At 53.2% G+C, this 136,985-nt stretch overlaps 8 protein-coding genes across 18 annotated transcripts in view; 2 read left to right on the top strand and 6 right to left on the bottom strand.

The window, feature by feature from the left end:
* Positions 1-17,485: 17,485 nt before the first annotated feature.
* On the bottom strand, positions 17,486-36,266 carry CUNH19orf47 (chromosome unknown C19orf47 homolog). Of its 5 annotated transcripts, none has more exons than XM_037047463.1 (11): positions 36,180-36,266; positions 34,627-34,728; positions 32,325-32,376; positions 27,771-27,858; positions 27,534-27,648; positions 25,825-25,906; positions 22,463-22,600; positions 21,629-21,781; positions 20,306-20,376; positions 18,436-18,784; positions 17,486-17,771 (listed from the first exon to the last, which is right to left on the bottom strand). In XM_037047463.1, exons 3-11 carry the CDS (start codon positions 32,341-32,343, stop codon positions 17,674-17,676), a joined length of 1,113 nt encoding a protein of 370 aa, XP_036903358.1. In that variant the 5' UTR covers positions 32,344-32,376; positions 34,627-34,728; positions 36,180-36,266; the 3' UTR covers positions 17,486-17,673. The 5 variants fall into 5 exon arrangements, with proteins under 5 accessions (XP_036903358.1, XP_036903357.1, XP_036903359.1 ...); XM_037047462.1 differs by adding an exon at positions 32,724-32,788 and having other exon boundaries at positions 17,678-18,784; XM_037047464.1 differs by lacking the exon at positions 36,180-36,266 and adding exons at positions 32,724-32,788; positions 35,179-35,197 and having other exon boundaries at positions 17,678-18,784.
* Positions 36,267-36,474: 208 nt separating this feature from the next.
* PLD3 (phospholipase D family member 3) lies at positions 36,475-54,005 on the top strand. Of its 2 annotated transcripts, none has more exons than XM_037047457.1 (12): positions 36,475-36,582; positions 47,174-47,265; positions 47,360-47,434; positions 47,523-47,665; positions 48,100-48,283; positions 49,542-49,662; positions 49,747-49,874; positions 50,698-50,898; positions 52,066-52,205; positions 52,753-52,918; positions 53,353-53,452; positions 53,534-54,005. In XM_037047457.1, the coding sequence occupies exons 2-12, from the start codon at positions 47,239-47,241 to the stop codon at positions 53,719-53,721; spliced, it is 1,473 nt and encodes a 490-aa protein (XP_036903352.1). In that variant the 5' UTR covers positions 36,475-36,582; positions 47,174-47,238; the 3' UTR covers positions 53,722-54,005. The 2 variants fall into 2 exon arrangements, with proteins under 2 accessions (XP_036903352.1, XP_036903353.1); XM_037047458.1 differs by lacking the exon at positions 36,475-36,582 and adding an exon at positions 46,542-46,638.
* Positions 54,006-55,153: 1,148 nt separating this feature from the next.
* On the bottom strand, positions 55,154-60,954 carry HIPK4 (homeodomain interacting protein kinase 4). The gene is made up of 4 exons (XM_037047526.1): positions 60,490-60,954; positions 57,869-58,225; positions 55,841-56,683; positions 55,154-55,333 (listed from the first exon to the last, which is right to left on the bottom strand). The coding sequence occupies exons 1-4, from the start codon at positions 60,952-60,954 to the stop codon at positions 55,154-55,156; spliced, it is 1,845 nt and encodes a 614-aa protein (XP_036903421.1).
* Positions 60,955-63,935: 2,981 nt separating this feature from the next.
* Positions 63,936-79,824, bottom strand: PRX (periaxin). 5 transcript variants are annotated; one of them, XM_037047453.1, is made up of 8 exons: positions 79,716-79,823; positions 74,881-74,924; positions 74,649-74,747; positions 74,401-74,526; positions 72,209-72,365; positions 68,559-68,755; positions 66,237-67,940; positions 63,936-66,188 (listed from the first exon to the last, which is right to left on the bottom strand). In XM_037047453.1, exons 1-8 carry the CDS (start codon positions 79,756-79,758, stop codon positions 64,128-64,130), a joined length of 4,431 nt encoding a protein of 1,476 aa, XP_036903348.1. In that variant the 5' UTR covers positions 79,759-79,823; the 3' UTR covers positions 63,936-64,127. The 5 variants fall into 5 exon arrangements, with proteins under 5 accessions (XP_036903348.1, XP_036903349.1, XP_036903347.1 ...); XM_037047454.1 differs by having other exon boundaries at positions 63,936-66,491; positions 66,711-67,940; XM_037047452.1 differs by having other exon boundaries at positions 63,936-67,940.
* Positions 79,825-85,000: 5,176 nt separating this feature from the next.
* On the bottom strand, positions 85,001-87,970 carry SERTAD1 (SERTA domain containing 1). Its single transcript, XM_037047451.1, has 2 exons — positions 87,806-87,970; positions 85,001-86,071 (listed from the first exon to the last, which is right to left on the bottom strand). Exon 2 carries the CDS (start codon positions 86,069-86,071, stop codon positions 85,343-85,345), a length of 729 nt encoding a protein of 242 aa, XP_036903346.1. The 5' UTR covers positions 87,806-87,970; the 3' UTR covers positions 85,001-85,342.
* An 8,051-nt stretch (positions 87,971-96,021) lies between these two features.
* On the bottom strand, positions 96,022-99,407 carry SERTAD3 (SERTA domain containing 3). Its single transcript, XM_037047449.1, has 2 exons — positions 99,219-99,407; positions 96,022-97,320 (listed from the first exon to the last, which is right to left on the bottom strand). The coding sequence occupies exon 2, from the start codon at positions 97,312-97,314 to the stop codon at positions 96,715-96,717; it is 600 nt and encodes a 199-aa protein (XP_036903344.1). The 5' UTR covers positions 97,315-97,320; positions 99,219-99,407; the 3' UTR covers positions 96,022-96,714.
* A 2,419-nt stretch (positions 99,408-101,826) lies between these two features.
* BLVRB (biliverdin reductase B) lies at positions 101,827-114,757 on the bottom strand. The gene is made up of 5 exons (XM_037047448.1): positions 114,543-114,757; positions 107,523-107,687; positions 107,297-107,386; positions 105,764-105,892; positions 101,827-102,088 (listed from the first exon to the last, which is right to left on the bottom strand). The coding sequence occupies exons 1-5, from the start codon at positions 114,619-114,621 to the stop codon at positions 101,931-101,933; spliced, it is 621 nt and encodes a 206-aa protein (XP_036903343.1). The 5' UTR covers positions 114,622-114,757; the 3' UTR covers positions 101,827-101,930.
* A 3,527-nt stretch (positions 114,758-118,284) lies between these two features.
* Positions 118,285-136,985, top strand: part of SPTBN4 (spectrin beta, non-erythrocytic 4) — a 70,893-nt gene continuing 52,192 nt past the window's right edge. For both annotated transcript variants that reach the window (XM_037047447.1, XM_037047445.1), the window contains exons 1-4: positions 118,285-118,460; positions 131,144-131,295; positions 132,623-132,796; positions 136,097-136,188. In XM_037047447.1, the coding sequence (XP_036903342.1) occupies positions 118,289-118,460; positions 131,144-131,295; positions 132,623-132,796; positions 136,097-136,188 (590 nt within the window). In that variant the 5' untranslated portion in view covers positions 118,285-118,288. The remainder of the gene's footprint in view (positions 118,461-131,143; positions 131,296-132,622; positions 132,797-136,096; positions 136,189-136,985) is intronic.

Here is a 136,985-nt window from a genome sequence, read left to right as displayed (position 1 = left end):
TTCTTTCTTTATCCTACACAGAGCTGTTTCGGGGAGAAAGTCCATCGCAGCTATCAGATTCTCAAAGAAGTCTGGCATCGTTAAGAAGGAGTTTTTGTTTAAAAGCATTTCCCACGTTATACAGAAGTGTTGAAATATCTTTGACTCCCCAGCCAGAAGTTGACAAAGCCCCACCCTAGAGGCTACTGTGTTAGGAATATCCTTTCAGAGTCATTTTAAGTGTTTGGCAGAAGTACAGATGAGCCTCAGGGATTCTGTAAATGTTGGTTCCAATTTTCCTTTTATGAACTGTGTTTCTCTTTCAAAAATTGTAGTAGAAGACACCACGCACATTCAATTTTTTAACACATGGGAGATTTCGAAAACATGTTGTGCTGAGCTAATGCACTTTGGGGCAGACTTTAGAATGAGACTTTTTCTATGGTCCTTAAGATGGAACACCTGACGGCTGCCAGATGGGAGGGGTGTGGGGGAAGAAGAGGTGAAGAGTGGAGGGGATTAAGAAGTACAAATAGGAAGTTACAGAGTAGCCATGGCGATGTAAAGTACAGTGTGGGAAATGGAGTAGCCAAAGAACCTATGCATGACCCCTGGACATGAACAGTGGTGGGGGGATTGTCTGAGGGAGTGGGGAGGGCTGGGTGGAGGGGGGCAAAGGGGGAAAATTGGGACAACTGTAATAGTATAATCACTAACATATAATGTGTAAAGAAACCATTGAACACTATACTGATCTGCTCAAACACATAGAGGGCTTCCCATCCCATGTGGAATAAGAGCTACAGGCTTCACCATGGCCTTCAGGGCCCTGCACGAGCTGCCCCGTGTGCCACTGTGTCACTGTGTTCTAGCATACCAGCCTCTCCTCTACCCCCACCCCCCACCAAAAGACAAGCTTATTCTTACCTTAGGGCTTTTGCCAGGACTGTTCACCCCTGATTCTGATTTTTTGCACGACTGGCTCCTTCTTGTCTTTCAGAACTCACTGCAAATCTCAACTCTTTGGAGGGATTTTGCGTGGCCACCCTAAATCCAAAACAGACAGGCTGTCACTATCTCTTTAGACTTTTTGAATTCCCTACCTAGCACTTAACACTAGAGAATTTTTAAATTTATTTTGTAATTGTCTTCCCCCAAACCAGAATATAAATTTGCCCAGGAGGGCAAAAACCTTGTCTTGGACACCACTGTCTTCCTAGCTCCCAGAACAATGCCCAGTGCATAGTTGGTACTTGGGGTCAAGAAATATTTGTTGAACCCTGGGTGGTGTGGCTCAGTGGATTGAGCGCGGGCCTGTGAACCAAAGGGTCGCTGGTTTGATTCCCAGTCAGGGCACACGCCTGGGTTGCAGGCCAGGTCCCTAGTAGGAGGCATGTAGGAGGTGACCACACATTGATGTTTCTCTCCCTCTCTTTCTCCTTCCCTTCCACTCTCTCTAAAAATAAATAAATAAATAAATATCTTTTTTTTGTTTTTTTTTAAGAAATATTTGTTGACTGACTGTGGTTCTGGTTTGGAAGGTTAAAGTCCGGTACTGGGGTGATTTTTACTTCAGGTCTGAACTTGCCTATTTACCAAAAGTTGGACAAACAGTGCTAATCTCTTAACCTTTGTTGAAGAACTCCCACGCACCAGGCCCAGTGCTAGGAACTGTGCATGACCCCGTTAAACGTTCCTGCAGGTAGAAGTCTCTGTGAAGCCTATTGTGCGGAAATAAACACAGGCCTGGAGAGGGCAAATGTCACACAGCCAGAACATTTTGCCACCTGGATCCATTCCCAAAGGTGTCTCAGTCCAGTCCACACTGACCCACAACACTGGACTTAACCAGTGTAGATCCAGATTCGAGATACAGCGAAGTCTCATTTTATACTAAGTTAAAGTATGTGGATTTGAAACAGCAAAATACTTGAAACAGAGTTTCTCACATTACTAAGAAAAATGGAAATTATATGAATATCATCTCTTTTTTAGATCATCCAGGAGGACTTCAGGCCTGGCTAGTGAGGCCCAGTGGATTGAGCATGGGCCTGCGAACCAAAGGGTTACCAGTTCAATTCCCAGTCAGGGCACTTGCCTGGGTTGCAGGACAGGTCCTCAGTTTGGGGGGCATGAGAGGCAACCCCACATGGATGTTGGTCTCCCTTTCTTTCTCCTTCCTTCCCCTCTGTCTAAAAGTAAATAAATAAAATCTTTTTTAAAAATTAAAACAGAAGGACCTCATTCCTTTGGCCTGGTACGCCAAAGTTGCCAGTTTGATCCCGTCAGGGCACGTATAAGAATCAACCAATGAATGCATAAATATGTGGAACAAAAATTGGTGTCTCTCTCTCTCCCTTCTCCCTCCCTTCCTTCCTCTCTCCCTCTCTAAAATCAAGAAACAAATGCTTTTAAAATATAAGGGCATCATTTCCTTAACTGCCTAAGGAGGTGATTTATAAACTCTATTCAAGCTGTTACCACAAGATGGCGCTACATGCATTAGCCATCCCGGCTGGAACCCTGCTGAGCCGTGGGCACCTGGATTCCGGGCTGCGAGCTGGCTGGGGCCTTTGTGCTGTTACTTAAACATTCACTCTTTAAAAGCAAACTGATGCCGCTCTTAAAAGAAACGCGTTTTACTAGCGGTTCCTTTTGCCATGCAGAAGCTTGTTAATTTGATACAGTCCCATTCATTTATTTTTGCCTTTACTTCCCTTGTCTTTGGGATCAAATTCATAAAATCTCTAAGACCAAGGTCCACAAGGTTAGTACTTAAGGCTTTGTTCTATGTAATTTATTGTTTCAGATCTTATATTTACGTCTTTAATCCGTTTTGAATTAATTTTTGCACATGGGGACAAACTGTGGTCTACTTTCATTCTTTTGCATGTGGCCTTCCAGTTTTCCCAGCACCATTTATTGAAGAGGCTTTCTTTTCTCCATTGTGTTTTTGGCTCCCTTGTCAAAAATTATTGGCTTATATACATGCAGTTTTACCTCTGACTCTCAATTCTGTTCCGTTGGTCTGTGTGTCTATTTTCTGCCAATACCACGTTTGTTTTTTTATTACTGTTGCTCTGTAGTATAATTTAAAGTTGGGTAGTGTGATGTCTTCAGCTTCATTCTTAAAATTCTCAGGATTGCTTTGGCTTGGCTATTCAGAGTCATTTGTGGTCCCATACAAATCTGATGATTTTTTTGTTCTATTTCCTTTAAAAATTTCACTGGGGCCCTGGCTAGTGTAGCTCAGTGGATTGAGCACAGGCCTGCGAACCAGAGGATCACAGTTCGATTCCCAGTCAGGGCACATGACTGGGTTGCAGGCCAGTTCCCTGCAGGCCAACTCCCAGCAGGGGACGCACGAAAGGCAACCATACATTGATGTTTCTCTCCCTCTCTCCCTCCCCTCTAAAGATAAATAAATAAATGAAAAATTTATTTAAAAAAATAAAAATGTCATTGGGGCCCAGTGGGTGTGGCTCAGCTGGTTGGGCATCATCCTGCAAACGTAAAGGTCACCAGTTCAATCCCCAGTCAGGGTACATGCCGGGTTTCAGGTTAAGCCCAGAGATGTTTCTCACATTAATGTTTCTCTCTCTCTCTCTCTCTTCTTCCCTCCCTTCCCCTCTCTCTAAAATCAAAAATACAATAAAATAATTTAAAAAAATAAAAACGTCATTGGGATTTGATGGGATTGAATTTATATTGCCTTGGGTGCTATATGGACGTTTTAACCATGTTGCTTCTGCCAGTGTCTGAACACGGAAACAAAGAGGCAACCAACCAAATGGGAGAAGGTATTTGGAAACAACAGCTCCAATGAGGGGTTAATGTCCAAAATATATAAAGAACTCATGCAACTCAACACCAAAACAGCAAACAATCTAATTAAAAATGGCCAGAGGACCTGAACTTCTCCCAAGAAGTCATACGTAGGGCCAACAGGTATATGAAATGATGCTCAGCTTCACTAACTATTAAGGAAATGCAAAGCAAAATCACAATGAGCCCCGGCAGCTCAGTTTGTTAGAATGCCAACCCAGTGAGTCAAGCTTGCAGGTCCAATCCCGGGTCAGGGCACATACAAGAATCAACCAATGAAACCATAAAGAAGTAGAACAACAAGTCGTTGTGTGTGTGTGTGCATTTCTCAAATAAATAAATAACCCACAGTGAGATACCACCTCACGTCTGTTAGATGGCCATTATTAACAAGATTAGTAATAACAAGTGTTGGAGAGCTTGTGGAGAAAAAGGAACCCTCGTTCAAGGCTGGTGGGCATGTAAAGCCATACAGCCACTATGGAAAATAGTATGGAGGTGCCCTGGCTGGTGTAGCTCAATGGATTGAGCGCGGGCCTGTGAACCACACGATCGCGGTTCGATTCCCAGTCAGGGCACATGCCTGGGTTTCAGGCCAGTCCCAACAGGGGACTCATGAGAGGCAATCCTACATTGATATTTCTCTCCTTCTCTCCTTTCCTTCCCCTTTAAAGATAAATAAATAAAATCTTTAAAAAAATAGTATGGAGGTTTCTCCAAATTACGAATAGTTACTGTATAATCTAGCAATCCCTCTTCTGGGTACCTACCCAAACATTTTGACAATATCTATTTGCAAAGATATGTGCACTCCTAGGTTTGTTGAAGCGTTATTACAGGGCCAAGACAGGGAAACAACCCAAGTGTTCTTCGATACAATGGAACACTACTCAGCCATGAGAGAAGACGAAATACTGTTGTTTGGAACAAGACGAGTTGACCTTGAAAATACTGTGCTAAGCCTAAGAACTGCAGTCACTTTATTTTTTTTCAGATTTTATTTATTTATTTTTAGACAGAGGGCAAGGGAAGGAGAAAGAGAGGAACAGAAACATCAGTGTGTGGTTGCCCCACCACGTGCCCCACACTGGGAACCTGGCCCACAACCCAGGCGTGTGCCCTCACCAAGAACCAAACCGGTGGTGACCCCTTGATTTGCAGACACGTGCTAAATCCACTGAGCCACATGAGCCAGGGCTATTTTTTTTGAATTCTTTTTTTTTAAAGATTTAAATATTTACTTTTAGAAATAGGGGAAGGGAGGGAGAAAGAGAAGGACAGAAACAGCAGTGTGCAAGAGATACACTGATCATTTGCCCCTTGCACCCCACGGGGACCTGGCCAGCAACCCAGGCATGTGCCCTGACTGGGAATCAAATCCGCAACACTTTGGTTCCCAGGCCGGTGCTCAATCCACTGAGCCTCACCAGACTTCCTGCAAGGAAGCTTTTTCCAACAAGCACATTCAAAAATGTTTAACATCATTAACCATCAGGGAAATGCAAATCAAAACCATAATGACAAGATATTTCATACGTATAAGGGTGGCAATAATCCGAAAGACAGGTGAAAGAACTCATGGACATGGACGGCCGTGTGGTGACTGTGGGGAGGGGGCTGGGAGTGGGCGGAGATGGAAGAGGGCATAAGGGAGATAAATGGTAATGGAAAAGTACAATTTAAAAAGCTGGGCAGAAAAACTATGCAACTTCCAGCCAAGACTGAGGTGTAGGTAGACACACTTCGCTTCCTCACACAACCAAAAGAAGGACAACAAATTTAAAAACCAAAACCAACCGGAACTGACAGAAAATCAAGTACAACAATGAAAGGTGGCAAACAAGAAACATCCAGACTGGTACCAGGGGTGGAGACGGGCAGCCAGGCAGAGAGGGTGTGCAGCAAGGCAACGGATGGGGCTGGGCAGGATGGCAGCTGGCGGAGCAGGCAGTCCCCCATTCGTGTGTGGAGAAGCCTGGAAGAACAACTGGGGAGCAAGACAGAAAACACAACCCAGGGTTCCAGCACAGGAAACTAAAGCCTCAAAACCTCTGGCTGTAAAAAACTGTGGGGGTTTCGGCAGCAGGTGTTGGGAGCTGCCTTGCCTGGTTTCAGGAGCTATAACCCAGCCATGGCTAAGGCTGAGTGAGTGACCGTGGGACCATAAGCCACTAAGGAGACAAAGCTTATCTCCCTGGCAGGGGCGGTCTCTGCTCCTTTTACTTCACCCTGCCTGGCCCCCAGTGCTTGATCCATAGCCAATGACGGGTAAGATTACTCAGGGGAGGGACGACCTAAGGCAGGGATGATTATGGGGACTATAGAAAAAGGGGGTGATGGACCCTTGCCTCTCAGCTTTGACATAGCCTGAGTCCTCATTCTGTCTTCAAGAAGTCTCCTAATCTCTTGGGTGCTTTACTTCCCCTGCCTGATTTAAGCCTGAAACAATGCCTTAAGCCTTAAACAATGTTGGAGGTGGGTGCAGCCCTGTGCTGGAAAGGGCAGGTTCCCTAAAGCAATCAGCCCTGAGGAAGAATGCATAAAATCCTATGAAACCTGCTCTACTAATACCCTCCATTGAAACCGTAAGGGTCCACTGAAGTGAGTTTGTTCCTCAAAGTTTTATCGCCCTTTAACTATCTGACCCTGACTTGGAATCCCTCAGAGTTCTTTGAATGTTGTCTATTGTTTAATCATTCCTGCTTGACAATGACTGAAGAGCTTTCCGTATATGCCCTGTATTCCTGTGCAAATTGAACCCAGTAGCCCTGGCTGGTGTAGCTCAGTGGATTGAGCACCAACCTGTGAACCACATGATCGCGGTTCGATTCCCAGTCAGGGCACATGCCTGGGTTGCAGGCCAGTTCCCGGCAGAGGACTCATGAGAGGCAACCATACATTGATATTTCTCTCCTTCTCTCCTTCCCCTCCCCTCTAAAGATAAATAAATAAAATCATTAAAAAAATTGAACCCAAAACAAGGCAAGGCTCGAGGAGCTCCAAGGTGCTCTCCCGTTGAGAGAAAAGCCTCGCCATCCCTCTCCTCCATAGGACTTAAATGTACACAAGCCCAGCCACCTGAGAACCAGCAACAGAGGGGCCCGCTTTGCTTGTGGGTAGCAGGGGAAGTGACTGAAAGCCAGCTGAGAGCTGAGCAAGTGGCATTGTTCCCTTTCTGACCCTTCCTCCACGGACAGCACCACCACAAAACAATGTGGGTTGTCCCACCCTGGCAAATACCTAAGACTCTGCCCCTTACAGCATAACAGGAGGGCCAGGACAAAGAACTATGGCCCAAATGAAAGAACAGATCAAAACTCCAGAGAGAGAACTAAGTGATGAGCAGATAGCCAACTTATCAGACACAGAGTGCAAAACACTGGTAATCAGGATGACCACAGAAATGGTTGAGTATGGTCATAAAATAGAGGAAAAAGTGAAGGCTAGGCAAAGTGAAATAAAGAAAAATGTACAGGGAACCAACAGTGAAGGGAAGGAAACTGGGACTCAGATCAACAATATGGAATGGAAGGAAGAAATAAACATTCAACCAGAACAGAATGAAGAAACAAGAATTTTAAAAAAAAATGAGGAGAGGCTTAAAAACCTCTAGACAACTTTTAGTGTTCCAACATCTGAATCACAGGGGTACCAGAAGAAGAAGAGGAAGAGCAACAAAGTGAAAACTTATTTGAATGAACAATAAAGGAGAACTTCCCCCATCTGGCACAGGAAATAGACTTTCAGGAAGTGCAGGAAGCTCTGAGAGTCCCAAAGAAGTTGGACCCAAGGAGGAGCACAGCAAGACATAGTGTAATTAAATTACCCAAGATGAAAGATAAGGAGAGAACCTTAAAAGCAGCAAGAGAAAAGGAGGCAGTTACCTACAAAGGAGTTCCCAAAAGACTATCAGCTGATTTCTCAAACAAAAACTTGCAGGCAAGAAGGGTCTGCACACAAATATTTAAAGTCATGAAAGGCAAGGACCTACATCCAAGGTTACTCTATCCAGCAAAGTTATCATTTAGGATCGAAAGGCAGATAAAATGCTTCCCAGATAAGATCAAGTTCAAGGAGTTCATCATCACCAAGCCCTTGTTATATGAAATGTTAAAGGGACTCATCTAAGAAAGAGATAAAAACTATGAACAGTAAAATGACTGTTGGAACAAACTCACAAACATCAACAACTGAAGCTAAAAGACAAAAACAAAAACAAACTAAGCAGACCACTAGAACAGGAACAGAAGCAAAGAAATGAAGATCACATGGAGGGTTATCGGTGGAGAGGGGAAAGGGGGAGAATGGGGGGAAAGATACAGAGACTAGGAAGCATAAATGGTAGGTACAAAACAGACAGGGGGAGGTAAAGAATAGTGTAGGAAGTGGAGAAGACAAAGGACTTATATGCATGACCCATGGACATGAACTAGGGGGAAAATGAGGATGGGAAGGCAGGGTGCAGGGTGGAGGGGGAGAAAGGGGAGAAAGAAATGGCACAAATATAATAGCATAAACAATAAAATATACTTAAAATAACAACGAAAACCAGGTAATATTGGGGCAAAGAGGTGGGGTAATTGAAACACTTATGCACTGCTGGTGGGAACGGAAAATGATACAGCCACTTTGCAAAACAGCCCAGCAGTTATTTAAATGGTTAAAAGTAGAATTAACATACAACCCAACTATTGGGCTTCCAGGAATATTCCCAAGAGAATTGAAAACATATATCCACACAAAAACTTGTACATGAGGCCTAGCTGGTGTGGCTCAGTGGATTGAGTGCCAGCCTGCAAACCTAAGGGTCACCGGTTCGATTCCCAGTCAGGGCACATGCCTGGGTTGCAGGCCAGTTGCCCAGGAGGGGGTGCACGAGAAGCAACCACACATTGACATTTCTTTCCCTGTCTTGCTCCCTCCCCCCTCTCTAAACATAGTTAAATTAAATTATTATTCATAATGGCATAAAAGTGGAACCAACCCAAATGCCCGTCAATAAAGTGGAACCAACCCAAATGCCCGTCAATAAACAAAGCGCTAGCTACCCACACAATGCAGAATTATTCATCAATAAAAGTAAATGAACTGCTGACACGTGCTACGAAGCGAACCTTGAAAACATGGTAAATAAGAGAAGCTAGACACAAAAGGCCACATATTGTATAACTTCATTCATATGAAAGGTCCAGAACAGGCAAATCTGTACAGAAAAAAGATTCGTTGTTGCCAGGAGCTTGATGTGGGAGGCAGAGTATGGGAAGACTTCGGGGAATGATGGTTAAGGGGTGAAGGATTAATTTTTCAGGGTAATGAAAATGTTCTAAAACGTAGTGATGGATGCACAGCTCTGTGAATTGTGTCGTGGAAGTGAGAAGCGAGTGGATTGTCTGGTATGTGAATCCTATCGCCATAAAGTGTGTGTTTGAAAAAGCCCTTTATGTGGTGGGTACCAGCTGACGTTCCTATAACAGCAGTGCGCATGCTCCCGTGAGTCCAGATTTTCCCCAGCGTGGAGACTTGAAATTTCTTGCCCGTCTTCCAGGCACAAAACAGTCTTATTGTATATATCCTTTTGTTCCTTTGAGTTTTGGACTGTTTGCATGAATTAATAAAAACAAACATTTAAGTGCAGGCTAGCAAATTATTGCTTTTCTGTTTTAAACATGCTTTCTACAATATTTGGGGGTTTCTATTAAGATTGCATTTTTAATTATATGTTATTGATGATGCTATTACAGTGGTCCTGATTTTTCCCCCTTTGCCCCCCTCCACCCAGCACCCCCCACTCTCTCAGGCAATCCCTCCACCATTGTTCATGTCCCTGGGTCATGGATATAAGTTCTTGGGCTCCTCCACCTCCTATGCTGTACTTTACATCCCCACGGCTATTCTGTAACTTCCTGTTTGTACTTTTTAATCTTCTCGCCTCTTCGCCCATGCCCCCCACACCCTCCCTTCTGGCCACCATCAAAACGCTCTCTGCAGCCACGATTCTGTCTTTGTTCTTCTTGTTTGCTTAGTTTGTTTTCCAGATTGAACTGTTGATAGATATGTATTTTTGCCATTTTATTGTTCATAGTTTTGATCTTCTTTTTCTTAAATACGTTTCTTTAACATTTCATAGAATAATGAACTCCTTTAGTTTTTCTGTCTGGGAAATTCTCTATCTGCCCTTTGAGTCTAAACGATAGCTTTGCTGGGTAGAGCAATCTTGGCTGTAGGTTCCTGCTTTTCATGACTTTGAATATTTCTTGCCAGTCTTCCCGCAAAGATTCTTTTGAGAAATCAGCTGACAGTTTTATGGGAACTCCCCTGTAGGTAACTAACTTCTTTTTTCTTGCCGCTTTTAAGATTCTCTCTTTATCTTTAAACATTGGCATTTTAATTATGATGTGTCTTAGTGTGGGCTTTTTTGCATCCATCTTCTTTAGGACTCTCTGTGCTTCCGTGTCTATTTCCTTCACCAAATTTGGGAAGTTTCCCTTCATTGTTTTTTCAAATAGATTTCTACTTTCTTGCTCTTTCTCTTCTTCTGACACCACTAGGATGTGAATGTTGGATTTCTTTTTTTAAAAGAACTTATTTATTTATTTTTAGAGAGAGGGGAAAGGAAGCAGAAGAGAGAGAAACAGCAATGTGTGGTTGTCTCTCATGCGCCCCCTCCTAGGGACCTGGCCTGCAACCCAGGCATGTGTCCTGATTGAGAATCGAACTGGCGACACTTTCGTTTGCAGGCTGGCACTCAACCCACTGAGCCACACCAGCCAGAGGTCTTTGTTTTTTTTCATTGCTGTTCAAGTACAGTTGTCTCCTTTTTCCCCACCCTCCACCTCCCACCCTCAATCCTATCCCCCTTTGGCTTGGTCCATGGATCCTTTATACATTCCCTGAAGACCCTTTCCCCTTCTTTTCTTCATTCCCTGAAGACCCCCCCTTCCTCCCTCTGGAAGTTCATTATTTCAATGTCTGGTTATATATATATTTTTAAAATATTTTATTTATTTATCTTTAGAGGGGAAGGGAAGGAGAGGGGGAGAGAAATATCAATGTATGGTTGCCTCTCGTGTGTCCCCTGCTGGGAACTGGCCTGCAACCCAAGCATGTGCCCTGACTGGGAATCGAACGGCTGTTCTTTGGTTCGCAGGCCTGTGCCCAGTCCGCTGAGCTATAGCGGCCAGGGCCAAATCAGTGATTTGATTCTCAGCTTCATCCACTCTACTGTTGTTTCCTTGTAAATTGTTCTTTATTTCACTTAGGGTATCCCTCATTTCTGACTGTATCTTTTTTATGCTGCTGAGGTCCTCACTAAGTTCCTTGAGCATCCTTATAACCAGTTGTTTGAACTCTGCACCTGATAGACTGCTTATCTCCATTTCATTTAGCTCTCTCTCTGGAGTTTTGATCTGTTCTTGCACTTGGGCCACGTTCCTTGGTCTGTTCACCTGGCAGCCTCCCTCTGTGTGTGTCTATGTTTTAGGTAGACTCTGTGTCTTGGTAGTGTCTTGGCCAATGCGGTAGGTGCCCAGCAGGGCTCCGTGCCACAGCCTCTCCTGTCATCCAAGCTGGGTACTGGATGTGCACCCTTTGTGTGGGCTGAGTACATCCTCCTCTTGTAGTTGAGCCTTGGTTGCTGTTGGCAGGTCAATGGGAGGGATTTACCCAGGCCAGTCAGCTGCAAGGATTGGCTGTGACCACTGACCTCCAACCTCCACCCTCTGTGGAGGATCAGCTAAGTGGGGGCAGGGTTGAGGTTCTCTGAAGTGGTCTGTAGCTGTCCACTGGGTGCATTGGCCCTGGGGTTTTCCAGGTAGTGCAAGCCAAGGTCAGCCCCTACTCGTACTTTGCCTGGGGCCACCCTGAGTTATAAAGCAATCTGAGATGACCAATACTTGTGCTGAACTTGGAGATTCCCAGGTGAAGCCAAGCTGTGAATGTAGGCTGGCTGCTGTTAGTGCCGGGCCTGGGGTTCACTGAGGCCAACTGTAGCTCATCTGAGAGGATTTCGGAAGTTGTGAAGCATGAACCTAGACCAGACATTCATATGCAAAGGCAGCTTGGGTGGGGCAGAATCTCTGGGGATCTCCAGGACAGGTAGGTCAGTGTCAGCCAGGTTGATGGAGTCTCAGATATGGGACCAGTTTGCCAGTTCTGCGGCTCTGTGGGGGGAGGGTTTAGAAAAGGGACAGTGGCCTCTGCTGTCCTTGATGTCAGGCACTTCAGTTCCTCCCCATATGCCACTGGTGCCTTTCAAGCTGCTACCCAAGTGCTGGAGTTTAGGAGTGAGTGTGAGTAGATGAGTCTGTGTGTGGGTCCTTTTTTTTTTCAAACATTTTAATTACTTATTTTTAGAGAGATGGGAAGGGAGAGGAAAGGAGAGAGGGAGAGAAGCATCAATGTGTAGTTGTCTCTCATGCACCCCCTACTGGGGACCTGGACCACAACCCAGGCATGTGCCCTGACTGGGAATAGAACCAGTGACCCTTAGGTTTGCGGGCTAGCACTCAATCCACTGAGCTATACCAGCCAGGGTTGTGTGTGAATTCTTTAAGAGGAACTGTTTGGGGCTCCAGAAATTTCTTCCACTGATTCAATCCCTGCTGGTTTTTGCAGCCAGAAGTTGTGGGGACTTACTTTCCTGGCACCAGAACCCTGGGCTGGGAGCTCTGGTATGGGACTGGGACTCCTCCCTCCTAAAATATCCCTCCTAAATTTTTATCCAGCACATGTGGATATGGGACCCGCCCGTTCCACATCTGAGCCCCTCCTACCACTCTGGGTACATACGGTTTCTTTAATTCTGCAGTTGTCAGATTTCCATTCAACTTGGTTTCTGATGGTTCTGAGTGATGTCATTCTGTATCTTAGTTGTAATTTTGATTGGTTGTTCAAAGAGGCTAATCATGTCTGACTACGCCACCATCTTGACCAGAAGTCTGCATTTTCTTTTAAAGGAGATGTTGCCCCAGGAGCCATGAACACATCTCATGCCTAGATCTTGGTTTCTAACACCATTCTCCAATATAAGGCACTAAGGGCTCCTTGGAGAAAGGGCTGACTCTAGGACCAGGCCAGGCGGCAGTATACAAGTTGGGCCTGGAGTATCTGTAGTACCAGAAAGTAAGGAGGTGACAACAAGCAAACAAAGCCCTCCCACCCCAAAACCCCCTGCACAATGCTGGAAGTGTGTCAAAGGGACACAGCAGGCAACTGAGAGCGCCCTCGATGGCCAACACTGGAATTACCTAAACAATAAAATGAGTAACATAGCACTGTATTATAACCCAAAGTCTAAAATAAATATCCACAAGTCCGTACTGATTTTAAAAATGACTAAGTTAATAAATGGGAAGAAGGAAAAGTCTTCCTTGTGTAAGAATTTCAAATCACTCGCGTCGGTACTCTTCCCTCAAGAAGGGGGGGGCGTGAGCTCCCCAACTCCTTACCTGTGGGCTGTGTGGCGCGACTTCCTCCCAAAGAGCCAATAAGGAGAGCGAGGAAGTACAGCTTTACGTGGAGAAACTTGACAAATCACAGGTCATCGTGCCAGGTGGTCACGGTTGACGTGAGCAGTGATAAAGCAGGTGACAGTGTGCACCCCAGATATGGCGTGACAAGAGGCACTGTGCCTCCGAGCTGCCCCCCAAAACAGCACAGAACCACAGTCCAATCACGGGAAAAACATCGACAAAGGCAGACACGGGGACATCCTAGAGTATTATTCCCGACCAGCATTCTTGAAAGTGCCAAGGTCATCAGAACCAAGTGTGAGAAACTGGCAGGACCAGGAGGAGTCTAAGGAGACCCGGCAACACCTTATCCCTCAACATGAATGTCTGACCACATGTGATATGGTACACCCAAACAGAAAAAGCGTTTAAAACTAAGGATGCCTAAATACCTAGCTATAGACTTCAGTTAATATTAATGTGTCCACATCGGCTCATGAATCATCACAAATACATCATACTAGTGTAAGATGTTACTAATAAGGGAAACTGGATATGGGGTAGATGGGAACTTTGTACCAAGTATACTTCCCCATTTTTCTGCAAGTCGACTAAAACTGTTCTTAAAAACAAAGCCTGTTCCTGTTTGATGAAGTTTGCGAAGGCCTGGTTTGGAGTTCACAAACTAGGTCACGTTTGGTACAGGTAAACGTCAGACCTTCAAAGGCAGGTCTAGAGGAGCAGCGCTCAGCAAACTAGGTCCGCCCAGATCCCAAAGGAGGGAAAGAAGGGGTCAAGGTCGCTGTGAGCCATCTCCAGGCGCAGGCACTGGAGGAGGGCTGGTGGGGCTGGCCAGCATCTTGGCAGCTGCTGCAGGCTCTGCAGTCCCCCACCTTGCTTTGCATCGACGGGTGGCAGCTATTGGAAGAGGTGGCGTCCCGAGGGGACCTCATCCGAACACCACATTCAAGCAGAACCACCACCGTCTTGGCTGCCTCAGATCTGGCTTTGTGACAGCAGGACCACGGGCTCACTGCCCTCCGTGTCCATGTCTGTTCACAGGATGAGAATTCAAAGTCACTGACTTGCATGGGGGTGCCCGGTCCTGAGGATTCAGCAAGTCCCTCGCCTTAGCAAAGCATTTTAGCGCCTCCTGGCAGCACTGTGTCGGCTCTTAGCATCCCCGCCCCCTTCCTCCAGCACTCTCCAACTAGAGGGGTTCGCCTGCTCTAAATTCCTTTTGAGAAACGGGGTGATGAGCCTATGAATCACCTGAAGGATGTCAGTAGTCTTAGAGGAGAGCCTAGTTCGGATTTGCTACTGACCCAGTATCAGTATCTGCACTGAAGCGTTGCCATTAGAACTTGTCCAATTCACCCCCGAAGGCACCCCATGTGAGAACACGCTCATTCACCACACACAGCACAGCTTGTAGGAGCAAGAGACCAGGGGCAACTTGAGTTCCCTTCCAGAGAGGACTGGTTAAGTCAACTAGACTGTTAAGACGTGTGTGCTTGTCCACATGTACACGCTCCTCTGCTTGTGTGAGCGTGTGTGTGCGCGTACGCACACCGGCACACACACACACACACACACACACACACACACACACACACACGGCCGGGAGGATTAGTCAGACGTTGATGATGCTGGTGGACTCTGAGGAGGGGCCTTGGGGGCCAGGAGACTCAGGAAGGAAGTTTCCACTGTAGAGCCTCTCGTATCTTTTGCGTTTTGAGCTGTGCCTAGATTACATACGCTCGAAGACTTGAGGACCAGAGAAAAGCGGACGCACCCCGTGGAGCACAGCTGTCGGGTTGGTTGGGGGCAGCCACCAAATGGACCGGGTGGGACTCTGAGCTCCAGAGCAGCTGGGGGCAGAGGAGGCACCCAGCTCCAAGTCCTTCTGGCAGAGCCTGGCGGGATGGGGTGCGCCTCTGGGGGCCCCTCAGCCCCCCAGAGCTGCCAACGCTGCTGCCAGAGAGCTGACCGGGTGGGGGACAGAGAGAAGTCCCGACAGTGCAAAACTAAAACCACTCTCCTCGGACATAAGGACCACTCCCCTCTCCATAAGGACCCTGTTGCAAATCCACACGGGGTAGGGGACGAGGGGCCAGGATCCTGGTCAGCTCCCTGATGTCCAGCTCGGTCCTGTCACTGTCACTGGCCAGCCGGGCTAGGCCTTGGGCGGTCTGCTTCCCCCGGAGTCTCTGTGCGCAGCAACAGTGACTGACTGACACCACGCAGGCCAGCCTTTCCTGGTAAATGAGCTATACATGTGCTTATGTCACGGTAGTTTCTATCACACGTCAAGAAATTACCCTGTGCTCTTAAATTCAGTCACTGAAGCACTTCCAATGAACCCTGGCAGCTGCTAAAATTATCCGTGAAGCGGAGCCAGAAGAAATCACTAGCAGGAGGGAGGGGAGTTGAGGGGCAGCAAGGCGAGTGCACGCGCGTGCACGGGCTCCTCCTGGTGGCTCAGACTTGGGAGGGAAGGCGCTGCCCTTCCGAGGCCCCCCCCCCCCCCCCCCCCCCCCCCCCCCCCCCCNCCCCCGCCCCCCCCCCCCCCCCCCCCCCCGCCGAGGCCCACGGGAGTTTGGCCTGGGCCCTCACGGGGACAGAGGTCTGTGGCTGTTCTCTCTACCACTGCAGAGAGAACATCCCAGGCCTACTGCTTGGGACACTGCTTGACATACAGTAGCCTCCCAGTATGACATAACAAAACCTAAAAATAAATGATGAGTTTGGGGAGACGAAAACAGGTCCGGAGATGGATGGTGGTGGTTATACACTGTGAATGAAATTAATGCCACTGAACAGTGCGCTTGAAAGTGGTTAAAATGGTAAATTTTGTTATGTGCATTTTACAATTAAAAAAAAAAAACGGATGAGATCTAATCACATCTTCACCTGCTCTAGGTTCTCTTCCAAACGCCCCAGAGCCCCCCATCAGATCTGCTCTCTGAATGGGAAAAGGGCCTCCAAGGTCCCTTCTGGGTCCTCTCCTCTACGCTCCTTTCCAGCTGGTACTGCCGGGCAGGCCCTTGGTTCCGAACACAGCAGGGCCCAAAGCAGCTGGCCTCCAGCCCAGGGGGCCAGCCCGCAGCATCCTGCTCACCTTTCGGTCAGCGGTCAGCGCGATGAAAGCAGAGTGGCCGGCCCTCCCTCCCTCCCGAGCAGCACCGTCCCTCAGATGCTCGGGTCTCCCATCCAGCCGTGATCCGTGCTTTCCGCCCACCCTCACCCCAAACAAGTCTCTCAGAGCACCCTGCTGTGCCCCGACTCCCAACCTGCCTTTCTCAGTGGGCTGCTGCCTCCCTGCTCCACCCCACCCTTCCAGTGATGTGTCCTCCTCACACGCCATCCATCACCATTGTCATGAAAGGCAGCTCAGATCATTGCCGCCTGCCTCAAACTCCTCAGTGCTCTGAGGATGCCAAATTCCTTACCTGGGTCACAGAGCCCCAGGTCATCTGCTCCCGGCCCGCCTACCTGTGCTGCAGGGCAGGTCCCTTGCTCCCTGCCGGCCACACTGCCCTGCTCCTCACTCCCAGTCCCACATCAGTCCTTTGTGCAGCTGTTTCTTCTGCCCGAGCACCCTCGCCTGAACTTCACATGGCTGTCTTCTCTCATCTGCAGCTCAAGCCTACCTGTCACCTCCTCCAAAAGGCCTTCTTACTACCAACACCTAAAGCGACCCTGGCTGCTTTCACACCCCTCAGTCTTCTGGAGAGCATGGTCACTGCCTCCCTGGATGGAGTGGTCAGCCACGTGGGCAGGGGCTTGTCCACCCTGCTCTCAGAGGGGTCCGGGCCCCCAGAACAGGGGACCCCCGGACCCCCAGGACCCTGGGGTCCTGGCCCAGGGTCGGGGCTGTGCAGCAATGAGCAGGTGGAAATCAAATCTGCGAGAACCCTTCGCCTTCTAACGGAGCCTGCAGCTTGGAGAGCAGCCAGCAGACAGAGAGAAAGAAACAGGTGAAATTGAGGGAGGGGGAGGGCAGAATGACAGAACCAAGGCACTTTAAGGGAAGGAGGAGGCCCAGCGGAAGGGGGACCGAGTCCAGCCTGCCTGTGGACTTGGGGCCCGCAGCAGAGACTGGGCCCACGGAGGTGCAGGCAGCCTGACCTTCAGAGGCAAAGCCCAGCCCTTCGCACCCCACCCCCAACATTGTGCTTTGTGTAAAAACCAACCTTGTGACTCACCTTCAAGGAGGGGAAGGAAACATATGAAAGTCACAAAAATATATTAAAACAGCTGTTTTCTTCTCTCTCGGCACTGGCCTTCCTTCCCAGTGCCCCTTGCCCACCACCCTCCACGGCCTTTCAGAGAAAAAGATGCCCAGGGCAGGAAGACGGAGGTGCCCCAGCTGCAGCCCAGGGCCCGGGCAGTCCCTCCAGCCTGGGAGTGAGGCCTGCTAACAGTCTCTACGGGCTCCACGCCACTGTCGACGAGGGGGCCGCTGGGAGGCCGGAGGTGCAGGAGGGCCAGGCAGGACGCAGCGGACAGTCGGGCCTTGCCACAGGGACAGAAAACAGAAGAGAAATGAACAGAGTGCAGGAGGGAGACAGGGAAGTTACAGCTGGGGGACAGAGGAGTGGGGGAAGTCAGGAAGCAGCAGAGTAGGGGGGTACCCAACAGGTGACGCCCACTCTGGGGGACCAAAAGGCCAAGGAGCTGGGGTTTGAGGCAGCGGATGCTGCTGAGAGGGAGGGAAGGGGACATAGGACAGCAAAGGGGCCCTCGGCACTTGGGAAAAATGGTGGAAAAGTGGTAGAAAACTGGGCCCCGCCAAGGCCACAGTCAGAGAGGACAGAACAGAGGAAGTGAGAGAAGGGACGGTCCCAGAGTGGCAAGGCCAGGCCACGACGACGACCACCTCAGACTCAGGAAAATGAGGTGTGTCCCCACAAAACTGGGACCCAGCCTGAATGCCTGAGGGAGACCAGCAGTGCCATCCAGAAGCGGGGGCTGGTGCCCTCGCTGAGACTGACGGAACCAGGAGCCTGGAAAGGGGCCTGCGCCCCACCTGCGGGCTAGAAGGTCCTGCGGCCCAGTCTTTTGAACACGCTCACAGAGCCTGCGTGGTCCATCTGGGCACCAAGGCCCTCACTGGAGCTGTTCCCCCTGGGCCCTAGAGTCCTCTTAATGGTGACCTTGACCTTGGCTGAGGACTTACTCTTGGTGCTCGTGACCTGGCTGTCCTGGGCCTCGGGCACGAGGGCAGTCTTCCCCAGTCTCTGGATAATGCTGACTTTGGACAGAGACTCTGGCTTCCTCTCGAGCCCTGAGCGGGAGGAAAGGGCCAGGCGCCGCAGGGTCGGGGTGTTGGCCGTGGTCGCTGAGCTTGTGGCCTTGGCTTTGACGGTCAGTGCTGGCTGGGGGCTGGTCCTGGCTGGGCCCTGGCCGAGCTTCTTCAGGACCCCGGCGTACTGTAGTACAGAGCTACCGCTCTCGTTGTCGCTGTCCCAAGCTAGGTCTTCTTCCATCTCTGGGGTAGCCCCCAGGCGGCTGAAGACTCCCGTGGGCTGTGGAGGTCAGAGATGAGGCGAGTGAGTCACTGAGTCACCTACCCCGTACTCACGGAGAGCTGCCTCCTGAGCCTGGCCCCATGGGGGTCACCGCTGGGAGACACCATTAGTGACGCCCTGGATAGTGGCCAGAGCCATGACAGGGGGTACCCAGGGAGCTGAGAGTGGCCCAGAGGAGGCTCCTGATCTTGCATGGAATTCAGGAAAGGCTCCCTGCTGAAGGGACATCTGAGGTAAAATCTAAGAATTGACAGGAAGTGGGTCTAGTAAGGAGGGGAGGAGAAAGCATGTGTCACGAAGAGGTAAGACCATCAGCTCAGGTTTGCGGGTGAACAGGAAAGAAAAGACGAATTTGGTCATCACTCAACAGATACTTTCTGAGTTCCTTCTCTGTACCTGGCCCTGGGCTGGGCGGGGCTGGGCACACAGCTGGGACCAAGGTAGACCTGGCGCTGCCCTCAGGGGGCCCTCAGGGGGCCCACAGTCCAGAGGGGAAGACGGACCTGGCTTTGGAAATGACACAGTGATTCTCTAACGACAACAGTTCTGGGAAGCTTCAGGAAGCACCAACATTAGGCCGGGCCCTCAGAGCTGAGGCTGCAGTGGAGGGCGTGTGGGCTAAGTCCCCGAGTCAGGAAGGAGAATGACTAGAGGTCTTGCTCCGTGCCAAGCTCCTGACGGGGCTGGGTCTTCAGCCGCGTGCCCCCGAGTGCTAGCGTCATGCTCGCTCCTGCTATGATGACTCCAGGAAGTGAGAAGAGGCCAGAGTGGGGGAGGCAGGAAATGCAGTGGGGGAGCTACACCACAGCTGATACAAGGCAGCGTTTAACGTGTGCTTACCACACCCCAGGCACCCCCGGCACCATGCAAATGCGTAGCCCTTAATCCTCACGACCGCGCTATGAGATGGGCACTGTACAGATACGGAAACTGAGGTAGGAAGGGCATGAGTGTGTCACCAGGCAGTGGCAGAGCCTGATCCCCTCTAGGCAGCGGGCCCAGGCTGGGCTCCTGACCAAGCACCGTGCCTGGAGCCCAGGAGACTGCCGGCCGAGGAAAGTGGGGGCAGCGCACACTGGGCTGAGGGCTGAGGGGTTCGTCTGTGTGGAGACCAGAGGCCACCGCCCTGTCTGGACAGGGATGAGAGGCAGGGCAGGCAAGACCGGTGGCACCTTCAGCCTCATGACTGCCTAGAATGAGGGCGGTGGGGCGCCCCCAAGCCAGCGCCCGAGAGGAGTTGCTCTGGGGAACGACGCTAAGGCTGATGTGGGACATGGTGGTGGCAGGGGTCCAAGAGCAGCATCCAAGAGCTGGCCAAGCCCCGGGGCTGGACATGGGCAGAGGTCAGGGCAGGAGACAGACAGGGAAGCCACCAGAGCAAAGAAGGGGACTGAGGCTGGACAGGTGGGTGAGATGGCCCGAGGGTGTGCCAGGGGTGCGGTGTGGGGAGGGTCAGGAACAACACCCAGGGAAGACGAGAATTCCAGAGCCCCGATCAGCTCCCTGTCTCCAACTCACTTTATTTCCCGTCGTCGTGTCTGCCTTGGTCTCGGCGCCGAGGCGGTCAAACACGGACGTCCTGTGGACACCTGGAGGGAAGCGAGGCCTTCATGCAGCACCTGCTGAGTGGCCCCTGCGGGCCCACACCAGGCTGAGCACCGTGCAGACAAGGGAGGCACGGCCCGGGCAGCACGGGTACCAGCAGGCACGGACGGGGCCCCGTGGGGTTTCAGGTCTGCACCGGCGGGACAACACTGACTTGGAGCCACACGCGTCGGGCCCGTGTGAAATGTGGGAAGTGTCCCCTACAGCTGACACACATTTTTGGTACCTGGTACGAGTTCATAAGGTGCGTGTGCAGGAGGAGTTCTTAATCCCTGCTGGTGCCTCCCACCCTTTTTGGGGTCATAGGCCTCTGAGAGGATCCGGTGCACGGTAACAAGTCCTTTCCCTAAATGGCTGCCCACGGGATGCTCAATGTTGCGATACACAAACGCTGTGGGAACGTTCAACGACCACTGACCAGGACAGGTTCGGGTATGCCTGGGGTCTGCGGGGACTGGTTTCAGGACCCCCACGGACACCAAAGTCCTTGAAGCTCAAGTCCCTCACATACAATCACATACAATCATACAAATTTCCACAGAGGTCACCCACTCATCACTGCATTCACATGGATTCAGTGTAGCACGCAGCACGCGGCAAATTCAAGTTCTGAGGTTTGGAAATTTCTGGGATTTCATTCCTGCGTGTTTTCGATCTGCAGCTAGTCCAGCCCACGGACGCGGAGCCTGGGGGTACGGAGGGCTGGCTGCAGATGCATGTGTGCCCACGCGCAGAGATCTCCACAGAGGGGCCCTTGGACCCTACAGGATGACGCTGCGCATTCAGAAAGAAGCGCCCGGGTGTGCGTTGACATGCGTACAGATGCAGACGGGTTCAGGGATCCCAGTCAGGGATGCAGTCTGGAGAGTAAACAGCAGGCAGGGGATGTGCAGGGGACGGAAAGAGTCTGTTTTTACTGTATACGCTTCCGCATCATCTGAGTGACAACGACCGTTCCCACTTTTCTGGGCACCCGTCCTCGGCCAGGCCATCAGCAAACCCACACCCCTGCCCCCTGGGGAAGAGCACCAGCCGAGGGACCAAGCAGGCCCGCCATGCTAACCTCAGGACAAGAGGGCACAGGGGGCGACCTACTCCTGCCCCTATGGCCACCGTTGCTGTCCCCTTGGTGCAAGGCCCCTGGGTCCAGTTAGAGCCTGCTCCACTGCCCATGCCCAGTGGGATGCGACCGAAGGGAAACCATCTCTGCAAAGCATGCCCCCGCTGGGCCGGTACCTTTCGCCGCCTGTTGCTGCTCGAGGATCTTGCGGGTCCGGGGGGTGGTACCTTTGGGCATGTTGATGATGTACTTCCCCTCCATCTCAGCAGTCACCCTGCGTCTCTTGGCGGGAACAGTCAGGCTCTCCTCCTCCCGGTGGGCCAGGGCAGCTGGGGAAAAGGTGGGGCGAGCACCTTCTAGATGGAACATTCTCCCGGCGGCCGGGGGGGGGGCGCGGGGGGCACTAGATACTTTGCAAAGGGCACCCATATGCCCTTTCTCTCTGTGCGTCCACTGGACTGGAATCCCCTACTTTTCAACCACTCCCATCACCACGGACTCTGAACCACCAAGAAACTCAGAGGCCTGGGCAAGATGGGGCACAGCAGGCACCCCCAGGCTGCAGTGGCTCTGTCTGTGCCCCAAGCAGACTCATCTCCCAGCCCAGCCAGACTCCCCTCAGACTTCGGGTGGGTGGGAAGGTTCTAGAGCTCCCACCAGGTAGGGGTTTCACAGGTGTGCTCGTCTTCAAAAGTTAATCAAGCTGTATACTTACAATCTGTGTGTAAGTTACACCTCCATTTTTTAGAAAAGAATCCCCTCAAATGTGTCAAGGGGTGAGAATGCCAGGCCCTCCCAGGCTATCTTTTCAATGCTTCAGGAATTAATTTGAACTTTCTTGCTTGTGGGACACAAATCAAAGGGCCAGAGGCGGGTGGAGGCACCTCCCGACACCCACAGCAGGAAGGGAGCCGGAAGCACTTGCAGTGTTGGGGACACAGCCCCCAAACACCATCTGCAAACCCACACTCGCCTGCTGCCCCTCCTGCCACCTGCCTGAGTCCCCTCACCAGCAGCCTTGGCGCTCTTCGCTGCCATCTTGTTGGACACAGTGACGGAGATCTTGGAGGTGCTGGTGTCTGGCCGCCTGGGGGGAGTTCCAGGTGGGGAGTCGCGGTTCAGGCTGTTGGCGATCATGCGGGAGGCAGCTGTGGGGCGGAAAGGGGAGAGTCCAGTCCAGTGGACCCTGGAAAGGGGTCCTGGCTGGAGAAGGCCAGCCCCGGGACCGAATGGGGAGGCAGCAGCCAGAGGCACTCTGTGGCTGCATTGTCCCCAGCTGGGGATGCTTGGGGGCTGGGTGGGCCAGTATTCCCAGGAACTAGCCTACCCCTCCCCGCTCCGAGGCCCTTCCACGGGGCCCAGAGCCAGACGGCTCCCACCGCACTTCACCCACCAGTTGCCCAGCTCTGTGCTGACCCTGTCCCTCTCCTCCCCGATCTGCTACAGCCACACTGGTCCCTGAGTCTCGGCCTGGCATTCGGTTCCCTGAGTACCAACAGGCTGGCTCCGCCTCTTCACACACGTCTCCTCTCCTCTCGCGGGCACCTCCTCAGAGAAAGCTTCCTGACCCCCATCAGCCTCTCCCCCTCGTTCCCTGCACTGCACTCTCTTTTCTGAGGACCACTACAAGGCCCTCATCACTGCTCGGCATGAAGTTACACTTATCTGCTTACTGGAGGGCTCTCCCACAAGCACCCAAGCTCCATGAGGAGGCACTGCCTGTTTACTGCTGAAGCCCCAGTGCCTGTAACATTCCTGGCACTTCGCAAGTCCTCAATAAACATCTCCAGAAAAGACGAACACTATTACCAAACTTCCTGACATCCCCACCAGACAGACTCTACTGCCAACCCACTTTACAGACCCGGGAACTGGGGCTCAGCCAGGCCCCTGGACCGTGTGGGTCTGGCTCCAGCTGGCGACCCCCCTCGGGAGTGGAGGGCAGTCTCTGGGGCCCTGATGTTCTGTAGAGCAAGAGGAGGGGTGTCCCAGACGTAAGGTGAGAACCACAGCCCACATCTGGAGGGCCAGACCCGGCATGGGAGGCAGGCGGTCAGGGACACAGTGTTTCACCGAGACAGCCAAGCACCACTCGGGCAGAGAGAAAACAAGTGTCCCTGCTCAGCTGCATGTGAATGGCAGTCGGGATGTTGGAGTCTAAAGAGCTCTCTCTGCCGCCAAAGCCGACACACACGTTCAGCGGCACAGAGGGCACGCCTGGGGCCGTGTGAGGAATGCCATTTTGGGGTGCTCTTCCCACCTTCCCTTCTTCGCAGGTTTCCCCTGTTTCACTGCCTATTTTCGCCACTAGTGATTTTGTTGGTTTTAATTTTTTTTAATTTATGTTAAACTGCCTTGGCCAGTGTGGCTTTGTTGGAGCACCATTCTGTAAACCAAAAGGTCACAGGTTCGATTCCCAGTCAGGGAACAAACCTGGCTTGCAGGTTCAGCCCCCGGCTGGGGCACATGCAACACGCAATCGATCAATGTTTCTCTTATATTGATCTCTCTCTCTTCCCCTCCCTTCCCCTCTCTCTAAAATCAATAAGCACATCCTTGGATGAGGATAAAAATTTTTTTAAAGTATTTAATAAAAACAGTCGGAATGGTACAAAGAGTACACATCACCTAATTTCATTCACGTAGACTTGAAAGACAAAACTAATCCACGCTGTTAGAAATCAAGGGGGTGAGTACCCTTGAGATGGGGAGGCAATGCCGGGCACATTCCTGGATGTGGTGCCGCTGCCTGCATGGTTGCCCATGTGCGAAAAGTCACGCAGCTACACGCATTACGTCATGGTCTGAACCCTTTTCTGTATGTAAGGCGTGAGATGTGTCTGTAGAAAGAAACTCAATTTGTTCAGCCTTCCTCCTTCTTGCCTTTGGGTAGGCCCTGCCCACAGTGACTCTGGGCTGAGCCATGTGACTGTCTCTGGCCAATGGAACAAGAGCAAATGTTATATAAGGAGAAGCTTATCAGGTGATTTGAGAAATGGGGCCTGCCCGCCTTTGCTGCTTTCGGGAGCTCTGCAACTACTACTGTGTGGACGAGCCTGGGCTGGCCTGCCACAAAATGAGAGACGTGGCCAAGTTGCCCCTGTTGGCGCATATGACATCATACCAATCACCAGATGTGTGCGTGAGGCCTCCCAGCTCACCCAGCCTCACCCAAGTTGCCAGGCAACCATTGAGACCAGCTGAACTGGTCCAGTTCAGAAATGACCGACCAGTCATAAAACCACGGGAAATAAAAGTCTGTGTTTTAAACCAGTTTTGGGGTGGCTTGTTAAGCAGCAAAGGCTAACTAATATGCATGTTAAATTTGGGGGGTTTATTTTTTTAAATATATCCTACTGCTAAAAAGTGTAAGTAGAGCCAGTTCTCACCCTTTACAGGTCCCTTATTTTCAAATTCACCTCTTCACTAAGACGTGTGTGTGGCCCTGGCTGGTGTAGCTCAGTGGATTGAGCGCGGGCCTGCGGACCACACGATCGCGGTTTGATTCCCAGTCAGGGCACATGCCTGGGTTGCAGGCCAGTTGCCAGTTGCCAGTTGCCAGTTCCCAGTTCCTGGTTCCCGGCGGGGGATGCATGAGGGGCAACCATACATTGATATTTCTCTGTCTCTCCTTCCCTTCCCCTCCAAGATAAATAAATAAAATCTTCAAAAAAAAAAAGATGTGTGTGTAACTGCACCAACACTACGCTTTTGCGGTCACTCAGAGGCACGTGCGGACCGCCGAAACCCGAGTCGCGCGGCACCCCCGCTCCCAATCGAAACGGAACGGGGCCCACGCTGCGTTCCGGTTCCAGCCCTCACACAGTCAGTAGGCGTTCTTCTCGTGGTCTACTTGGGATCACGTTTTCATACTTCTGTGCCTTTTGTTACTGACTTTGCTGCTGAGGACGTCCCCTGAGCAGAGTGCCGGGGTGCCACTTGGCGTTCCTACGTGCGAGAAGGCCGCGATGCGGATGCCGCACAGGAAACGTGCGCGCGTTCGATTAGCTCCACCCAGAGAGTGGTGGTGCTGTTGGCCGTGAGTCCGACGGTAATGAAATAAGGTGTCTTTAAGTGGGAACACACGTAAAAGAAGGTTCATCAGATGCCCTGATGAACAATGTTCTGATCACAGCCCTGCAGGAACCTACCCCTGCATCTCCCGGAGGAGCGGTGGTCTCGTGATCGCTAATTCCGTGTTCGCGGTGACTCTGCAGAGCAGAGCTACCGCCAGCCCCTCCTTACCCAGTGCGTTCTCCCTAAGAGAAGAGGCCTCAGGCCTTTGCGGCCACCCCTGCGGCCTCCAGATGTGCTCCCCGCCCCGCGGGAGTGTGACAGTGAAGGGCGGAGGGCCCGGGCAGAGGGGACTCACCGCTGGCGGCGCCTCGGCGAATCTCGCCTGGGAGGGGGCTTGGGCTGCAGGGCACCGACTCAGTGGCAGCTTTGCACATGTCCTACGAAAAAACAAAAAGAGGTGCCTCGGTTACCATGGGGACAGGGGCAGGAGGTGGGGGCCAGGAGACCCAGAGATCTAAGCGAAACTAGGGGCACCAGAGCTGCTGGAGGAAGGACTTCAAGACCTCCAGCTGCGAACCATGGGAACGCGTCAGACAAGCCCCGACTGAGGGCCACTCTACAAAACACCTGACCCTGCTCTTCAGAACTGTCAAGGTCATGTGAAGTCACTGGGCCCTACCCCTGACACTAATATAATATTGCATGTCCACTGTAATCAAAAAATTACACTCAGCAAATATATCCCTAGAGTGAATCTACTTAATTATTTAATCTACTTTATTAGTAAATTAATAAATCTACTTAATCAGCTTAATAAAGCTGATTAGCTGTAACTGGAAGGGAAACACTGTCAAGGTCACCAAAAACCTTGGACAACAAAAGCTGTCACAGATCAAGAGACAAAGAACTGCCTTCTGTGTTGACCTGCCGTCAACACCGCGAGGCATCCTGGGATGGAACCAGGACACTGATGGGAAATGGGTTAGAACCACGTGGCCCACAGTTTAGTTAGTGACAGCTCACTGCAGTCCCCTTCTCGGTCCTGACAAAGGCACCATCGCTGTGTGAGAGGTTGACATTAGCAGAAGCTGAGTGAAGGACACACAGAAATTTTCCTGCTGTTGTTAGAACTTTCCTAGAAATTGAAAATTATTCCCAAATTTAAAAGTTTCAATAAAAAAAAGGTTTTCTCCATGACCATCTCCATGATAACTCGGATAATGCCCCTGGCTCGGCGAGCCCTCACTCTGGGGGCCTGTCCTACCCAATGGGAACACGCAGGCCGTCTCCAGGCTGGAGGGGCCCCTGGAACTGGGGCGCATAACTCAGCAGCCACCGGCTGGTACAGCGGAGGGCTTGAGAGTGCCGCTCTCGGGCCGGTTTCCTCTCCGTCAGAGGCAGGCAGGAGCAAACGAGTCACTATGTCTAAAGGGTGGAGACAGCCCAGCAGGCGGCCCGGCAGGCCATGGTGGTGCTTGGTAAGTGTTAGCAACCCTAACTTCGCCAACACTTCATTCCAGGCCTGGCGATCCTTGCCACATACACGGTTTGGTAGGTGGCCTCGGCCACCCTATGCCGCAGGACCGTGCGAAAAGCCTGTTTCAGAGACGCCCAGGGAGGTGAAATCACTAATCTAAGGACTCTGCAATAGGAGAGGCCAATAATGGAACAACCACACTGTTGGCCACCAGCTGAGTCCCACAGGAAGTTCCCGTTCTGGGGACAGAGAAGAATCCTGGTGATGGTGTTCATCATTACAAAGATGGAACTAGTCACAATAATCATAGTTGTACGCAGTCTTTACTGAAGCCCTACTTTTCACAGTGCACTAGGGGTTTATACAATGTACTACGGGCACCCGCCCCACAAAACGCACCTGCCTACGTGCACACTACAGATGAGCAGAGTAAGGCTCAAAGAGTTTAGGCGACGTGCCCAGTGTCTCTCCGCTAACACGGAACCAGCCTCGGAACCCAGGCCTGCCCGCCTTTGCTCCCGAGCCTCCCGTTGGCTCTGCCACTGCCCCCTCCCCCTCAAAACCCAGGGACAAAGCAGAGCACCCACCTGACGGTGCACCACCTTGGCGTGCTTGAGGATGGCGATGATGTCGCCCACCACAGTCACACCCAGCTCATTCATGATTTCCTTGTTCAGATCCAGAAGCATGCTCTTCTGGATCCTGCAGGAGATGGGCAGTGGTGAGGCCGCAGGTGAGCCAGGGTGGCTGGGCCAGCTGGCTCCCGGTCCCCTCCCATCTCTTCCCTCCTCTCCCCAAGTCCAGCCTGTCCCTTGAGCCCTCACCTATTATCCACAAACATCACAGCGTAGTTGACAGCAGGTCCCGGAGGAATGCCGGCTTCCTTAAAGAACTGGATCCACTCGGAAGTGGCTGGCAGGGGCAGACAGGGCTCATTATTCACGTTATTCTCTTCGGAGAGCAACCACAGCAAAACCACAACAGCAACACTTCCCACAAATTAAATGCTCATCGGATGCCGGGCCCTGTGCTGAGTGCTTTGCACGTGTGATGGAATCACGCCGCCTGACAAGCCTGTGAGTCGAGCGGCACTGACTCCTCCACTTTGCCAGTGAGGAAACCGAGGCCCCGAGAGGCTGGGCAGCCTGCCCGCAGCCACACGGACAAGCGGCAGAGTCCCTCAGCCCACGGGCTCCCTTCCCCTGTGGCTCTGCCCTGCCCTGACCTGAGGTGATCATCGCCCGCACAGCCCCCACCCCCCTGCCTGACTGTTTTGGGGCAGCTGAGACTCTGGGTTCTCTGCCCCAAACCCCACAGCAGGCCCAGCCCTTGAGCGTGACAGGATCTGCAGGTGAATGCAAAGAAAAGCCTCAGAGCCCTGGCCAGGTAGCCCAGTTGGTTAGAGCATTGTCCTGATACACCAAGATTGTGGGTTCGACCCCCAGTCAAGACACATATAAGAATCACCCAAAAGCCCTGGCTAGCGTGGCTCAGAGGGTTAGCACCGGCCTGGGGAAGTCGCAGGTTCCATTCTCTGCCAAGGCACGTGCCTGGGTTGAGGGCCAGGTCCCCAGGTGGGGCGAGAGAGAGGCAACCAATCAATGTTTATCTCACACATCGATGTTTCTCTCTCTCTTCCTCCCTCCGTTCTCCTGTCTCTGAAAATAAATAAAATCTTTAAAAAAAAACAAAAAGAATCAATCAACGAATGCATAAATAAGTGGAATAACAAAACTCTCTCTTCTCTCTCTCTCTTAAATCAATAAAAAGATTTCAACAACAACAACAAAGAAAAGGCCCCAGCGCTGTTCCATGGGCAGTAAGCAAGCCCCCCCCCCCAGCACAGGAGGAGCCCAGCCCCACAGTGAGGCATGGGGGTTATAAGCATCAACCTTGGAGCTTGGGTTCAAATCCTGGCTCTTCCTTGTCCCAGCTGGGGGACTTCGGGCAAGTTAGCACCTGGGGCTTCAGTTTCCCTGGCTGTAAATTTGGGAAAATCTTCGACAAGCAGGTACAGAGCACTTGGCACAGGCCCCGCCCCAAGGTCCGTGGGATGCTCCAGGCAGCAAGACCAAGCCCCTTCCTTCCTTCCTGGAGCTGACACTCTAGAGGTAACAGCGTCCCCTTGGGGATGACCTTCAAATCGACCCGACCTGTCAGGCCAGGTGTCAGCTAAGATCATTGATGTCAAGGAGAACTTTTCTTCACATTTTACTATCTCTGAAGCCAGAATCTACCTCACCTTCGACGGTGTGCCACAGTTCAATAGGCAACACTCTTTTTCTTCCCCATGGTATATCACATCGCATCCAACATTCCATGCTAGTTTATTTATTTATCTTTAGAGGGGAAGGGAAGGAGAGAGGGAGAGAAATACCAATGTATGGTTGCCTCTCATGAGTCCCCTGTTGGGAACTGGCCTGCAACCCAGGCATGTGCCCTGACTGGGAATCGAACTGCGATCGTGTGGTTCACAGGCCCACGCTCAATCCACTGAGCTACACCAGCCAGGGCTCCAGGCTAGTTTATATTAGAGAAAAACTGGTACTGCACTGCCCGTTTTGCTTGGGACAACCGAGGCTCCAAGCAGGGTCCAATGTTCCGCAGGTGACAGTGCGGGGCTCCAGCCCCTGCCCAGGGGCCACGCCTCTCCCTTGGAGGCCCTGCCCCCAGGCCAAGGCCCATGTTTCTAGGTGAGAAAGGTGGGCTCATGCCCACGGGAAAGGTGCTGCCACCTTCTACTCTGCACGGGCACTAGGTACCCACTAAGCCAGGGTGCCCTGGCTTCTTCCATCAGCCAAAAGCAGGCACCTTTGTCTAAGTATCAAAGTGATTGATACTTAGTGCCACACAGTGATTGACAAGGAGCAACATAAGTCAAAAGGTTTTCACACACCAACACACCCATGCAACCAGCACCCGGATTAAGAAATAAAACCTTTCCAACATCCCCAACCCCTCATCTTCCCTCTGTAGTTACTTCCTCTGCCTCATTCGGGAACAGTCTAAGTATCAAAGTGATTGATAATCAGTGCCACGTAGTGATTCCATTTATAAATGTCCGGAACAGTAACTCAATAGAAATCCACAGAGACAGAAAGTAGATGAGTGTTTGCCAGGGGCTGAGGTGGGGGCAGTGACTGCTAATGGGTATTGGGGCTTTTGGGCGGAGATGAAAATGCTGAGGCCCTGGCCAGGTAGCTCAGTTGGTTAGAACAGTGGTCTCCAAACTTTTTGGTGGGGCGGGGCGAGGGCAGACAGGAGGCGGAGCTCAGGCGAGGTTCAACAGGCTGTGGATGGGCAGCTGGGGGGTTGGGGCATCATCCAAATACACAAAGGTTGCAGGTTCAACTGCTGGTCAGGGCACTTACAAAACTCAACCAATGAACACAAAAATAAGTGGAAAAACAAATTGATGGCTGTCTCTCTCCCCCTCTCTTTCTACAATCAATTTTTTTAAAAAAAGAAAATCCTTTAAAACTGACTGTGGCAAAAGTTGAACAACTCTGTGAATAGAAAATATAGAACATAAAAACCGCTCAACCGTACCCTTCGAACAGGTGATTGTATAAAATGTAAACTGTGTGTCAATCACGCTCTTAAGGGGGACAGAAGTGCCACGTAGGCTGGGGGTGGCTGGCTGCCTGAAGTCAAGTCAAGGAACCGCAAAGCCCCCACCCAGGCCGCACCATCTCGCCACGCCCAGCAGGTCCTCGAGTAACACTGTTTCATTCCGCGCCATTCATTCTGTTATACCACTGATGAGATACTATGTAACTTAGCTCTTGTTTATATCAATTTGCCTGCGATGAAACTGGTTTCATTGTATGCCGTTTTGCTTAAAGTCACATAACCTACTGACACTGTTTAGTGAGGACTCACAGCATGACTAAGGAGACTAAGAAGGAGACTAAGAAGGAAAATGTGCTCATAAGCCACCAGCTCTAAGACCTGCTCCCATTTCAGAAACAAGAGGAGCAACGATGTGTGTCTTGGCATCAGGGAGGCGTGGCTCCCTGTGCACAGGACTGGAATACTCACAGCAGCTTGTATGGAGTAGCCCCAGCCCAGCAACGCTGCAATATCTACACCAATAAGCAAACGCAAACGGCGGTTACGTCTGTGGGGAAACCCTACACAGCAGCGAAAAAAACTCCAACACCCACGGCAACATCCATGACCTCGGACATTGTGTTCAGCAAAAGCAGCCAGGCAGAAAAGAACTCGAGGCATGTGTTGTTCACGTAAATTCAAAACCAAAGTCCATGGACTACCAAGAAAGGTAAGGAGAGATTATCATAAAGATAGTGGTTTATTCCATCTGGAGGAGAAAAGAGGTTGTGATTGGGGCGGGATCCACAGAGGGGCTGGCCACATTCTATTTCCTGACCTAGAAGGTTGGTGGTAATTCGTTTTGTTTTTGTTTTTGTTTTTTAATCCCTCTTGTATGTGCCCCAACCAGGGATTGAACCTGCAACTGGGTATATGCCCTAACTGGGGATCGAACCTGCAACCTTTTGCTGCACAGGACAATGTCCAACCAACTGAACCACCGGGCTGGGGAAAGGTGGTCTGTTTTTGAAACCTTTTTCTTGAACTATAACGCACACACAACACAGGGCCACATAAGTCAACAGGCTTTCACACACCAACACACCCATGCAACCAGCACCCAGATTAAGAAATAAAATCTTTCCAACACCCCCAACCCCTCATCTTCCCTCTGTAGTTACTTCCCCTGCCTCATGCGGGGAACGGCCAGCTTCCAACAGCCCGAAATGTTTGCCTGTGTCTGTGCTTTACAGAAATGGAATCATCCTGGATACACTCAGCTGTTTGCTTTTTAATTGCTCCTAGGGCCAAATGTTTGATGAACTTTTCTATACACACAATACATCTCAAAAATGTTTAAAGCTACCAGCTAATATCTGCGCTTTGACAATTCCCAAATGGAGAATTTAAAGAAAATAGGGTGATGGGGCTCATGAGAATAATAATAATAGCTAACATTCCTTGGGAACCCTGCCCAGGATTTTACACTCAATAACCTCCTTAGTCCTTATAACATCCCGGGATGTGGGGAACATTAGTGTTTCCATTTTACAGGTGAGGAAACGGAGGCTCTGAGAGGTCGTGTAGGAGATTTGCTGGACTTCAATACCCCCCCTCTTTACAGCTACACTAGGCTGTCAGGAGGCCAGACACAGAGAGCAGGCGAGCAGGCCTCGAGCAGGCCCAGCCCCACCCCCACGTTCCTCAGGGCACAGCTGTCCCTGCCTGTGACGGCCCCCCTCCCCCACCTCGTCTACCCCCAGCAAGGTCACACCTCAAAGAGGGCAGAGGGGAGAGGGGACCCCGGAGAGAAGGCGAAGACTCACCCATAGTCACTGAGACCATTGTCGCCCTGGCCCTGATGCTGCTCCCTGGAGCCTGGAAGGAAGAACGAGGGGAGAGGGCCCGTGAGTGGCCATACGCTGTGGGTGCATGTCGCTCTCTCACTGCCTATCCGCCTGCCGGAGGGAGTTCCTGGACTGGGGGATCAGAGCCCAGGAATAGCCTGGAGCAGCTGGCTGGAGGTCAGCCTGGGCCAGAGCCGCCACCACAACTGTCACTTCTGCCTGGGAAGGGCCCAAGGACGGCGAATGTCCACGGCGCCACTCCCACACACCTCAAAAGTTTCCAGCTGGAATAAGAGAAGAACAGACAAAAGACACCCCCTGCCCAAGACTTTAACCATAAATACGCATTCATTCAAAAACTGATTACTGAGCACCTACTAAGTGTGAAGCACTCTTCCAGGAGCCAGGTATACTGAGGTGAACACACACACGGAGCTTGGCATCTGGGTGAGGATGGGGGCGGGGGTGCAGAAAGCCAGCAAGCAGAACTGTTGGCAGTGCAGGGTGTCAGAAGGCCTTCAGTGTCCTGGAGGGAACACGGAGGGCCGGGAAGGAGAGGCCTGCAGTCCTAACAGGTGACCAGGGAACACCCCTCTAAAGTGACGTTCCGAGACCCAACAGAGGTGGAGGGGTGAGCCCTGTGGTTTACAGAAGAAGAGTGTTCCAGAGAAGGCACAGCAAGTCCAGGGCCCGGGGCCAGGGGCCCAGCTGGCACGCCTGAGGGACAGCAGGAGCTGGCATGACTGCAGCAGAGTGAGCGAGGAGGACAGTGAGAGGTGACAAGAGCAGAGAGGTGGGGCAGCAGGTCCTGAGGGGCTTCAGAGAAGAAACGAAGAGCCAGTTTTCACTTACAGGATTAGCGGGTGCTGGAAAGGCATTAAAGACACATTAGCACCAGTGAAGTCTTCCTCCGGGACATTAACAGCAGCACTGGAAGGAAACTAAGTAACTTTCTCTCTGGATGATTCAATGCCATCGACTCCAGGACCGCCTCTCCCACAGGGCCTGGGCCCAAACTTCCCGCTCAGCTCTCATCCTTCACTCTGCTCCCTGCCACTCGCCCCAGCCCCTCATTCTGGTCCTTCGTCCTCACCCCTCCTCCACCTCCCTGTGGGGTGCAGAGGCCCTCTGCCCAGCACACACGATCTGCCCCCTCCACTGCCCCCGCATTTTGGTGGTATAACAGAAGCAGTGTAAGAGTAAGGACTCTGGACCCAGACTTCAGGGTTCAGATCTGGTTCTACCACTTACTAGCTGTGCGGCCTTGGCAAATTACTTCACCAGTCATGCTTGTATCCCCATCTGTAAACAGGGATGGTATGAACATCACTTACCGTAGACATATGCCGTGAGGGCACATGAGTTTCCATGTACAAGGCACCTGAGCCACTGTCTGGTGCATACTAAGTACTCTCCAAGAGTGGGCTATTCCTCCCCGCAGGCCTCCCACCCCAGCCTTCCCTCTAGTACACAGGGGCTTTGCCTGCCTCCCAGTTTTCACACAGTGTCACCTGTCCCTGGAATGCTCATCTCCTCCTGTCCTCCTGGCAAGCCCTGCTTAGCTGCCGCCTGCTTTGTAAGCTTTCCCTAAGTCCGCACATGTGAGATTCTCTCCTCTGCCCTGGCCAGGATTCATCCTGCCTCTCTCACCAGCTTCTGCTGCATCCCTTACTGATGAACGTGACCACAAGACATCACTCTGCCCACTTGCTTCATTCTCTAAGACCCACTTTCCCTCCTGGATTTTCCTGCTGGACAAAGACAATACAACCGCATCTCTTAAAGGGCAGGGCACAGAGAGGCTTCGACATGTCAGACAGAACAACATGCTACATACCAAGCACTAACTACGCACTGGACCAGAGCCAGGCATCATGCTGATGCCTCACAACCTCCTCATGAGCAAGGACTATTATTAGCCCCATTATAATCAATGAAAAAACCAACTCATCGAGGTGCAGTCGCCACAGCTAGCCAGAAGCTTCACCAGGATTCAGAAATAAGTTCTCACTGATTCCAGTGCCCCTGCAGCAGCTCCTACTGAATGTTTCCGTGTCAGACACTGAGTACATACACACCCCAGTGACTCTTCACGACCACAGGACAAGAAAGTAAAAATGGTCCCCGTGTTATGGATGAGAGTGACAGGTCTCAGGGCACACAGTAACTGCAAGCTGGGACTTGAACCCAAGTCAGTCCAATGCTATGACCAATGCTGGTGGAGGGGGGACTAAGAGCCAGGCACTGCGATCTGTTTTGCAAGGTGTCAGCCAATGCTTACCAGAAGCCTTTATGTACTGGTATCCTCCTACAGCTGCAGAATTCCCTGCTGGACTCAGTATCCTCTCTCCGCCATCAAAAGCCCATCTCCAGCGCTGACTCTCTGAACAGTTAAAATTATAACATTAACAACAGTGGAAAAATGACCACTCCCAAAACTCAAGTAATTACCACGTACCAGATGCCCTGTGCTAAGCCCAATTCACCCTTCCTAACTCTGACTCTGGGGTAAGTTTCTGGGTTTCACTTCCCCCAGCTATAAAATGGTAAGAGCATCTTAAGAGGTTAGAGGGAGTAAGTTCATAAATGTAAACCCTTAGAAAAATGCTCAGCAGGTGACATGTGTGCATTAGACAACATAAATAAATCTTCAGTGAGCTAGGAAAAAGGTAGGACAGTCACTGGCTATGTCAGTCGTGTGCAAAGCGTGAGCTGGAGCAGAGTACAAAGTAACTTGATGGGGTCCCTGGGGCCTGATGACACAGAACCAAATAGTACCAGTTATTCCCTTTCAGTTTCTACCAAGTTTTTATTTTTATTTTTTAATCCTCACCTGAAAACACCCAACCAGGGATGGAAACTGCAACCCAGGCATGAGCCCTGACCAGGGATCGAACTTGCAACCTTTGGGTGTACTGGACAACACTCCAGCAAACAGAGCCACCTAGTCAAGGCTCTGTCTACAGTTTAACAGGTTGTTCTGCTTCCACTGTATTCCAGCTTGTGTTCCTTCTCATGGCCAGCCAGGCCAGTCTTTGTTAAGATAGTAGATTATTTCTCCTTCTCAAGTTAACTGACTGTAGGAAAATGCATCAGTAGTTTTAAAGAAAAGAAAAAAATCATGGGATTTGGAAAAAGTGGCCAAATAGTAAGTGGCAGGATGTTGCTTTCCCTGAGTCCAGATTCCAAGTTTTTCCTATTGCTGTCTTTGAGCTTCCTCCTTCCCTCTGCTTCTTTGGAAATTCCAGCTACACCAACGACTCTTGGAATCATCATTATGATAGTCCCAGTCTAGTAAGCTCCTACCCATTACTGCGCCAGGCCCTGTGCTAAGGACTTGATATGTACATTTCATCAGCATCCTCATAGGGACCCTGTGACACTGGGACCATTGGCCCACATTGTATAAATAAATGAAATGAGGTCCGGAGAGGTGAAGGCACAGGCCCATTGCCACGAAGTGGAGCTGAGATTTGAACCGAAATCTGTTGGATTCCAAGTCCAACAATCTTTCACGCTCCCACACCCAGATATTCCAGGCCAAGCACAAACATCACCATCAATACTAACACTAGTTCAATAACGAGTGAGCACCGTGCCAGGCTCTGAGCGAGGGGCTCCGACAAGCACGAGCTGAATTCTCACTCCAACCCATGAGGAGGAAGCTGTAGTCGGATTATGACCCCCACTCTACAGAGGAAGAAACTGAGGTTCAGAGAAAGAAGTCGCTCGTCCGGGGCTGCACAGCAGCGTCGGGACTGATTCCGGAGCCCCGAACGCCATCCGACCCCACCGTTTCCGGCCCAGTCCCACCTCCCCCGGCCCGCGCCTCACCTGGCCCTCGGGGCCCGCGCCCACTCGCGCAGCCCGCCCGCCCGCCCTCCCGGCGGAACCAACTGTCAGACCGCCCCCTCCCTCGGCCTGGAGGCCCGTCCCGGAAGCACCGCCCCTGCTTCCGGAAGCCGGACTGGCCCTCCAGCGGCCTCTCTAGCCGTTCGGGCTGCCATCACCGAGAGCGAGGCAACAGCCGTCACTGGATCGCTCTCGCAGCCACCCAGGCGCTTCCCTCCGCCCCGCACTAGCGAGGAGCGCGGCCAATCAGAAAGGCCGTGCCCGGCCCCCCCTGCCCGCAGTCTAGGCCAAGTGCGCCTGCGCGCGGCGGGGGCGGTCCTGCCCCGCTCCAGCAGAGGAGGTGCGCGCGGGGCTGGGTCCGGGAGTGGGAGACCTGGAGCCGCAGGTACTGTTCGATCTGGGGGCGCGGCGCCTCGGCTGCCCTCCTCGTATTGTCACCTCCGGTCTATAATGCGTGTCTACCCTTACGTCGCTCTCAGGCCCTTTATGTCTCCATTCCTCCCTTCACATTGCATTCCGCTTAAATCGTCAACATTCCCCTGTGGTCGCTGTCACCCTTCTTCTGTCGCCATCAACTCCCTTAACTCACTTTGTCCCCTTTAAGCCCCCCATTGCACCCGCAGGTCGCAGTTGCCCCTTTTAAGTCGCCATCACCTTCTTATGTTACCTGCACCCATCTTTTGTTGCTATTTCTCTATTATGATCTCTCATAACCATCACCATACACCATGTCACCTTTGCATGCCTCCTGTCACCCTTTCCTTAAATCGATTTCATGTTCCCCTTATGTTACCCTCACAGCCATGTCACCATCCCTCCCATGTCACTTTTGCTCCTCCGGCTGTCACTGTCCGTGTCTCATGCTTCTAGTTTTCCCTATAAGGGAAAGGCCACCCTGCCTTACGGGTTTTTTCCCCCTCCACGTCTCCGTCATTTGCCCATGTCACCCATCACATACTCGCCACTGCTCGGGGTAGAGCCCATCACCTGGTGTGTGCCAGAATCCCAGTGCACCACTAAACCTCTGGGTAACCTTGACTACCTAATCACACCTTTGCAATGTAAGCTTCCTCATCTATGAAGTGTGCACGGCGCAGGGGAGATTGTGAGGATTCTGCCAGTTTATTTCTGTGTTATATCCAGTTTGACATGGTGATTTGGGCTAATATTGTTATTAACCACGTCACTCCCACCCTCATCCAATCACCTTCCTCACCTCTTCCTTGTCCCTCTTCCCCTCCTCCCACCTTCTTTATCATTGCTGTGGCCTCAGTCACTCCGTGTTATCATGGCACTCTGCCATGGCAGCCAACCCACGTCACGATCTCCATATTGTCCTCGTTTCTGCCACATCACAACACCGGAGGGGGTGGCTCACCAGCTGTCACAAACCTTGCTCATGTACATAGTTAAAATATATCTCTTTAACCTCGCTGCGCTGAGTGATCTCCACCCCAAAATGAGAGCATTTGGATGGTGCTGTGGTGGGAGTTGAGAAGGGTTTGCTGGCGGGGAGACCATGGGTAGCTTAGACCCAGACCTCCCTTGACTTCTGGAATGGAGGATATGGAGAGGTGAGGCAGGTCCCACCACAACTCACTTAAACCTCAGCAACCCTGAATCCCCAGGCGGAATGGTGAGTGTCTTCTGTATTGAGCTTGCCTTCACGAGGCAGTGTGGGACAGTGGTTAGCAGTGTGTACCTGGGGGCTGGAACACCCTGGTTCCCATCTTGGTTGTAGCATTTAGTGCTTAAACAGTTGCATAACCTTGGGCAGGTGGTTTAATGTGCCTGTGCCTCAGTTGCTGCACCTGCAATGTGGGAATGAAAACCCAAGTTATTCACTCAATAGCTATTTCGAAAGGACGTTTTACATCCCCAGCCCTGTCCTGGGCACTGGGGACACTTCAGTGAACAAACCCAGAGATCCCTGGCCTCATGGAGTTTACATTGTAGCAGGGAAAAGAGACAATTAGCAAATAGGTAAGTGGAGTATAGGATATGCTAGGAGGGGGTGGGGACTGCATGAAAAGGTTGTAGTTTTAAATAAGGTGGTCAGAAAAGATTTTCCGAAATGATGATGCTTGAACAACGACCCTAATTCGGGGAGAAAGTGATGTGGCAGTCTGGGGGAAGAGTATTCTAAGCAGAGAGAACAGCAAATACAGAAGCCCTGAGGGAGGAGCGTGGAATATTTAGAAATATTTAGGGGATAGAAAGGAAGCCATTGAGGGAGGAGAAGACTGGGGCATGTGGTCAGAGGAGTGATGGGGCCAGATCTCCTGGGCCACGGAGGAAACTTTAGCTCCACTCTGAGCGAGACGAACGGGAGCCACTGGAGGATTTGGAGGTGAAGAGGGACACCATCTGATGTGACATGATGTGAGCCGAAGCAGCAGCAGCAGCAGCTCCAGAACTACCAGAGATGGATTGGCAAAATCAGCCTGGTTGGAAGGAGAGCCAGAGTCCTCTTCTTAAAGCTGTACTCCGTATCCTTTCTCTCTGGAGAAAGCTTCAAATGTCCCTCTCAAAGACCGGGAGGGGGAGGGAGTGTTGGTCGTTTTTGAGAGGCCCCAGCTGCCTTTGGGTTCATCTGCTGCTGGGGAGGGAGGAAGGGAGAGCAACTGCAGACGTACAAATAATGACAGGAGAGGCAGCTGTCCGCCCCTGGGACCCTGAGGCAGCTTGGGTTCAAATCCTGGCTCCATTGTTTCCTAGCTGTGTCCCTTTGGGCCAGTGACTTAATCTCTCCGGGTCTTTATTTCCCTTATTTGTTAAGTGGGGCTAAAAAAAAAAAAGAAGGACTCTTCTGATAATTAAATATTATTAATCTTAATAATTAATCAGTGCCTGGTTCAGTAAAAATAAAGAACCTGCCGCCCTCGCCCCACAGCCCGTGTTTTCATGGGCTCAGGCCTCCCTCAGGGAGGCGAGGAAAAGGCGTGCCTCCTTATTCTGTGCTCATGGGTTGGTTCCTCAGTGCCGTGTCCTGGGACAGAACTGAGAGCTCTGCGTCCACATTCCCTGCCAACATACCCGTGCTATTCGACCTGGGCCGTGATTGCCCTGGGCCCTGCCCTGCATCTCAAAAACGGAGATGATAATGCTTTTTTTGCCCCCCCCAATGTGTCATTTTTGAATTCAGCTGTCCACCATTTTCCATTGTGGTGCCGCTACCCTCTCCCTGCTGTCTTTTTTCTCCAGGGCACAGTCTCCATGTCACCCATTTCTCTGTTGTCTCATTCTCCCCAAAGAATGCCATCTTTACCAGGATTTCCCCCCTCCCCCCCGTTCTGTGCTGTATCTCCAGAGTCTAGACAGGACTTGTCAGCAAGTAGTCACTGAATAAATACAAGTGGAATAACTGGATGGGTGAACTGGCCACTGAGCACCTGCCGTGTACCATCCCTGTGCTGGGTGGTGATGGGGACAGAAGTGACAGAGACAGCCCCGCCCTGCCCTCCTCACAGTCAAATGGGAGAAACAGATCCAACTTCAGACAGTGACAGACCAGAGTGGTCAGGACTGGGATGCAAAAGCTCAGGGGACTGTCAGAGCCCAAAAAGGGATACCTGAACCAACCAGGGGGTGAGAGGGGGCTTCCTGGAGTAGGAGGCAGTGCATGAGCTGATAAGAATGAGCAAGATGAAGAGAGAAAGGTGTGTCATGCAGGAGCAGAAGCTGTGGGAGGGTTGGTGGTGAAAGTGTGGTTTTAGTTCAAGGAACTGAAAGATAATAAAAAACGGCCGGGACATAAAGGTGAGGAGAGTTGAGTTATTAGGGGAAGGTCATTCAGGGCTCTGGGGTTCACAGTAAGGAGTTGAGACTTTGTCCTGAGGACACTGGGGCGGGGGGCACAGATGGAGGACAAGTCAAACTCAGATGGAGGGGGGACTGGAAGGGTTGAGTGAAGGCTGGGAGCCAAAGGAGGTGGCTGGTACAAGCTGAGATCATGGGAGAGAAAAGGGTGGGACAGACCCTCAGGAGGCCAAGTGGACAATGGGGGGCCCAGCGTGAGGCCCAGGTAGGTCTCCTGGGAGGTCGGGTTGGGCTCTCTGAAGGAGCTGGCGCACAAGCTGAGACCTGAGGGATAGGTAGGACAACTGTCTTTGAAATGGGGACTGGAGGGAGGAGTACCTTTTGGAGAGATGCTGAGGGGACATAGTGGGTATAAGGGGATTGGGGACACCTTGGGAGAGGTGTCTAGGAGGCCAGGGGACTTCCAGACCTGGAGTTCAGGGACGAGATGGGAGTTGGAGACGGCTTTGAGGTCCGGAAGGGGAGCTGGACCTGCCGTGGTGGGGAAGGTCCCCGGGCCTGTCCATGCAGGCCCTGGAGAACACAGTGAGAAGTTTGTGCTCCGTCCCAAAGGTGACAGGGACCTGCAGAGGGGTTTTGAGACAGGAAGGGACAGCTTCGATTTTTGCATTCCGAATCAGAAGCATTCACCATTTATAATGGTTTTTCTTTTTAACGATTTCATTGTTTTTCAAACCAAGCACCTTCTCCCCCTAGAAGGAGCATCTTCTAGGGAGGGGCCCTTTGAAATAAAGATTCTGCTGCTAGAAACAGAAACAGAAAGGTTCTGCAGGCTGAAACACGGACAATGGGTTGTTCAGTCCAAGGGGTCTGCACAGTCCAGGGAGAATCGGCTCCTTTGAACATGAGAGCACTTCGGGTTTGAACCACAGGGAAGGTGCGTGGGTTGGTGATTGGTCCCTGTGGGGTGGCCTGTCTGGTGCTTCGAATGCGCTTCAGCAGCTGATGGGCCCCACACCCTCCTTTGCACTCAGATGGCTTGAATCAGCTTTGAATCGACGTTGCCGTTTACTCTCAGGCTGAGATGCCATTCATTATCTGCTCCTACCCCATCCACTCTGTGCTTAGAACGCAAGCCGGTTACCATCGGGTGTAAAATAAGTGTCATTAGGTCTAGGGAGACAGCCAAGAAAGTCTTTTCTTAAAGGTGGCCATTCTACTCCATTTATTCTGTTTTTCACAGACACCTCTTGAGTGTACTATGTACTGGGCACTGGGCACTGGGTAGAGGAACAAACCAGGTGCAGACTTAGCTTTTCAAGGGACACAAATGGCCTGTGGCAAACGAGGGGACATACAAATGTCACCAGCCAGCTCGTATCAGAAGTTTAGCATGCCACCTGCCAGCCGTGGAGGGTTTCATGGACTTCCCAGCAAACGTGAGCTCGGTACATGTCTCCCATTGTTCTGAGGATGAAAGTGAGGCCCACAGGAGGGCGCCTCTTTTTCTACTGACACAATGCAGGGCTGTGGGACTTGGAGACCCACCCCATACACCATTCGGAGATCCCAGCCATTGTCCCCCAGACGGTGTATAAAACTGTAAGGTGATTCCCGTTTTGTAGATGAAGCCAACGAGGCTCAGAGATGTAAAGCCCCGTGCCTGCAGCGACTCACTAAGAAAGTGACGGCGCGGGATTTGAACCCTGGACTCTCTGAAGCACTGCTGTGGAGGAGGGACCAAAACTCCGCCCCCGGCCCCTTCCACCCCCACCCCCACCCCCACCCAGGAGCAGGGTGTTCAGGGAGCTCTCCCAATTTGTGTCTCAAAAGCCCAGCGGGTTTTGCTTCCTCCTTTTCTGCGGTCTGTGGTGTCACACAAGCAAGGAGAACATAGGTCAAGGGGGCAGGGAGACTCTGTGGGCTGGTGGGGAGCACTTGCCGGCAGAGCGCAAGGGCCAGACAGGACGCTGCACAGGAGCCCCCGGGGCGGGGGCGGGGGGGCGTGGCTCGGAGCCTGGGAACCCAGGGGATGCGCCCAGGGCAATGCCAGCCCCACTGTGGCAGCCTTGCTGCTCCACCCCACCGACCCTGCTCCGCCCAGGGACCCGGGGGTGGGGAGCGCTGGATGCTTCTCCAGCTGACTTCACAGTCCTTTTCTGGAGGGATGTGGGCTAAGGGCGCCCCAGCTAGGCGCCTGAGCCTCATAATTTAATTTCCACTAAAGCCCTATGTGCAATTTAAAAACTAAATAGTGACTGGAAAGCAACCCCCTTAGCTGGGTGGGATGGGAATGATGCCTTTTATTCCTTCTTTTTTTTCCTTTCTTCTTTTTGGCCGTTAGTGTTGACACAATCATATTTATCAAGAACCTCTTGCATGCCCATTCTGTTCACTTGACAATGTGTTAATCCTTTAGTTCCGAGGATCCACCTGGGTAGATTTCAGACACCTCAAAGTTTATATGTTCAAAACACTACATTTATTTATACTTGTAAATTTTTATTTATTGATTTTAGAGAGTGGGAGGGAGAAACACCAGTTGTCTGTTCCACCCATGTATGTGCATTCATTGGTTGGCTCATGTATGGGCCCTGACTGGGGGTCAAACCTGCAACCTCTGTGTATCCAGACGATGCTCCGACAAACTGAGCTACCCAGCCAGAGCTGTTTATTTTATTTATTTTATTTATGGTTTTATTTATTTTAAAGCGAGACAGACAGACAGACAGACAGACATCGATTTGTTGTTCTACTTACCCATTTATTGGTCGCTTCTTGTATGTGCCCTGACAGGGGACTGAACCCACCACCTTGGCCCTAGGGGAAGTTGCTGTAACCAACTGAACTACCCGGCCAGGGCCACTTATGAATTACCTAATGTATTAATTCATTCTTTCTTTGTTTCTGCTCTTTTCCCCAAACTTGCTGCGCCTGAGTCTTCCCCAGCTCAGCTATTGGCACCTCCATCTGTAAGTGGCTCAGGCCCGAACCCGCAGAGTTGAGGCCCAAAGCCTCAACCACTTCCTTTACCTGGATTCCACATCCAGTTTGATTAGAAATCCCATGGGCTCCACCTTCAAAATGTAGCCAGACTCCATTCAGTCTTCCCCGCTTGGCTGCCACGACCCTCTCGTTTGTCCACCCTCTCTGCACCCTGCTTTCCCTGGTCCAGCCCCTGTACCTCCCCTCCCCTGAGTCTGTACCCCACATAGCCAGGGGGAGCCCACAAACACCCGAATTAGTTTCCCATGGCTGCTGTGACAATTACCACAACCTGGGTGGTTGAAAACAACAGAACTTCACGCTCTCACATTTTGGGGGCTGGAAGTCCAAACCAAAGGTGTTGGCCCGACCGGGCTCCCTCCAGAAGCTCTAGGGGTAGAAGCTGGTCCCTGCTGCTCCCAGAACGTGGTGACTCCAGGCTTAGGGAGGTTATGTCACTCTAACCTCTGCCTCCCTGGCCACGTGGTTTTCTGTCACTTAGACACTTGTTCTTGGATTTAGGGCCCACCCAGATAATTCCGGATGATTTTATCACAAGCTCCTTTATTTAATTACATCTGCATTTTTCAGTTACAGTTTACACTCTGCCGTGGCTGGTGTGGCCCAGCGGATTGAGTGCCAGCCTGCGAGCCAAAGGGTCACCGGTTCGATTCCTGGTCAGGGCACACTCCCGGGTTGTGGGCCAGGTCCCCGCAGTTGAGGGCATGCCAGAGGCAACCATCAAGGTGTCTCTTGCACTTTGCTGTTTCTCTCTCTCCCTCTCTTCCCCTCTCTCTAAAAGTAAATAAATGAAAAATCTGCAATTACAGTTTACACTCCATGTTACTTTCCATTAGTTTCAGGTGTACAACATAGTGGTTAGACAATCCTGTGCTTCACAGTGTGGTCCCCCTTATAGTTCCAGTATCCAGTGGGTGCCACACATAGTTATCGCAATATTATTGACAATATCCCCTTCTCTGTACTTTACATGCCCGTGACTATTCTGTAATCACCAATTTGTCACCCAGCCCCCCGCCCCTCTGGCAACCATTGGTCTGTTCTCTGCAAGGACCTTTCTTCTAAATGTCACATTCACAAGTCCCAGGAGTAGTGCCCATACTAGACATATCTTTTTTGAGGCTACCATTCAACCTACGACAACCCAGGCCGCATCCTTCCTACGCCCAAAACCCACTGAGGTCCTGTCCTCACCACAGTCCATGATCGGCTCCTGTCACCTCGCAGACTCACCTCTCCCTCCCCTGCGTGTCCAGTCTGCTAGAGACACTGGCCTTCTTGCTCTCCCATTTCCACATCAGGTACACTTCTGTCTCAGGGCCTTTGCACTGGCCTTCCCTCTGCTTGGAACACGCTTCTGCAAGGAAGCCCATTAGCTCCCTCCTTCCCCACAGAGTTTTTTTTAATCAGGTATCTCTTCTCAGTGAGGCCTTCCCTGACTTTGGTTAAAATTACAAACAACCCCAACCCCACCCTCACCTTGTCCCTCTTCCCTGAGTTTCTACAGTGCTTCTGCCTTCTAACATATAATTGACTTATTTTGGTTTTTTTGTCTGTCTTCATGTCTGTTTTGTTCACAGCGGTATCCCCAGTGCCTCAAAAAATGTGTAAAATTCATAAGCAGCCTGTGAGAAGCAAGCGCTGCTGTTACCATGCCCATTTTGCAGGTGGAAAAACCAAGGCGCAAGTGCAGTATCATTTTTCAAGGTTAACTGGTCACCTAAGTGGGCAGGCTCATATCCAATTTGGACATCTAGCTCTGGAACCCCCCTCTCCAGAACTAGTGTTCCTTGTAGACGCCTTAGACATATTGCTTTGATAAAAATACAGCAGACGTTAAAGCTGTATTTTTACAGCTTTAACCCTTGTTACAGACCTTGTAATCACTACACAGTTTGAAAGCCACAAGGTTTTTTAAACAACTGTATTTATTTATTTCTTAGAGAGAAGGGAAGAAAGGGAGAAAGAGGGAGAGAAACACCTGATGTGGGAAACATCAGTCAGCTGCCTCTCACACATGCCCCCACCAGAGATTCCGCCACAACCCAGGCATGGGCCCTGCCTGACTGGGAACCAAACGGGCAACCCTTTGGTTTGCAGGCCGGCACTCAGGCCACGGAGCCACACCAGCCAGGGCCTGCTTCTGGTTTACCAGCGGTCATCTTCTGTTCCCCAGCCTCAGGGTGCTCAGCTGCGTCCCTCACCTCTCCAAGTCTCACTGCCCTCTCACTTTCGCTCTTGTTCATCTCAGCTTCCCCAATTTCACATGTGCTGTTCCAACACGTTAATCTTTTTTAGATTATTTATTTATTTATTTATTTATTTCTAGGAAGAGGGGAAGGGAGGGAGAAAGAGAGGGAGAGAAACATCAATGTGTGGTTGCCTTTCACATGCCCCCAGCTGGGGACCTGGCCCGCAGCCCAGGCATGTGCCCTGACTGGGACTCGAACCGGCGACCCTTTCTTTGGTTTGCAGGCAGGCACCCACTCCACTGAACCACACCAGCCAGGTTTAACCCCTTATTCTTAATACATTTCTCACCGAGGCCTTCACAAATGAATGAAAGGCAAAAGTGGTGTCCTGCCCACCTCCCCCTCCCCCACCCTGAAACCCTGCTGCCAACCACCTCGAAGACTGTTATCTTCTTGTTATCTTCTGCATCTGGTGACCTAGGGTGTGCAAATAACCTTGGGCAGTTGCCATTTCTTGCTGGAGGTATTTGCCCTATCTGTCCAGCAATGCCCAGGGGAATAGCTGAGCTCTGCCCTCCTCAGTCTGGGACCCCGAAAATAGGCCTGACCCACCCCCAAGTCCCACTGTCAAGGCAACCACTTATGACACTGTTGCCTCTCTCAATAGTAATGCGTTTCTGCGCTTCTCTGTGAACATTCTGCCTGGCTCAGGGGAAGAGGTTCCTGCCCCCTCTTTCGTTGAGAGACGCGGGCAGGGAAGGGTTCTCTAATTTATATTTGCAGTTGTAGCCTTAAAGCTCGCTTGAGAGACTCGAGACGGAACGTGGGGAACTCAGCCCAACCCTCCAGCCAGAGCCCGGATTTCGGAAACAAATTTTTAAAAATCCCTATCAGTGGCCTAAAAATCAATCAATCAATCAAATACGGACTCCAGCAGAAAACCCACCTTCTGCTTCCCCCACCCAGCTCTTCCCCTCCCAGAGCGTGGGCTGTGTCCTCTGCTGATTTTATCGCTGCATCATGAAATCAGTTTACCCAACCTTGATGTCTCCATTTTATTGTATGTTTTTAAATCATTCATTTAATGTATTTATTTTTGACTAGGCAATGCATGCCCGGGGTACAAAAATTCGCAAAGTTTGAAGATGAGAAAAGATGTGGGGTTCCATTTTTTTCTTTACCTGAGCCTTCCCCACTCGGCACGGTGGCTCTGGGGTGGGGTGTGGCAAAGCCCATCCCCCAAGCGTGAACTATACTCATCCGGCCAGGTTGTCCGGACCGCACCTGCGAGGCCAGACCTTAGTCCCCGCGGAGGGTCGGGGCGGAGCAAAGGCCGCGCAGACTCCCTGCTGCAGTAGCAATAGGTGGAGCCTCCTCGGGGTCCCCGCCCCCTTCCACTCGCCCTGGCTCAGTCTGTTGAGGCAGAAGCTGGGGCCCCGCGGAGGTAGCAGCTGCCGCATGCCGACTAGGGCCGAGTCTCCGCGGTAGGGTCGGGAGGTTGGCTGATGGGAGGGACGGGGGCGGGGGGGCGGATGGGCTAGATAGCTGGTGGGGAGGTCTGGAGGGTCCTGGGCTCCCCGCCTGATCTGTCTGGTGGTGTCTGAGGCAGGAGAGCCACCTGAAAAATCCCAGGGCTGGGAAAAGCCAGGCACAAAGCTTTGGGACTCCGCTGATCCCATCTGGAGCTGTCCCTTTGGGAATGTCTCGGTTAGAACACAGGGAAGGGAAGGTGCTAATGGGGAGCAGAGTGGGCGCTAAGGGGAGCCCTGAAAGGGCGGCAGGGTGGCTACCACAGATGTTGGGAAGAAAGCAAAGGCATTAGAGCCCAAGGGATTTCGAAATCCCTGCTGACCAGCTGTCTGCTTCCTCCTTTTGGGGTGGCGGGCGCCGCGCCAGTGGCCCCATGATCATGGATAAGTGATCCAGTGGACCTCGTGAGCCCTGAGACTGATGTGCCTTCTATGATGTCCCCAAAAAACCCGGAGCACCCACACACAGTGCCAGCTTTTGTTCCCACAGTTTGGAGACCCTGACACACCCACTGAGCCACCTGTGCCCTGCGTGCCTCCTGGCTGCCTGGCAAGATGAAGCCTAAGCTGATGTATCAGGAGGTAGGTGGATGGGGGGGCCCCAGTGGGGAGGGACCAGGTACCGTGGGGAGTCAGGGCTCCCCTGGCAGCCTCAACCATCCCCGTTTTTCCCCAGTTGAAGGTGCCTACTGAGGAGCCCACCAGCGAGCTGCCCATAAATGAAATCGAGGCATGGAAGGCTGCTGAGAAGGTAGGAGCCCACCGTCCCCTTAGTGTGTCTGGGGCTAGGGCATGGGGCATGCCCAGCGGGGCTGGCTGACCTCCCCTTCTCCCTACAGAAAGCCCGCTGGGTCCTGCTGGTCCTCATCCTGGCCGTTGTGGGTTTCGGTGCCCTGATGACTCAGCTGTTCCTGTGGGAGTACAGCGACTTGCATCTCTTCGGGCCCAGCCAGCGCCCAGCCCCCTGCTATGACCCGTGCGAGTAAGTGAGGAGCCTCAGATTGGCCAGGGAGAGGCCCTGACAAGCCAGGGACACTTGGACACAAAAGGCAGGGTCTGCACTCAGTATCACCCAGAGCTCATGACAGGTTCTTCCCTCTGTGTCCCCGCCCCCAACACCGTTCCCATGGCAGCCACAGCATCATCTTCTATCCAGGTCTGTGAAGAAACAGGCACACACAGACACACGTGGCATCTTCCATCCACATCTGTGGACAAGTGCCCACACAGACATCCACACCTTTCGTTCAAACCTCTAGACAGACAAGTGCATGAACTCAGAAAACATGAATACAGGCACACACAGCACACAGTCTTTCTTTCATCCTCCACGGTCAGACAGGTGAGTGCCACATGCCAGGTGGTGGTCTCCAGGCCCCAATGGCTGATATCATCCTCCCCCTCCCTGTGCTGCAGAGCAGTGTTGGTGGAGAGCATCCCCGAGGGCCTGGACTTCCCCAATGCCTCCACTGGCAACCCCTCCACTAGCCAGGCTTGGCTGGGCCTGCTCGCTGGGGCCCACAGCAGCCTGGACATCGCCTCCTTCTACTGGACCCTCACCAACAATGACACCCACACTCAGGAGTCCTCTGCCCAGCAGGTACCTGGCAACCTGGACGCCGGCAGGCAGGGGGTTGTGGGAGGCCTGGGGGTGGGGGAAACAGGGTTCTCTGTAGTCCGGGAGACTGGTGGGCATGTGCTACACAGCAGGTTGGACACAGGGGGTTGGAAGCAGCTGTTCACACAGCCCTCTGGAACGGGGGCGTTTGTCACGGTCATCTGCAGGCCTCTAAATGTCGAGTGTGGGTTCAGTTATGAGGGATCAGGCTGGCAGATGTCGCTCACCCACCAGCTGCTCCAGCCCGGTCACACCAAGAGATGGAAGAGCGCGGTGAGGAACAGCCCAGCTTCTAGCCAGGCTGTCGCTTCCCAGCTGTGTGACCTTGGGCAGGTCACTTCCCCTCTCTGGCTTCAGTTTTCTCATCTGTGGAATGGGGCCAGTGTGTAACGCTGACCCCTGGGAGAATGAAATGGGCTAATCCAGGCAAGTTATAGCATGGCACCCACCACAGCAAGCCCTTTGTGAGCGTGCGTTGTTGTGCTCTTGGTATGGCCTGCAGACAAACTTGCAAACCGTAGAGCTTCAGAGTTTGGAAGGAAGCAGTCCGGGTGGATCACCCCTTCCCTGAGAGACACAGGAGTTTTCCCTCCTTTTTTCCTCTCGCTGCTGCCTCTTTCTGTGAGAAGCGGGCTTAAAATTTGCTAACACTGTGGGGCTTCTTCAGCACTGCCTGAACAAAATGATGCAATGTAGAATGAGAGGCGCTTGCACTCCCTGGCCCCTCACACTGGAGTGGTTCAGAGCACAGGCGAGGGTGCGGATAGGGAAACAGCACTCCGTTTCCCTATCTGCAGCTCTGGGGTTTTACTCTGACCTGTCTCATCCAGGAGAGTGGTGAGGATGCAGTGAGTTCAGATGTGAAGGGCTTAGACCAGGCCCCCCTCACAGTAGGAGCCAGGGAATCGTGGCTGTTACTGTGACTGGCCTCACCCGTACCTTCCTGGACCCCAAGCCCAAGCCAGCTGCACCCCCAACATCCTGTAAGGTGCCCAGAGGTCCCTTGGAAGGGCGGGACTGGCAGGGAGGCCCTGGCGACGCTCAGAGTGACCACACATTAAAACAGATCAAGGTTTTAATACCAACCTGTAAAACCACCCCTGGCATGTGGGCTAAGGTAAAGCTTGCTCACTCGTCATCTCTTCTGGAAGCTAAATCTCCAAACAGCCCCATGGGGGTGCTGCAAGGTGTTGGCGAGATGGTTGGCCCAGCCCCTCAGAGGCTCTCCTCTCCCCCCCAGGGTGAGGAGGTCTTTCGGCAGCTCCAGACCCTGGCGCCTCGAGGTGTGAAGGTCCGCATCGCTGTGAGCAAGCCCAGCGGGTCCCAGTCCCAGGCGGACCTGCAGTCCCTGCTGCAGAGCGGTGAGCCGGGGGCAGCGGGGGGCAGGCTGGGCCTGGGGCTGCCTGAGCCAACCCCTGACCACCCACCTGACCTGTTGGTTGCAGGCGCCCAGGTCCGCACGGTGGACATGCAGAAGCTGACCCACGGCGTCCTGCACACCAAATTCTGGGTGGTGGACCAGACCCACTTCTACATTGGCAGTGCCAACATGGACTGGCGCTCCCTGACCCAGGTCTGCCTGCACCCTGCCCACCCACCTTTCCAGACCACTCCCTGCTCCACAGGTGCCCAGCCTCCAACTGCACCCCCTTCAGTCTCAGAGTTCTCTCTTTCCAGTTCCCAATGGCTTCCTTCCCACTTCCTGCCAGGAACATCCCCAAATCCAGCCCTCTACTGCCCTCCGCCTGCTCATGGAAGCCTGGGGCTCCCTCTTGTCCCCAGTGACAGATGCCAGCTCCTCTACAGGGTATTCAAGACCCTGTCTATCCTTGGCCCTCACTGTTCATTCTCTGAATGCCTCCTCTAAGCCTGGCCCTGTTCTGGGGGATGCTGGGGACACGGTGGTAACAGAGAGAACTCTCAGAACTCCCGGTCCGGTGCAGAGACAGCCCAGTCACCAGGCAGGGTCAGCCCAGATGAGTCCAGGCCGGGGTGGGGGACACACGAGCAGAGGGGTCTAGGCAGGATGGGGGCCCCAACAGGGGTCTCAGGAAAGGGCTCCCAAAGGAGGCAGTAACTGATCTGATAACTGAAGGGCCTGCGGGAATTAGCAGAAGTCAGGAAAGAGGGTACAGCTCAGGCAGTGATCATTTGCTCAGCCAGCTCATAATCCCACCAGCTCTTCGGGGAGATGCTGAACGTACAGCTGTGACCGGAGCTTTGAAATGACCCTGATGTTCACAAAAACTTGGGGGTTTGGGAGGCTGGAGCTGAGGGACAAAAAGAAGGGGGGGAGGCAGGGACAGAGTGGGGGGGCAGGGAGAGAGGGCTGCAGGTGTCCACGTCACCCGTGGGCACCAGGCCACCGCCCCAGACTCAGCACTGCCCTCCCACAGGTCAAGGAGCTGGGCGTGGTCATGTACAACTGCAGCTGTCTGGCTCGGGACCTGACCAAGGTCTTTGAGGCCTACTGGTACCTGGGCCAGGCGGGCAGCTCCATCCCATCAACCTGGCCCCGGTCCTATGACACCCGCTACAATCAAGAGACGCCCATGGAGATCTGCCTCAATGGGACCCCTGCTCTGGCCTACCTGGCGGTGAGTCTAGGAAGCAGGGCCTGTCACGCCCTGGCCACACGCTCCCTCACGGCCTCCATCCAGCCCTGCCCAGGGGAGGGGCTCCTGCCCACCAGCCCTCACTAGTGCTCTCTCTGCTAAGTCAGGGGCCTGGGCTGTGTCCCACCCTCCACAGGCCTGGGTTTCATCCCGAAAATGGTTATCATAATGTCTACAACCTCTTAGGCTTTGCGTGGCCCCAGCCATACCTCCCCATCAGCCCTAAATCTGGTTGAAAATTCAGTTTCTCAGTCGTACCAGCTCCATTTCGAGTGCTCGGCGGTCACAAGGAGCACACTGCTGCCGTATCGGACAGTGCACATGTGGAGGGCTCCCCTTATCTGAGAACGTTCCGCTGGGCAGTCGACCGTGGTAGATACTGAGCATTGTAGACAAGGCACTGCTGTCCTTAGCTTTTGATACCTTGACTAGTTGGGGTCGCCCACCTCACCCCTTTCAGTCCCCCTAAGCGAGTCACCTGGGCAAGCCCGGGACTTGTGGAGGGACACGCGAATGTGCAGGGATGCAGGGGCCTCCCACAGGGCACTGGGGCTCCCCTGTTGCCACTGCCCCTCTCAGAGCTTGAGTTCGCTCACCCATTGGGATGGTGGAGAAAGCTGGGTAAAGGGCCCGTGTGCATGGGCACACGTGGGGCGCCCACAGGGCGGCCTGTGGGTTGGGAATGAGAGCGATGAGAGCAGAGGCCCTCAGGCCCAAGTGCATCAGAACCACTGGGAGGGCTGTGAAACCCAGGTTCCTGGGCCCCCACTCAGCACCCTCAGCACACGCTGTGTGTCACGTGTAGCAAGCGAGACCTGAGGGTTTGCAATCCTAACAAATGCCCAGGTGATGCTGTCAGTGCTGGTTTGGGGACCTTGTCAGGAACCACTGGGTCAGAGCATGAATTCTGGAACCAGGCAACCTAGATTCAGAACCCGGCTCCATTTATCAGCTGTGTGACTCGGGGAAGTCACTTCCCTCTCTGAGCCTCAGTTTCCTCACCTGTGAAATGGACATGGTGATCATCCCTCTCCTTCGTGGATTCAGTGAGACCAGCAGGACCTGGCTAGTGGCAAGCTGTCTGTTTCTGGGGTCCATGGTGACAGCACCCCTGGCAGGCACACATCTTAACTGTCCCCTTGTCCCCAGAGTGCGCCCCCACCACTGTGTCCAAGTGGCCGCACCCCAGACTTGAAGGCTCTGCTCAACGTAGTGGACACGGCCCGGAGTTTCATCTACATCGCGGTCATGAACTACCTGCCCACGATGGAGTTCTCCCACCCGCGCAGGTACTGCTGGGTGTGTGGATGGGGCTCTGGGCAGGGGGCCCCCAAGAGTGGAAGAGGAGCAGGAGAGGGAGCGAGGGAGCCCAGAAAGCAGACAGTGGAGTCAATGGGAGGGGACAGATGGAGGGGAAGCGTTGGGGAGAGGCAGAGAAGACAGAGGTAACAGGGAGATGGGGTCTGGGTTCTGTAGCCAGGAGCAAAGGGAACCGAGAAAAGGAAGAAAATATTGGGGTTAGGGGCTGAGATGGGGACTGGAGGAATAGGAGGTGGTGTGGGATTTCTGGAGGCAGGAAGAGGGAGCATGGGCTGGAGATGCGGTGAAGGCTTGGGGGCTCAGAGAATGTAGTCCAGGGGCCGAGATGACGGACAGCCTGGGCTTGGTGGTCAGGAGTGGGAGCCAGAATAGGGGATGTGGGATTTAGGGAGGCAGGAACAGGACTGGGAGCCAGAGACGGGTGGTCTTAGGGTTTGGGGGCTCTCAGGAGCTGGCACGAGCTGAGGGTGAGGCTTGCGGATGAGCCGCCCTCCGTACCCTGCACCCCCTCCCAAGGTTCTGGCCTGCCATTGACGACGGGCTGCGGCGGGCCGCCTACGAGCGGGGCGTCAAGGTGCGCCTGCTGGTCAGCTGCTGGGGACACTCGGAGCCGTCCATGCGGGCCTTCCTGCTCTCTCTGGCCGCCCTGCGTGACAACCACTCCCACTCCGACATCCAGGTGGTGAGCACCTGTCGCAGGCGCCCTCCTCAGCCCCTGCCCACGCGGGTGGTCCTAGCAGCACAGTGCTGATGGAGCTCCTCTGTCATCTGACAGGGACAACCCAGAATGAGTTGTGCAGTGATGGGGAAACCCTGGGTCGGGGCCCAGATTGGGAGGGCGGGGGCACCCAGAGGAAGCACCTGTCCTAGCCTGGGGCGTCATGGAAGGCTGTCTGGCGAAGGGGGCAGCTCAGGCGAATGGGTAGCAAATGAAGTGACTAGGCCCTCCCAGCCAGCACTGACTCATACCCACCCCCCTCTGGCCCTGTTCTGGCCCCGAGGTTTCCGCGGATCCCCTGACCCCACAGACCTGGCACCACTCCCCACCCCAGACCCTGGGGCTTCTCTAATCCCTGCGTCATCTTCTGCCCCTTCCCATTCTCCCCTCCTCCCCAGAAACTCTTTGTGGTCCCAGCGGACGAGGCCCAGGCCCGGATCCCATATGCCCGAGTCAACCACAACAAGTACATGGTGACTGAACGTGCCACCTACATCGGTGAGTATCCAAGCGCTGCCGGGGGCTGGGAGGGACATTCAGGCGCTGCCACGGGCCCTGACTCTGCCCTCTGCCCTGCAGGAACCTCCAACTGGTCCGGCAGCTACTTCACGGAGACCACAGGCACCTCGCTGCTGGTGACACAAAATGGGCGGGGTGGCCTGCGGAGCCAGCTGGAGGCCGTTTTCCTGAGAGACTGGGACTCCCCTTACAGCCATGACCTGGACACCTCAGCTGACAGTGTGGGCAATGCCTGTCGCCTGCTCTGAAGCCCTAAGGCCCCCCCAGACCCAGAAATCCTGGGTCATGGTTCCTGTCCCCATGCCCCTGCTTCTCTCTGTCCCATTGTGGCTCCACGGGCCCCCTCGCTGTCCCGCCTCTACCTCCGCCCCTGCCAGCCTGATGCTGTGGCCCCCAGGTCCCAGCCAAGCTCAGGAGGAACCAGCCCCAGAAGAAGTGGGGGTGCATGCTGGGCCTGGCCCCCTGGCCCACCCCTTTCCCAGGGCAAAGAGGGCCCAAGGTTATAATAAGAAGTAAATGACTTGTCCATACAGCCTCTGCCTGACTGAGTGGTGTGAGGTGGGGTGTTGGGGTGGGGGACAGCCAGCATGGGGCTCTGGTGAAGACATAAGCATGTACACTGATCTCTTAGTATGGGTTTGGCATGTGCCAAGCATATAACATGGGACTGGCATGTGCTGAACCCTCAGCAGGTGAGCTGTGGCTGATGAGCACGCAGCATGTGGCCCACTGATTTAGCATGAGCTGAGCCCTTAGCATGTAACTGCACCACCTGGCATGTGTGGCTGTCATGGGATGGTGTGTGCTGAGCCCTCAGAATGCAATGTACATGAGCTGTCATATGCTGAGCAGGCAGTGTGTGGCCACGTGGCTGGGGTGTGCTGCACCTCTGGTAGCCAGCGTGGGGTTGCGTGTGTAGCGCACTCAGCACGCTCCCACGGATGAGCACGCACTCAGCCATTCCCGTATCCCCAGGGTGGATTCATGTCTGAACACGAGCGTGCACCAAGCAGGAATTTGCTCCTGCCAAGTGAATTTACAGTTAGCATGTCCCGGGTATGGAGGAGCGCAAGGCAGGTCTGCCAAGGGCAATCGGGCCAGGTAAACAGTGAGACCTTGACATCTGGCAAGCTTAGATGGGCGCCTCCTGGACACAGAACGTTCCGAGGGTGGGCTGTCATGCACCAAGCACTTAGCATATTTAGGGGGTGGTCAGTGTGCCAAACGAAGCCTGTCCCTCCCCCAGAGTACAATGGCAGCCCAGCCTCCAGCCTGAGCCAGCAGCCACCTGGGCCACAGCATCAGAGAGCAGGGCCTGGGCCCTGGCCTGAGCCCCACCCAGCCCAGCCCAGGCCTCCCCTCAGGTAGGGAGGACAGGCGCGAGGCAGGGCTGTAAACAGTTCTTTATTGAAATAGGCAGAGGCAACAGGGCCAAAAATGTGCTCAGGGCCAACGGAGTGCAGCCACCTCTCTGTCCCTCTGACCGAGGTGGCCGTTGACCAGAAGCCAAGGCCCTCCTGTGGCCGGGGTGCATGTGCAGGCATGCACTGTGGGCGGGGGTGGGGGTTGCTGGATAACTATCTTTCTGTAAGAAATCTGTGGGTTCAGGGTGTGGCTCTGAGGAGGGAATGCCAGCCCAGCTAGCTCGGCCACCAGCCATGGGTAGAGGTGGGGTCACCATCAGTGCTGCCCGCCCACGTGCTGCAGAAAGCTGGCGGCCCGCAGCGGGCCGTGTGGGTGGGCGTGGCGGGAGCGGAGCCCCGGAGCCCGTGGGCCCCTGACGCCCTCCAGGGCCCAGTCTGGCTCGCTCAGCCATTCCCCGGAACAGCTGCTGGGTTCGAAGAGCTCGGGGCCAGGCTTCTGTGGGGAAGAAGAGGGCATCAGCCAGGAGGCCACCAGCCTGCCCCTCGTGAACTCCCGCCTGTCCCACTTGAACCCTCGCTTCTCCCTGAGGGCGACTCTGTGCCTTTGCAGCTCTCTTGGACATCCTGGGGGCTTCCGAGTGTGTTGTGAGACGGCAGTGTGTCCTGAGGCTGTCACGTCTTCCTGAGGAGCATGTGCTGAGACCCTGTTCTTTGTGCTGGGCCTTTATCACTTCCTACAGGTGGGGTACTGTGCTCTGAGTGTCCAGACAGCCTGATGGCAGATGGGTGTGTGCGGAGCCTCGTCACACCCTACTGAATATCCTGAGTATGAGTGAGTGTGTGTGGAGCCTTGTAACATCTTAGTGCGTGTTGGACCTTCAGCCAGCCGAGGCAACCCAGGTGTGTGCGGAGTCAAGGCCAGGGTCACTCTGCCCTCTACCTTGGAGCTCTGGGGGACCCCGACCCCAGAACCACCTGCACCCTTACTGTCCAAGTGACTTACCTCAGCATCCATGGTCATGTCCTTGACGTCTGGCCCATCCCCATCCCGCTGTGGGATGGAGGGAGGCTTGGCCGAGGCGCCGCGGTGCTCTCCTTCCGCCCAGCCGCAGCCGCTGCCCCGGCAGGGCCCATCGTCCTCAGGTGAGGCCTGGCTCAGCCTGATGAGGTTGCTGAAGTGGGAGTCAGGCTTGGATCCTGTGGTTGGCTTTCGGGCCTTGTGTCGGCCGGCCAGGCGGCTGCCGTAGAAGGCCAGGATGGGCTCGGGGCCTGAGTCGGGCACCCGGAGGCCAGCAACGGCTGCCTTGAGCGGGGCCAGCATGTCGGGGGTCTCATCCCACAGCCCACAGCCCGCCTCCTGCAGACTCAGGTCATCCAGCTGGTCAATGGCCTTTTGCATGCCTGGTGCCTTCTCCTCACGGCAGAAAGGCCCACTGCCCGCCACACTGCCCAGACCCATGGCCTCCTCTTCCTCAACCAGACGGTAGTAGGGGGGCCCGTCTTCTGGAGTGGCCCCCACGGGCGTCGGGGGGGGCTTGCCCTCCACCTGCAGGGAGAGGCGGCAGCTGCGCAGCGACAGCTGGTAGTAGCGGGTGGTCTCGTGGGCGCTGCGCAGCTGCTGCATGGACACGAAGGGGTGGCGCAGGGCGGCGCTGGGGCTGATGCGCTCGTGCGACTCCCAGGTCAGCATGCGCTTGATCAGCTCCACCATGCTCTTGAGGTCAGCGTGCTCGGCCAGTGCCTCCCGGTCCGGGAAGCTCAGCCGACCAGCTGCCCCGCCGCCATTCACCGTCTCAATCTGGTCCAGTGACTTGAGCATGTACTTGCGGCGCTCCAGTGGGTGCACCTGGTGGGGCACGGTGGGCAGGGGTCAACACCGAGCCCGGGCCTGGGGCCCCGGGGCTCACCTGCTGGGGGGCCCACAGATGACCCCCCAGCATCCAGCTGGCCCTTCGGCCTGGCCCAGAGCTCTCTTGTTGCTGTGAAGTCCACCCACCTCAATCCTGACTTCCAGTTCCACTTGTGATCTGACTTAGAGCCCCCTTGCTGCTGGGAGGGCCACACCTGCTCCCTGTGGCCAAATCCAGAGCCCCCCCTCAGCTGGAAGTGCACCCGACTATGTTCTTTGGTCCTCCTGTCATCTGACTGGTTTCACACCTCACCCCAGACCTCCAGTCCTGCCCAGAGCCGTGGGCCCAACCCCTATCCGCACCAGCAGAGGGACAGCCCTAAGCTTCTAGTCTTCCTTGGAGTCAAACTCATGTGCGTTTTGCTGCCGTAGGCCTCACACCCAATCCCAGAGCTCCAGGCCTCCCAGGAGCCCCACCTCCTTGCCATACTAGTTCGACGGCGCCCAGGGCCAGGGGCTGTCAGAGGAGCTGCTGCCTTTTCAGTCCCACCTTTGGTCTCATCCAAATCTGTCTTGTTGTGACAAAACCCCGCAGCTGACCNCTGTGAAGTCCACCCACCTCAATCCTGACTTCCAGTTCCACTTGTGATCTGACTTAGAGCCCCCTTGCTGCTGGGAGGGCCACACCTGCTCCCTGTGGCCAAATCCAGAGCCCCCCCTCAGCTGGAAGTGCACCCGACTATGTTCTTTGGTCCTCCTGTCATCTGACTGGTTTCACACCTCACCCCAGACCTCCAGTCCTGCCCAGAGCCGTGGGCCCAACCCCTATCAGCACCAGCAGAGGGACAGCCCTAAACCTCTAGTCTTCCTTGGAGTCAAACTCATGTGCATTTTGCTGCCGTAGACCCCACACCCAATCCCAGAGCTCCGGGCCTCCCAGGAGCCCCACCTCCTTGCCATACTAGTTCAACAGAGCCCAGGGCCAGGGGCTGTCAGAGGAGCTGCTGCCTTCTCTCAGTCCCACCTTTGGTCTCATCCAGATCTGTCCTGTTGTGACAAAACCCCGCAGCTGACCCCCGAGCTTCCAGACCTCCCTGAGGTCTAACCTAGTTGGGTTTTTTTTTTTCTTTTTCTGATATGGCAGCCCCACACTGGCTGACCTTGCTCTACGTGCCCCCTTACCTTGGTCTCAGCCAGGTAGTCAGCCGAGGACTTGAGCTGCCAGGGGTTGGTGGCATCAGGGTGGGGGTTGCGCTTGAAGAAGTGGTGGGCCTTGCGGGCGGCATGCAGCAGGTGGGGCTTGGGCAGGCCCTGGGTCTCACAGATGTAGCGCACCTGGTCGTACTCGCTGTTGCCTGGATAGAGCGGCCAGCCCAGGTGCAGCTCGGCCATGACACAGCCCAGCGACCACACGTCCACCTTCTCGCAGAAGGGTAGCCCCAGCAGGATCTCGGGAGCCCTGTAGAAGCGCGACTGGATGTATGGCTCCTTCACATAGCGCACCTCGCTGAAAATGCTAGCCGAGCCGAAGTCAATAACCTGTGTGGGGGAAGGGAGGCCGGCGGGGCAAGGGAAGGGGTGAGGGCAGCAGATCTGGGCTTCGCCCAGCACCGCTCCCCACTGTGTGTCTGCCCCCGCCATCTGACTGCCACTGTGTCTGTGAGGACCACCTCTCGTCGATGTTCCCGTCTGTCTCCTCCAGCCTTTGTCTCTGCTTCATGTGCCTGTATCTCTGATTTCCTCCATAAGGATGTATGTCTGTGGGCATTAGAACCCCTCACCTTGTCCGTCAGCAAATCTTACTGGTTCCACATAACAGATCAAGACTGTTCACTGGACATCCCAGCCACAGTCCCCACCCTGGTCCTGTCCTCCATCATTTCCTGCTGAGACTGCCACCCCGTCTGTTCCTTACATGTCCCCTAGAGATCCTGTGGACACCTGAGCCTTGGGCACGTCCTTCTCCTACCCAGCATCCTCTCGTGCTTTACCACATACGGTGATACAAGTCCTCATCACAGGCCCAAGGCTCCTACAGTCTGCCCGCTCCTGTCTCTGCCCTCGGCTCCTCCCCTTTCCCCCTCACTAACCCGCTCCAGGGCCCCTCACTAATTCCCTGAACAAGCCAGGCCCATTGCCAGCTCAGGGGCTTTGCATGGGCTATTCCCTGTGCCTGGAATCTCTTCCCCCGGATGTCCACTCCACTCCCCGCCTCACCTCCTCAGGTCTTTACTCCTCACACCTTCTCAGGCCTCCCCTGACCATCCTACCCAAAAAGGGGACCCCTACTTTTCCTAGTCCCCTTCCTGGTCCTCTGCTCTTCTCCATAGCTCTCAACACCACTTCACAAACTCTATATTTTACATGTTTAATGAGTTCTGGTTCTCTAACCAGCTAGGATGGGAGCCCACAAGGGCAGGATTTTGTCTGTTCACTGCTGAGTGCCCGGATGCCGTAACAACGCCCGGCACAAAGCCGGCACGCAGAATGAACGAATAAATGAATGAACAGATGGATGAATGGGCTTTTTATCCATCGTTGGCCTTTCTGTCTCTTGTTTGTTTCCCGCGTGCATGTTCTTTGCCTCTTCGTCGCTTGTCCGGGTCTCTCATCTCTCAGCATCTCTCTCCACCTGTCTGTGAGTCACTCACTAGAAAAACATCTCCCCGAGGCCCTGGTCCTTCTTATCACCAAGCACTCTTAACCCCCACACGGGACCCGGGGACGTGACAGGCGCGTGACCAACACCTGCTGAACTAACACCGAGTGACTGAAAGCCCTGTTCCCTCCTCGTGCCTCTGGGAGGAGCTATCTGCCATTTTTATTTCGAATCTCCAAGACTGTTTTGGTCCCTACCTCAGTTTTCCCCTCTGTTTTTCTGCTTCTCAGTCACCTACCCCTCACCTTCTATATGCAGGAGGTGGTAGGACAAAACGGTCATGAACCTGAATGCAGACCGCCGAGGCCTGAATCTCGGAGAGCCTGAGTGACCCCGGGCACTCGGTCACTGTCCGTGGGATTCATCCGTCCACCCACCCACCCATTCATTCCACAAACACGGACGGCAGGGGCACCAACACTGTCAGGTGATGTGGGTCTGCCCTGCCCGTCTGCTGCCGAGTTTCCGCAAGTCTCTCCTCCCTGGGGTCTCTGTCGTTTTCCCTCTCAGAGCAGAGTGCACCGCTCTGTGTCTGTCAGCCCCCGAGCCCTGACCACACAGCGGCGCTGTGCTGGGAGATGCCAAGGACACAGTGGGCCCCCGAACGCCCTGACCCTGCCCTGACCCTGCCCTGACCCTGCCCTCACGGTGCTCCTAGGTCCTCTCATCACCAGACAGTAACAGACCCCGAAGCAGACAGAGGGGTCGCGGTGGGACGGCGGCGCCCAGGGGCTTGTGACAGTGCACAGGAGGTGCCCTGTGCGTCCAGCACAGGCTCAGGCCCAGAGCCACCGGTCAGTAAATGTGTGGTGACCAACAGGCTCTCTGTGAGCAGGTGTGGCACTGCCACCCTCCGCCCCCGCTCAGGTCCTCTCCTGCGCTTCACATGACATCTGTCAGCACATCCTGTGGTCTGCAGCTCTGAAATCTCCCCACACCCACCCTGGCCCCTGCTCCCACTACCCCGTCTCAGTCCCGCCCACCCACGGCTCCCTCCTGGACCCGTGCGGTCACCCCTCACTGTCTTCCTGCTGCTTCCCCATCACAGTCTGCCGCCCTCTCAGCCAGAGAGAGCCTCCAGGGCTGGGAAAAGCTGGGAGGAGACAGGAGCAGGTGACGCCGCTCCCCGAGGGCAGCCCCTCACCTTGACCCTGAAGGGGCAGCGGGCCTGGTCCACCAGCATGATGTTCTCGGGCTTGAGATCGGCGTGGATGATGGCCAGCTCTTTGAGGTGGGCCAGCGCCCTAAGCACCTGCAGGGTGACGGTGCGGATGTGGCGGGCAGGGAGGGGTGCGAAGTTGTTCTCCTTCTGGAATTCGAAGAGATTTTGCTCCAGCAGCTCGAAAACCAGGTAGAACTTGAGGGCGTCGTGGAAGAACTCGAGGAAGCGGATGACGTGCGCCTCCTCGGGGTCCAGGCCCCGCATGCAGTGCAGCAGCTTCAGCTCGTTCTTGATGATGCGGTTGCGGTAGGCGTCGTTCTTGAGGATCTTGATGGCCACCATCTCGCCTGTGCTTCGCCGCCAGCCCTTTGCCACCTCCCCGAAGGTGCCCTTGCCTAGCACCTCGATGATGTCGTAACAGTCAGTCTCCGACTGAATGGTGGCCATGGTGCCCCTGCCGCCAGACACGGCCCTGCCACCACCTCCGCCCCACGGGCTCTGCCTTCGAGGCCTCGTGGACCCCCTCTGGAGACCACCCTGAGGTACCCTCAGTGGGGGAAGAGTACTGCACTCGAGCCCACCCCTGTGAGGTTTGCCCTTGTCTCCTGGGCACCCCCCAGCCCCTGGGCCACTCGGGGAATATGCCAGTGGTCGCACCCCTCCCCCAAAGCCCTCCTGGCTTGGGACAAGGGGCCCCAGGCCCCCCCAAATGGGTTCCAGCGTTGCTGAGTAGCTCTGGTTCTGTTGTTGGAGACCTGAGCCCCTGTGTGGAATGGGGGGTGGGGTGGCAGTGCAAGCCCCCCTCCCCCATCCAGTGGCGGAACCCTGAAGAGGTCAGACAGGTAAAGGGTCCCCTGAGAGGGGCATCAATGGTGGGCCTCAGGCAGAAGTACGGAACAGTCCCCAAAAGAGGTGAGAAAAGACAGGCTTTCCAAACTAGGGGGATGAGCGTGTGTGTGTGTGTGTGAGTGAATTTCCAGAAAACACCTGCCCTAGCCTGTGGCTGACATAAGGGAAGGTGTGGCTGAGGCAGATTTGGGTTGGAAAAGGTCTTGAACGCCAAGCTCAGGAGTTTGGAACTGTTCTGAGGGCACTGGGGAGCAAGGGAGGCCGGGGTCAGATTTGAGTGCCAGAAAGTTACTATGTGAGGAAGGGTGAATGAGAGGGGCCGAGAGTGGAGGCCTTGAGTATTCAGCAGGGCCCAGGCAGGAGAGATTAGGGAGAAGGGGAGGAGGCTTGTGGATGAGACATTTAGGAGGCCAAGCAGAGGGGCTGACAAGCCAAGGGGAAGAGAGAGGGAGCTGTCCAGGACAAGGTGGGATGGTCCCCCAAACAGGGACATGAATAGGAACACTTGGGGAGTGGATGCTGAGGTCAGGTTGAATGGTTTAACACTGAAACATCGAACACATACTGAGTGCTCTGGAAGCCTCATCTGGCTCTGGCTGGGTGGCTCTGTTGGTTAGCATGCCATCCTGATATGCCCAGGAGGTTGTGGGATCGATCCCCAGTCAGGGCGCACACAAGAGTAAATCAATGAATACAGAAATATACGTAAGTGCAACAACAAATCAATGTTTCTCTCTCTCTCTCTCTCTCAAAATCAATGAATTTCAAAATAACATTTAAAAAAAGAAGCCTTGCCCTGGCTGGCATAGCTCAGTGGATAGGCCTGCGAACCAGAGGATCACGGTTCGATTCCCAGTCAGGGCACATGCCTGGGTTACAGGCCAACTCCCAGCAGGGAATGCATGAAAGGCAACCATACATTGATGTTTCTCTCCCTCTCTCCTTCCCCTCTAAAGATAAATAAATAAATAAAATCTTAAAAAAAAAAGATGCCTTATCTGGTCCTTACAACATACATTTTAATAGCTCCATTTAATGGATGAGAAAATCAAGACACGAAAGTTTTTATTTTTTTTATCTGCACCCAAGGACATTTTTTCATTGCTTTTAGAGAGAGAGGGAAGGGGAGAGAGCGAGACAAAAATAGATGTGAGAGAGAAACATTGATCGGTGGCCTCCCCCATGTGCCCTGACCGGGAAAAGAACCTGCAAACTTTCGGTTACAGAATGACGCGCCAGCCAACTCAGCCCCACCAGCCAGGGCAAGGCTTCTTTAACATTCTTTAAAGTTAGGAGCCAGAGACAGGCTTTGACTGTGAGAAGTCTGGCTCCGGAGCCAACCTCTGCACCAAACCCACCCCCCCCACACACACACATCCTCCTCATGCCCAGGAGGTGTCCAGGGGAGGCACACAGAGGCCACTGGATCCTCTCACAGACACAGGGGAGAATTTGGGAATTGTCATCAGAGGCGAGAAGTGGAAGCCTCTGTGGGTGACAAGTGCACAGTGGGTGTGGAAGCAGAGGAAGCCTGGGAAGAGCCCAAGAGCGTGAAAAGAGAAGAGCGGAGAAGAGGAGAGCGTCCAGGAAGGAGAAAGAGATCCTGCAAAGTCGGGACCAGGGAGACAGAGGACGCCCTTGTCGTGACCACAGAGGGGTCACTTTGGACACTGGACAGGTCCAGTGAGCAGTGGAGGGAGGAAATCAGCAAACGCTTGGGGACTGGCCCAGGGGTATGGGCCACGTCTGGCAGGGACAAAGAGGACACACGTGACAGGGTAGTGTGATCTGAGGGGGCTGGCCTGAAGGGAGGAGTTGTCAGCATAAGTGGGGGTCCGTAACAACTCAAGGGCATGGCCCTTCATCTTCTATGATGGGAGGAGAGTGGAGATATGGATACCAGGCCATCAGGGGGTGATTTGGAACTGGACAGCAGGTCTTCTCAGTCCAGTCTGGGACGTGGGTGTGTGGGGGTGGGTGCACTGGAGGGCGGGGGCAGGTGCACTGGAGACCCCGGCCTTGTGCTTAGGGGCTTAAATCTGGAGTGAGGTTGAGTCTCTGAGAGCCAAGGCTGAGCACCAGGGACCCAGTCCTAAGAGGCAGCCACGCGTCTGGACTAGAGGCTCTGAACCCCAATCCGGGAGAGAGCCAGGAGGGGCCTTCCTGGGTGGGGCCAGGTGGACGGGGCAGTCAAACCAGCCAGACAGAAAAGAACGGCCGGGCCGCAGAGATGCCCTTGTTGGTGAGTGGCCAGCAGAGGGCAGGTGGGCAGCGATCAGTCTGTTTCTCTTAGCGCCCTTGGGACTGTCCTGGCTAGTGTTGGGTTCCCCAGGACAGGTGTGCTGCCTCTGTGCTCTGCTGGGGAACTTCCCAGAACCTGCTCAGGGGCCCCTGGGATTCCTGAAGGGCTAGGGCAGGCCCCAAGGCCCCCCTGACTCTCCGCAGTCCGGGGCTGGCCTGTGTCCCAGCACAGGATTCCTTTGGGCCAGGCTCGAGTCACCCTCCTTCCTTCCCAGGGACCGTTTTCTCCACAGCCTCCCTTCCTGCCCCCGCATACAGAGGAGACTGGACACAAGGCTACCCCTGGATTATTTATTCGCATGGCTTGGCAACATACAGGCACTCTCAGGGAGCCAGCGCGAGGCCTCCCGGCCCTTCCCCATCAGTCACCTCCTTCCCCGCCCTCTGAGGGTTAGTGCTGGTTACTTCACACACAGAACAAGGGGTGGGGATGGGAAGACAGGCAAGGAGTCTCCCTCTGCCCAGGAGCTTCAGATGACCGCAGTCTGAACCCCTTCCATCCTGGCAGGGCCTGGAGCCCCGGCCTCCGTAAACCCCACGCTGGGCAGTCGGACCCGGAATCCACCCTCTTCTGGGTCCCTGCTCCCACTCCGAGCCTTGGGGCTCAGGGACACCCTGGGGAAACGGAACTTGGGGGACTTCTCCGCCCCAGGGGACTTGGAGGCTGCCTCACCCTCCTGCCCCCGAGAGGCCTTGGAGGAAGTAGAGAGGCCCACACGGGGCAAGCGAACACGGAGGCGGCCTCGGCGCCCAGAGGCCCCTTCTCCACCACCCTCCTCTTCCTCCTCCTCCTCAGGGCTTGGGGAGCCTTCGCCAGTGACAGCCTCGCTCTGACTGAAGCCCACGCGGGGCAGTCTGAGTTTCGGGCTCTTGGCCTTGTCCCCCTCCTCAGGCCCCTCCTTGGCCCGCACCAGGCCGAGCCGGGGCAGCCGCACCTTGAGCTTGTGTCCGGCGTCTCCCTCGCCCTCTACCACCTGGTACTCAGCGTGGCTGCCCATGGCAGGTGGCGCGATCTCCACGTCGGGCAGTGAGAGGTGGAAGGTTCGTTGGACCCCTGCGGGCTGGTCCCCAGGTCCCTCAACTCCAGCGCCAGCTCTGGCCCCCAGTGAGGGCATCTTCAGCTTTGGCCCACCTTCGCCCGTGACTGCCTCGCCCACCTGTGCCTCCCGGTTCAGCCCCACATCCAGCTCAAGCTGGGGCACTGTCACAGCAGGCATCTTGAAGACACCCTCTCCCACCAACAGCTCACCACCTGCCACCTGGGCTCCGGGCAGAGACAAGGTCACCTGGGGCACCTGGACCCTGTAGCCTGCTGTGTCCTCTGCCGTAGGGACTGCACTCTTGACCTCCTGCCCTGAGGTGGCACCTAGGCCCATCTCGCTGAAGTTGGTCAGCTCCACCTGGGGCAGGGAGATGCCCAGGGGCATCCTCAGCACCCCCTCCTGGCCCTCAGGGCCTGTCTGCCTGGTCGTGGACACTTGCAGGCCTGGCAACCGTGCCCCACTGACGGCCACCCCGCCTTCTGCCCTTACTTCCTCCTGGGCCCCCAGTGTGACCAGCTCCACCTCGGGAATCTTAAGCTGACCAGCCATAAACTCCGCCTTTTCCCCGGGGCTGACATGCTCAGCCTGGATTTCTACCTCCTTCCCTCGAGCCAGCCCAAAGGAGGGCATCTTTAACTTGGGCATCTTCACCCTCCCATCCCAACCCCAGCCCTTGCCCTCCGACTCAGCCACCCCGGGCACCAGTTCTCCTGCCTCCGTGTCCCGGACTCTGACCCCAAACTTGGGCAGGGTGAGCCTGGGCCCCTTGAGCTTGAAATCAGGCCCCGCCACCTCCACCTTGCCTGTGGGCAGATGGGCGTCCAGGCTGAGCTGCGGGATGGACAGATCGAGGGCAGGCAGCAGGCCTGCCTCCCCCGCCCCTTTAGCTTCAGCCTCAGTGCCCACCCGAGCCTTGGGGAGCGAGATGGCGAACTTAGACACCTTCGGCTTGGTGGCTCGCCCAGCCCCCTCAGCCTCTGCCTTGGCCACCTTTGGTCCCGAGAGTCCAAACTTGGGCAGGGAGAACTTGGAGGTAGGTTTGACTTTCATCTCCATCACCTCTACCCGCCCTTCCTCGCCTTCCACTGTGGGCAGTTGTGGAGCAACAAGCTCAACAGAGGGCAACCGGAAGGCCCCTTCCCCGACCCCTGCTGCCCCCTTGCCTTCTGCCCAGTCCACCTTGCCCACTTTGGCCTCTGGGACCTGCCCCTCTAGGCTGAGTCCCCTTGGCAGGTCCAGCTCCACTGAGGGCAGTGTGAGCGAGGGGACACCCACCTGCGCCTCACGGTCCACCTCTGGCTGCAGACAGGGAAGTGTCACCAGCTTCCCTGAAACTTCAGCCCTTTCCTCGCCTGGCTTGCCTCTTGACGGAGACACTGCCCTCCCCAGCTTGGGCAGGGTCATCTTGGGCATCTTGAAGCCAAATTCCATCCCCTCTGCCTTCTCTGCCCTGCCAGCTTTGAGCTGCATCTCTGGAGCCTTGGGCAGCTTCGCTTCGGGTGCCTTCAGAAGCTGCACCTCTGGGACCTTTGGCACCTGAATTTCTGGCAGCTGCATCTCTGACACTTTCGGCAGCTGTACCTCCAGGAGGGGCACATCGGGCACGACCAACTCAGGCACCTTGGGAAGCTTCATCTCTGACACTTTCAGCAGCTGTACCTCCGGGAGGGGCACATCGGGCACGACCATTTCGGGCACCTTGGGGAGCTTCATGTCTGACACTTTTGGCAGCTGTACTTCCAGGAGGGGCACATCGGGCACGACCAACTCAGGCACCTTGGGGAGCTTCATCTCTGACACTTTCGGCAGTTGCACCTCTGGGAGTCGCACATCAGGCACCGCCATCTCCGGCACCTTGGGGAGCTTCATGTCTGAGACTTTTGGCAGCTGCACCTCTGGGAGGGGCACATCGGGCACAGCCATCCCAGGCACCTTGGGGAGCTTCACGTCTGAGACTTTTGGCAGCTGCACCTCTGGGAGCCTCACCTCGGGCACGGCCATCTCGGGCACCTTGGGAAGCTTCACTTCGGGGAGCTTCATCTCTGGCACCTTCGGGGCTTTCGCCTCAGGGACTTTCATCTCGGGCAGCTTCATCTCGGGCAGCTTCATCTCGGGGAGCTTCATCTCAGAGACTTTTGGCAGCTGGACCTCCGGAAGCCGCACCTCGGGCATGGCCATCTCCGGCACCTTTGGGAGTCTCATCTCCGGCACTTTTGGAAACGCCATCTCTCGGAGTTGTATTTCTGGAAGGGCTGCCTCGGGCACTTTCGGGAGCTTGACTTCAGGGACCTTGGGCACCTTGACCTCAGGTGCTGAGACCCCGATGCCAAAGGAGGGCATTTTGATGGTGGGCAGCTTCAGCTTGCTCTCAACAGCGGCTTCAGGGGCAGCGGGCCGGGGTTCCAGGAGAGAAAGCCCGAAGGTGGGCATTCGGAGTCTAGGACCCTTCACCCTGGCCTCAGGGCTGCCCTTGGCCACCTTGACCTCAGCTACTTCCTTTGCTCGAGCCCCGAAGCGGGGGAAACTGAGGCGGGGCATCTTCAGGGCCACCTCAGGCACCTCTTCTCGGGCCTCCACTTCTGCGCCTGGTAAGGCCAGGTCCACCCCCACAGCAGGCGCTGCCACGTCCAGCGTGGGAACCGTCAGGGCCGTAGCCCCTTCTCGGGTTTCCAGACACGGTAGTGTGGGCAGAGTGGGTAGCGAGGGCAAGGTGGGCAGCTCCACTTGGGGAACCTGAATCCCCACGGCTGCGGGCTCCACAGTGGGTGCAGCAGCGGCTCCTAGCCCAAAGCTTGGCAGGTGCAGGGCAAAGCCAGCGGCTGCTTCTGCTGCTGGGGCCTCCTCTCCCCGTCCCTTGGGGGCTGGGACCTGGGGGACACCCACCTCTGGGCTTGGCAGCCTCGGCCCAACCAGCTCCACCTGGGGTGCTGTGAAACGAGGCCCTGCGGCCACCTCGGCTTCTGCTTTGGCCTTCCGGGGGGGAGGGGCAGTGGCTGCCAGCAGGGCTGCCTGGGCCCCTTCGGCCGCTTCTCGGACCCGCAACCGAGGTATCTGGAGGCGTCGGCGGGTGGGAGCGGCTGGGACAGGGCCCTTGACAGCCTCGGTTTTGGGGCCCCGACGCAGACGGGAGAACTTGGGGAAGGAGAATTCGACGTCAACAGGGGCCAGGTCTGCAGGGGCCCCCAGGGCCCCAGGCACCACCATCTTCTTCTTCTTCACGGGGGACAGACTCTGGATGTTCTGGGGAGAGAGGAGAGAGGCAGGAGGCGGTGGGACAGTGGGAGGCCTGGGGTGGACAGGGGAGCCCCGCCTGGCATTGTACCGGGTTGGGCGTGTGATGGGTTGGACATCTGGTCCCCAAAACGCCATCCCCACTCCTGCCTGCCATTTCAGCACACTGCCCCTGAAGGCAGGGACATTCGTTTGGGACCTCACGGTAAGTCGAAAGGAAAATGGACACTCAGGATTGTCCTCAATACCCTCATTCTAGAGATGGGGACACTGAAGCCTAAGGAAGGAAAGAAACTCGTCCAGGGTCACTCAGCCTAAGTGGGAAGCAATCAGGCTAAACCTGGCGCCCTCATTGGGAGTCCCCTGGTTCAGGGCCCCTAGTGAGCCTGGAGCTGAAGGTGACAATGCCTCTCCAAAGCGGGTGAGGTCCCCGGTTTGGGATGAGTGGGTCTCCCTCCCCAGGGAGGAGTTTAGGGGCACAGAACAGGAGGTAAAGGCTGGGATTAGGGTTGAGTTAGTAACAAGACAGAGCGCGGGGCTGGCCCGAAGCTAAGGGAGCAGGGTTCATGGCGCAGTGACAGGCTCACTGGGGCAGTCCGGCGCCAGGGCCGGGCTAAGCACGCGTACCAGCTTGGCCACCTTGGCCCGTGGGCCCTTGATCTCGTAGCCAGACACGGTCCCAGGCCTCAGCGCCAGGTCCCCGGTGGGCACAGTGCGCTTCAGACAGAAGGAGACCTTGTAAGGCTCGGCGCATTGCAGCAGACGTAATGCGTCCTCGTACTTGAAGTTCTCGAAGAACACGCGGGCGCTGAGCAGCTGGTCCCCTGCAGGCGAGGTGGAGATGAGGGGGCGGGGCAAGGGCGCCTCAGCTCCACCCAGGCAAGGCTCCTCCCACTTCAAGGAGCCAGCACGGAGAGACCACGCCCGAAATGTTATCCCCTCCGCTTAAGGATAAGCGCAGGATTAAGGATAAGCGGGGATATCCTTATCCTTAAGGATAACTCCGAGTTCCTCCCAGTTTGAAGCTGAAACGCGGAAGGAAGCCCTGCTTTGTGGCCTTAGCTCTGCCTTCCCCATTGAACAAATCCATACCTGCTCAGGCCATGCCTGTCGTCTTTCCCCTCCCCTCCCCCATCCTCACATTTCAGACCCTAACCAAAAAGAAAGCGCAGTTACACTTTATATTTACAATAGTCTCTTCATCTTTTGCCGAGTTTAAGAATGTATACAGAGCTGTGAAGGGTAGGGACATGGGGCTGTCAGGAAACTGTTCTGGGGAGAGGGCTGGGCATAGGAATCCACGGCTGAATCATGGGGTCTCCCAGCCCCTCTTCCACGCCCCCATTCGTGGGACATCTGTCTACAGGGTTCAGGGCCCAGGGCCCTAGCGTTTAGAGGACATGGCTGTTTGGAGAGGAGGTAGACCAGGCGGGAGAAGGGTTGCTCAAGAGGCAAAGAGCTGGGGAGCCAAGACCAGGGACCTGGACTGGGTGTCAGTGGAAGACAGCACCCGACCCCTCACTCAAATTAGGCACCAACACCCCACAAAATGCTGGCAGAGAAGAATTCTCTCCTCCACTGGGGTCCCTTAAAACCCTTCCTGACACGGTCCTTTTCCCTGTAGGCTCAAGCCCCCTCTAGGCAGTCACCTTACACATGTCCTCAAATTCTTCCTGCTAGTTTCTACCCAGCTCTTGTCCCCCAGTGTCCTCTCCATCTGCGCCTCAGCACAGCTGACATCATTGTCCCCAACCTGTCCCGTGAAACCTTTCTCCCCTGTTCTCCTCCCTTCTCCCCTCAACCACTCCTGTCCCTCAGTCCTGGCAGCTTAGGGAAGGGGGCACAGGTCAAAAAAGGAAATGGGCAGCTGAGGGGAGAAGCTGTTCAGACTTTGCTTCCTCTACTGAGAAAACAGAACCAGAAGAGAACTTCCAGAAGCTTTCACCCCATCACTCTCTACCTGTTCATAGAGACGAACTGTCCCAATCCTGGCTCAGGTCAATTCCTCCAGCAACTCTCCCCCTTCCCCACATCGCGGATGTGTCTCTCTAACACATTGTTCCCGTCAGCATACCACGTACCATTGTTTCGTACACGCGAAAGGGTGCCTCGGTATCACTCCACCTGGAGATCCCACCCCATTTATCTCTTCACCTTAACGGCAAAACGCATCGAGTTATCTGGCCGCATCATCGTTTCTGCTTCTCCCGTCACACTTCTGACACCCCAGCCCAGAACGTCCCATTAGCGACATCTATAGAGCTAAGCCCAAAGGCCAAGTCCCACACTTCATCTCCTCAGCCTGTGGCCAAATTTCACTCTCTCCTTCATCTACTCGGTTGGCTGGGCTTCCGGGGTGCCCCGTGCTCTGGAACCCGCCGGGACGGCTCCTCCTGACCTCCTGACCTCCTGACCTCCTGACCTCCTGACCTCCTAAAGACACACCGACCCGGAGCTCAGACGCCTTATCTTCTCCACCCCTGTGCTCCACTCACCCTTTTGGGAAGCTCATCCAGATTTAGATTATTTTTATTTTTAAAAGATTTTTTTTTTTTTTTTTAGAGAAAGGGGAAGGGTGGGAGACAGAGAGAAAGAGAAACATCAAATGGTTGCCTCTCACATGCCCCTAACTGGGGACCTGGCCTGAAACCTAAGCCTGGTCCTTGACCAGGAATCGAACTAGCAACCCTTCGGTTCACAAGCCAACAGTCAGTCTACTGAGCCATACCAGCCAGGGCCAGAGTTAGGAGTTTAAAGTTCATAGATATGCTGACAACTCCCAAGTGCATCTCTCTAGCCCAGCACCCTCTCCTCCATCCTAGACTTATATATCCAACTGCCTTTGCACATCTCCATCTTGATGTCCGACAGACAGTCCTCATTTAACAAACCAAACTGTTCTCCTGGTCTTCCTCCAGACAAGCTCCAGCCCCAGGATTCTCCGTTTGTGAGACCACCATCCTCCTTGACTCCTCTCTTTCCATCACACACTATATCCATCCCATCCTGAAGGCTCCTCCTTCAAAACAAATCCAGAATCCAGACTCCGCTCTCCACCTCCAGTGACATCGCTTTGGCCCAAGCCTTACCATCTCTTACCTGGGCAACATCTTTGTTGGTCTCCTTACTCCTCCCCCTCCCCCCAGTCTGCTGTCCACTAGTTCAACATGGTTATTATTCTTCCACTCACAACGGTCCCAGATTAAAAGCCAAAGTCCTCCCCATGGCCTGCAAAGTCCTCCAAAAACATCCCTCTTGCCTCACTGGCCTCATCTCTTACTCGTCACTGACTCTTCCATCCACACTGGCTTCCTTGCTGTCCTTCCAACAAGCCAGGTACACTCCCACCTTGGGGCCCTTGCACGAGAATCCTCTTCCAGATGACCACATGGCTCCTCCTCTCACATCCTTCAGGCCTTTCCTCCCTTCTTGGCTCACCCTATTTAAAAATTCAGCTCCCCGGTCCTGGTCGGGTAGGTCAGTTGGTTAGAGGGTTGACCAGGTATGTCACAGTTGAAGGTTCAATCCCCACTCAGGGAACATACAAGAGTCAACAATGCATGCATAAATAAGTAGAACAACAAATTGATGTTTCTCTCTCTCTCCCCTCATCTCTCTAAAAAAATCAGTAAAAAAAAAAAAAAAAAACAGCTTCCCCAGCATCCGTAGTACATATTATTGCCTTCTACATTATATGTTTTACATATTTTTGCCCCACTAGAATGTAAGCTTCATAAGCGCAGAATGTTATCTGTTCTGTTCACTGCAGTAACTCAAGAACCTACAATAAGTAGAAGGCCCTTAGTAATAGTTGTTGCATGACTCAATCACCTCAGTCTTATCCACGTTACCTAAGACATCCCTTACTAAGCTCCTTTTCCCACCCGCTCCCAGTTTTTAACTCCACCTCTTTTCTCCAGCTCAAACAACAAACAGTAACTAGCACTTACATAGTGCTTGCTATGTGCCACTTAGTTGCGCTAAGTGTTTTCAAATGCTGACTCATTTAATCCACATAATAACCCCATGAGATGAGTACCAGAATCCATTTTAGAGATGAGAAAACCGAGGCACAAAAAAAGCACAAACTAGTAAACTGCAGCTATGAGATGATGAAGCTCCACAGGCCGCTCTGGGCAACTACCAGGCCAACACACATAAAGCCCCAACCCAAGCCCTTCGCCTCCCTCTAGGCCGCCGGCCTCGCTGGGGAACCCCGGCAGCTTCCTAACCCCGCCCCCGCGTAAGGTCCCGCCCCGTCTCCCTGCCCCGCCCACCTTCCTGCAGGCTGAGGCTCCTAGCAGCTGGCGAGTCCTCCCGCAGCTCACGGATGTAGATTCCTTCCTTCCCGCCGCCAGCTACGTTGATACCGCTGACCCCAGTCTGCGCCTCCGTCTCCACGATGATCTCCACCAACTCCGCCCTCCTCAGCTCCTGTGGAGGGCGGCGAGAAGTCGCCACGGACGCTAGGACCAGACCTCGCCCAGAGCCCGCCATCGCGCTTAAAAGCATGTCTTAAACCGGTCCTTAGAGCACATGCCCTTCTGCGAGGCTCAGGCAGGTCCTGCGGGTCCACCCACTCCGACATATCCCCTTTAAGGAAGCTCTAGGCAGCTTGCTCAGNGTTGTCTCCCCCCCCCCCCCCCCCCCCCCCCCCGCAGAGGGTTCAACGGCTATTCAGGATCCAAGTTCTTCCGAAGCCCCTGGGGGCGAGACAGGAGGAGGCTAGCTGCAGAGACCCTGAGTTGTGACTGAGAGGAGGGGTAGATAGAGAGGGCGGAGCTATGTGTTCCATGGGGCGTGGCCAGTTCTGGTGCTAGGGGTGTGGAGCTCAGTTTGAGAGCACGAGTGGACAGAGCTCACAGGCCCCAGCAAAGGGACCAAAGAAATGAGAGGGTATGGTTAGACTGTCTGTGTGGCGGTGGGGTGGGGACCCAGAGTCTCAGGAGTAATGGGGAGCGGCTTTAATGACAGCAGAGCAGGAGTAGGGGTGAGGATGGGATTCAGAATGCGAGGCCAGATCCTTGAGTGGTGCAGAATGGAGGGGCGGGGGTGGGACTGGCCTGGAAAGCTTGAATGGGTGTGATACTGTGCCCCATTGTGGGTTCGTATGACCCCAAGACCTGCAGAATGCCCATGGGAGAGGGAATGCAGTGAAAGGGGGGTGCATGGGTAGTGAATAGTGGACCCGCCGACTTGGTATTCCTGGTATTTACTGTCAAAGGTGCTGACCTGCTGCTGTGCTCCCCGTGCACTGGGACTCGCATCTGGCCTTCCCAGAAGAGAAGTTCCGCTACTGTCTGTTCCACTACTGTCTAGGAACCCCATCTGCTTGTGTCTCAGGGGGAGAACTTTGCCCTCTCTGGTCTGTTTCCCTACTGTAGAGTTGGGTAACGCGATTGTACCAGAAAGAGTCTCTGACTGTGAGCTGAGACCTGAGGCAACAGGCACCCAAGAGGATGCTGTATTGGGCAAGGCACCTAGGCTGCTGGCAGAAACTGGAGCTGAGCCCAGAGCTGGGGGAGGGACGAGCAGGTCTGGGCAGATGCCACCCAGCAGTGGTCCTGGGACTAGAGGGCTGGGCAGAGAAGGGGTAAGAAGAGTTGTGACAGGGAAGGCAGAGCGCCCTGGGCTACCCATTTTGTGTGCAACACCGAATTTCATCCTTCCCACAGCTTGCACAGTCACGGACGAAAACACGGAAGGTCCAGAGGTGTGAAGGACTTGCCTCATGTCACACAGCAAGTTAAGCCACTGGGCCTTAGCCTCAGGTCTGTGACCTCAGCGCCCATAGACTGTTCTGCAGGCAGTGACCTACGTTCACTTTACACCCCCTACCTGCTGCCTCGAAGCCAGCTTGGCTACTGTAAAAGTAGACCCCCTCTGTGCCTGGCCTCCAGCAGAATGCAATCAATGCCAGGGCTCTGTCTCCTTAAAGGTGACAGCAGCCCACAGTCAGGGAGACTTCCTAGGCACCAGGCCCTGTGCAAATATCTCATGCAAGTCCTCAACACCCCTCAGAAGTGGGGATCATGCCCCATTTGACCTATGGAGAAGCAGGATAGAGAGATCAGGTCGCCTGCTCAGGGCTGCGACATCTGAAGTGGTAGGGTTGGAATTTAAGCCCAGAGGTCCAAAGCCCATGTCCTCAACCCTTGCACCATCTTGCTGCTTCCGATGATGGGTTTCTGCTCAATTTTCTTTAGCTCATTAGTAATATAACTCCATTCTGTTCCAATGAATTTGCTGCTTTGAATCTTAGTCTATGCCAGACGCTGTGCTAAGCACTTTACATATGTCCATTTTCCCCCTCACATTGACCTATAAAATAAGCCCTGTTGCTATTTCCATTTCTCACACGGGGAGACTGAGGCACAGAGAAGCCAGGAAGAGTCTCCTCGCTGCCCTAGTCTGTACCCCCCACCACCAGGCCTCACAAGTGCCCCTTGGAGGACGTGTGTGTACTCACCTCAGCACTCCGGCTCCTGACCTCCATGGTGCTGCTGGGAGTCACCTGGGCACCAGGCTTCTGCTTTCTCTCTCCCTTCTGCTGCAGGACCAACTTCAGTTCTGCATGGAGCAGCTGCCTCTGAGCCTGCACGGGACAGGGATGCAGCCTTGAGGCCAAGAGATGGTGAGGTGGGGAGGCTGGGCTTAGAGGGAGAGGTGGGGGTGGTATCAGAAGGGGAGAAGGGCCGCCCCCAGCTGTGCTCTCACCGCTGCCTGGGCACAGGCACCACCTCCTAACAGGAGCCCAGCCTGGGGTGCTGAATAGTTGTCTGTGGGACTTGAACCCTTCCTCTGGGGTCTTGCTGCCTGTCAAGGAGACAAAAGGGCATGAGGCTCCAGGCAGGCTAGGGAGGGGCAGGGAGGGGCAGGGAGGGGCAGGGAGGGGCAGGGAGGGGCAGGGAGGGGCAGGGAGGGGCTTGTGGCACCAGCCCGTGCTCACCTCAGAGTCACCTCCAGCTCCTTGGGCCTCCTGGGTCTGGGGCTCTGAGAAGAGTAATGTGAGCATTATCGTCAGCTAGCCCCACTGATGGCTTCCTGAGTGCCTGATCCTTACTGCACTCTGTCAGCCTCTATCCCCACAGTGCAGGTGGGGAAACTGAGACTCAGAAGACCTTTATCCAAGGTGACACAGTTAGCCAACAAACAGCAAAGCCAGAACTGACTCCTAGGCCTGCCTGACAGCAGAGCCCCTGAGCCAAACACCTCAGTGGACTAAGGGAGCCAGATTCACTATGAAATAATTATAACTATCCCATGTACTTCCTGTGGGCAAATCACCTCACTTCTCTATGCCTCAGTTTCCTCATCTATAAATAATGGAGAGAATGAGAGTACCTCCCTCACAGGGTTGTTGGGAAGGTCAAATGAGGTACTAAATATAGAGTACCCAGCAACCCTGGCTCATGTGGCCCCGTGGATTCAATGCCAGCCTGTGAACTGAAAGGTCACTGGTTCAATTCCCAGTCGGGGCACGTGCCTGGGTTGTGGGCCAGGTCCGTGGTTGGAGGTGTGCAACAGGTAACGGATCAATGTTTCTCTCCTCCCTTCCCCTCTCTAAAACTAAAGTGGTTTTTTTTAATGTGGTTCTTTTTTTTCCCCTAAAGATTTTATTTATTTCTTTTTAGACAAAGGGGAAGGGAGGGAGAGAGGGAGAGAAACATCAGTGTGCGGTTGCCTCTTGAGCGGCCCCCCCCCCCACACACACACACACCAGGGACCTGTCCTGCAACCCAGGCGTGTGTCCTGACTGGGAAACAAACTGGCGACTCTTTGGTTCGCAGGCTGGCGCTCAATCCACTGAGGCATACCAGCCCAGGCATAAAGGTTTTTGTTTTGTTTTGTTTTCTTAATAAAGTGTCAGGCACATGGGAGTCACTTCATAAGCATTTGCTGTTATTACTAAGAACTCCTGTGGTCTTGTGAAATGCCCCACAGGAGTTATATAGCACGTGGACCTCAGAACATCCTTATGAGGTCAATACAGTTATTGAGCCCATTAGGAAGAAGATAGCTGAGGCTGAGTTACACACTTGAACTCGTCTGAAAGCTCCAGCCTCTTATACTGATAATAACTAATGAGTACTGAGTGGTCACTCTTTGCTACTCTTATGCTAAGACCTCACTTTCTGCCTCACTGCAGAAAACCCTAGCCCCTCAGAGGCCGAGAACCTTGCTTTAGGTCACACAGCACAGCAAGAAGGAGACAGAGCTGAACTATAGCCTCCCATTGGCTCCTCTGGGGCAGAGGTGATGCATATTGCGTCCCCACCACCAGCCTCCCCACTCTGGCCTTGCCTTCCCAGCCCCCACCTGGCATGCCAACATGCCAACCCCACTCCCAAAGGAAAGGTCAGGCCTCACGCGGCACATTCCCCCAGACAATGGCCCGTCTGCTGTGCCCAGTCACATTCCACCCCTGCCCACCCACCCCCAGCTGCACAATGGTCCTTCAGAGCCCACCACTGGCCAGGAGAGAGGACACAGGGACCCCCTCAACGTTGCAGCTGTACCCACTCCACTGGCCGGCCCCCCACCATGTCAGAGGGCTCCTCTCTGGCTCTTCTAGGAGTCCTGGTCTCTGTGTCCTTCCCCAGCCTCCCCTCTGAGCCCCTCGCCCACAGTAGGGTTAGCTTCCACATCTGGGCTCTGTGCTGGCACCCACAGACCTCGTAATCACCCTGGATGGGGCAGCTATTTTAGCGTTGGAAACTGAGGTTGGAAAGAGAGGGGAAGTGACCTGTCTGGGGTCACACAGCCAGGGCATGTGCCCTTGACCCCAACTCTGCACCTTAACTTGTACTGGTGGCTCTGAGCACTGGAGGAGGCCCAAGGAGCGAAGCAGCTAGGGCGGGAGTGGGCCCGGGCAGGGGCAGAAAAGGAGAACTGTGAAGGGGCTGGGAATGGGCATTTTTAGAGGGACCTCTATGGTGCCAACCCTGGCCAGGCAGGCTCGGTATAGACATGGCCTCAGGTACAGCCACAGCCTCGCGGTGCCCCTTTGTACTGGTGAGCAAATGAGGGTTGAGAAGATCCTACAGTGACGAAGTCGGGGACTTGAACTTGAAGCTAACTCTGGGTTCCTGGTGCAACACGACGTCCTGAGTCGGGGATGGGGGAAGCTTGGTCCATGTAGGAGGCAGTGGAGATGGAGGAAGGGCTGTCCCGGATTGCAAGCTCCCTTCTCCGGGCTGGGCACTAAGGTCACACCCAGAGGCTGGCACAGGAAGCTCAGCAGGGGTGGGGGCAAGAGACTGCCCTCCTCCTCCATCCCTGCCCAGGACAGCTGCCCGTCCAGGTTATATTTAGCCCAGCTGTGCCCTTCCTGAGCCGCGTTCCCACCCCCTGGGGCGGGGTGGGGTGGGGGCAGCTTCGGAAGGAAGCCCACCCCACCCCGGGAGCTCTCTGTTCCCAGCTCTGCCCATCCTACTAAATGGGGAGGCAGGGTAGGGGGCTTCCCGGGGGGATCCCTGACTTGTGGTGGAGGAAGATTGAACGGGGCTCCCACAGTGCGTCAAGGCAGGGCCGGACCCTCCGAGTACCAACGGCCATTTCTCAAGCAGGTCCTCCGGTGCCGCCCGGTACATTCCTGAGCTTCCGGAATTCTGAGTCCCCCTTTCTTGAGCTTAACTATGTGCAGAGATCCTTCTCGGCCCTGGCTCCTTAAGTCCTCCCAACACCTGCCCGGGGAAGGTACAACCTGGATGGTCACTGAAGACGCCACTCATGCTTTCAGAGCAGCTGGGGCGAGGCGCAGTGAGGCTGTTCCGCTGACCTACTGAGGAGCCCCCCAGCTTTGCCCTGCGTGCCCTGTTCCCCCCCCCGTGGCTGGCGCCAACCTCGTTTAGGAATTCTCCTCACTCGGAGCCTCAGCTTCCCTAGCTCCCCGTGACCAGGTGCCCTCAGCAGTGGGAGTGAAGGTGTTGACCTGACCTCTCCAGGCCCCCAGACTTGACTGGAGGCCGTCTAGGGAGGTGTGTTGGCGGCCTCCGGCTGCCTCCGTCAACCTGGCTCCAGCTCTGCTGAGGCGGGAACTGGGCACAGCACTGCGTCTCTCAGGGCCTCAGTTTCCTCCTCTGTCAAATGCAGCCAATAAGAGTGGTTTTAAGGATTTGTGAGATAACTGCAGGCGCTTAGAATATTCCCTGCACGTAGTAAGTGCTCAACTAATGCAAACTAGTCCCTGACAGAAAGCGGGGGCTGCGCATCTCAAAGTATCTCACATCCCACCTTTGCTCACCAGTAGCTCGATGCGCTTCCCCATGGAAGGGGGACTTTGGGTGAGGAACAAAATCCAGTTTAGACATGACCTCACACCAGCAGGATCAGCGCTGCCTCCCCAGCACACTACTCCAGGAGCAAAATGCCTGCTCCCCTTTGACCAGCACCCCCACGCCCGGCACCATGTCCCAGCCCTTTCCAAGCAGCATCTCATCTGCTTTCCCATCAACCCTGTGAGGCGGCCTACGGCAGCCCATTTTAAAGACGGTAGGGCAGAGGCACAAAGGATGAAGTGTCTTGCCCAAGGCCGCACAGCCAGAAAGAGAGAGATGTTGGGATTGGAAGCCAGAGTCGGGCCCCAACGTCTGTGCCTTCAACTCCTACCACCTGCTGCCTCCTGAGCCCCAGGCAGCCTCCCAACACCTCCCAGGACCCTGGGTCTCGTTCACAGCCTGGCCAGGGAGGGAACTGGCTGGCTGATCTCTTACCACTGTGGGCCTCCAGACACCTCGAGAGCTCCTGGTCTGTCTGCTCAGCCCCAGCCCCAGGCTGGGGGGGAAAAGGAATGGGGAGGGGGAGGAGGGCGAGACCCCAGTCATTGGCTGCCCAGGCATGACATCACCGGGGGGTGGGGGGTGGGGAAACAAACATCCCCTCTCCCAGCTCCAGTCACTCACAAGCCAGTGGGTGGGGAGCCAAGACACAGCCATCCGCCTGGGGCGACACCGCCACCGGGATCCCTGCTCTTGGGATTTGCATGTTGCTCCAGCCCCTTAAAAACGGAGCGTCCAACCAGCACCAGTTCCTAGCTTCCAGCAACAAGCACGGCTCAGCTGGTTCCTGGGGCCCCCAAATTAAACCCCTTCCACTCTCTCTCCCACTCAGTGAGGGTTCAAATCCCAGCTCAGCCGCTTCCCCGCTCTGGGGTCTTTGGGAAGTCCCCGCGTCTCCTTGGGCCTCAGTGTCTTCATTTCTAAAACAAATAGTAAAAGTGCTCACCTCCTGAGGTTGTTGTGAAGATTCAATGAGTTAAAAGAGGCTAAACACTTTTAAAAGTACCTGGCACAGAGTCAGCGCTACTTAGAACTATTTTTGCATGACTCTCCACACAGATCAGGTGGCCGGCTACCCTGGTCAGGGGTTTTTTGGCCCGAGTGAGACTGGGCAGAGGCGAGTCCCACTTCTCTGCTTCACGGAGATGCCGTTTGGGACCCACCTGTCCTATGCTAAATACTGAGCTGGGCACGCGCAGCTCTGTCCTGGACTCGAGGATGCAGGGTGGGGAAGTTGTATTTGATTTTTCGCTTTACAGTCAGGAGGTGGTGGAGCTGGGGCACGATGCCTGTTCTGCTGGCCCCCAAAGATGCTGCAACCCTGCATCCCCCTGGTCTCACAGACAGGTGGGCTCTGGGTGACGCCCACGGACGCCCGCCATCACCCACAGCAGGTAGCTGGTAGCACCGAAGTTTAACCCCAGACCCGCCCAACTCCCAACGCAAGGCCATCAGGCCTCACCCTAATATCCTGGGCCCCGGCCCCCAGCCTTGCCAGACTCACCAGGCCCCGGAGGGCGACACGGGAAGCACAAGTACCCCCACATGCCCCTTGCACCCGCCCGGCAGCTGCCTCAGATGTTCACAGCTCTCTGAGCCCAGGCCTGGGGCCAGGGCTGCTATGAGGCCAGGGATTACCCCCAAAATGCATGTCAGCAGCTTCTGCCCCATTGTCCAGCCAGGAGAGGCCACCAGGCCCTCTCCTCAGTCGGCACCCCCGACCCTCACACCAGCTCAGTGGTCCCTCTGAGGAACCGTCCCCCTGACTTCACTGTATGTTCGGGGCCTACTTCTGAGGGCACAGGGACCAGGGACAGGTTGGCAGGATCCCAGAATGCTCAGGGCCTCCCTCTTCTCTCCCAAATGCCCCCTGCCCACTCTCAACCGCTGGAGAAGGCAGGAATGTGCTGAGCTCTGGGAAAACTCTTCCAGGCCTGGCAGCCAGCAAGGGTTGGGGTGCGGCCGGAACCCAGCCAGAACCCTCGTCCCCGGAGGAACGGAAGGGACAGCGTGGTTAGGGCTGCTGATGGGCCTCAGGAGACCCTCACCCCATGGCCGTCTCTCTCCCTCTCACTCACTGACTCATTCAAATATTCGTCTGTTCGTGTGCTCATTCGAAAAACATTCACAAGCCCGTGATGGCAGGCCCTTTGCTGGGCACTAGGGACACTGACGGACCTAAATTCACTGTGGGGCTGAGGGGCGGGCTCAGGAAGGTCCCTGGAGGGGGAGTCATCCAAAGTCAAACTGACGGAGTGAGAGGAAGGAGCCAGGTAAAAAGATGATGAAGGGGCTTCGGGTGGAGGGACAGACACAGGCAAAGTGCCACAGAGAAGAAGAGGGCAGCCTTTTCCCCAACATCAGCAGGCAGCGAGCACCTGGTGGTGCGCCCAGCCCCGTGCTGAGTGTGCTGGGGGCACCGCGCAATCGAGGCAGCTGGGCCTGATTTCGCTGAGTTCAAATTACAACAAGGAGACGGACCCAGAATAGCCAGGGTTGCGATGGGAACTCCCAGGCAGAGAGTCCAATCGGGGCCTTGATGGGGGACCCGGAAAGGTGCTTGCTTCAGCCTAGGAAGGGAGGTCAGGGAAGCCTTCCTGGAGGAAGGGATGTGTGAGCTGAGACCTGAATGAGTCATAGGAACTAGGAGAGCGAAGAGGAAGGGTAACCATTTTACGAGCACAAGGAACAGCCTGTGCAAAGCACCCCAGTCCAAAGAGAGATCAGTACATAGGAAATGTCCAGAAGCTGAGAACTGTGTCCTTAATCATGGGCGTGTCCCCAGGGCAAGCATGCTCCTTCCTTAGCATAGCTGTCTGATTTACACATTTATTCACAGCTATTCGCAGGCACCTCCTCTGTGTCCATCTCTGGGCCAAGCAGCACTGGGGACACAGCCGTGACTGTGCCCTCACAAGACTCACCATTGAAAGGGGGTAGGCACTAAAGAAGTGATCAACGGAATCACTTCTGAATGATTATCTTATCACATTCTGAGCTAAGCAATGTGAAAGACAGATTCTGACCTACGGGAGGGGCTCGGCATTCTGGTACTATCAGAAAGGGCTTCCTGGAGGAAGTGACATTTGAGCCGGCATCTGAAGCACACATCGGAATTCAGGCAAGGCTGCAGGTAGTAGATACGTGGGTTTCAGGTAGAGGGAACCGCCCGTGTGCAGAGGGCTCTTTTGAGAAACTGGTGAATGTGAGAGCATGAGGGGACGCTGAGGGGACGCTGAGGGAACGCTGAGAGGACGGTCCATGTTCCGCAGGCCACGAGGAGGGGCTGAAACCTTGTCCTGAGAGCCCCGGGTACCTACAGGAGGGACAGAGTCAGGGCTGAGTTTTAAGGGTTCAGGGTGGAAAGAGTCCGACTTCGGGACAAGCGCAGTTGGGGAGAAAACCTGCCCTGGCCGCCCAGAGTCAGGCAGACAAAGGAGTCTGGCGTGTGCTACCTTGTCTCTCTCTGGGTCTCAGAGGGCAGATGAGACCCTTACATCTTCCCGTCTCAGGGCACCAAGCATTCAGTCTTTTGCCATTAAGTAAGCTGTTAGCTGTCGATTTTGTGTAGCTGCCCTTGAGCAGGTAAAGGACGCTCCTTTCCCTAGTTTACAGTGTTTTTTGTCATGAATGATACGTCTCCCTCTCGGCGTGCCCCTCTGTGCCTGTTTCTCCCTGTTTCTCTGCATCTCTGCTCATTCTCTCTGTGTCTATTTCTTTCTCTTCGTCTCTTGCTTTCCCTTGGCCAAGAGGGTGTGGCCACGGGAAGTTAAGTTTAGGGGTTGGCACCAGTGTCCCGGCTCTGGCCAAGGCCACTTCAGTAAACACAGGACATCCTGCAGCCCTGGGGAAGGAGGTGGAAGCTTCTGCTCAGGGACCACCCTTTCCCCACCCAGTCTGAGTTGAGCCTGAGCCAGGTCCCACCCAGTACAGCCAGGGGAAACGGTTTTCTCCCTCACCTCTGTCCCTAACGCCTGCTCCGGCCCTGGCCCTCTGATCTGAGCTCCAACCTCGGGCCCAGCTGCGTGGATGCCTTGCACTCGTGTCCCTCTCTGGCCTTGGTGTCAACCTCAGACCTGCTTCTCCTCCTGGTCATCATTCCAGAGTGGCCCCACCATCCCCCAGTCCCCTGGCTAGAGCCCTAAGTCTCATCCTAGGCTCCTCCTCAGTCACAGCTTATCAGTCCCACAGCCTGTCCTCTCCAGTGTCTCTCCCCTCCTGTCCCCAGGCCTCCAATCTCATCTCACCACCATGTCCACGTGGCAGCCAGAGAGATCCCTTTACTTCTAGATACCTTTACCCTAAAGCCTTGAGGGTGAAGTCCCTCATCAAACACCTTGGTCCCCTGCCCATCCCTCCACCCGTCACTGATCTTACCTCTTTCCCCCTCATTCCCGTCAAACTCAGCCGCATACAGGTCCCTGAAAAGGCGGTGGGGTAGCTAACCTGCAAATTCTTGCTCATGCTGTTCCGTCTTCCTAGAACATTCTTCCCTCAGAACAACGACCCTTTGAGGTAGGTACTGTTACTGTCCCAGCTTAGAGATGAGGACCCTAAAACCCAGAAAAGTTAAACACTTTGCCTAGAGTCACTTCAGATCCCAAAGGACTGGGATAAAAGCTGAGGGCCTGCAGCAGGGCAGTGATGTGGTTAGGCAGTGCCAGGCCCCTAAGTAGGTAGTCATAAATCTTCGCTGAATGAGAGAAGGAAAGAAGGGGGTAAGGAGGAAGGAAGGGAGGAGAAGACGGCCAAGGACAGAGAAGAAACACGCGTATCGTGGGGGTCACTGTGGATGTCCCTGGAGGGGAACTGGCCTGGGCAGTGCTGTGGGAACACACAGAGGCCCTGTGAAAGGCGGCAGCAGCAGCGCCAGGGCTGGCGGCTCAGCAAGGAATGGTGTGGGCCCTGGAATCTGCTGGCTGGGGTGGTGCGGCCTCCCGGGGTTGAGCCTGAGGGCGGAGGGGCACCCCAGAACCAGGGAGCCTGGACAATCATCCGGAGGTCAGACTTGGGAAGTGGGGGGCAGGTCCTCCTGCCTGAGCTGTTCATAACCCCTAGGGCACCAGGGTCATGGGACCAGGGCTGATCTAACCCACATAGCGCTTTTGTACAAAAGACATGCCCCTTCCTCAAGGTGCTTGATCTCCACCTGCTGGGAAACTGTCATAGCAAATATATAAATACATGGTGCCCGAGACATTTGTGATAGTCTCTTAAATATGAAGCCTATATATGCAGGGCACAACCTTTGCAACTATACCCAGAGGCTCTGGGGAGAGGGACATCGCTGGCCAAGCAGGCACTGGGGCAGATGGGAGAATCACTGACAGATGGGTTGACTGTCTGCATCAGGAGGTACCACAGATTATTTTCCAAGTTGGCACATGGAGACGTTAGGAACAGGCCCCTGGGGTTTTGTAAACAGAGGGCATTGCTGGCAGGGCGACTCCTGAACCACTGGACAGATCTCCAGAAAATCCGAGGCAGGGCCATCACAGACGCCCAGACTGGGCACCAGGGGGCATTGCTGAGCTCTGCCTAAAGTCCCAAGGCCTAGGTGTGGGTCGAAACTGAGTCTGAGTCCCGTTGCGCAGGGGCAGGAGTCAGACACCCGGAAGCCTTTCAGCCTGGGCACCATCTCCCTTCGGACCATTTCCACTCCCCTCCCGGGTCGCCTCATCCACTTCCAGAAATGGGCACGACTTCCTCTGCCGCTTCAGGAAGCTCCACTCCGCCCGCCCCTTCCCGGCCTGAAGCTGCCGGTCTCCCCCAGTTGCCTCCCCGCTTCGGCCTCCCAGAAGCTACCAGCCAGAGGACCTGCGCTGGTGCTCAGCGATCCTGGTTACCCTTTGCCGGTGTTTCACCGGGTGTTTTACCCGTTCGAGGCCCAGCCAGCCCCTTAAGTCACAGTCAGGCCCTCTGCTCCTCCCCCTGCCCCTCCCGCCCACACCTCGAGCACTGCCCTGCCCCCACAGCCGCCAGGAAGGACGCCGCCTGGGTCCCGTGCCAGGGCTCTGAGTGTGCAGCCCCTCCCAGTGGGGCCAGGAATGCGGCTGGACCGCGGGGGCGGCGGGCAGTGCAGACACCCGGCACTCAGGCCAGGCGGCCCTGTCACACAGGCAGGCAAGGCAGGTGGCCTCAGCTCGCTGGGGCCTGGATTTCTTCTAGAAGAAAATCATTCTTTCCTGCCCAGTTTGAGATTTGAGACCTGGAATTTTGTTAAAAGTTGCTGAGTCTCCCCTCCTGACACCATTTTCCTGGAGAGCTGCCTCCCAGTGCTCTTTGGAGAGGCTCCATCCAGCCCCCAGCTTTGAGCTTTTATTCCTGGCTCATTCTGAAAGCTCCCTTTTGTCCCCAACAACCCCCAAGACACACAGGTAAGGACTACATTTCCTTATGAAAAAGTGGCCCGGGGCGCCTCCCCCACCACCACTACTGTGACAGGCACACCAGGGAAAGCTGGCTGGGCACCTTTCTGGAAGTTTTCTAGAGGGCCCGTCATCAGACCTAACTGGTCCACTTCTAGACCAATAAAATGGTCAAGTTCATAGTTTGAAACCCACCTCCTCAGGTGATGACTTCCTGGAGCCTCAGTTTTCTCAGTTATACAATGGGGATAACAGAAATGCCCACCTCATTATGAGGATTAAATGACTTAACACATGTTAAAGGCTTAGAGCTGTGCCTGTGCCAGGTACACAGTCCGTGCTCAATTAATGTTAGAGGTTATTCCCTCACCCTTGCCTTAGCCCAGACACAAAGAATACAGACTTGAGACTTCCTAGGGCCGTTTTTTTTTTTTTTTTTAATTTCAAAAACTGGTTGGGGTCCCTTCCCACATCAGGGAGAGCCACATCCAGGTTATGACCTCAGGGGAGTCAGTCTAGCACTAGGCCTGGTCCAATCACAATCCAGCCACCAGGCCCTGTCATTCCATCACGAGGGTCCACCCCAGACCCCTCCCATCAGCCTGAGACAAGAGGGTGGAGGTGGAGGTGAAGCTGCCGGGGACTGACTCTGTCTCTCAGAAGCCCCCCATCTCTGTTCTAGGAGAGCCAGCTGTGTCTTCCAAGGAGAATTGGTTTAGCCACCAACTGTTTAGTCGCCAGACAACCCTCCCAGCCCCCGGGGTCAGCGCCCTGGCTCCGGCGGCCGCTCCAGTGCCTGTGTGCCCACCAGCACGTCCATGAGGTAGTCCAGCTCAGCCTCGTCAAGCTCTGGAGCTTCCTCCTTGCCTGACCCATCTTCAGGGACAGGTTTGAGGCCCTCAGAGTCTGGCGCCCAAAGTTCACTGTCATACATGGAGGTGTCGATGTCTTCAAACAGGCCCTCGAACCCATCGTCTAGCAGGCAGCTGGTGGCTGGGCCCAGCAAGTCCAAGGTACCCAGGCTGGGTGGGGCTCCCCCAGTGGGGCGACCAGGAGGCCCCTCGTCTGGCAGGGGCTGGGGGGCCTGGCTCAAGCCCTCAATATGGCTGAGGTCCTCCAGGAGACTGGCCATAGAGGCTGAGAGGGCAGCATCTGAGCTGGCCAGCAGGCTGTCAGCCACGCCAGGGGCTGCAGGCGGGCTGGGCACAGGTGGCAGGGCAGCTGTGGGTGCCATGGATGCCTGGATGCGCCGCAGCGTGTTCACTACCAGCACCAGGTGCCGCAGGTCTGGCTCACTCTGCCGCAGGCTGTGGTGGAGTTTGAGCACTGAAAGGTCAAAGAGAGAACTGGAGGCCACGGCTGAGGGTGCCTGTGCCACTGCTGGGTGACCAGGATCCAGCCACCAGGTGTCCACTGCCAGGGCTTCCTTTTCCTCCTCCTCCACCTCCTCCTCCTCCTCCCGCTTGCGCTTCAGGCCTTTGCTCAGCATCATCTGTGAGGAGGGAGGAGTCACTGAGTTATGGAAAGTCAATGTTAAGTCCAAACCCTGGCTCTGACAACTGCTGTCTGTGTGATCTTGGGAAAGTCCTTTAACTTCTCTGAGCCAAGGTTTTCTTGGGGAACCCTTAAGATATGAATGGTAATAGTGTCTACTTCCTAGAGTTGATTCAAGGAATGTATGAGATAACAGAAAAAAAAAACCCAACATTACAACAGTGCCTGGTACATAGCAATTTCTCTTATTAAGAAGTAGTATTATTAATAACTATTATAATGTATTTCACGAATGAATCATATGAAATGTTCAATATTCAACCCCCCCTTTTTTTACCTTCAAAAGCAGCTGTTTCACATAGTTCAATTTAATATTTATTCAATACCATGCATCAGACAATAACATACAGGAAATGCACAGATGGTGCTAGAAAAATACTAAGAGTATTTTAGTATTTCCTGGGAGTCATCAGGAAGGGCTTCTCTGAGGAGGTGACATTTGAGCTGAGCCCTCAAGCATGAGGAGTCCATCTCTGAATAACCAGGGGGAAAGCAATCCGGGAAGAGGGAACAACAGCAAAGGCAAAGACAGACCCGGAGACAGGATGAACCTGAACTGAAAAAAAAAAAAAAAAGGCCAGTATATTGTCAATTATACCAGTGTGGTCAGCACACAGAAATGACGAGAGCAGGAGAGGGGGGAGGGGCGGAAGGTGGCAGGAGGTGAAGAGTAAGCAGAGGCGAGGAGTTTGGATTTTATTGTGAGTGTGGTAGAAAGTCACTGAGGGATTCTGAGCAGGGAGGAGAGTGGTAGTGTGAATTGAGTAGGTTTCCAGAAGCTGCCCCTTAGCTACTTCGAGTAAGATAAGGGGTGCGGAGAGAAGGAGGAAGAGACCCATTCAGAGGCTACTGCGCTCTTTGGGGAGGGCGATGACGGTGGCTTGGAGTACAAGGGGGTAATGGAGATGGAAGGAAGTTGGTCGGTTTACGATTTATTTGGGAGGCAGGGTGGACAAAGCTTGCCAGGAAATCCTGATGGGCACGGGGAGAAGTATGAGGACCCACAATTTCCCCGGAGGCGGGTGGTCCTTGGAGTTCGGGACCCGAGGACCAAGCTGCTTTTTGAGCCAGGCAGCCGACAGGGTCCAGTCCCTGAGCTCTTTCTTGCCCAGAAGGACCTTAACTCTTCCCATTAATAAGAACTAGTACTTCGTCTCCTTTCCCGAGGACTGAGGAGTCCAAAACCGCAGGAATTCAGCCCCTTACCCCAACTCCGCCCCCCCCCCGGTCCCTGCGCCCCCTAGCGGCGCCAGGCGGGCCTTTCTCCGGAGATTGCAGCTCCTAGACCCCGGGACCCTTCACACCACCCCTGGTTCTAGCAGTGGTTACTGCCTGCCGCCCGAGGCCCTGCAGGCCAGGATCCCGGGTGGGCTGTTCTGCTCTCTCGGCCTCCACTCGCTACCGGAAGGCAGTGGAGGCGGCTCCTCCCGAAGCGGCGGGGGCGGGTGAGTCACGCAGCCGGAGCCATGGAGCCGGCGCCTCCGCCCCCTTCTTGGGCAGCGGCGTGATTCACCCGACCCGGCCGAGGCCGGCGGCATTTTAGAAGCCAGCACCTCTCGATCCCGGGCAGCCCCGGCGCACACCTGCCGGACCCGGGGATCGAACCTGCCAAAAGCCCCCGCCACCGGTACCCCTCAGTCCCTACCTAGGCCCCTTCCCTTCATGTACATACCCAGCTCAACAGCTGCCAATCAGGACGAAAAGGGAGCCACTCGCAGCCAATCAGGAAGCGACGGCAGCAGCATCGCTCGCTCCCTCTCCTTCGGCAACCAGCTCCTGAGTGGGGAAACGCAGTTCTGACTTCGGCGCACGACTCCAAGCTTTTGACTCCTCTTAACCACCGCCCACTCCCCTGGCGGACCGCCTCCAACCCAGAGATTGGCCCTGGACGGTGATGGGCGGTGCCTGTGGGCGTGTTCGAAGGGAGAGGAGGTTGGCTTCAGGGCGCATGCCCTAGCGGCTGCGTGAAGGGAGGGGGAAAAGGTGGGTGTCTAGTGGCCCTGACAGTGGTGGGGTGGGGTTTTATTGTCTCTGAAGGTGCCGGCCCCTCATACTTACCCATGCATCTGTCAAACCCAGCAGTTTAGTTTCTTACGCACCTAGCCCAAATGGGACTCTACACTCTAGGCCACATAAGCCTGGGTTCAGATTTTTGACTCGCACTCGATGTGTGACCTTGGAAAAATGCTTGGGCTGTCTGAGCCACGTGAAGTCTGTTACATGGGGATCTTCTTGCTTACCTCTTGAGTTAGGAAAATTAAAATAACGTAGTATTTATAAGAACCCTATACTAGATTTGGTAAATGCCAGTGGATGTAATTAATTGTGAGTCGAAAGGCAGGAGTGGGGGGAGGGGGGAATGCTACCGTAGTCACGTACTAGGCTCCATTCTCTAAGTAGCTGTGTGTCCTTGGGCAAAGGTTTTAATTCCTCAGTCTCAGTTTCCGCATGTTTGTTAAAATGAGCGAAATAGCTTTGGGCAGAGAATTGTTTGAGGATTAAATGGAACAATTTGTGTAAAATGCTCAGCGTGATGTGCATGTCCTTTTATTAGTAGTTATAGCTGTTGCGATAATAGGACGGGCACTTAGTTCAAGCGGAGGACACTCGGGGTGGTGTGTAGGTAGACAGGAGTTTAATACTTGTCAGAGGAACTGACAGTGGGACTTAACTGCAAGTAGCTCATTTGCTAATTCTTCTGGAGCTGTGCGAAGAGCTGTTAGTTGTGAATAGCACTCCTGGCCAAAGCAAGCTTCCAAATATGGTAACTATACTATGTAGCATTTTTTACAGTTACCAAGATATGGAAGCAATCCAGGTGTCCTTCGACAGACAAGTGGATAAAGAGGATGTGGTATCTATCGTCAGCACAGGAACATGCAAACCTGTGGAGAATTTTTATGAGTTTATTTGAGCCAAACTGAGGACATATGCCAGGAAGCAAGATCTTAAATCCTCCAGGGAATGACAGTTTGCCATTTCTTTTATGCATTTAGGAGTAAGGAGGCAACATGAGGAAGATTCTGTGAAGGCGGGAGGAAGCAAGGAAGGGGTTGGATTAGAGGATATTCAACAAGGTGCTCTCTTGAGGGACGTTACACTTCGGAGGGGTCTGAAAAAGGTGCCTTTCAAAGACACATTAACCAAAATGCACAGAAACAATGTACTTCAGAGCGGTCTGAAAAAGGTGCCTTTCAAAGACACATGAACCAAAATGCACAGAAACAATGTGTAGGGTATGTCTAAGGCAAAAACGATCCTCTCATAGTCCTGGGATGTGACTACCCACCACGACCTGGCCACTTAGGAATTTATCTTCAGATCACCCTGTGAGGTCACATTCTGTCACTGAACTTTGTCAGATTTACACAGACCCTGTTAGGTTTTTTTCATTTTTAAAAATATTTATTTATTTTTATTATGTATCCTGTTACAGTCATTCCCCTTTTTTCTCCCTTTCTCCACCATCCTCTCTCTCCTTAAATCAGTCCCCATATTGTTGTCAGTGTCCATGGGTTGCTGTGGCCTTCAGTGAATTCCTTCACTATCTTTCATCCCATTCCCTCACCCTTCCTTCCACCTGCTGTCTGTTTCCTGTATCTAAGCTTCTCTTGCTATTGTGTTCATTGGTTTATTGTGTTCGTTGGATTCCACATGTAATGTGGCCCCTTATTCATTCCCAATTCCCAATTCATCCCCAATGTGGTCATAAATCAAGCTGAAGGATGCCACAGATGACCAGTCTTTTGGTCTGGTAGGGTGATCTCACAGCACTAGGAAGGCCCATTGTCACAAAGTTTCATTATCCAAGTCAAGTTACTGAAATGGTGAACCTTTGGCAGTATGGGGTAATTCCATACTATGAGGGTGTGAATTGAGGCTGAATTTTTCCAAAAGGGAAGGGCAGGTAAATAGAAAGTCTTATGGGCCTTTATTATGAAAAACACTGGATCATTTTTTTCTTTAAGTATAAAAATAAAATCTTTATTTTTAGTTATGACCCACTAATAAAAGAAAGGTAGGTTCACATTTTAGCTCTTGACACTAAGTGAACTTGGACACAAATTTACATTCATGAAATATAACTAACGAACCAATTTGTTAAAGTTCAGCCGGTCATGAAAGTTTGCAGCGTATCGGGTATTACTGTGTATTCTCTAGTGACAGAATGCCAGCAATGACCAACAGTGAGTGGAACTCGTGAAGGGCTTTTAACAGCAGATGATTTCTATATGTTGCTAGAAATCAAGAGGTTTATAAACATGTTAATTGTCCAGAAATAAGTTAAAAACTTAAAAGTCTAAACACGGATTTAGGAGTATCTATGTTGCAATCCCAAGATGGGTCAATAGTTCATATGGATTAAATTAATACTTGTCTCTGGGTAGCAGGTATGTTTGTGAATATGAAACTGTATTAGACAGCCCTGGCTGGTGTGCCTCAGAGGAATGAGCGCTGGCCTGAGAACCAAAGGGTCACCAGTTCGAGTCCCAGTCAGGGCACATGCCTGGGTTGCAGGCCAGGTCCCCAGTTGGGGGCCTACAAGAGGTAGCCGCACATTGATGTTTCTCTCCCTCTCTTCCTCCCTCCCCTCCCCTCTCTTTAAAAATAAATAAGTTTAAAAAGTTATATTTGACATTAGTACCAGTACAGAACATACTCGCATCATAAGGTCTAAAACACCAGCACAAGTTATTGGATCATTAATATCTGGTGAACCATCACGCTCTGAGTTTTGTTGCCTGTCTCAATATATGCAATGGAATGTTACTTAACTATTGAAAACGTGAAAGCTTGTGGTTTGCAATAATATCGGTGGATGTACAGGCCATTGTGCTAAGTAAAATAAGTCAGAGAAAAACAAATACCGTATGATTTCACTTACATGTGAAATCTCAAAGCAAAACAATGAAAACAAAACAGAGACAAATCCACAGACACAGAGAACAAACTGATGATTGCCAGAAGGGAGGTGGGTAGGATGAGCGGAAAAGGTAAAGGGAACTAGGAAGTACAAACTGCCAGTTATAAAATAAGTCACAGGATGTAAAGTACAACATAAGGAATATAGTCAGTAATACTGTAATCATTCTGTATGAAGTCAGATGGATACTACACCTATTGTGGTGACAACTTTGTAAGGTATATACACACATAATCACTGTGTCGTGCATTCGAAATAATGTAACATCGAGTGGGGGAGAATGGGTGAAGAAGTGAGCGAGTTAAGAAGTACAAAGAGGTAGTTACAGAATAGCCGTGGGGATGTAAAGTCCAGGATAGGAAATGGAGTAGCCAAAGAACTTATACAAGACCCACAGACATGAACAATCGTGGGGGGATTGCCTGAGAGAGTGGAGAGGATGCTGGGTGGAGGGGGGCAAAGAGGGAAAATTCAGGACAACTGTAATAGCATCATGAATAAATTATAATTTGAAAAAACAAATAGACAACATTGAATTTCAACTGTAATTCAAAAATAAAAAATTTAAAATACCAACTCTATTAGTTGATCCTGGCAACAATTACCCACGGGGAAGGGGAGTGGGGAACAGGGTCTGGACAGGCGCCAAAGTACCTCCCCCCCCCCCTCCCCCGGGTTCCTTGCTAACTGCAGAGGAGGAAGTGCCTTTTCATGCTGTGGAGGTGTGTTGCTCGCCACTGGAAGCAGGTGATGAAACTCTGCCTCCACCACAGCGGGACGCCCCGACGCTGGTGCCTCCGGATCCGCTGCACGGAGAGTACACTACACTCTCTGTGGAGTCTCCCTGGTAAGTCAGTCGTGCACACTGAACCTCATCCATCCTGAACTTCAGCTTCTGAGAAACAGGAACATACTAGACACCAGCATCATCAGACAGTGAAGAACGTGAGACATCTATAGCACCACTGGCTGTTCCACCAAAGATTCAATTTTAAGAAAACACCAAAAGGGATTCGTGAGGCCGGGGGAGGTTGTGCCAGATAAAGAGCTTCTACATAATTTGCTTATTACAACCAAATAAGTGTCTGAACCTTCACTAAATCCTGATTTGGTGAGGGAGGGAAACAATTATAAAAGATATTTTTTAGGAAAATTGGGGAAATGTGAATATTGATAGTACATGGTATTATGGAATTTCCTTAGATGTGGAATAGTATTGTGGATTGTAGCTGAGTGTCCTTAATCTTAAGAAATGGCTGTTGAGCTATTACGGGTAGAACGTCAGGATGTCTGCAATTTACTCACCAGTGCAAAAGGGAAAAAAAGTGTGCGTGTATACTTGTACGTATGCAGATAAAGAAAACCAAGTGTTAACAATTAAATCTAGATCGAAGGGTATTCAAGTGCTCTGAATACGCACTTAAAATGTTTTTCTATATGCTTGAATTTTTTCATAGTAAGAAGAAGGTAAAATGCTCATTAGAACCTGGCCCATGCTAGGCAAATTCATGTAACCTTCCCACAGCCTATCCTTGTGGGCCGGGAAGAAGGAAGAGTCTTCAGGTCAAACACTAAATAAAGAAAAGCTCACAGGCGTTATTTGATGAACATGTTTTTATTAAGCACCTACTATGTGGTGAGCACTGTTATAGATGATGGAGGTACAGCACTGAATAAGCCTCACATGCTCTCGCTTCTTAGGGGTCCTAACCCTAAGGGGTTAGGGGTTGGAGAGAGAAAAGAAATATGAAAAGAGGTGACGTGGAGTAGAGACCTGGTGAAATGAGAGTGTTAGCAAGGCTCTGTTGGACGGATGTCCCAGCCAGAGGGAAGGGCCGGTGCGAAGACTGAAAAACTGTGGTCGCCAGAGGTCAGGCAGCGCGGCCTGCGTAGCTGGCTTGCACGCCGCCTGGAGGAGGTCAGAGGGGTTTTCAAGCCCTTCAGAGCACTCCGTGGGCCTTTGTTTTTCATTCTGAGTAGGATGAGAAGACCCAGGACGGTGAATACACGCCTAAAATAATCTCTGCTTCTGTTCAATGACTGGAAGAAAATCAAATAGGATGGGGTTAATAGAGAGGCTTGGGGACAGGTGTCTGCAGCGGTGGCCCCGAGAGCCTCACTGAGGAGGCGACTTTGAAGCTGAGATCAGAGTGTGGAGAAAGAGCTAGGAATTCAGGGGGCTGGGGGAAGGGAGTAGGAAAGAGATCTTGCCGGTTGAAACGAAACCAGAAGCGAAGCCACCGGGCCCAGCACGCCTAGGGAGGAGCCTCCGCCCGCGGGGGAGGGAGGAGGGGCGGGAGAGGGCCCCGCCCTAGGCAGCCGCCCCACCCGGCCTCCAGGGAGAGAGGAGGCGCCTAGCGGCTCCAGGATGCCGCCGGTTCTGGATATCCCGCCGAGGCCCAACCCCTGGCGGAGGGTGGGGGTTAGAGACTTGGCTTCCCTGGCCACGCCCCAGGTGGCCAAGGCCCACCCCCAACCGAGGGATGGCGGGGGAGGGCACTTTGGCGAACTTGAACTCTGCCCTTCGGGACCCTGTTCCCTCTGCGGGGTCAGCCTCTTCACTTCTCCGTCCAGTCCTATAGCAGGGCAGGAGCTGAGCTACTGAGACTCAGTTTGTTCTTCTGTAAAGTGGGAGTGCTTCTCATACTGTGCTTCACAGTAAGCCACCTTACTGTGGTTATCTTCAGAACGGTTAAAGGGAGCCCACTTAAAACTGAGTCGGGTGGCTTAGTAGCTTGAGTGCCGGCCTGCGAACCAAAGGGTCTCTGGTTCCAGTGCCAGGCAGGGCACGTGCCTGGGTTGTGAGCCAGGTCCCCAGTAGGGGGCGTGCCAGAGGCAACCACACATGGATATTTCTCTTCCTCTCTTTCTCCCTCCCTTCCCCTCTCACTAAAACTTTTTTTTTTAAAGTGAGGCAGATCTGAAATCTGGTTCCCCCTGTGTTCACTCAGGGTAGGTAGAGCGCAGGTCCTTCCTGTGGGACTGTCACAGACCCTACATGGTTTGTCCCATCTTCACTCTTTTACCTCAACTCCTAGTTCTCTCCCCCTGGCTCACTCTGCTCCACACACACGGACCTCCCCAGGGCCCCCAAACGCTCCATCATGCTCTGACCTCAGGGCCTTTGCACTGACTGTTCCCTGTAGGTTTTTACTCAAATGGCACCTTTTCACACCTTCTCTAGTCTGTATATTGATACTCCCCATCACACTCCTGCTTTTTCTCTAGGACATTCACCACCACCTGACAGACTGTGCATGGTATTTATTCTTTGTATTTATTTCAGCCTCCCCCTACTCGGATGCTTTAGGAAAGCAGAAACTGTGTTTTACTCATGTGCCTGGGAGAGTGCAAGGCCCACAGTAGGCACGCAATAAATCTGAGCAATTATTGGAATCCTTGGTGCGCATCGGGCCCCCTTTGACACTCTTTGCAGGATTGCTCAGTGAGGCACGTATTACTCCAGGTCTTCAGGTTGAGACATGCTGGTGTGGCTGAAGAACAGCAGAGAATAATATGGCTGGAGCACGGGAGCGAGGGAGTGCTGGGGTGATGAGTTCAGAGAAGTGGGAGGGAGGGTCAGCCATAGCAAGGCTGGGAGGTTACTTTTCAATAATAGGAAGCCTGCCTGTGCCAAGCACAGTCCTATGCACTGTGGCTAGTCCTATGCACCATGCACAGGGTATACACCTGGGCTAAGACCAACAAAACCCCTTCCTCTCAATTTCCAATAGGCCAGGAGACTGACCCTAGCAGGTAATAAATAACTGGAGACTGGGTAGGTGCTACTAAGAGAATCAAGAAATACAAGGAAGGCCCGAGAAGTGTCCCCTGGGAAGTTAACAGCAAGTGCAAAGGCCCCAGGGTAGAAATAAATGTGGAGGGAAAGGAGACCAATGTGGCTGGAAGTGGAGGAAGGAGGGGAAAGCGGGAGATTAAACTGGGCTAGTTACCAGCAAGATTGTCAGGTCTTACAGGTTTTGGTGAAGTTGAGGCTTCATTCCACATGAGAAGTTACTGGAAGTGTAGAACAGGAGGAGAGCACAAGCTAATGGGCATCCACATCGAGACGCGGACATCATGTGCCTTCTTGCGATCTTCTTGACCCCTCTCATGATTGCCAGCCACCTGTTAGTGACCCCACTGCTTTTAGACTTACAAGTAATGCCCCTCTCTAGGTGAGAATCATGGCTCTGAGCCAGAAAGCACATGCAAAATTCCCCTCCTTCCCTTGCCTGTGGACTAGTCAAAGTGTGGTTCCTCCCTGCAACCCTTCTAGAAAAGTCCCTAAAGCTGTGTAAACTCACTCATTGCTTGTCCTCAGGCTTTGTGGAGGTACAGCCAGGGCATCATCGTTGTTCCGTTTTGTCTTCCCTGGTCTCCCTTCTGTTTTGCCCTCACCCACCAGCTTGGGCTTGTAACTTCCAAAAAAAACCAAAAAACCCTTAGAACCCTAACTTCAGCCTGGGCTTGGCTTCCTAGCCAAGGGTATTTTTCTCCTCTGGGCCTCCGCAGCACATTTCATACAACGAAAGGGTTGCCTTTTAAGTGCCAGAACACGGACACGTAATTCATGTGCCTCAGTTTCTCACTCCTGTGCCTACCCATGTGGTTGTGGAGCCCAAATTACCAAGCAGTTAAGAACTAGGCTCTGGAGGCAGATGGAATCTGAGTCCTAGCTCCTTGCTTCTCACTCCTACCACCTATGTGACTCCGAAGAAGTGATTTCACCTCTCTGAACCTCAGGCTCCTTTTATATAAAACATGATCATAGTAGCTACTTCTCTACAGTTGTGAGGATTAAATGACTTAATTCAAATAAAGTAGGCAGAACAGTGTTCTAACAAGAACACAGTACTTTAGTGGTGTATCTGCCCCAACTTCAAGGAGGGAACTTACCAGGTCCCTCCTATTGACGCACTGATGTTTACAAACTCTAGGCAACACAATCCCTTCCAAAATATTTTTATTAAAAAAAATAATTACAATCAAGCCCCACCACCCATCCCACCCCCAACCCACCAAAAGCCTGCCTTTCTTTTAAATAACGCGGCATGGAGCAGTTTGGTTTCCACCCTATTGCACGTGGTCCGGCCTGGATATGAATCAGGAGGCTGCTGGGACTGGAGTACGGCCAAAGAGGTGGGGTTCAACCTGGGGGGGGGAGGGGGGTAGGCCCTACTCCTTCCAGGCACAAGAGGCAGAGTTGGGGTTTCCATAGCAACCAGGCAACATATCCCGGTCATCCTTTGACAGGGCCACTTTATCTTCCCTGAGGCCCCGGTGGTCACAAGAGGAGTAGGAACTGGAGGGGAAGGCAGAAGAAATGTGGAAGTGGGAAATCAGACTCCCAGAAACAGTCCCATTAAGGCATTTGGAACAGATAAATTAATTCAGGAAGACCCCCCCTTCACAGAAGGATGTGGTAACCAGATACACGCACACATGCTAGACAGTTTGTGGAACCCTGAAAAGGGAGAAAAGGAGGCCAGCCTCGGCTTAAGGCCCCCACCAAAACACACACACACACACACACACACAGTTGCATCTAGAGATCCAGCCCAATCGCTTCTCAGCCTTCTGGCTAAGATCAAGTGTAAAGATCCAGCCCACTGAGGCTGAGACGTGGAGGGAGCACCCCCACTACTACCAAAGTTTTAGGATCCTAGAATTATTTCCATGATGTGATCTAGTTCATTCCACTCCCAGGACCCTGGGGCACAGAAGAGGTTGTGAGGAGGCTCCGCTGGGGCCAGTGCAGGCTCCTTCTCCACTGTGGAAGTGTCAATGTCCAGGAAAAAGTCATCCAGACCTGAGTCCCCCAGGTACCGAGAGCTCAGGGCTTCTAAGAAAACTGGATCAGGCTGGGGCAGCATTTCATTTGGGGGGCTTTGGGGAGCCACTGGATTCTGAGGGGTCTCTGTCTCATCCATGGAAGTCTCCAGCTCCCTGAGAATGGAGCCGATGGTAGTAGACAAGGAGAAGTCCTCCTCACCCAGGAAGAGGGGCTCAGGGGGCAGGGCAGGTGCCGGAGCCAGGCAAAGCGCAGCCTGGAGCTGCTGGAGGGTGTTGTGGATGAGGACATGCCTCCGGAGGCTGGGTGCTCGGGGGCCCAGGCTTCGATGGACTTTGTCGAGGGAGATGCGAAGCAGGGCTTGCTGGTAGCTTCGCAAGCCTGCTGGACCCCAGCCCCACTTCTCATCCTCCTCTTCCTCCTCCAGGTCCGAGTGTTTCCTCTTCAGGCCTCCTCCTACCATGATGACCTGTGGAGAGAAAGGGGTGTAAGTCAGACACAGTAGGGCTAGCCCAAATCCTGAATCTCTGTACAGTTGTTGTTGATTTTTAATGATCTGAACTTCAGTTTTTGCATCTACAAAATGGGAGAGTATAAATCCCACAAGGCTAAGAAGGAGAGTAAATGTATGTGACTAAGAAAAGAAGACCTGAACACAGCTGGGTTTGAATCCCATTCATTCGCCTGGGTCACCTGGAACAGTGAGTTTTCCTCTTTGAGACTCAATTTCCTCACCTGCAAGATGAGAATCCCAAGTCCCTTTGAGCCTTAAAACTATTCTTTCCATGGTATTCACTTCTTCAAATGTGACACATACAAGACAGGGTTAGAACACAGAGACCTAGACCGGAATCAGGGAAATCTCGATTTGAATTCTGCCTTTCACACTGCTCTGCTGTGTGATACCGGGAAGTGAGATAACATTACCTCTCCGGGCCTCGGTTTCCTCATATGTAAAATGGGGATTGTAAAAATTCTCACCACATCCTCAAGGAGACCCCACGTGTAATATGCACAGGCCTCATCACACAGGAAATGCTTACTGAACAAGAGTTAGTGGCCATTCATGCATTCAATAATTTTATTTATTATCTACTATACTCGAGCCATCTGGAGCCCTGTTAGGGGACCTATTTGACGAGACTCCTCTTTCAGAGTATATTTCTGTCCATGCTCTTTTCCTAACCGGGACTGCTCACAACAGCAAGGAAAGGGCCTTTCTCATTCCTTCTGTACAAGCCTTACCTTCTCATTCACCCCAAAGCGAGGCCCCATAGAAAAACTTGCTAGAACTTGACTCACGCCAAGCCCCACCCCATCTCGACCTATCCAATCAGACCTTGGCCCTCTACTAGCCCCGCCCCTGCATGGATCTATAGAAGTCTTCAGTAGCTAGGCACACCCCAATTAGGCGCAGGGGCCTCTGGGAAATGTGGGCTTAAAAGCATTATCCAGGTACGCACGAAGATCTTCAGCGTGTACTGCAGTCCCCGGAGAGCTCCGCTCACCACAAGGAAGAACCTCCCCCACCCTCCCTCAGGGCATGCGCACAAACGCCTGGGACAGGTGGGGGAAGGGAACCCGGAGGTCCAGCTGCCGGTGCCTGCCGAGCCCCGCCCTCCACTGCTCGCAGGGCGGCGAGTCTGAGCTCCGCGCCCTGAACACCCCTCCCCCACCTCGGACTGCGGCTCCAACACTACTTTCTCCTGATCCTTCGGACCCCACAAGGTCCTGGATTTTTCCCCCAAACTGCTCTCGCACTCAGAGACGCAGGCCCAACTCATTGCTCAAAGACTACAAATGCTCTCCGATCCACTCCGTTCGGGACGCTAGTTATCTCAATTTGAAGACCGTTCCCCTTCAACTTTCCCCTATTCTCCCCTTTTACAAACGCCTCTCGACTCCCCCTCCAAACCTCTCTCTGGATCGAAGACCTAAACACGGAACTCTCCCCGACACCCCCTCTCTCCGCCACTGCGCCTGGGAAACCAAGACTGCTTTCTCGCGTCTCTAGAATGCCCGAGATCCCAGCCCCAATCTCTCACATTTTTGTCCAGAACAGTAGAGCCCCGGATTCGACCCGTCGGAGACCCGAATTGTCTTAATTTCAGATTTCCTGCCCCAAAAGTTTCTTCCTGGTTCTTTTGCTTCTCCAAATACCCCAGGTCCTAGCTTCAAATTCCCTCCATTTGAAGATTCTGCCCAACAACTTCGCCGCCTGTCCAGAATTTCGAATTCGGTCCCCGGTCCCCAAACCCTGAATCTGCGCTCCCCACTCCCACCCAGACTCTGCCTCCACAACTCTCGGGAAGCGCCTCCACCTCCCCCGACCCAGGGCAAGCCTCAAGCCGGGCAGCCACCCCTCACCTCAGCTACTAGGTTCACAACGACTACGGTCAGAAGCGTCCGAAGATTTGCGACCCTCCGAGCTCGCTTCCCCGGGGCCTCTCGGTCTGGCCTCGGGCTCACCCAGCTCCGCCCCGTAGCCGAGCCATGAGCCGCGATTGGCTGAAATCCTGAGCGCCGCGGGGCGCAGATTGGCTTGGCAGAGCCACCCGCTGCTTCTAGAAGACAGCCCACCCGCCCTCCCTTCCCTGGCACCCGGGACCATTTAAAGGATTCCGACTCTACAGGGGGCGGGACTACGTCTCTAGGGTCAAGGAGATATCAGAACTGTTCCCTTCAAATCAGGTACTGTCCTCGCTTCAAGATCGTCAGCACTGCTCTCTGAAACCCTTTATACCAGGCCTGGACCCCATAGCAGAGCAAAACAGGCGGTGGTCACGTTCCTCCTCACCCGCTCTCTGGGAGGGCGGGGCTGAGCCACGAGCGGAGGCCGCGCCCCCGGAGTTCTGAAGGCGTACGCTGCGGGCGGAGGATGACGCCACTGAAGGCCAGCCAATAGTTTCTCGCGGCGTATGTTGCCTGGGCGATCGCAGCCCACCCTTTCGCTGCCGTCGTTCTCCAGCTCTTCCCAAAACTTTACTTCCCCGGCTCCCTAATCTTCAAGACTACTTAGCCAAGTCCTCTGGTGGGCGTTCCGTCCCGCATCCTTCTGACACTCTCTCCTGCCTCTCTCAGGATGGCACCTCCGCTGCCGCAGACGGACTCATGGCTTCCCACTACGCTGGGGACAAAGTCCAAATTCCTTACTTGTGCCACAAAGCCCTTCAAGGTCTGGCCTGATGCACACTCCTCCTTGTTCCCTACCGTCCTGCCGCACCAATTCACTTTGAGTTTTTTTAAAATGGCTTCAGGTGCCCTCCACCACCCTGAACACAGAGATTTTGTCTGTACCTACGACACTGCTAGCTACATAGCAAGTACTCAGAGATAAGAATTAAAGGGGGTTAAATATATGGTAAGGGATGGAAACAGACTTTTAGTGGTGAGTATACTATACAGTATACAGATATTGAATTGTAATGTACACCTGAAATTTGTAACCAATGTTACCTCAATCAAAATGAATTTGTAGGAAGAGGTTTCTGGACCTTAAAACTTGTTTCCCCATTCTGAAAATAAACCCTCACTTCCTAGGCTGCCTCTCCTCAGAAATCATATCAAAGGCTTCCTCTTCTCGGAAGCCCTCCCTGGCTTCCAAGGCAGATGCTCCAGGGTGGATTGGTTCCCACGGATCCTGTGTTTCCCCCCATCGAAGGCCTGACCCCTCTGCCCATGTCTTCCCCATCCTGGCCCTGAGCTGTCCACAGACTGGACTGTGGGTCCACTGACAACAGGTACCAAGGTTGTCTCCGTCATCCACTGTATGGTCACAACAACACCTAGCAGAGGGCTGGACACAAAGCAGGCACCCAGGAAAAGTTTGTTAAATGCCCAGGCAATGTGGCAGACAGAAATAAAGAGGGCAGAAGTGAAACAGTGCTAATGTCTACAAAGTTTGAACCAGCTGTGCCCCACCCCCACAAGTTTTCACCTGGTTACCGGAGGCCAGTTCTCACTGGATGGAATTTGACAACCAAGCCGTCTTACACTGCAGAAACAGCGTAAGATTAGAATGGATTTTGCTGGTGGTAGAGGAGGGGGAGGAGGGAAGAGGGTGTTGCAGTGGACCTGGGAAGAGGCTGGAGGTAGCGAGAAAAGAACGGCTCTCACTCAGGCCTGGGAAAGGTGTCTCTGGGGAATAAAGGCAGGGACAGTAGATTTCAGAGGGACATGATTAAAGGGGCCATTCTGCCCTTCCCTTCTTCCAAACCTGTCCCTGCTCTAGGTTCCTCATCTCAGGGAGGCCCCACTGTGACCTGGTCCCCAAGTTATAGCTCCCTTTCCTCCTGGGCTCCCAACCTCCACTCTTGCCCTCCTCCCACCCACCTGCACACTGTATACAGGGAAGTTTTATCAGACCCAAACCTCCCTGTGCCCCCTCCCTACCAATCAGTCCCCTGCTTTCCTCCTTGCATAAGGCCTCAGAATAAAGTTTAAACTTTTTACAATGACTCTGCACAATTTAGCATCCAGGAAACAGTCTCTTGGGTTGACCACTCCTCATCTCTGAGAAATGTAGGGGGATAGATTTTAGGTCTTCACGTGCTCCCCAGCCTCCTGGTCTTTGCTCATGTACTTCCTTCTGCTCAGAATGCCATCACACCTTAGGACCTCTTCCTGGCTCATTCTTACGAAACCAGATCTTGAAAGAATTTCAGGTGGGACCTCCGCTGTTCAACAGAGCCTTGTTTGTTCCCCAGGTTAGGCCAGGTGTCCCCTCTGGGTTCCCACTGCCCTCCATCAGAGGGCTTCCTCCATCAGAGCCCTGGCCACTGTGAGTTGTCACCATCAGACTGTGAGATGTGTGAAGGCAAGGCTCACAGCTACCTTAGTCACCACTGGGTCCCCAGCACAGGGCCAGGTGGAGAACAACGACTCAAGAAACTGTAACTAAGGGAATGAATGAAGGAACGCCCAGAAAACCTTACACCTGGGGCACACAGAGACATCGAGATACCCACAGCCAGAGTTGGGCTTTCTAGTATAATCGGAAGCTCTTGGCTCAAGATTTATTGCTCCTTTCCTTTGTTCTGCATCTCCCAGGATGCTGTCCTCCTGGACGGGAACAGAGCCCTAGTTGTACTGGTGGGAAGGGTAGACGCTGCGCCCGTCATACTCATTGGTGGTGAGGCAGCGCAGCATGAAGTGGCCCAGGTCATGCTTGGAGATGACCCTCGAGGGCCCGTGTCCATCCAGGGTCACTGAGTAGGCCCCAGTCAGTGGCTGGTCTCCTGTGAAGTAAAGACAGAGAGGTCAGATGAACAGGTGCTTTTCCCATCCCCGAACATGTGGTCACTGCAGTGATGGCTCTGGGGCCTGCAGTGTGCCCAGCATGAGCGGTGTTAGAGCTGACAATGTCCGAAACTGTCCCCACAGGCAGGGCACTAATCTACACCCTTCCCTTCATTCATCTGACAGATCGTTATTGATGGCTTGTTGTGTCAGGTGCTGGGCACTCAGCGAAGGACAAAGCAGACATGGATCCCTGCTCTCAGCATGCAGACATTTGTTAATAGAGACAACCAATAAGATAGGAAAGTACAATAGACGATATGTTAGAATGGGAGAAATAACGCAGAAAATGGACCAGGAACTATTCATTAACTCTGTTTTACAAGTGAGGACACTGAATCTTTTTTTTTTAAGATTTTATATATTTTATTTATTTATCTTTAGAGGGGAAGGAGAGAGGGAGAGAAACATCAATGTATGGTTGCCTTTTGTGCATCCCCTGCAGTTAACTATCCCCTGGTAGTTAGCCTGCAAGGAACCGGCCTGCGACCCAGGCATGTGCCCTGACCGGGAATCGAACCGCAATTGTCTGGTTCGCAGGCCCGGGCTCAATCCACTGAGCTACGCCAGCCAGGGCTAGGACACTGAATCTTGAAGAGAGGAAGTCATGTGCCCGTGGCAAAGGCTAGATTTGCTCTAGGTAGCTCCATCTGGATGCTTCCCAATCTCTGGACCCCTCTCAGGGGACCAAGGGACATGTCCCAGTCCCACAGGTCAGGGCATGGGTCTGTGTTCTGTGGGCAGTGGAAGAGTGCATTTTCCTGACCTTGTGAACATGGAGTTGGTGTGTCCTGATGCCAGGGACACAGCGCGGTCTTTCCTAGACGATGCAAACAGCAGACGCGCACAGCCTGGCTGTTGCAGGGCATCTCGTGGACGCACGATAATAATTTAAAGATAATACCCGCCAGTGAGCAACTGAACTTAGGGATCAAAGGCAGCACACGAGCACAGGCACAGCCTGGAGTCGGGGGCACCCTTACCCTTCTGGCATTCCTACCAAAAACGTTCACCCTGTGCCTGTGAGAACACAACCAAAACTCCAGAATGCGGGCATTTAAAAAGATGCCAGGCCTGGTTAATGTCGTGAGAAACACGAAAAGGAAAAAAAGATGCAAAAAAAAAAAAACGCTCCAGATTTAAGGTAGCGTGGCAACTCACCACAGCGTGGATCCTGAATTGGATCCTGACTTGGGCAGAGGGGGAGATTGGAAGATATTTTTTGGCAATCAGGGAAATGCGAATAGGACGTGGATACTGAATGCTATGATAGAGTTCACGTCCATTTCCCTGGTTCGTTTATGGTCCTGTGGCTTGTACAGGAAAATATTTTTCTTCTTGGGAGATTTCTACTGAGGTTCTACGACTGAAGTGTGAGAATGTCTGCAGCTCACTCTCAAATTGTTCTGTCAAAAGTACTAATTTAAGGCCCCGGCTGCTGTGGCTCAGGGGTTAAGCGCTGGCCTGTGAATCCAAGGGTCGCTGGTTCCATTCCCAGTCAGGGCACATGTCTGGGTTGTGGGCCAGGTCCACCCCAGTAGGGGGTGCATGCGAGGCAACCATACATTGATGTTTTTCTCCCGCTCTTTCTCCCTCCCTTCCCCTCTCTAAAAAAAAATAATAATAATTTTAAAAATAGGAGCACATGCTTTTGTTGCAGGCCAAGTCCCCAGTTGCAGGGGGCGGGGGGGCATATGAGAAGCAACTGATCAATGTTTCCCTCCCTTTCTTTCTCCCTCCCCTCTCTCTAAAAATAAGTAAATATTTGAACAAAGTACTAATATATAGACAAAATGTTAGATACATGCAAAGATAATTGATAGCTGGCCAGTTATATATAGAAAGATAGGACAAAATGCAAATAAGGAATACATATTAAAAACTAAGCCTTGCCCTGGCTGGTGTAGCTCAGTGGATTGAGCACGGGCCTGCGAACCACACGATTGTGATTCGATTCCCAGTCAGGGCACATGCCTGGGTTGCAGGCCAGTTCCCAGCCTGGAACACACGAGAGGCAACCATACATTGATGTTTCTCTCCTCCTCTCCTTCCCTTCCCCTCTAAAGATAAATAAATAAAATCTTAAAAAAAAAAAAAAACTAAGCCTCAATGAAGAATTTTAGGTATTTACACACTTTAATTCCTTCAGTTTTTCTGGAGGTTTCAGTTTTCACGGGCACACATAAAAAAGAAAAAGGCCGAAGAAAGCACTTTGCGTTAAATGACTGTGAGGCACGACCTCCCTGGGTACTTAGTCCAAGCCTGGCAGGCCAAGAAGCAATATGATGAGCCCTGTTTACAGAAAAGGAAACTGAGGCTGGGAGGCCAGGGCTTGGGGTTTTCACCCAGCTTCTCCACTAGGGCAGCCACACTGATTCAAACGAAGCTCAGGGTCCTGGGATCTTAGGGTCCTGATACAGTCACTTAACCGAGTCTAAACAGTGAGCCTTATGGCACCCTCGAGGGTGTGTCATTCCCAGCTCCTGTCAGGGGCCCCAGAAAGCAGACGGCAAAGCCGAACTGTTCTTCCAGTGGGCAGGTGACCGTGACGGGCCCGGTCCCGAGGGTCTGGCCCCTGAGTCTCTGCAATGCTGTTCCTTATCCCAGCCGTCCCTTCCCTCAGACCTTCACCCGACTCCCTCCCTCACTGCAGGAAGCCGTCTCCTCAGAGAGCCTGTGCTTCATAAACAGCATGTGATTACTGCTCCCTTCACTGTACTTGTTCGTTCATTCATTTGCTCACCGTGGTGATGGCATCCTCTGTCTTTATCCCGCCCCCCACTAGAAATGTACGCCTCACAAGAGCAGAGGCCGTATCACCAGGGCTCGTGATGGTGGCCGGGCCCACGGGTCAAATGCCAGAGACACCTGTTGAGTGAATGGCTCTCTCCCAGTGTCTGACTCTGTCTCTGTGTGGATTATAGGCCAGGGAGGGGGAAAGAGGTTGCAAGGAGATGTTTACTTGCTCCCTCCACATCAGCACCGAAAGAGGTGGTTCCCCTGTGTTAGTTCTTCTGACAAACGTTTACCGAACATCTACTCTATGCAGGGTTCTGTTCTAGGCACCAGGATCACGGCTGTGATCTAAGCAAGGCAAGATCCGTGAATGGGATCTGAAGAGCTGCCATCCTGGCGAGGGAAACACTAAATAAGGTAAAGAAATGATGTGACCTGTGTGGTGAAGCGGAAGTCCCCTTCCTTTGAATCTGGGCCGATCCTAGGAGCTTGCTTCTGTGAAACAGAACGTAGCAGAAGCAGCACGGAGGGACCTGATCCCAGGGGGGGCCGAGTGCAGGGGTCCAGCGACAGTCGCACCACCACCCATCAGCGTGTCTGAGAGGAGGCCCTTCCACAGGACTCCACTCCCAGCTGCTGAGCAACCCCAGGCGCCAGCCTCTCCCCCAAGCCGAGTCAGCTCCGGGTATCCAGACTGAAAGTCATAATACACGAGCGGTTTGTTCAACAGAGATAACCCAAAAATATGTTAGAAAGGAGAATAAAATCAAGCAGAAAAGAGGATAGAGAGCGTCGAGGGGAGGCCTGGCAGATGTCTCCAGAGGACAGGAGGAGGCAGGCTAGTGGCGAGCCTGCTGCTGGGTCCTGGTCTCACTCACCTATGTGGGGCGGCATCACGGCCACGTACTTCAGACCCGAATCCTGCAGCACCTTGTGCATCCGAATGTGGTCATTGGTCACGTCCTGCAGTCTCGGGGGCACCTTGGCCGGGTCCCAGAGCAGGAAGGCTGGGGGGACACAGGGCAGCGTCAACCAGGGAAGGAGGACGGCCTGGCCAGGTGCTCAGCCCACTGGGGATGTTCCAGGACAAAAGCCTGCAGGGCCTCACCGCTGTCCTCCAGTTGCTTCAGGCTCAGACGGTCTTCCCTTCACAGCCCACATAAGAGCTGACCGCTTCCCTCCCCATCGGCTCTGTCCACTGTCACCTCCTGCCTGGACCATGGCAGCAGCCTCCTTTGTGGTCTCCCTGCCTGTCTTCCCAACCTGCTCCCCTGAATGCAGCCACAGGGGGCCTGTGAACCCCCAGAGGAGCTGGAGCTCATCCATGACTGCAGCTCATTCAGGGTAAAAGCAAAGTCCCCATCAGGGCTCACAGGGACCCACCTAATCTGACCACATCAGCCCTATGACCTCAATACCCTTCTCTCCCCTTCACCGGCTCTGCTGGAGCCACACTCTGGCCTCACAGTCTTCCCAGGAGCTGACACCTCTGCCCTGAGCCCCCTGTTGTCTCACGGCGCAGCCCTCCCTCCCGTCACTTCTCATTCTGGGAGGCGACTGGTGTGAGGAACCAGGTGAGGAGTGTGGACTCTGGAGACAGTCGCCAGGTATCACACGCCAGCTCCGTAGCTGTGAGCTGTGTGATCCAGATAAGCTGATGGGCCTCCACGGCCTCCACTCCCTTAGCTATACAAGAGACAACCGCTACTACTTACTGAGCACCTACTATGTGCAGGCATGAGTCCTCCAAGGAGTTTTGTGAGGAGGAAGTAGCATTCACCCCAGTGTTCAGGTGGTGCCTCGCATACGGCAAGTACTCAATAATCATTACAGCATTAACTACTGTCAGCATTAACTACTCCTGTTACAAGCCCTGCAGCCTTCTTTTTGCACTATTTGTGGCAACTGTTCGTTCAATGTCTATTGCCTCAAAATGGGGAGCTCTGTGGAGGTAGAGACTTGGTCTGTGTATCCATAGCCCTGTCACTTCCCCTAGGAGGCGCTCTCTCACTTGGTCTCAGGCCGGGTTAAGCACCTCCTCTGGGCTCCCAGGACTCTAGGCTTCTCCCTACCCCGGCCCTGAACCCTCTGCCTGGACCTCCTACCGCAGCTCTAAACCCTCAGCCTCAGCCCCCCATCCTGGCCCTGACAGCTGGGGCCTGTCCCAATTTTATGATGGCTCTGTTTACCACTTCCCTGTCACCTGTGAAATCTGTGGGTGCAGGGCCCAGGGCTGTTTTGGTGGCCACCCTGTCCCTGGCATCTCCCAGGAAGGTTCAGACACTCAATTGATCTTCGATAGATGCACAGTGACTTGGGATGGCTCCGATGCCACCTTGCACAAGCCCTTGGGCTGCCTGTCCAGTTACCCGGCCCCCCTTCAGCCCCACCCCTACAACCCCACCACCCACCCGAGGTGCAGGCCACGACCTTGTCCACACCATGGGCCTTCATGGCTGCCACAATGTTCTGGGCACCCTCGGACATCACTGTGGTAGGACCTTAGAGGGGACAGAGAGTGGCTGTCACTGGCGGGCGGCGGTGGTGGTGGGGGTGGCAGGGGTGGGGCCGGGGGTGGGGGTGGTGCTGGGGGCCGAGGTGCAGGTGTGGGCCGCGGGCAGAGGGGGGGCGTAGTACTGAGGTCATTGCGGGTGCCCAACAGCACGATGACAGCATCCTGCCCAGCCACAGTCTTGTCCACGTCAGCTGCCTGCCGAACATCGCCCACCACCACGTGGGCCGGCTGGGGCCCCTCCGAGGGCAACCTGGAGGAGTCCCGCACCAACACCGTCACCTCATAACCTGCGGGCAAGAAGGACAGAAACGCAGGTGAGCAGGCTTGTGGGCTGGCACTCCTGGGCTCCAGGGGCTGGGTCCTGGTGGGGCCATGAACCTTCAAATACATTTCTGGCCCCCTGTTCTGAGGGAGTGGCCTCCAGACGTTTTTGTTGGTATACCCACAGTTGGTATTCAGCTGGTTGTTAAAAATGGGCCATTCCTTCCTGCCAGTTCAGAAATTACCTGCACTGATGCCTCCAAGGGCCTCCCTGCCTTGCCTTCCCCGCTTCCCCGAGATTTCTCTGCCCTCTGGCAACTAAGGGGTTAACGCCTAGCGTCACACTGGGCTATGATCCCCAACCACAGTCCTGGAGGAAACTGAGGCACAGAGGAAGACAGGAGTTGCCCAAAGGATGCTGAGAGCTAGGATTTGTCCCCACCCCTTAGTTCTGGAGGGCCAGGCCCTGCCATAGTGGTCATTAAAGATTTTGAGCATTGTCTTGGTATGTTACCTCCCAAAAGAATTTTTGATAACTCCTGCTTCCCGCAACATACACACCCATTTTAAAGTTCACAGCCAACCTGTGTTTCCTTTGTTTTGAACAATGGCAAAAAGATGTTAATGTTCGGGTGTATTGCAAATGGTGATATCAAAAAAAGAAAATGATTAATTGTGCCTCTGTTATAGATCGACTATAATCCCTGCAAATTCATACGCTGAAGCCCTAACCCCACAGTGATGGTTTTTGGAGGTGAGGCCTTTATGAGGATGGGACCCCCGTGATAGAATTCCTGTCTTTAGAAGGAAAGACAAGCCAGGGCTCTCTCGCTCCATCATGTAAGAACACAGCAAGTAGTCAGCCATCTGCAAGCCTGGAAGGAGGCTCCCAGCAGAAACCAACTCCTCCTTGATCTTGCACTCCCCACCCTCCAGAACTACAAGTATAAGAAATAATGCCCTGGCTGGTGTGGCTCAGTGGATGGAGCGCGGGCCTGCGAACCAGAGGATCGCGGTTCGATTCCCAGTCAGGGCACATGTCTGGGTTGCAGGCCAGTTCCCAGCAGGGGACTCACGAGAAGCAACCATACATTGATGTTTCTCTCCTTCTCTCCTTCCCTTCCCCTCTAAAGAAAAATAAATAAAATCTTAAAAAAAAAAAAAGAAAGAAATGTCTGGCCCTGGCTGGTGTAGGTCAGTGGATTGAGTGCGAGCCTGAGAACTCAAGGGTTGCGGACCAGGTCCCCAGTAGGGGGCGCTCGAGAGACAACCGCATATTGATGTTTCTCTCCCTCTCTTTCTCCCTCCCTTCCCTGCTCTAAAAATAAATAAAATCTTTTTTAAAAATATTTTACTTATTTATCTTTAGAGGGGAAGGGAAGGAGAGAGGGAGAGAAATATCAATGTATGGTTGCCTCTTGTGTGTCCCCTGCTTGGAACTGGCCTGCAACCCAGGCCATGTGCCGACTGGAAATCGAACCACAATCCTTTGGTTCTCAGGCCCGCACTCAATCCACTGAGCTATACCGGCCAAGGCAATAAAATTTTTTTTAAAAAAGAAAAGAAAGAAATGTCTGCTATTTAAGCCATCTATTCTAAGGTATTTTGCTACAGCAGCCCAAGCGGACGAAGTCAGTCTCCATATGTCATTTTCCTGAAAAACAAACCAGAGCTCCTTGAGAAATGGCTGCTGGGCTGGGGCAGGGAAAGGGCCAGCTGGTGAGACAGGGCTCACAGCACAATGGGGCTATGAATTCAACAGAAACACACCAGTGTGGAAAAACCTGTGGGTTCATAATGACACTCACAAGGAAACCTTACTGGTCATCACCTGTCAGAGAATTCATCTCTTACTCTGAAAATAACAGAGGAAGAGAAGAAACAATGAAGGTGTCCCATTTCTCTTGACATCTGTCATCATCCACTTCAAAAACAAACAGCAGGAGATTTTTTGCACTCCGGGGCAACGATGACAGTGGTAATGATCAATACGCATACAGTACTCCCTGTGTGCCAGGTGCCAAGTGTCTTTACATATATTAACTCATCAATTCTCAAAGTAACCCCGAGTTTGAATTCCAGCCCTATCACTAGCTAGCTGAATGATACTGGGCAAGTCACTCAACCCCTTTGGGCCTTGGGGACTTCATTTGTAAAGCGACACAAATAATAGTCTTCACTTTATAGGGCTGTTGTCGGTTTAAATAATATAACTAAAAGTTTATGTAGACAGATGATTTTTGACGAAGGTGCCAAGGCCATTCAATGGGGAAAGAACAGCCTTTTCGACAAGTGGTGCTGGGACCACTGACTAGCTCCACATAAAAAGATGAGGTTGGATCCCTACCTCATACCACATATGAAAACTCACTTAAAAGTGACACCAAGACCTAAGTTGAAGAGCTAAAATGATAAAACACTTAGAAGAAAACACAGGCATAAATCTTTGGGCCTTTGGATGAGACTCCTAACCATAACACCAAAAGCGCAGGTAACACAATGAAATAGATATATCATCAAAATTAAGTACTTACATGCTTCCAGGGACACTCCCCAGAAAGAGAAAAGACAACGCAGGATGTGGGAGAATAAGTTTGCAAATCAAATATCGGATAAGGGACTTGTACTTAAAATATAGGTATAAAGAACTTCCACAGCTTGATAAGGAAATGGCGAATAATCCCACTACGAGCTGGGAAAAGACCTGACGTTTCTCCAAAGTGGACACACAAATGGTTAATAAACACATGAAAAGATACTCAACATCACCAGCCCTCGGGGAAATGCAAACCAACACCACACGGAGATGCCACGTCGCTCCCACTGGGTCTATAACAAAAGGATGGACAGCAGACACTGGTGCTCAGTGGGGAATCAAAACCCTTGTACAATGAGCCCTGGCTGGTGTGGCTCAGTGGATTGAGTGTGGGCCTGAGAACCACACGATCGCGGTTCGATTCCCAGTCAGGGCACATGCCTGGGTTGCAGGCCAGTTCCCGGTCGGGGACTCACGAGAGGCAACCATACATTGATACTTCTCTCCTCCTCTCCTTCCCTTCCCCTCTAAAGATAAATAAAAATATTAAAAAAAAAGAAACCCTCGTACAATGAATGCTGAGGGGAATGTAAAATGGCGCCGCCACTTTTGAAAAACAGCCTGGCAGTTCCTCAAACGGTGAAACAGGGCTACCCAGCCATTCCACTTGAGAGAAATGAAAACACACAGCCATAGAAAAATTCGTACACAAACATTCATAAGAAACATTATTCATGATAGCCAAAAAGTGGAAACAATCCTATGTCCACCGACTGAATGGATAAATACAATGTGGTGTATTCATACGATGTATCCAGCAAAAAGAAATAACACACGGATACTTGTTACAACATGAATGAGCCTTGAAAAAGATATTTTGGCTGAGTGAAGACTGCAGTCACCAAGAACCACATGTTGTATGATCCCACATGTATGAAATGTCCAGAACAGGCAAATCTACAGAGGCCGAAGGTAGATCTGCTGGGGGAAGGGTTGGGTGGGAACCTGGAGGTGACTTCTAGGGGTTTCTTTGGGGTGAGGCAACTGTTCTAAATTGTGATGATGTTCGCACAACTTTGTGAATATGCGAAATACCACTGAACTATACGCTTTAAAGGGGCCAATCGTACAGTGTGGGAACGGTACCTAAAGAAAGCTGTCATGAAAATACAAAATGAAAACAAACGAAAAGTTTAGGGGCGTGCCTGGCACGGGAGCGAGCGCCCTGTGAGTGTGGGCTGTTACCATGCCTTTTATTTAGGTATCTCACAGTGCCGTTTCCCTGCTCGGCCTAATCCGCTCTGGGCCCGGAGCCCGGTCTTCACCCCCTGTAGTGCACATTCCACAGAGCAGCCAGACAGAGCCTTCCACAGAAGTGCCCCCGACTCAGATCCTTCCCGTGACACCCCAGTGCCCTGAGACAATGAAGTCCTCCCGCCAGGCTTCCAGGCCCCCTCACAACCAGGCCTGTCCTCCTCTGCACCCTGCGCTGCAGCCATTGTCCTCTTCACCCACTGCACTGCCTTTCAGTTCCTCCAACGCTTCGTGCTCCTCCCTGCCCTCGCACGTGCTCCCCTCTGCCTGGAGCGCCCGTTACCCTCTTTCCCCAGGCCCCGCCAGCCGCTTCCGCTTCCTCTGTCACGGCCCTGCTTATGCTGACCTGGAGTAAACCAGGGGCCCAGTGGGCCCAGTGAGGAAACTCCTTCAGACTCCTCTAGATAGTGAAGATCGTCAACTCTGCAAGGCAGATAAACGTCTAATCACTGTGGCGCACACCTGAAACTAACATACCGTTCCATGTCAGCCGTAATTGGAAGATACATTAGGTGTTTTAAGAGAGAAAGGACAGTGAAGATCACAATCCCCGGTGTCCCCGTCCCGTGTGACCACCTTTCACTGGGGAATGACACACAACCTGTGCTGCCCTCACTTGCATCTGGGAGCAGCAAGGGCTTTCGGCGGGTCCCGTTGTGGGTGCCGGCTCACCGCCACAGCGCTGGTTCAAGCAGATCCTGGTAAACTGTGGGCTTCTGGGGGGAAGCACGCCCTCGCAGACGGAGCTTGGACACGAGGTCTCAGCACAAGGGTGCCCACCGACTGTTACACCGATTGGTGAGTAGCGACACTTATCAGAAGTGCTGTGCTAAGCTCGTTTTACAAGTAAATGTGGCTTCCCCTCCACACCAAATTTTTAATACAACCAGCATTGCAATTTTAATTTAAAAATAAGTTAGTGGCTATCATACCAAACAGGTTTAGAATTCACAGATTTTACCCTTTACAAAGAATAAAAACATTTGTAGGGTATTTCCCAACTTTCTTTTTTTTTTTTTACAAACTTCTTACTTTATTCACAGTTTTCTGTTAATTTTTTACTTTGAAATAAATTCAGACCTAAAGAAAAGCAACAAGGCCTAGATTTTCGTACTGGTTTTGCTTTACTCTTCTCTGCGTGTATATATATGTACATGTAATATACATAATTATATGTGTGTATATAAATATATTTATACATATATAATTATATAGGTAACACATATATAGTGTTTTCCTAATTAGTTGAAAGCAAGTTTCAGAGTTCATGCCCATTTTAGGCTTTTTCGATTTCAGTCCTCTCCACAAAATCTATGTCGCAGCCTCGTCCGGTACACGCAAATGCACAGAACCAGTATTTTACATTATACATTCAGATACTGTCATGACCAACCGCATATATGTCAGAACTCACTACGACCCAGTTTGAAAGGCACCAGACTGCTAGAGCCCTACAAGGTATGTATTATAATGCCTTTTAAGGATGAGGAAACGGAGGCAGTTGTCGGTAGCTGGGCCAGGATCACACAACTAGGATCTGAGTTCACTCAGTCAAGCAGTGCTTACTTGGGACCAACTATGTGCTCAACACAATCCTGGGCACTTTCGTGCGCCACCCTATTCCATCATCACCAGGGCCCCAGGGCACATGCTAACAGTTTCGTCCCCGCTTAACAGACATCTAGGTACCTAGGCCTCCAGGCATTTGGCCACACAGGTGGCTACATGGCAGAGATGGGGTTTGAGTGTGGGCAGGCTGGCACCAGAGTCCACACCAGTCAGGACGCAGCCGCACAGAATCACCGAGGTAAATAAAAGCCCAGCTCATTCGACGGCAAGGCGCTGAGCTGTGCAGAAACCTGTCTGGGCCACAGTGAGAAGGCAAGGCCTCCCTAGGCCCCAGCTCTCAATTCCCCAGGGGTGCAGAGCCAGCTGTGACCAGCAGGGTGGATGAGCAGAATTCAGTGGAATTCCGGATTAAGGAAAAGGTTGTACCCGGTTCCTCAAGGTGACTCAGCAGTTCTTAACTTCTTCCTCTTACAAATGTTCATCAGCAAATTTGTTTCTCCCTTACCACACAAGTCCAGGTTCAAACTAGGTCTTCCTGGGGAGGGGGAGAGCAGTGGGCCTAGTGGGGAGCTTGCAGTCAGTCTCTCCAAGGGAGGGCCGGGCTAGGAGACAGCGCAGAGTGGAATCCTGAGGGCCTCCACCCTTTTGGCGCACCCAGATAATCGATATCTTCAGAGTTGCCAAGACCAGCAAGGGTGGAGCCCTATATCTGGAAATCCCAGGCCTGGCTGGGTTTTGGCGAAGTCTGGGCAGTGGGGGCTGAAGGCTGCCCAGCTATTCCCTTTCCTGCCCGCTTCCCTGGGAGCATCTCTGGATTTTTAGCCTCGTAGACTTTCCAGGGTCCCCAGGTCTCCACCATGTCTGTCTCCGTGATCCTCTCTCCCTCAGATGGTTACAGCAACCATCCAGACTTTTCAACCTCCAGCCTTGGTGCCCCAGCCACGAGCTAGCAGGCTTTGGGTGGTTATTAAGAGCTAGGTTCAAATCCCAGCCCGGTCACTTTCCAGTCGTGTGACATTGGCTAAGTCCCTCTCCTCTCCGCCCGGGGTTTTCTCATCTGCGAAGCCACGTGATACAAGATCCAAACCCACACTGAGTGCTGTGAGGATTTAACACGAGCGATGAGAGGGAGGTGCCGGAGGGCAAGTGGGGCTGGGAGCCCCGCTGGGTGTACAGCCACCACCACAGTAACGACAACGACACTCGCCCTGAGCGCCTGGATTTCCACCTGTCATCGGACTCCCCCAGCCTCCCAGGGCCAATTCCTATTCCTGGAACTCACATAAGATTGGACCTCATAGCGTTCCCCACTTCTGCCCCCCTGGGCACCTGTTTTGCCCTCTGGGTCCTCACGCACCAAGGCACCGACGGCCCCAAAAGGCCTGGGCTCGACCCCACGATGCCCCTTCCCAGTGCTCCGCCTGTGCGCCCCGGGACTTCTCCCGCCCGCCCCAGCTCATGCCTGCTTGCACCGCCTGGGCCAGCGTGGTGAGCCCGGTCTTGCCGGTGGCGCCGAAGATGGCAATCTTCTTGACGGCCATGCTGCGAGGTCGAGGGGGCGCGAGGTCGCGGAGTGTCCGGACGCGCGGGAACCGACTGACTGCGGGGCCGCGCTCGGCGTCCTTCTTCAGCGGGAGGGACTGGACGGGAACCACTGGGAGGCCCGCGCCCCGGCCCGCCCCTGGGCACGTCGCTCAAACCCAGGGGCGGGGTCAAACGGGCCACCCCGCCTGCCGGGGCGAGGGTGGGCGGAGCGCGTCTCCGTCTGCCTCCCGGCACCGGCCGCTGCGCCCGCCACTTAGACTGGGAAAGGTGGCTCCAGCTCTCCACCTCGGCGCTCTGGACCCCACCCCAGGGGGCAGGGCGAGAGCGGGCCACGCCCACAGCCTCCCCCGGGTCACGCCCCCTCGCCCGGGCCCTGGAGGTGGGTCTGGCACCCACGCTGCATCCTAAGCCCTCCAAAAGGAGAGAAAGTGAGGGAGGGCAGTGTGGGTACAAGGGTTTGACACTGTGTGACTGTGTGCCTACGTGTCCGCGTGACTCTGTGAGACTGAGTAACCCCAAAGGAGAGCAGGACTGTGGACACCATTTGCCATCCTCTGTGTGTAACACTGCATTGCAGAGTGACACTTGTGTGACTCCACGTGTGGCAAGCATTGATCTACTTTTGTGAGACCTTGTGGTGACACCCTTGGCGACACTGTGTCAGTCCGTTATGCCATCTGCACCCACGACTCTGGGGAACATGCGAATGTGAGGCATGTGGAATATGTCGTAAGAGTGTGTGATTGTTAGAGGTGACAGTGTGACACTCATGTGCCATGTAAGGATGTGTGACACTGACGCCGTTTGAGTGTGTGGCTGTGGCTGTTGTGATGCTGCTTGTGACCTCCTGTGACACGATGTATGAGTGTGTGATACGGCAGGGTGTGTGGCCCCGTGTGAGTGTGGCCCGTGTGGCAAGTTCCGGTGTGCAAAAAGGTATGTGATACTGCGTGACTGAGAGTTGTGTGCGATGTGGGAATACATGGCACTCCTTGTGACACCCACAGGAGTGTGGGACAGGGCTTGGCGTGTGTGTTTGTGTGTGGCACCACGTGCGTGGTGGTTGTGTGTGGCACGACCTCAGTGCCACAGCGTGAGACGTTGACAGGCACTGTGCCAGCGTGGGACCCAGTGCGGGTGTGTGATCGCGTGTGAAGTTGCACGCTGTTTGCATACAGTTTGACCCTGTATGACCCCCACATGAGGGGTGACACTGTGTGAGTGTGGATAATGTTTGTGATACTGTATGTGACCCGGTACGTGTGACATTGTTAGAGTCTGTGACTGTGTGTAATGCTGCCTCTGGCCCCCGAGAGCGCGCCTGTGTATCACACGCCGCGGCCAGCGTACCTCCGCGCGTGGGTCCCCGCTGCAGGCGGCCGGGACGGTGGGAGACGCAGGCGGGAGGGGGGTCCCGAGGGCGCGCGGGCGCGCGGCCGCGGGAGCTGGGGGGAGGCGCGGCGGCGGCAGCGGCGGCGGTGGCGGCGCATGCGGATCTGACCGAGCCGCGGGGCCCGCGAGGCCGAGCGGAGCCGGGTCGCTCCGGGCCGGGCCACGGACGCTGATAGGGACGGCAGTCAGACGCCGAGAGCAGCGGAGACAGCAGCACTGGCAGTCGCCGGCCCAGGTGAGCAAAGTGGGGCGGGGAGCCCCTCCCTGCAGCATCTCCCCCACCTGCCCGAACATCCCTCCCCCGCTCACAGGGGCGGTAGCCTGAGCCGCCAGGGTCTCCCTGGCTCAGGGGAGGCGAAGGGTCGAGGACGGAATGAACCCCTACCTCCCAACCCAATTCAGTCTCTGTGCCGTGCGTGCGTGAGTCTTCCACCCGGGCCTTGTCCTTCCCAGGGCCCCTCCTTGGGAACCGTGACTAGACTGCAGGGAGAGAGAGGCGCGGCCTCTGAAAGGTTAAAGCAGGTGCTCCCACTCTCAGCCTTGCACCCCACCAGCCTTCGCTGGGGCCACAAGACACCCCTTTCCATCCTTCACCCTCCGCCGCTTCCTTCTCCATTCAGTCACGTAATGGCCAGAGCTGTTGGAGGGCTGTTCTCCCGCAGCCAGAGAGCTCACGAAGTGCCAAGTGCCTCCCCGTTCCTCAGTCCTCCATTGAAGAAATAATTATGTGCACTATTTCACAGGGAGGGAAACTGAGGCACAAGCTGAGAGGTAAGCCACAGATACTGGGTTAAAGATACAGCAAGAATAAAGCAGGATTTGGACTCATTTCTGTCTGACTCCAGCACAGGCACTTTGATTGTGAAGATACGTGGCCAGAGGACGAAAATACTAGCAAAGACCATGTTTTGAGGGCTTGTGGGTACCAGGTACCGTGTTCCCTGCATTATTAAATCATTTTATCTTCCGAAACCCCTAGGAAATGGGTCCTATTATCATTACCATTTTAGAGATGAACACATTGAGGCCCAAAGAGGGGAAGTGAATTGGCCAAGGTCGCACAGGTGGTAAGTAGCCATGTGCCCACATAACTTTCACGGAAGAAGAGAAGAATAACCATGGATTTTGGAATGTCCACCAAAATGGAAAATGTCCAGCACAGTGACCGAGATCTAGGCCCTGCCTTCCTAGAATCTGGTGGGTTGGCAATTGACTCTTTTGGGAAGGGAGACATTGATTTCCTCCCAGTTCCCTCCTTCCTTTGTCTTAGAATCAAGCTTGGCTTCCTGGAGGGTAGAGGAGAAGTATCTGATGTCTCCTACCTCCTTAAAATCCACATCCACAACCTGACTGTTCTAGAGTCAGACACTATGTCAGTTAGCCATTGCCACAAGAGTACTGCGTGAGAAACCACCCTCCAACGTAGTGTCTTAAAACAAAACGTGGAAACAGTTATGTGGCCATGGCGTCTGAGGTCAGTGACTGAGGCTGGGCTCATCTGGCTCATCCATTCACACGTGGGGGGGAGGGGGATGTTCGCCATCGACGGCTCCCGTCTTGGCGGAAACACCCGGGGCTATGGTCCTGGACCAGCCTTGAAGGGCTTTCCTCATGGTTGCAGTCAAACACGAGCAAAACCAGGCGAGGTCTCTCGAGTCCTAGGCTCAGAACCTACCAGCACTTCCACCTAATTCTGTTCATCAAAGCCAGGGGCCAAACCCAGAGTAGAGCCGTGGGGCACGTCCCCTCACCCTGCTCTTCTGCCCCTCCCATTTGCCACAGTAGGACACGGGAGAGTTGTGTGAGAAAGGCTCTGAGGAAGAACTGGAGCCATGGGTGCAGTGAGTCATTCCATCACAGTGCCTGTTGCTTGCATCTTGGCTACTCACTAGCTCTGGGACCTTGGGCAAGGGAATTAACTCCTCTGTGCCTTAGTTTCCTTCTTTACAACAACAGGCTATCTTTAGGGAATCTGTGGGAATTAAATAAGACAATGCATACAAAGCACTCAGTGCAGTGCACGTGCTCCATGCGTGTCAGTTATTGTTATCACTGCATTATAGCGTTGTAGCAACAATAACAGTGACAATTTGCCCAGCCCCTATTCTGTGCTAGCTTGTCATTATTGTGCCCATGTTAGAGACGAGGAAACTGAGGGTGGGAGAGAAGACAGGACTCACAGCCAGTCGCTGTAGGAAGTGGGAGCCCTGAGCCTGGGCCCTGCTGCCCGCCCTAACCTGCCTGCGCCCACCCCAGGCCTCCCCGTCTCCGATGGCGCAGGTGCCGGGAGAAGTGGACAACATGGAGGGCCTGCTGGCCTCTAACAACAACAACCCTGCAGCCCGCTGGGAGAGTCCGGATCGGGGCTGGGATCGGGAGCAGCCCGCAGCCTCCACCGCAGCCGCCTCACTGTTTGAGTGCTCCCGGATCAAGGCCTTGGCAGGTACCTGGGAGAGGGCTGGGGTGGGAGATGACAGGGAGGGAAGGGAGGAGACTGCTGGGGTGTTTCGCATGTACCTCGCTGCCTGAGAACCCTGACGGCCGGGAGGATGGGAAGACAGTTCCAGACACTGAGAACTTGAATATTTAGCTCAGCGCTGTCTAATAGAACGTTCCACGGTGATGGAGAAATGTTCTTTACCTGTGATGTCCGATACACTAAGCAGTGGTACTTGTGGTTACGAGCACTTAAAGTGTGGCCGGGGCAACCTGAGGGACTGGTTTGTGATTTTACTTAGTTTTAATTAAATAGCCACGTGTGGCTTGTGGCTGCTGTACGGAGCAGTGCAGCCTTAGGACCTCAGAGCTGTGTACAGTCCCAGAAACGTGAGATTTTGTACACATGCTTCCCTAGAGTTCAGAAATGCTGAAATGCCAGATTTGAGGGCCTTAGAATGTCAGACTCGAACCTGAAATCTTTAGAAGCAGACTCCTGTAAACAGAATTTTATAATCACAGGCCTTAGAAATTTCAGTCACTGGCTCCTAGGATCTCAGGCCCTTAGAAATCTAAATTCTGATACATATAGATCCTAGGCCCTTATAATCCTAACCCATTAGAGTTCCTTTTTTAAAAAATAAAGATTTTATTTTCTTATTTTTTTTATGCCTTGGTTGGTGTGGCTCAGTGGACTGAGTTCAGCACTCTAAGATTCAATCCAATGAGTCGCTGGTTCAATTCCCAGTCAGGGCGTATGCCTGTTGCAGGCCAGGTCCCCAGTAGGAGGCGCACAAGAGGCAATCACACATTGCTGTTTCTCTCCCTTTCTTTCTCCTTCCCTTCCCCTCTGTGTAAAAGTAAGCAAATACAATCTTAAAAAATAAAAAAGGAAAGGTGGGTCCTGAGAGAGAATAACCAAACCTTCCTGCTTTAGCACTGAAGCCCTCAGGGACAGCTAGGATGGTGGTTGGTCACCTACTTTGATGTTATATAGAACAATATAAGCAAAGACCAGAGAGCTGTGGAGTTGTAGAACCTTAGACCTTAGGGGTTAGGAAATGTAGAGCTTTGAACCTTCGGACTGTGTATTCATGTGGCTTTACAACCTCAGAAGAGTTTAATCATCAGCCTAAAAATGTAGGAGCAAAGACCCTTCAGAGACATGTAACTTCATAGTCATAAGCTTTGAGAACATTAAACCCTTAGCACCTTTGACCTGGAGTGCTTTACACATAAAGTTTTTTGCTATAAACATAAAATCTTGAAACCCTAAAGTCAGAATTAGTTCCCTTAGAATCTCAGACTTTATTAATTAACTCAGCATTTGATAATCATGGGATCTTTGATGCTAAGATTTTTGGAACTTTGTCATTAAAAGATGTCGAGCAGGGTGTGGTACTCAAGGGCCTCTGGGAAAGCAGGTGATGCAAGTGAGTGAGTGGACCGGGGGCCGTGGTCAGCTGGCGGACAATGCTCTGGACACCAGCTCTTAGAAGCTTTAGTACTTGGGAACATACCAACTGAGGATTCCAGAAGTTATTATTTCATCTATGAAATATTTATTTGGTGCCTGCTCTGTGCCTGGCCTCTGCTGGACCTTATGAGGGGCATAATGGTGACTGAGTCAGCTCGGCCCCGCCCCTTCAAAGCTCCCAGTCCGGTGGGAGAGTCAGATCCAGCCAGATGGTACTGTTGCAGAGGGGTCAGGGCTGGGATGGGGGAGGCACAGGCCCAGGGGAAGCCCAGGGGCTGTAGGAATCCAGATGAGGTGCCTGATTCAGTCTGCAAAGTCAAGGAGGGCTTCCTGGAGGAGGAGATGTCTAAGCTGAGGCTTAAAGAATAAAGAAGTGAAACTCTGATGTGGAGAGTAGAAGGTTGTTCCAGGCAGAGGGAACAGCACATGCAAGACCCCAAAAGTTGGGAGTGACTTGAGTGAGGAGGGTAAGTAAATGATGATGGGAGAGGAGCCAGTGGGAGCCACCATGAAGGACAGGGGACACCAGGGAGCTACGGTAAGATTTCAAGCAGGGATGAAATATGGTAACCTGAAGACCAAGGACTCTTCAAATCTAGAATCAGTGACTCACAGAACGCCCGTGCTGGACCTCGGACGGTATCTAGTGTAGAGAAATGCAGAGATCCCCTTTAAGAAAAAGTGTTTCTCATACACTCCCTGTGCCTACTTAAAGGATAACTGTAGTTTCTTAAACACACACAAACATACCCTTCTGTTTATGTCTGTTTTGTTTACTTGCCCCGTGACATTTTTCCCCCATTGTTTTTTAGAGAGAGAATAGAGGAGGGATGGATAAAGGGAGGAAAAGGGGGAGAGAGAGAAAGAGAGACATCAGTGTGAGAGAGAAATATCAAATGGGTTGCCTTCTTGTAAGCACACCGACTGGGGACTGAACCAGCAACCTGGGTATATGCCCTGACCGGGAATTGAACTGGCGACCTTTTGGTCTACAGGACGAAGCTCCAACCAACTGAGCCACACTGGCCAGGGGCTGTTTATATCTCTTCTGCCTACAGTTCCCTACAACTAAAACACATAATATTGGACTCCAAACCCAAGCCACAAAACCAGGAACATTCACATTAACAGTAACTCAAGGATGCTGCCGTTCTGCGAAAGCGCGTTGCTGCTCCAAGTGCTGATGTGACCTAGACTGCTGGGATGCATTTCTGTTGATATCCCTTTGCCCGCTTTTCTCATGGGCTTTGATGTTTTTTTTTCATGTTCAACTAAGGCCGAACCTTTGATCAGAGTCCTCTGTAACATGTTTTCACATGAAGACATTTAAGAAATTGTCTGGACTGTCTCTCGGAAAGTTCCCTCAGTCATGTCCCACACTTGTGGCTCCCTGTTGTCACCATCTGTGTGAGGCCCTTCTCGTGATCTATCCGTGTATCTTTTATTTCCACATCTTACACCAGTCACCCACGGACAATCATCCTATCATTCGCATGCAGATGATTTTACCAAATATGCATCGCTAATTAGTGTGTACGCAGACACACGTTTTAACTCTTTGTTAAAGTGCTACATGCATATAGAAAGGCAGCTAAATCGTGAGTGTCCAACATTTCCACAAATGAGCGCGCCCCTGGTAACCAGTCCCTGGGTAAGGAAGTGGGATGCAACAGTGCAGACAAGCCCCCGCTCCGGCCGCCTCTCTGTCGCTGCACCCCAAAACAGCCCCTGTGCTCGCCTCTAACAGCGCCCATGCCTTCTGCGGGTGTGTGAACTCCGTGTGGATGGAGCCGAGCAGCGCGCACCGTTAGGAGTCTGGCCTCAGTCGCTCGGCGCTCCGCCGGCCAGACAGCTCCATGTTGGCCTGTACTCGCAGGCGTCCTTCCTTGCTGCAAGGCCGGGATCTTCCACCCGTGTGCCGCAGCGTGCCGCGGTGCCACAGACGTTCTCAAAACATACGATACCTGACTCTTTAGTCAGGGACACGGACCTCTCTTCCCTTAGATTGCCACATAACAAAATGACAACACAACAACACAACAACAGCGATCCAGTATGAATGAATCAAAACTATAGCTTTTTTTTTTTTTTTTGGTCAGATTGGCAAAAAGGACAATGTATCTTTTGGTGGGCTGCAGAATTGTAGTGATTAGTCGATGTGTGCCATGAGATGAAAAAGGTTGAAAATCACTGCGGTATCGTATTCCAGCATGGGACTCTGCCCCCGCGTACCTGGTGACCTGGTGACGAGCGTCTGGGTGGCTTCTAGCTCAGCACTGTCACAGATGATTGCAAACTAGTCACGGCCAGCACAGGAACTATTACACATGAAACTATTACAAGGAGTTGCTTCTCTAAAGTTTTTAGTGCTCATTTCCGGTGGGCATAGCACTCGTTTCTGCTTGGCTTCCCCTCCCCCCGCCCCCGCTGTGACATTGTTGGGACACAGGGTAGGTGTGTATCTAACTTTTGTAGAAACTGCCAGTTTTGTAGCATTTTGCATTCCTCCCAGCAGTGTCTGAGTGACTCAGCTGGTGTGTATCCAAACTCGCCGTGGTCATTCTTTATAATTTTAGATATTTTGTGGGTGTGCGTTCAATTGTGACTTTACTTGGCATCTTCCTGGTGACTAATAACAACTAATGACGTGGAGCACCTTTTTATAGGTTTATTAACTGTTCCAATATTAGTGCCCCCTCAAGTCTTTTGCCTATTTTCCTGCCTTTTTTTTCTGATGACTTTCAGTTTTCATATGAGGCAGGACCCCCCCCCCAAAAAAAAACCCCAGAATTTATTTATAAAAATTGTGTATTTATTCTTAGAGGCTTAAATTTCAGTCACCTTCAAAGTACTCTCCATTTGATGCAATACACCTACTGAAATGTTTTTTTTCCACCACTCACAACACTTTTTGAAGTCATTGGCTTCGATGCCTTTTTAGTGCTCCTGCCATTTTTTGTTTCACCTCTTCCACATTCACAAAACATTTTCCTTTGAGGACGTTTGTCAGGCGGGGAAACAAAAAAAAGTCACTTAGGACAAGAGCGGGTGGATAGGAAGGGTGCATGGGGTTAATGCAGTTTTTGGTCAAAAACTGCTGAACACATAGTGCAGTGTGGGCAGGTGCATTTTCATGAAATGGGCAATTGTGTCGAAAGAGTCTTCAAAAAATTTTACTCAAGCCCAACCCAGCCTCTTACAACAACGCCAGCTGGTGCACTGATACAAATGGGTTCTTAGAACACTCACCCAGTGGAGGAAGCCTGTACTACAAGGGGCCACCCTCCAGAAAGTGATTCCATATTTGGGGGCCCCCCTCGTATATTCTGGGTCCAAGTTCTTTATCAGATATACGTCCTGTATCTTCTCCCACTTCATGGTTTGTCTTTTCATTCTCTTAATGGTGCTTTCTGAGGAATGGAATTTCTTCATTTAAATGTAGTCTAACTTAAGAATTGCTTTCTTTTTTAAGGATATTTTATTGATTATGCTATTACAGCTGTCTCATATTTTTACTCCTTTTAATTCCCCTCCACCCTGGACCCCCCTCCCACCAGCATTCCCCCAGTTTAGTTCATGTCCATGGGTCACGCATATAAGTTCTTTGGCTTCTCCATTTCCTATACTATTCTTAACCTCCCGCTGTCTATTCTGTACCTACTATTTATGCTTCTTACTCCTTGTACCTTTTCCCCCTCTATTTCTGCCTTCCCCTCCTCACTGATAACCCTCCATGTGACCTCCATTTCTGTGATTCTGTTCCTGTTCTAGTTGTTTGCTTAATTCATTTTTTTAGGTTCAGTTGTTGATACTTGTGAGGTTTGTTTGTCATTTTACTGTTCATAGTTTTGATCATCTTTTTCTTAGGTAAGTCCCTTTCACATTTCATATAATAAGCACTGAGTGATGATGAACTCCTTGAACTTGACCTTATCTGAGAAGCACTTTATCTGCCCTTCCATTCTAAATGAAAGCTTTGCTGGGTAGAGCAGTCTTGGATGTAGGTCCTTGCCTTTCATGACTTTGAATACTTCTTTCCAGCCCCTTCATGCCTCTAAGGTTTCTTTTGAGAAATCAACTCATAGTCTTACGGGAACTTCTTTGTAGGTAACGGTCTCCTTTTCTCTCACTGCTTTTAAGATTCTCTTCTTATCTTTAATCTTGGGTCGTGTAATGATGATGTGCTTTGGTGTGTGTTTCCTTGGGTCCAACTTCTTTGGGACTCTCTGAACTTCCTGGAAGTCTATTTCCTTTGCCAGATTGGGGAAGTTCTCCTTCATTATTTTTTCAAATAAGTTTTCAATTTCTTGCTCTTCCTCTTCTCCTTCTAGCACCCCTATAATTCAAATGCTGGAACATTTAAAGTTATCCCAGAGGTTCCTAAGCCTCTCCTTATATTTTTGAATTCTTGTTTCTTCAGTCTGTTCTAGTTGAATGTTTATTTCTTCCTTCTGTTCCAAATAGTCAATTTGAATCCCAGTTTTCTTCCTGTCACTACCAGTTCTCTGTCCATTTTTCTTTATTTCACTTTGCATAGCTTTCACTTTTTCCTCTATTTTGTGACCATACTCAGACATTTCTGTGAGCATCCTGATTACCAGTGTTTTGAACTGTGCATCTGTTAGGTTGGCTATCTGTTCATCGCTTCGTTGTTTTTCTGGAATTTTAATCTGTTCTTTGATTTGGATCATCTTTCTTTATCTCACCACACCTGTCACGTTGTAAGGGGTGGAGCCTTAGATATTCACCATGGCGGAGCAACCCAGGTTGCTCAGTGGTGGTGCTGTCTGTGAGAGAGGAGTCAGGGAGGGAACAGTGGAGCTTTCTTAGCTCTTGGCTGGCTTTCAGTCACTTCTGCTGCTCCCCACACACAAATTGGACCCTTCTGGTTCAAGGGCTTCCAGCCCTTGTGCTAATTCCCGGGTGGGCGGTTTTGTGTCTGCTCTAGGACCCCGTGGGCCTCTCCAATGAACTCTCTGGTGAGGCTAGGAGTTTCTCCTGCTGCCTCAACCACCACAGGATTTGGGAGCCAGAGGTTTTTAAGGCTTTATTTCCCCACTCCGGAACCCTGGTTTGCGTGGTGTGTCTTGCTCCTCAGTTGTGCCTCCAGGTTTATCTGCACACAAGTGTGGGACCGCCAGCTGCAGCCTCGCCTGCCCAGTCCTCCAGCTGCTGCCTTGCTGGGAGTCCTCTCCGCCCCGGCTGCCTGTCTGCATCCCTCCTACCGGTCTGGGTGAATGTTTCTTCTTTAACATCTTGGTTGTTGGACTTCCATACAGTTCAATTTTCCTGCAGTTCTGGTTATTTTTTGTTTTTAAATTTGTTGTTATCCTTCTTTTGGTTGTGCGAGGAGGCAAAGTGTATCTACCCACGCCTCCATCCTGGCTGGAAGTCATAATTACTTTCTGTATGACTAACATTTTTGTCTTTTTAAAGAAATATTTGCCTACTACAAGGTCATGGAGACATTCTTTGATGTTTTCTTCTTAAAAGCCTTGTTGTATTCCTTTCACATCTAGATTTATAACCTGAATGATATGTATTATATTTATTATTGTGTATTATGTGTGGGGGTCAAGGTCCTTTTCCCCCACACGTGGATATCCAGTTGACTCAGCTCCATTTATTGAAAATAGTTGCCTTTTCCCTCCCGAACGACAATGCCTCTTTGTCATAAATCTGGGGGCCTGATACGTATCTGTTCGTATGTGCATGTGTTGCTGATTGGTGCAAATTGACCCAAGTTTTGCCATGTTCTCAACTGCAGTTTTTGCATAGTTTTCTCACTCAGCACTGTGCCTTAAGATTCATCCACATGGCTCTGTGTACATCGAACCTGTCGCTTCCTACTGCTGCATGGAGTTCGTCCATGGGACCCACGCCCCTCCCAGTGATGGACAGCCAGGCTGCCTCCGACCCTGAACCTGCTCCCTGCCACCTCAACCCCAGACACCAGTGCATTAAACATCCTTCCACAGGCTGTTAGCCAATGTGAGAAAAGTTTTGGGGACACACAGAGAGAGAGAGGAAAGAATTGCTGGGTCATGGGGTGTACACTAGTTTCATTTGACTCTGATTGTTTTTGGAATGGTCGCCCCAGTCTGTAACTTGCTCCAGTAGGCATGAGGATTATGATATTCCCATATTTCCACCAATACTTGATATTCCCCAATAGCTTTCTAATTATTCCAAGACTCGTAGCCAAACACATCATTTACATATTAAGTCTCTCTCTATCCTTTCTCCCGAACCGGCAATGGATAAAGGAGTGTTTCTTACCCTGCTCTGTGGAAGTCTCAGTGTGTTAAAGGTAGGAATAAGGTCTCGCTCTAAGGAAGGGTTTTCACTGGTGGTGGTGATTGCCGGAGTGGAGGAGTATATGAATGATAAAATAACTTAATACGAGCACACACGGCAGAGGTAGGGCAATTGTCATTTGGCTCGGAGTCCTGAGAGGCCCAAGAGATCTGTGGCAGCTAGAATCCTGGCAGGAAGAAGATGGCCCCTCCAAGGGGTAAAATGGGGGAGAGTTCAAAGAAGGGGCTACTTACGGAGGTGTGGGCAGTGGAGACGCCCTCAGGGGACGGGGCAGGGCAGAGCAGGGCAGGCAGTAGTGAGCGGGAAAGAGGCCTCCCCAGCAGGAGCAGCGGTTATGGCGAGGAGCCAGGCCCTGCCGGAAGCTGGTCAGGCAGGGAGGCAATGCATTTCTTGGCCTTTCTTCTCTCCTCTCATCTGCTCTCTGAACCCAACAGAAAGCCTGAGGCCTCTGAGGCCTGGGAAGCCCCGTCATACAGTCCACACCGGAGCAGGTGCAGAAGACTGGTGGGTGGCCCTGGAAGGGCAAATGAAGACGCCCCACAAGCTAGCCAGACACACTCGCCAAAGGCAAACAGTCCACCTCATCTTAGGTCGGAAGTGGCACTCAGAGACATGTTTGGTTTCACTCCCACTGTGCTTTATAAAAATTTAAATCCACCCTGGCTGGTGTGGCTCAGTGGATTTGAGCATGGGCCTCTGAAGCAAAGGGTCGCTGGTTCGATTCCCAGTCAGGGCACATGCCTGGGTTGCGGGTCAGGTCCCCAGTAGGGGACGCATGAGAAGCAACCACACATTGATGTTTCTCTCCCACTCTTTCTCCTTCCCTTTCCCTCTCTCTAAAAATAGGATAAATAGAATCTTTAGGGAAAAAAAGGAGACTTTGTCTTTTTAAAAAAGGTCTTATTTATTTTTAGGCAGAGGGTAAGAGGTGGAGAAAGAGAGGAGAGAAATATCAATGTGTGGTTGCCTCTCACACACCCCCTACTGGGGACCTGGCCTGCAACCCAGGCATGTGCCCAGATCTGGGAATTGCACCAACATCTCTTTGGTTTGCAGGCTGGCACGCAATCCACTGAGCCACACAAGCCAGGGCTGTCTTTTAAAGAATGCAGATTTTTGATTTCTCGTGGAATATCATATCGTATGGCAGTGCTAGGCCACTATCTCCAAGGCCCCAGGCACAGGGGCTGAGCGGTCTCTGCCCACTTTGAGGAGGGCCTCGTTTTTCCATTTCAGAATCTGCCTGGCCCCTGGGGGCATTTCAGTTCTCAACCTTTCAGTTTCGCTCCATGCTAACAAGGTTGTAATCACAAAAACTGATCTCTCACGGCTTAGTTCTTTATGAAATTGCCACCCACATGGTCCAGGATGTGTTTCTATTAATTTTCTTTGGGTATCATCTAAATGAAATGACAAAATAAAAAATATTGTTGCGGATCCTTGTCCTTCAAGCACGAATCCCCAAATACCCAGAGTCCCCGGGACCCGCTGCAGAAACCCTGGTCTGTTCCAAACCCCTCATTTGCAGCTGGGAAAATGGAGGCCCAGAGAGGAGAGACAACCTCTCAAAGTCACACAGCCGATCCTCATAGAGGCTGGGCTGACTCCAGGGGTCCTCCTTCTGGAGCGACTCTGGGGAAGCACAAAGTACCACTTTGGTGTCAGCATTGGCCAAATCTGCTGTTGGCATGGGCATCGGTGTTGGGAGGCAGAATAACCAAATACTCAGTACAGCATCTTTTCTTCATCATTTCCTCGTGCATGTCCTTATAGGTGTGACCACTCAATTGTTTGGTAGCGAAATGGGAATATCTGTGTAGGCTACGCTGCTGTAACAAAGAGACCCAAACAATGCAGTGGCTTGCAGGAGCTGGAAGCTTATCTCTCCCTCCTACAAAGGCCCTTCATGAGCAGCCTTGTTGGTAGAGAGATGCTGGTCCAAACTGTCAGTGCAGACCCCAGGTTGCTTCTTCTGTCCTGTGCTCCGTGGACCTTGGTGCCACGGGAGTCAGGGGAAGAGAAGGAAGGCCAGGCAGCAGCTTCCTCTTTTGGTAAAACTATAAATTGTGAAATAATTATAGATTCACAGGAAGTAGAAAAGAGAGTACGGATGCTAAAAAGACAAATAACCCAATTAGAAAGGGACAAAGCTTTGCTCCAAACAAGAAATACAAGTGGCCAATAAACATGTGAAAAGAGGATCAACATCATTCATCATTAGAGAAGGGCAAATCAGAACCGCACTGAGCCCTGGCTGGTGTGGCTCAGTGGACTGAAAGGTCACAGATTTCTGGTCAGGGCACATGCCTGGGTTTCGGGGCCAGGTCCTCACAGTTGGGGGCAGGTGAGAGACAACCCCTCGTCCAGGTTTCTCTCCCTCTCTTTCTCCCTCCCTTCCTCTTTCTCTGAAAATCAAAAAATAAAATCTTAAAAAAAAAAAAACAATTTAGCCCTGGCTGGTGTAGCTCCAGCTCAATGGATTGAGTGCGGGCCTGCGAACCACACGATCGTGGTTTGATTCCCAGTCAGGGCACATGCCTGGGTTGCAGGCCAGTTCCCATCAGGGAACTCACAAGAGGCAACTGTACATTGATATTCTCTCCCTGTCTCCTTCCCTTCCTCTCTAAAGATAAATAAATAAAATATTTAAAAAACAATTTAAAAACACATCTAGATACCACTTCATACCCACTAGGATGACCGTAAAAAAACAAAACAGAAAGTCACAAGTGGTGGCAAGGATGTGGGGCAATCGCAACCCTCATACACTGCTGGTGGGAATGTAAAACGGTGCCGCCACTTTGGAAAACGGTCTGGCAGTTCCTCAAAAGTTTAAACATAGAGTTACCACGTGACTCAGCAGGTCCACTCCCGGGTATATACTCACGGTAACTGAAAACAGGTGTCCGGAGAAAAACTTGTTCATGACGGTGTTAGGCATAATCATCCAAAAATGGAATCATCTCCAACTGATGAATAGGTAAGTAGAGCATAGTGTATCCACACACGCGATATTATTTGGCCAGAAAAAGGAATAAAGTACTGATGTAAGCTACAACGTCGATAAACCTTGAAAACAGGATGTGAAACTTTACGTGAAAACCAGACACCCAGCAGGCCACATCTTGTGTGATTACACTCAGGTGGCACGTTCACAATAGCGAAATTCATGGACACCGTGCGGATATCAATGGCGGCCTCGGGCCGAGAGAAGGGGGAATTCGGAGTGACCCCTGGTAGATGCGGTTCCAGGGTGTTGATACTCTGACATTAGTGGTGGTGATGGTTGCACACGTCTGTGAATATACTAACAATTACTGAGTTTACACTTTAAAATGATGAATTTTTTAAAAGATTTTATTTATTTATCTTAAAGGGGAAGAGAAGGAGAGAGAGGGAGAGACAGAGAGATCAATGTATGGTTGCCTCTCATGCGTTCCCTGCTGGGAACTGGCCTGCAACCCAGGCATGTGCCCTGACTGGGAAACGAACCGCAAATGTGTGGTTCGCAGGCCCGCACTCAATCCACTGAGCTACACCAGCAAGGGCCTAAAATGATGAATTTTATATTATGTGTATCATAGCTTATACTAAAGCAGTTGTTGGGACAAGAGTAAGAGAGCCCCCAAACAATTTCTTGGTAAGCAAGCAAGGCAGAAGGGGCACATGTTCTTCCACCCCCCACCCCCATTGGTAGTGATGCCTGAGCGTAAACAAATCAGGACATCGCTAAAATTAAATGACAGAGTTTTATGCAAGGGTCTTAAGATTTGCTTTCTGGAAACAGTACTTAGGTAACACCCAAAATGTTGCAAAGGAAAAAGAAAAGTTGGGTGAAAAGTACATTCTTGAGAAAAATCAGTTTTGCACTCCCAGCCTCCAGACCCGTCTGAGATGCAGATCTCCCACGTCCGGAAGGCGTCCCGACTCAGGAACAGTCTTCCCCGTGTTGTTCTCAGGACAAGTCTCTCCTAAACCCTTCAGAGGGCGGGCGGCAGGGTTTGTGTCTATTTCCAGGCATGGATGTGCAACCGAAAAGTTCAAAAGTGAAGTCCTTGGGCCAATGCAAAATAAAATCTCTTCCTCGTGTTCCAGCCCATTCTCATTCGAGTGATTTTGCTAGCTTGGCTACGGTGACTGCACTTTGTGTTTTCACTCTTTCCTCAGTGGCCACCTGCCTACTCCTCACGCCAGGGCCGCTGGGCCGCAGTGTCTAGCTGGGCCGGAGGCAGCGTTCCTGCCCCCAGGGAGCATGCATATTCCTTCCCCAGCGCCTGTGGGTTGCTGGGTCCTACTTTCCCACCTCTAAATAACTCTCCAACATGCCTTCTCCCCTTTCCACAGCTCTGCCCTCTAGCTTTGCCCTCTCTCCATGGTGCCTTCCCCAATCTCCTCCCTGGTGTCCTGGCTGCCATTCTTGCTCTCTGACCCACCCTCCCCACAGCAGCCAGAGATACTCCTGAAACACAGCTGTCATCCTGCCGCTGCCCCCTGGATCCCTCCCTCCATGGCTCCCTAGTGTATTCTCTGTGCCGCCCTAAACCGAGCTCTGCGACAGAAGGACTCTGCCTGTACTCGGAGCCTAGAACAGTGGGGGACGCCTAGGAGGCACGAATGACTTACTGAACAGAGCCGACTGCGGTAGGGAACAGAGAGGGCTTTCTGTGGAAGTGAGAATCAGGAAAACTTCTAAAAGGCAAACTAGGCCGTGTTCAGGTGGGCAGCTGAGGGCAGGGGAAGGCGTCCCAGGTAGGAGGAGCCCACTGCGCGAAGACTGCTTGTTTTGGGAGAGCAGGTCCTGAGCAGCGGGCGGTGCGGGTCTGGAGTGAAGCTGGTTGAGGGAGTTGGGGAGGTTCTTCGGGGAGGCGGGGGCCTCATCAGAGCCTGTGCTTCAGATGAGCGGGAGGCCGTGCAGAAGAAAACTTTCACCAAGTGGGTGAACTCGCACCTCGCCCGGGTCGGCTGCCACATCGGGGACCTCTACGCCGACCTGCGGGACGGCTTCGTGCTCACTCGGCTCCTGGAAGTGCTGTCGGGGGAGCAGCTGGTGAGGGGGCCCGGAGGGCTGGGGGGAGGGAATTGGCCCTGGGGTCTCGGGCGGGGCTTGTACTGGGGCCTGGCTAATGGTTGCGCAGAGCGTCCTGGGAGGTGCGTGTGAGAAAGGGACCCCTCACTGGGGAGGGGCGGGGCTACGGCTCAGGGGTGGAGCTGGGTGGTGAGGACCCTGGACCCTGAGGACCTCAGGGGTGGCGAGGATTCCCTTGAAGGTGAGTGCCGCGGCAGGGGCGGGACTCAGGGCCTGGTGGGGGCGGAGCTCCGTGGGAAGGGGTGGGGCTATGGGAGANGGCCCTGGGGTCTCGGGCGGGGCTCGGAGTGGGGCCTGGCTAATGGTTGCGCAGAGCGTCCTGGGAGGTGCGTGTGAGAAAGGGACCCCTCACTGGGGGGGGCGGGGCTACGGCTCAGGGGTGGAGCTGGGTGGTGAGGACCCTGGACCCTGAGGACCTCAGGGGTGGCGAGGATTCCCTTGCAGGTGAGTGCCGCGGCAGGGGCGGGACTCAGGGCCTGGTGGGGGCGGAGCTCCGTGGGAAGGGGTGGGGCTATGGGAGAAGGGAGGGGCTTTATTGGGACGCACCGACCTGGGTGGTGAGGTAGCAGGGCCAGAACTCTGTTGAGGGGTTTTGCGGATGAGGGTGCGGATGCCATTGGAAGGGAAGGCCTTGGTCGTGGCAGTTGCGGGGATCAGACAGGACTCTTGTATGAGTGTGGCTTGTTGTGGGGCTGCAGTTGTATTTCTGGGCTTGGGTGGGGCTTCATCAGGAAGGATGGGGTTCTGATGGAGCTGGAGACTCATTAAAGGTCCAGAGCCTGGAGCTCAAAAGTCGTGAGGGTGTTGGGTACAGAACAGAAACAAACTGACATTGGAAAGAAGAGAGCCAAGAACAGGTCTTGGAGTGGGGCGGGGCTTGATGGGTATGGGCGGGGCTCCAGGCTGGGGTCTGGAGGGGTGTGGCTAGGGAACTAGCCGCGAAACTTTGGTAGCCTAAGGCGGAGATCCAATAGAAGGGCGGGGCTATGGCTGCAGGCAGGGGCGGAGCTTAACAATAACGGGTAAAGTGATGGGTCGGAGGTGGGGCTTCGGTGGAGGCGGTGGGGACAGAAACTTGGAGCCTGGAGGTGAACTGGGTCTGGCTATGAGAAGGGGTGGGTCCTTTAGAAGGACTGGGTCTTGGGTCTTGGATAAGACTGGAGAGGTGTGGACTGGGCTTGGGTATCCAGGAGGCATGGCTGCGGGGAGGACATCCTTGGAAGGGGTGGGGCCCGGGGCACCGAGCTCCGCATCAGGCCCCTCATCTCCCAATGCCCCGCCGTCCTAGCCCAGGCCCACTCGCGGTCGCATGAGGATCCACTCGCTGGAGAACGTGGACAAGGCTCTGCAGTTTCTGAAGGAGCAGCGCGTGCACCTGGAGAACGTGGGCTCGCATGACATCGTGGACGGGAACCACCGACTGACCCTGGGCTTGGTCTGGACCATCATCCTGCGCTTCCAGGTGATCCTCAAGCGTGCCCTGTCCCGCCGGTGGCCCGCAGTGGGCCTTAGGAGGGCGTCCCCTCCGACTCGGCCATTCATTCATTCACTCATTCACTCCCGAAAATTCTAACATGCTACAGGAACCCTATTCCAGGTGGTGGAAATGAAAATAATGGTGAAAATAATAGTGATTATCACCAGCATCACTATGATCATCATTTATGTATTTTTTTATTTTATTTTATTTTATTTATCTTTAGAGGGGAAGGGAAGGAGAGAGGAAGGAAATATCAATGTATGGTTGCTTCTCGTGCACCCCCAGCAGGGAACTGGCCCCTGCCGGGAAGTGGCCTGCAACCCAAGCATGTGCCCTGACTGGGAATCGAACCGCGATCGTCTAGTTCGCAGGCCCGTGCTCACATTTATGTATTTTTTACGGTGTTCTAGGCACTCTTCTAAGCAGGTGACATTTAATACACACAACAACCCTATAAACTGGCACTGCTTATTATTCCACTTTACCGGTGAGGAAAGAAGCCCACAGAGTTCGAGAAGTCATGCGCTCACGGTCACACAGCTGGGTAGTGGAGCTGGAATTCGACTACACACCGTCTTGCTTCAGTTCAGTAACAAAACAGACAAATTTTCCGCCTTGGTGGACAGATGATAAACAAACCTATGAACACATCAACAAGGGATGTCTGTGAAAAGGACCAGCTCTAGGCAGAGAAGTAAAAAGAGCTGAGCAAAAGAGACTATGATAAATCAGTAAAAAGGATACAGAAGATAGGTCGATGGCACTGAGATTTTTAGACTGGGTGATCAGAGAAAAGCTCTCCGAGAAGCTGACTGTTGTGCGGCGTTGGAGGGAGGAAGCATTCCAGGTAGGGGGCACTGCAGCCGGCACAGAGGCCCTGCGGTGGGCACGGGTGTAGCATGTTGGAAGTCCAGGAAGACCAGCACGGCTAGAAGCACGGGGTGACGGAGGAGATGATGTCAGAGGGGCTGCCAGGGCCTAGATGACCTCTGATCAGCAGTTTGGATTTTATTCTGCCTGACGTGGGGAGAGATTGGAGAGTTTTATCAAGAGGAGGAGGATAAGCAGATTTAGAAAGATCCCTCTGTGTGGGGGGTGGTCACCCAAATTGGGGGCTGGGAGCTCAGGGAAGAGTCTTGAGCTGGACCTGGGGTGGGGCACGGAGAGGCGAAGAGGAAGGCAGGCAGGAAAGAAGCTCAGGAGAGGAGTGGGCATGCCATAGGGGAATGGGGGAGGGGAGGCGTGCGGGGGTGGGGATGCCTCCAGGCCAGGCCCAAGGCTCTGGTCTGCGGGCTGGGGGACAGTGGGGCCACCCTGAGACAGTGCCAGGGAGAAAGAACAGGTTTGGGAGAGACACTGAGGTCATCTTGGGGCACAGCGGTCATCAGGGGTCCAGGACTTTAGGAGGAGATGTTTAGGAATCCCCTGGATCCTGGGAATGGAGCTCGGAGAGTGGTTAAAGCTGGAGGCAGGCATCAGGAAAGAACGAGGGGCCCTGGCTGGTGTAGCTCAGTGGATTGAGCGTGGGCCTGCGAACCAGAGGATCGTGGTTCGATACCCAGTCAGGGCACATGCCTGGGTTGCAGGCCAGTTCCCAGCAGGGGATGCACGAGAAGCAACCATACATTGATGTTTCTCTTCCTCTCTCCTTCCCTTCCCCTCTAAAGATAAAAAAAAAAAAAAAAAAGAATGAGGGGATGAGACCGGGGGGTGGGGGGTGGGGGGTGGGGGCTGGTAGCTGGAGCCCTAGACCAGGGGTTGGGGCCTCCTGGGAGCCCAGTTTTCTACTTGTACCCAAATGCCAAACTCAGCTCCTGAGTCTGGGGGGCCCAAGCACCGAACACCCATCTGAGGCTCTCGAACCTGCTCTGAATTCGGAGTCATTCAGAACTTTATCGAGCACCTACTATGTGTGATAACATGTAGTAGAAACAAAATAGACATTTGTTACTGCAGAAAACAAAACAGGCAAATATCCTGTGGTCCTGGAACTTTTACAGAACTAGGGAATGAGAACTAGTGAGGGCATTAGTCCACTGTGGCTACTGTAGCAAAATACCACAGACCAGGGATTTAAACAACAGAAACTTATTTTCTCATCCTTTTAGAAGCTAGACGTTCAAGGTCAAAGTGCTGGCAGGTTTGGTTTCTCCTGAGGCCTCTCTCCTTGGCTTGCCCACCACCGCCTTCTCTCTACATCCTCGAGTGATTTTTCCTCCGTGTGGTCAGGTCCCTAGGGTCTCTTCCTTTTCTTAGGACGATACCATTCATATCAGGTTAGGGCCCCATCCTTATGACCTCATTTAACCTTAACTAACTCTCCAGGGCCCTCTCCCCCAATACAGTCACATTGGGGGTTAGGGCTTCAACTTACAGATTTGGTGGGCGGCGGGGGGCAAAATTCAGTCCATAATGGGGGGGGGGGCTGTAAGCCAGATGAAGAAATAANATTTGGTGGGCGGCGGGGGGCAAAATTCAGTCCATAATGGGGGGGGCCGTAAGCCAGATGAAGAAATAAAACGAATGGGTGGTGATGCATGCTAAGGAGATAATAAGGCAGGGAAGGAGGATGTGAAATTTGGGTGTGCATATTGAGATTTAAAACCAAGTGGTTGGTCAAGTCCTCAATGAGAAGGTGATTTGAATGCAGACCTCAAGGAGCCTCATAGGGACCTGGGGGGAGGATGTCCCAGGCAAAAGGAAGAGCCAGTGCAAAGGCCCTGGGGAGAGAGGACAGTGGTGATTTAGTGAAGAAGACAGAGGTCTCTGAAGGGGAGCAAGCTACCGAAGGGGCGGCCAGAGACATAACAAGAGGAGATTGTGAGGAACTTGATTTTTACCCAATTGAACTGGAGCCACGTGTGGAAGACAGGGGGCACGTGATCCGATTTGGGGGTTCACAGGGTCCCTCTGTCGCTTGAAGGATGGACTGTGGGCACTGGGCAGGGGGACTAGCATGGAGGCCACTGCTCAACTCAACTGGGAGATGATGGCAGCTGGGGCCGGGGAAGTGGCCCAGACACCAAGGAAGGAGGCATCCCTGGAAACCGAGACCCTAACCCACCACTGCCTTTCACACACACACACACACACCCCACGCCATTGTGGACATCCTGGCTCACTTCTGAGCCCATCTTCACACTCCTGAACCCCCACACCAGCTCGAAGCTGCCTTCCCTATCTCCTCGGTCACCTACTCCCCTCCCTGGCGACAGGGAGGGGGTGGGGTCTCCCAGCCTCAAGCCCTCCAGGCCCCAGCAGCTTTGCTGTGTGTCCTCCCAGATTCAAGTCATCAAAATCGAGACTGAGGACAACAGAGAGACGCGTTCTGCCAAGGATGCACTGCTCTTGTGGTGTCAGATGAAGACAGCTGGGTAAGCCCCTCGGCCCCCGCCGTCCAGGCCCTCACCCGGGGGCTTCTCTGGGGACCAGTGAGAAGGGCAGCTCAAATCCTAAGTGTGAAAAGTAACTGTGGAACTGATAAACTGGTAAGTAAAACATGTCCACTCTTCTGACCTTGATGAACAAACTTGGGTTATCAATTCGGAAGGCCAGGTACAAGCTTACAATTTGGACTCTGCAGAGATCAATGCTGGAAAGTGGTGGGCAGTCCCCAGCCTGCCCCCTTCTCTCCCCCAACTCACCCTGCACCTCAGGAGGCCTCGTGCACTTGTGTGCACCTTCCAGCTCCAGGTTCCAGCGCCGCTGCCCGCCCCCAGCATGAACAGACTCCTGTCGGGCCAGCAGGGCACACGCCGGGGTTCGGGCAGCTCTGGTGGGAAATTCAGGGTCCTGCGTACCTTCAGTGGGTGGAGAAAGGGATACACAGACTGCTGGGCATGTGCCCTGGACTCCTACTCTCTGTGCTTCAGGGAGGGCCACGGCCTGAAACTCAAGTGGGAGAGCATCCCCTGGGAGGAAGGAGGGAAACTGGGCATTGTCTCTCATCCTTCTGGGCCTGTCTGTCTGTCTTGCAAGGACAATCTGTTTCTCCCCATATCAGCTGTTACCTCTACACCTGCTCTTCCTTGTTCTTGTCTCTCCTGCCTCCCTCCCTTCTCCCTCCCCTCTTGTTCCCCCTCATCTCCTTATCCTGCTCTCTCTGTCTCTCTCTACCCCTTCTTCCTTCCTTCTTTTCTTCTCTTCCTCCCTCTGCCTCTCATTTTCACTC

Source organism: Sturnira hondurensis, unplaced genomic scaffold, assembly GCF_014824575.4.
Source record: "Sturnira hondurensis isolate 20B ecotype Veracruz unplaced genomic scaffold, ASM1482457v3 Scaffold0005791, whole genome shotgun sequence".
Classification (NCBI taxonomy): domain Eukaryota; kingdom Metazoa; phylum Chordata; class Mammalia; order Chiroptera; family Phyllostomidae; genus Sturnira; species Sturnira hondurensis.
The sequence above is the reverse complement of the archived record's forward strand: the minus strand, read 5'-3'. Positions and strand labels throughout refer to the sequence as shown.

Bases quoted from the DNA above. Each gene is read 5' to 3' on its own strand.
- CUNH19orf47 (XM_037047462.1), bottom strand. The intron at 27,649-27,770 runs GTGAGGGCTCAA...CATCTCCTGCAG, and splicing joins GTGATGTTTGTGGATAATAG to GATCCAGAAGAGCATGCTTC. The intron at 22,601-25,824 runs GTGAGTCCCCTC...TCCGCCCCACAG, and splicing joins TCGCCGAGGCGCCGCCAGCG to CTGCCTCCCGCATGATCGCC.
- PLD3 (XM_037047457.1), top strand. From the start codon at position 47,239: ATGAAGCCTAAGCTGATGTATCAGGAG. The intron at 47,666-48,099 runs GTAAGTGAGGAG...CCTGTGCTGCAG, and splicing joins CCCTGCTATGACCCGTGCGA to AGCAGTGTTGGTGGAGAGCA. The intron at 49,663-49,746 runs GTGAGCCGGGGG...TGTTGGTTGCAG, and splicing joins GCAGTCCCTGCTGCAGAGCG to GCGCCCAGGTCCGCACGGTG.
- HIPK4 (XM_037047526.1), bottom strand. From the start codon at position 60,954: ATGGCCACCATTCAGTCGGAGACTGACTGTTACGACATCATCGAGGTG. The intron at 58,226-60,489 runs GTGAGGGGCTGC...TCCCCCACACAG, and splicing joins GCTGCCCCTTCAGGGTCAAG to GTTATTGACTTCGGCTCGGC. The intron at 55,334-55,840 runs GTAAGTCACTTG...TCTTCCCCACAG, and splicing joins ACATGACCATGGATGCTGAG to AAGCCTGGCCCCGAGCTCTT.
- PRX (XM_037047452.1), bottom strand. From the start codon at position 79,758: ATGTGGGGGTACTTGTGCTTCCCGTGTCGCCCTCCGGGGCCTG. The intron at 68,756-72,208 runs GTGGGCGGGGCA...CCTCGCCTGCAG, and splicing joins GAGCCTCAGCCTGCAGGAAG to GGGACCAGCTGCTCAGCGCC. The intron at 67,941-68,558 runs GTACGCGTGCTT...CTCTCTCCCCAG, and splicing joins GGGCCAAGGTGGCCAAGCTG to AACATCCAGAGTCTGTCCCC.
- SERTAD1 (XM_037047451.1), bottom strand. From the start codon at position 86,071: ATGATGCTGAGCAAAGGCCTGAAGCGCAAGCGGGAGGAGGAGGAGGAG.
- SERTAD3 (XM_037047449.1), bottom strand. From the start codon at position 97,314: ATGGTAGGAGGAGGCCTGAAGAGGAAACACTCGGACCTGGAGGAGGAA.
- BLVRB (XM_037047448.1), bottom strand. From the start codon at position 114,621: ATGGCCGTCAAGAAGATTGCCATCTTCGGCGCCACCGGCAAGACCGGG. The intron at 107,688-114,542 runs GCATGAGCTGGG...TCTTGCCCGCAG, and splicing joins GGCCCAGGCGGTGCAAGCAG to GTTATGAGGTGACGGTGTTG. The intron at 102,089-105,763 runs GTGAGTGAGACC...TTTACTTCACAG, and splicing joins CGTGATGCCGCCCCACATAG to GAGACCAGCCACTGACTGGG.